Source organism: Pholcus phalangioides, unplaced genomic scaffold (assembly GCF_987345545.1).
Source record: "Pholcus phalangioides strain wild (caught in Gottingen) unplaced genomic scaffold, Ppha-v1.0 ptg000022l_1, whole genome shotgun sequence".
NCBI classification, from domain to species: domain Eukaryota; kingdom Metazoa; phylum Arthropoda; class Arachnida; order Araneae; family Pholcidae; genus Pholcus; species Pholcus phalangioides.
This window is the reverse complement of record NW_028301615.1, coordinates 15,819,455-15,963,633: the sequence shown is the minus strand read 5'-3', so window position 1 is coordinate 15,963,633 and position 144,179 is coordinate 15,819,455. Positions and strand designations below refer to the sequence as shown.

Below are 144,179 nucleotides of genomic sequence, written 5' to 3'. Positions count from 1 at the left end.
TTAGCCGAAATTAATTATTCCCACACTGCGTTTGCATATTTCAGAGGCATACGTGCAAAAATCACAGGAATGTATTTGAAAACTATCTCCACTTACACACTTCGGACAAAGGGTTAAAAAACCGAAAATACTGACGACTCAACCGATATCAGTGACGTCGTTCTTTTTTTTTTTTTTCGTTATACTACATGACGTAATTATATAATTGCGTTTTATATAGTTGATTATACAGAATGTACCAAGTAATTTGAATTGATTAAAATGTTGAGGAATCAGCAAATTCATAGGAAAATCTTTCCCCTGAATTCGTAAATAGTTTAAGAATTCATGAAATTGAAGGAATTAGTATATATAAAAGTAGTTTGCAAAAAAGTTATTCTCACGGAGGGGAAATGTGTTCAGTGAAGAAAAAATAAATTAGTTCACAGGGCGCTAAACGAAAGTAAATCACATTATTCCGCGATTAAAAACTTCTTCAGTCTTTTATGTTGACGAAACATTCATAAAGCTTCAGCCGGTGAGCTGAGGTAAAACATAGCTGAGGTAAAACAATTTCACCAGTAGTGCTTATTGGTGAGACATCCACCAATGTCAACATCACACTGAAAACCATATGTGAGTGCCAGTAACAGGAAAAGTGGGAAATCAGTTATCAATCCTACACCCAGCATTTTATGGGACTCCGATTTCCATATTTCCAGAGATGTGCTTTCGTGCAGCGTCCTCTGCCGACAACAATTTGAACTAAATTTATTTTTGTATCGAATCATTCTTCGTAAGTATATATTTCTTGGTGCATAACCGCATTCAAATACATCAATTACGTTAGTTTTCATGCATTTTGAAATTTACGAGAGGGTGATGCGATATTTTTACCATAGTTTATTCATTCATTTAATGTACCCCTTTTAACCATGAATTCACTGTTTGAATTAACGCTTCAACAAAAGCTTTAGAGAAATGAAAATTTTATTTCTGGATTTCAATACCTGTTTCAGGACACCTAAAACGCTCCCATTTATCTGTTTATAACTACAATAATAAATCAGTGGCATCTACAGCGACATCTTCTACGCTAAAGACCTTCGATGCCTATAAATTCACGTGATAAAATTCCACCTACTTTTCTCGTTTTATTTTATTCAAGCGAAATCAATAACATACAAGAGATATTTTTCTTGAACTAATCCCTATTTAATCCACGACGATGAATCCATGAAAAAATATGATCATTGCTCCGTAAGAATCCGCATGAATTCGTCATAGCTGAGAGGGAATTAATCCCATCACATCCTGCGGCACATTTGAAATAAAAGAACTTTGCAAAAGAAAACATAAAGACGATTAATAAATTTTATCGATAGATACTCTTAAAAACACATTGGGAAAAATTTTCGGAGGTCCTCTCGAAAGAAAAGATTCTGGAAGAGTGAGTAAGTAAAGCTGTTAAATGTGTGGAACAAAATGTGTTAAAACACTGTTGAAATTTTCAAAAAGAATGTTCAAGGAAATGCAAATAATGTGTTCTTCATTTTTTCTTCTGATTTTGCTTTCTTTAATGAGGACCGACGTGTATTGATTATGATAAATGAAAACTCTGATTCGTCTTTTCTGTGCGATGATAGATAATCATTAACAGTTACAAATTTCAAAGAAAAATTTTGGTCTCATAGAATATTTACTATTGTATGACTGACCTTTCACTAAAATATCTTCAACTATATTTTTGTTGTTCTTTGACGTGAATAAATTGCGTTCCAAAAGAAGTATCCGAGCAGAATTACCCATGAAAAAAATTAGTACAGACCAACATTTTTCTTTCCGAGTTTAACTGAATAGAAAAATATAAAAAAAAGAATAAAAATTAAATCTGGTTTTTTTTTTCTTTTCAGAAATTTAAGCAAACTTTCTTCGAAATTGTACTTCAGACAAAAATATTCATTCCGCTTTTATGTGAAAAATATAATATTTTCATCATTGGATTTTAATGGTAGAGTAAATACTGCCTATATTACCTGTATTTACTAGGTATATTCACGAATGATAAATTTCTCTATGATAAAAGTACTTGTCAAACATCTAAAGACAGGGTATTCAAGAATTTTTTTTTTTTGTGGAAAGCAGCTCATCATTAAAACTCAGCTCATGATAAAAAAAAATATGGACACAGTTGTGTGTTACCAACCTGTGTACATGCATTTAAATATTTTTTTTTCAAGTAAAACCAAGATTTACTGTAATTCAATTCCGAAAAATGGGATTACAATAAAGCCCGGTTATAACTAGGGTTGAATTTGTGACGTCAAAAACTGGTAGTCAAAAAAACGTCAAAAATTCTCAAAAAACCGTCAACAATTGTCAAAAAACCGTCAAAAATTCTCAAAAAACAGTCTAAAACGTAAATGAATGCTTATGGATAATGTTTTGAACACAATAGATATAGAACATGATGGAAAAACTTACTTTTGTGCATATTACAATGTTTTATTTTTAAACATTTATTTATTACTAAAACAAAAATAATTGTAATTTACAATTTTGAATTTTTTGACATTATAAAAAGTCTAATAAATCATAAAATTATATTCTATTGTTTATTTCTCCAAACTAGGCATTACCTGTGTTCAATTTGCTAAGCGAAATAGAGCTTTTTATTCAAAATAACGTATGTGTGAGATAGGAGTTAGGTTCTCCACCTCAGGAACCAACTCAGTATTGAAACAGTTAAGAATTTATTGTCAAAAAGTTGTCAAAACAAGGTTCCTATGATCCTTGTTTCAATGATCATTCCTTGCGTTCAATGATTCTATCAAGATCCTGTGGGAAAAAAGGAGCTGATTGATTGCAAACCATCTGCTATCAACTCTACAACAGAGACGATGGAATTAATGGTTGAGATCCGATGCCGGAGGATTATCTAGTCAATGTCCTGATATATAAAATCCATGATCAAGGTCCAAGATAGCCACTGTACAATGTACTTATACGAGATATCAGCACGTGTTTTTTCGTACTATCGACGCAAATGGACACTTAATTTTGCGTGCGTTTGCAGGAATTTCCCGTTTTCCTACCCATAATAGGGAGATTGAGTCATTTCAGGTTTACTTTCACAACCAAGGAAGACATACAAAACAAATTCGATTAGGTTGGTGTATATTTCCATGAAAATATCCATGTGATAAATCCGTTTTTAATGAAATCTGATTTTTTAAAGTAAATTTCAGGATGTTCGATTTTTTTTAAAACAAAGAGGAAAAAGTAATTTGGCATTTTTAGGACTACATATTTTAATCTACATTATGCAAATTTCTTGCCACTGATATTCTCAAAACAATCTCCTAAAAACACTAGGTTCCCAAACTTTTTGAAGCGTGAACACCTTTTTACCAAAAACTTTATGGGTGATCCCTTATATCAGCTGACCATGTGTCCCAGTTTTCCGAGACATTCTGATTTTTTGCCAGCCAAAGTGCTGTCCACAAAGCACTTTTACGAACGCTTGCTTCAGCGTTAACTAGGCGAGATTGACTTCTAACGATATTCAATTTATTATTAAATGTTATATAAATATTTATTTTGTTTTTTAATGTAAGTTGTGTTTCTTATGCAGGATGGTAATGTAACGAGGTGTATGTTCCTTGATTTTCGTATACAGGGTGATTAAGAAAGAATCATCCGATTTCAAAATGATTCTACATTTGAAATCCCCTATTAACAAAAACTGTTCATAAAACGTAGACATTTTCCCCCTTATATTCGCATTTATTACTTATCCTTCCGTGCTTTACAATTTTTAAAACGGGTGATTCTCTCTGAGTTACCCTGTATATATTTATTAACATATTAACTTGATTTGCTGTACAAGTTGAATTTCATAAAGTTACATTGTACGTAGATACATGGCAGCATGGCATGATGCATGACTCCTATTATCACTAGCGTACGCAAAGGGGTGGGGTAATTATAGCCCCAACCCAAGATTATGGTGTAATTTTGCAGGAAAAAAGTAACCCCCGCCCTGCAAAAAATCCTGCTTATGCGTACGATACATGATAATTAGCTCAGCTGAATAAAGGCATTTTTTTTGTTGTTTTGGCATGCATAATTTTTAAAATAAAAATTAATTTCTTGGTTTTTATTTTGGGGAATCTCTCACGAACCCCCAGGGGGTCACGTCTTTGGGCCAGATTTAGGTTTGATGTGGCTCTAGGCCATTGAATTGCTGCGCCCCATTGCCATTAATTTCTTCAAAAAATTAAAGTTCGATATTTTTAAGGCTCTATGCTTCTGAACCTGCGGCGCTAGCCTGCGGCATGTCTAACGTACAGGGAAATAAGGCACTGTGGTATGTAGGTGAAATTAATGGATTTCAAAGGTAGAACTTCAATTGTTCCAATATATATATACGATAGCTTCTGTAGACAGTAGAAAAATATCTATTGGGAGAACTTTCTTCTATAGTCCTGTTTACTTCCATATATTCTTCTTCGAGAGAGAGAGCTTACGTCAACGTAAATTAGTTTGCACGAGAGATTCGATTACAAAGTACAACGCGACGTATCGTGTCCGTAATCTGAGACACGTTGGTTAAATGTAATAATCTTCCCCGTAGGGGGCTGGAAGCCAAACACAAATTCGTTACACGTCGAGTGAAGTTAGTACAGAGCCATCCCGTGTACTTTAGTACGTAGTTTATTGCCGGGGTCTTTTTCAGGATTTCCAGAAACTCTAGCAAGTCAAATTAACGAAACCCCAAGGATAAGACACGTACAGTACAGTTGCAGTACACAATAGTCCGTCATGTCAGTTTCGTTTAAAGTCGAACCGGAAGGAGTATCCATCTTCTCCCTGTCTTTTTTTTCTCCAAGTCTGCGGAAGTATTCTTAAAAAGACTTCGACTGAATTCGATGCATAAGAAATGGAAGCCTCCAACTCTTCTTTTATTTAGTCTTTTATGGATCCTCTGGACGTGGACACACGTGATAGGAAAATATCGTGTTCTCACCGTCCACAGAAAGAAAAAGAATAACAGAATATCTTAACTTCTATAGTAGCCTTAACGTATTCTACAAACCAGATTTGGCGCAACTACTAGACACGGGAACGAAATGATAGTAAGAAGAAAAAAAAAGGATTCGTGGAAATGCAACCGAGACACTAGCGTTGGATGATTGCTTTTATATGTATATATATATTTGCTTAGTACAGAGTTCTTTTCTACTTTTGCCTTTTCTTTCTTTTTTGGTTCTCTGAGGAGGAGTTTGGAGCCGTTTTTTCCTCTCTGTATTGAGCTCCAAGTTCGTGAAGCAGATGGTCTAGAGACTAGAACGATTCCGAATGAGTTCCTTAACTCGAGAAGAACAACAAGTTTTTTGACTTTGCTTCTCTCTTTCTTTTTTCGTCTATTCTTACAAGTAGAACAGCAGAAAACATTGAAGTACCGGGTGGACTTGAATGTGAATCGACTTGTAAAAGAGTCTTAGAATATGAATAAGTCCAAGTCCGTGTATAAAAAACTGTCTGGGGTTTAGTTCCTTTTATTTGCGAGTATTTATAGAAAGATAACTATAAAGCTCGCGTGTGAGAATTTCTGGTATCTACTGTGTGTCATACACTAATATATTTCATTCGAATATTTCTGTTGGATTCATCTTATGTTTCTAAGACGGGAACCTTATTGGTTGCCGAGACGGATGTAAAAGTTGTTTTGTTGGCAGAAGTAGTATTATTGCTAAAAAGCTACTTTTAAAAGATCTGACTTTCATGAAAAATGTGCGTGTAGTGAAACCTGATGTGAAGTTTATTTCTGTGTAATGCTTGAGATATGTATAGTGCTGCCATCTGCCACCAGTTTTTGTAACTATGAGTGAAGTTAAATGATTGATTAATTAACAGGCCTGTTGCTCTCTGTGGCGAGACTTTTTAATGGGGGGATCGGCTCACATTTGCGCCTCGAAGTTGGGAACTACATTAAACCAACTTCAGCCGACCACCACTATGGCGACGGTGGGGTTCGAACCCGGATTCTCGCGATGCGAGTCCGTCACTACGACCACTCGATCACCACAACGGCAAAATTTAAAAGACAGTAAAACAACATAATGAGATAGAAATATGTGAGCGATTTTACTATCGCGTGTAATTAAACCGTTGGGCTAGTTGAAACCGATTCGCTCGTTCTGGCATCTGTCCTTTTCACTCCAAAATATTCAAGTCAGATGGTAGCACCACTATTGTAACACAGTGGCGAAGTGACAAGATGCTCGTCTTCCACTATGAAGGATATCATCAAGGTCCATGGGTTCGAATCCGGGCATAGAACGTCAGAAGTAAGTTCTTTACCTACCGAGCCTGGGGCAACCACCAATGTGGATGGTGCCTTCATATCCCGCCCAACTCCACTGGTTGGAAATTGTCGTATGGCGATATATGACCGGAGTTGGTGTGCGGTAAAGTAATGTAAAGTAACACCCCAAGAGAGAGAGAACGTTACTCTAACAACAAATATACTCAGAACAAATTTTTGTCAATAGAGGACGCTACACGAAATCACAGAAGGATTAATTGGACCTGTGAACCTTTCTTCAATCTGTTCCGTTTCAGAAACGTTCGTAAAACTTCAGCCGGTGATTTGTGGTTGAGGTAAAGATATAAAACTCTCCGCCAATAATGCCTTATCCACCAATGTCAAAATTACACTGAAAACCGTATGTTTGCGCCAGTAACGGGGGCAAAATTAAGAAAGGAGCTGTTAATCGTACACCCTGCATTGTGTAATGGGACTGATTTGCGTACTTCCGGTGATTTGCTTTCGCGCAGACAAAAACCCCCCCTCTATCGAAAAAAACTTAAACTAATTTTTTTCCTGTAATTAAGAAATAATTCTTCGTAGTGAGAATAACTTCTTCGCACAGCACATCCAAATGGGGAGTTCCTTAATTTTTATACCTTTTCAAGCCATTTACTAATTTACGGGTCACCCTATATTTTAATCAGCAGCGCCAAATTTTGAAAACATGAAAAAATACACAGAATTAATGTAAAAATATCTCAATATATCAAAATATTTCTAAATTTCAATTTTATTCTTAATTAACATTTTACGACATTTAATCTCATTGAAAATTTATCCTTTTTTCTTTCTCAGTTTATTCAGCATTAATAATGTTATCCGTAGCAAAGATACATGTTAAAATTGTGAACATGCATAAAAAACATATGACAGTTTATTAACTTTTAAATATATTCGCTGATGCATGTAGTCACGTGAAAGGAAAAACTTCCGTTAAAAAACTGCAGAAAAAAAACTGCAAGATATGTTTGCATCTTATATAGGAAACTGCATTGAGACCCGGAGGAGCTCTACATTGATTACATGCTTTGAAATTTTATGATGATTATGGTACTACATTTTTTATGCTTCCATACACCATCGATATCGCTATAACAATGACAAAAATGATTATGGACAGCATTCAATTACTGTCTAACAGACTATAACAAGAGAGGAAAGCTATAGGGTACCCAGGGGCAATTCCTACGCATTCGTCGAGTGCTCCCTGATTATCTATGATGGGAAGATGATGTAGCGTTTCTCGTATGACATCTCCAGGGTAAATGTAACAACGCGTTTTGCCTCTCGCGTTTACAAATGAGGTTGCTCCTACCCCGAGTGACTACGATGGGTTTTGTATGGCAAAGCTATTCTTGCTTTTGTTTCTGTCCAACACGAGAATATCGGATGCTACTTCAGCAATATTCGGATCCTATTTCATGGTTAGTTTATATATCAAGGATATATGCTTAACCTTTTAAGAAGAGTGCGGGTCACTTCATTAGTTTGGAAACGTGCCTCGGGGCCCACTCAAGTGATCTGAGAATGTGCTGCGGGCCGCTTCAGTTATATGGAACTCTGCCACAGGTAACTTTGGTGCAGTGGAACTGCACGGCGATAGGATCAAGTGATCTAGAAAACTGAGAACGGATCACTCAAGCGTAAATATGTCATGTCTCCTTTGAGCGATCTAAAAAGTTCCGCGGGTCACTTAAGTGATCTGTAAGTACAGGGACTGTTCCTCATAAGTTCGGGCTCTCCGTAAATATGAATTTTGGAGGGGGGGCCCTTATATGCAGTCTCTTTTGACGCAAAGGCATACGCAAGGGAAGGGAGCATGTGGACTGTGCCTAAAATACAAAAGGCAGACAATATGGGGGGGGGCCCTGGGCACTTGCCCCATTTGCCCATGTGAAAAACATGCCATATGTAAATATTCCCCTGCTCCCTTAAGTAATCTGGAAATGAGTCACGAATCACTCAAGTGACCTGTGAATATATTTCTCTCCTAGTTCATTTTTATAAAATTATATTTGTGAGCGTGGGCCACATTATAATGACCAAAAATGATTGGAAAAGATCACTTAATCTTATTAATAGTTACTCTGTTTCTGTAAGTAATTTACTCTGTCACTCTTTCTCTCTCTCTCCCTCACTTCTCTCAGTCACTTAATCTTTCTTTCTATCTCTCTCTCAGTTGCTCTCTCTCTCTCTCTTTCTCTCTCTCTTTCTCTCAGTCATTCCCCTTCTATTCTTCCAGTCACTACCTATTCCTTTTCTCAGTCACTCCCTCTCTCTCTCTCTGTTACCAGTCACTCCCTTTCATTCTCTCAGTCACTCTATCTTTCTTTCTCACAGTCAGCTCTCTGTCTGACTGTCTATCACTCACTCTCAACCACTCTCCCACTCTCTCCCGCTCTCAATCACTCTTTCTTTCACTCTCTTTTTTTCAATCACTCTTTCTCCCTCAAACACTTCGATCACTCACTCTCTCTTGCTCTCAATCACTCCGTCTCTCTCTCTCTCTAATCATTCTTAATTATAGTTCAATAAATATATTCAATCCAGATATTTGTCAAACATTTTTTTTCATAACATTTTTATAAATTGTTAGCTGCAGTAGGCCTTCATTTCCCACCATTGGTGATTTTTCACCAACTTTAACGGTACTTGGCAACTTTACTCTCCTTTGATAATTTTTTGGCTATAACTAGCACAACTTTACTTTTCTTTGATTATTTTTTCGGCTGCAGTTGTCAACTCTACTTACTTCTGACCAATTGGCCGGTATAGATTCTGATTTCCGGTATTTTTATGAAGGTAATATGGTCAGCCTTTTACTACTGATACTTTTTTTCACTAGAACACCTTTCGCGGGCCGGATGAAACCCCTTGGCGTGCCGCATTTGGCCCGCGGGCCGGAGTTTGTGTACCTCTGCTATACAGGGTGGGCGAGAAACAATGAATACATTTTTAAAATTGATTAAAAAAATGAATCGGTTGTTATTGAAAGTTGCGGTTTACACTGAAACACTTATAAGGAAGTCAAGTTTTTTCGTTTTTTTTAAATAAATAACAAAAACATTCAAAATTTCACTCACAGATGTCACTGCGTCATACCTCAAATCTCTCCCACTTCAACATGCCAACTTCTTCTTCTTACTTGCCACACAGATCATCTCCTCACTTCTTTTGAAATCCCAGGCTACGGTCTCCGTCCCTTGTGTGCCACTGGGTGCACGTGCAATTTTTCTCCCTAGTCATTGTACAAATACAAATACAACGCCACAACAGGCAAATTGCCCAACGAGGTGGCTGACTTAAGAACATCATGGATCCCCGAGCCATTTTTTGGAGGCCCTATCTACTACTTCTACACCACACATGCACCCCCCCCCCCCGCGGAACCCCCCAACGAATCGGTACATGCGGGAATGTGCGTGTATGTGTAGTGCAACCTGACGTAAAGTTTGTTTCTGTGTAATGCTTGTTATGTGTAGTGCTGTCATCTGCCCCCAGTTTTTCTAACTATGAGTGAAGTGTTATGGTTGAATGATTTACCGTTGTAGGACTGTTGCTCTCTGTGGCGAGACTTTTTAACGGGGAGATCGGCTCGCATTTGCGCCTTGAAGTTGGGAACCACAGAAAACCAACTTCAGCCGACCACCACTGTGGGGTTCGAACCCGGATCCTCGCATCACGAGTCCGGCACTATAGTCATTCAGTCACCCATTTCAGTCAAATGTCTTGTACGTTGCATCGAGTTGATGGTTGCCGTCATAAGAAGAGCGACGCAAGTGATTCGATACTTGCGAGCACAGGGCACAAAGGGAGCCACCACTATAAATATTTGCTGACTTTTCCGACACAACTCTGCTTTTTATAAGGGTAAGGTGCTTTGCATCAGTCCGGATTTGTTGAGCGGTTCTATCTATATATCACTGCGTCATAAAAACATGATATTGACACATGAAGTTCGACACAAACAGTGTCGTTAACTAGTGTTTATTACTGTTTGCGCTACATAAAACTACCAGCATTCAACATATAAGCCCCATTTTTAGCTCAAGCTGCATCTAAACAAGTGAAAGGGTCCTCATATTTGAATGTGGTAGTCTTGTGGTAGTCTATGTGGTAGTCTATGTAACGCAAATCGTAATAAACACTAGTTATGCACTGTTTGTGTCGAATTTTTTGTGATGCAGTGACATCTGTGAAAGAAATTTCGATTTTTTTTTTATATTTTTTATTAAAAAACAGATATCTAGGCCACACATACTCAACCCTTCACCCGTGGGCCGAATGTGGCCTTTGTACTAATGTGATGTGACAACGAGACCTCAACCCTAATTCTTGAAAATGAACTGAGCAGAATTTTACTGACCATTTAAATTACCAACGGCATATTTCCGTATCGCTTAAGGGACCCGCGGCATGATTAAATATCGCTCGAGTGAGCTGCGGCACAGTTTCAGTTGTTAAATGACCCGTGACCCAGTTCCAGAGCACTTAAGCAGCCCGTGATGCAGTTTTCACAGCACTCAAGTTACCTGCAGAGCAGTTCCAGATTACCCAGGGGGCCCATGGAACATCTCTACATGAATTAATTTGCCCGCGGCATAGTTCCAGATCACTCAAGTAACCCGTGCATATTTATACAGGGTGATTCAGAAAAGATGGGAAAAACTTTTAGAGGTGATAGTACACACCAATACAAGCAATTGTCATCAAAGAATGCATGGTCTAACATGAAACGCAAACGCGCTAGCGTGTTTCGAAACCGCCGCTCCGCAAACGTTAAAACGGCATTCCTGTTGAAAGAACATCATGCATGCAAATGTACCCCGAGAAAGACGAAGAAACCGTATGCAAATCTGCGTCACAGTGAATAAATGGCGCGTACGCCTGTGAAGTTGTTCCAGTGTGCAAAACCGTTCTAACAGTTGTAACGTATGGGATAATGGCGCACTTTCGTAATACTGAGTCCGCGCCTTTTATTCAATGTGGCGCAGATTTGCATACGGTTTCTTCTTCTTCCCCAGGTTACATTTGCTTGCATGTTGTTCTTTTTCTCCCGATAAATTTCAACAGGAATGCCGTTTTAACGTTTACTGAGCGGCCGTTTCGAAACGTGCAAGCCAGTTTGCGTTTCATGTTAGGCCATGCATTCTTTGATGACAATTGTTTGTATTGGTGTGTACTATCACTTCTTAAAATTTTCCCACATTTCCTGAATCACCCTGTAGGTTAATGGAGTTGCCCGTCGCACAGTTACAGAACGCTTGAGTGTCCCATTTATAGACCACTTAAGTGAATTAAGGTGCAGTTCCAGACCACTTAAGTTACCCGCGGCACAGTTGCAGATTACCCAAGCGGCCCACGGCCCATTTCCACGTAAGTTAAGTGACCCTCGGAACAATTCCAGATCACTCCATTGGTCCACAGCATATTTATATAACACTGGAATGACCCCAGTTGCAACTGCTGAGCGCTCAAACGGCTCGTGACATATTTACAGATTCCTTAATTCATTCGTGGGACATTAGCAAATCTCTCAAGTGGCCCGCGACACGCTTTTAAACAAATGAAGTGGCCCGCAAGATCCTTGCTCCAGTCCATAATAAGTATTTCAGTGCAAACCGCGACTTTTTATGTCAATCGGTTGATTTTTGATCAATTTTTTTTAAAATGAGTGCGAAGACTTCTCGCCCGCCCTGTATTTTCCAAATGCTATTTGTAGCGATGTAAATTAAGCGTGAAGGGATTTGAGATTTTCAGACTCTTGAACGTTAAGCCAATCAGGGTTCGAATCATTTGAAATATTTAAAAAAAAAATGAAGTCGACGATTCAGTCCGTCATTAACTGTTGATGCGTCTTCTTTTGTCTGAAACTGAAGCATAATCTCGCCATTATGTTCTCGCTAGACTAAGAGACAAGAATATATAAATAACTTTTTCTTATGCCTCAAGGAAGGTCAATTTCGTCTAACAGAGAAAAGCATTCCCAACTCTCCTCTCGCTCTCTTTAAAACTTTTGCCTATCGTATTACGCAGGCACGATCACAAATTTGCGACAAAATTTCCGTCTTTTAAGGGGTTGGAAGGGAAATTGGACGCCCCATGAAAGGCATTTAGAGGCTCGAGTAGGAAATTCTCCGATGGCTCGAGAACAAGTAAACGATGTTTTTATCGGGTTAAATTTCTTGGAAATTAGGGAACGAGAGGGGAGAAAGGGCCGCCTAAATCGCTTTGGGCGACTTTGCTATTTAAAGTGTTGGTGAGAACGAGGCAACACCCCCCCCCCCCCACACACACCCAATTTATATATATATATATATACTAGGAATATGCAGATTTCAAAGAGCCGTTTATGCTCTCCCCCCCCCCCCTACCTAATATGAGACGAATCAGAGAAGCCATTTCTGTGCGAGAACAATTTGCATAAAACCGCTCTATACGTTCACCTTTTTTTACTTCATTTTTTGTCGTAAAAAAAAACATGAAAAAAAAATCGATATTTTTATTCGTATTGTACTTGAATCGATACGTAGCTATGGTTTTTTGAATAAAAATGTTCTTGTTTCGAGCTTTTTTGTCATTTAAAGTACAAGTGATTGTTCATGAAAAAGTAAAAGATTTGAATCTTGATTTCGATTTTTAATGCAGCGATAAACACAAAAAGAAATACTCCGTAGAATATCTCAGCGAAATTTTTACAGCAGTGGATATCAGAATTTTACACACGAAAGACGTCAAACATTATTAATTAGATAGTTTCCTAACTCTAAGATAGATTAAAAAAGTTCTAAAATTTATTCGTTGTCATCCACTGATGATATCTGACGCCATAGGAGACGAAACGCCAGGTTGTGCTTTACTTTGTAACAATAGCGTACTTTGTAACAATTCAGGATTTGTACGTATCTACAGCTATGATTCATGCTTCCTATGATGGTGAAGACTCCCAATATGAGTTTAATAGGAAATATAATCGAATGTTCTTGAAGGGTTTGGAGTTTAGAGAGCTCCCCCCCCCCCTCTCAAAAATTCTGAACTTTTCTATTCCATAGTTGCTTTGTGAAAATAATATAATGTTCATAGTCCCCATGTTCTCCTGTTCCTTGCCCCAAAATTCAGCTGGAATAGCACTCGGCAACGGGATAAGTCCGATGTCAGAGTTCTGTTGTTCATTTGAAATATCCATGCCAATAAGATCACCCTCAAAAAAATAACATTCAGTACTGTGTATAGAAATTTAAAAAAAAACAATGAGTTTTTTTGATTTTTCATTCAAACTCACTGATCTCCTGAAATCTCTCCAAGGACCCAAAAGGCGTCTGGGTACCCACTGTTGAGAACCCCTGCTCTAGAGAATCCCAAACGTCATCAATGGGATTAATATAGAGAGATTCAGCTGGTCATTGCATGTGCTGAACTATTCGCTGCTGAAGATAATTTCCTATAAGACCTATGGGGTCGAGCGTATCCTCCTTTCGTGAGATGAAATTCTTACCTATATTGCGCCGGCATAAAGACGTATATAAACCATGAATATCAAGAGTATCGTCTCTAAACACTTGAAAAGTCACAATTCCACGTGGGATTACGTGGAGGTTCCGTGCGTCCAAATAAAGAGACTGCGCCTCAGCTGAATGAATGGCTTCTAAGGTTTTTGTTTGATAGTATCACCTTCCAAATTCTCTTCCAATCAAAACACGGTTGCTGCTGCTATCGCTCTGCATGCTATGCGTGCCGGTACGTGTGCTTCAACAGCTTTCGAGATCATTAACGCTGTTTAGTGCATGAATCCGTCATCTCTTCATGCTTTCACTTTTCTATCGAGGGAACTCCGGAGTTCCAATTCCTTTCCGAGCCTATTTCAAGGAATGCTTCGGGGTTAAAAAGTCTACATTAATTCAAGATTTAAAAGATGTCAACATCTTTGTACACAAAGAGCCATCTCGTGATGTTACAAGCTTTTTGTTTACTTCTGAATTATTTATTATTTAAAGTAATATTAGTGTGAAATAATCACTTCAAAATTTGATTTAATCAAACCAGTACCTTAGAAACCATGTTGAAATTTTAAAATACAGATTTTACGTCGAAAAATACCGATTTAGACTGTATACTTTACTTCTTCATTCTCATTCACTCATGCACATCACTGTCACGACATGAAAGACGATGAGGACGAGCACGAACCGTCCTCTATTTATTTATGTTGAATGGCGGGACGTGGGAAATGAATTAAATTATGGGTAAAAACCAGCATTACATCTATTATATATACGTATAAGAGAAGGCGGAATTTAAGAGGGGGAAACCATAAGGCCATCCATAGAAGAAGACGAAGGACCGAATAAATGCCCTATTGCGTCTCCCCATTCCGCAAGTTCCGCATTTTGTTCGAATACTTTACGATGCTGTACAGAGAGAGAGAGAGAGGATATTTCGAAGATATCATGGACTTCTGTCAGTCCTTATCCAGAATACCCGGGACTTTTCCCGAACGTCCGGGAAAGAGTTCTTTTTCCTCATTTTTCCCTCCTGGCTCCACGGAGAAATAGTGGAAGGAATTTATATGACCGATATATGAGATGAGAACTTCGACAGATATTTATTTTCCCGGGCGAAGTAGAATATAGGAAAAAATAAAATATTAAGAAAAGCCTTCCAGGGCTTTCGATGTCGGGGAAAAGCAAGAGCATGGAAGGGAATAGTAGATAGAAGTCATCGTCAAGGCTCCATTTTTCCCGTGCTAGAACGACAGCAAGCTAGGCTAGAGCACCATATCACGGTGCATTGAAAACGGCTGTATTTTCCGAATTTTTTTTTTATTCTCATATACGCATATTTATTCTTTTTTTTTCCTCCGGGTTGGTGATTTTCGGAATAAATAAATAAATAAAATTTACGGCTTGCATGGGAATTTCCGTATAGAGAGAGAGAGAGAAGAAAATCTCGAGAGGTGAGCCAGAGAGAGAGAGAGAGAGTGCGATTTAATGGTGAGGTCACGCGCCTGTCACACACGTGCTTAGAGAAGGTTCGAGTTTTTCTTGAAGAAAATACCCCGCCGCTTCTTGAATTTTCAATACGCCACTGCAGAAAATCCATCCTTCGCCGCTGACGTGAATGATGAGAGGGTTTTTTAATATTGTGAGAGAAATTCGCTTATTACATATATATATGCATATAAATACGATTCGGTTTTCCATTCGTAATAACGTTGACGTACAGACGGGATTCAAACTTGTCTTCGTACAGCTTTCTGTTTTCAGCAGTTATTTTGTTGCGAGAAATAGATAGCAATAGATCAGGGGTGCACAACGTAGAGTTTCCAGCTACAGCCAAAAAAAATTTGTCAAAGGCAAGTAACGTTGCCAGTCACTGCCGTAAAAAATTACCAAATTCAGGTAAGGTTGACGTGTACGACCGAAAAATTTTTCAAAGGCAAGTGAAGTTGCCAGATACAGCCAAAAAAATATCAAAGGAATGTAAAGTTGCTAATTTCGGGCATAAACTTGTCAAAGGCAAGTAAAGTTGTCGGTTACTGCCAAAAAATTGTCAAATTCGATTAAAAACGCCATTTACAACCGGGCAAAATTGTCAATTTCCCGTGCGAAATATCAGGGGCGAAACGCCCGGAGTGAAATGCCAGGGGTGCTATCACACATGTTCGCATACATGTATAAGTATTTCCCCCCCCCCCAGGTTGATGATTTTCAGAATAAATAAAATTTACGGCTTGCATAGGAATTTCCGTATATAAGAGAGAAAAGAATCTTGAAAAGCAATTTAATGGTGAGATCACGCGCCTGTCACACACGTGCTTAGAGAGAGAGAGAGAAGAGAGAGGTGCGAGTTTTCTGAAGGAAATACCCAGGTTTTTTGAATTTTCAATACGCCACTGCAGAAAATCCATCCTCGGCCGCTGACGTGAATGATGAGAGGATTTTTAATACTGTGAGAGAAATTCGCTAATTGCATATATATGCATATAAATACGATCCGGTTTTGTATTCGTAATAACGTTGACGTACCGAAGGGATTCAATACCTAATGACCATTTTCCTTCTCAAAAATACGGGATATCACCAAATAAAGGTGATCAAGACGAAAAAATTACCAGCTAAAAAAAGCCTAAAAATTTGCCAAAGGAAAATAAAGTTGCCAGTTAATTCCGAAAAAAATTTTCAAAGACAAATACAAAAGGATCCAAACTCTTCTTTGTCGTTTCTATCAGTTATTTTATTTTTAAAAAAAATTAACTCAATAGATCACACACACATACACAGAGGTGCAGAACGTCCCGACCTGTGGGCCAAATGCAGCCCACCAAGGGGTTCCATCCGTACAGCGAAAATTGTTCCGGTGAAAAGTATCAGTATACGCACAAGTAAACTTGCCAGTTACTTCCAAAAATATTGTCAAATTCAATACACGTAACACGATAAATATTTAGGCTGGCCATATTTCCTTCGTAAAAAATTCCGGATATCGCCAAAAAAGTTGTCAAGTCAAGTGCAGACAAAAGTAAGTTCTCAGTTGCAGACGAAAAATTCGTCGAAGGCAAGTAAACTTTCCAGTTACTGATGGAAAATCCGTCAAAGGCAAGTAAAGCTGGCATTTACTGCCGAAAAGTTGTCAAAGGTAAGTAAAGATGCCAATTGAAATGTCCGGGCGAAATATCAGGGATTTAATGGTGAGATCACGCTCCTGTCGCGCACACACGTGTTTAGAGAGGTTCGAGGCTAGAAAATTAACAGCATCTCTTTCCCTTCTTAGTTTCTGAATGTTTTTGTTAAATATATGAAAATATCCTGAAATTTCCATCCGTTATATAGAGGCGTCACGTAAATCCGTAAATAGTTTAGAAGTTCATGAAAATTTAAAAGAATTGGTATATTTGAATGCAGTTGGAATACAAAGTTGTTTCCGCGAAGGGGGTTTTTTTCGGTACAGAAAAAAAAATCAGTTCAAATTTTTGTCAATAGAGAGCACCGCCAACATCACCCATAACAGAAGGCCTCCATGTGAAGCTCGTGACGTCACTTAAGAACGGCATCTCCCCTATAGCCATTGGATATAGCAGGCCGATTCATGCGCCATCTAGTGTATCCAAGGGCTATAGGTGAAATGATATCCCGAACTTTGCGGGGAGGCCTTCTTCTATAGAAGGTATTGGCTCTGCAAGAAAGTCCGGCAGGAGCGATTGAACCTGAACCGTTCGTAAAACTTCAGCCGGCGATTCGTAGATGAGGTAAAACAATTTTGCCCATAGTGTTTCATCATTTTGATCATTTTTGTCGCACCACGGTCATTTTCTGCACACGAGGGCTAATTAGACCGGGACCTACAATTTATTGCCGATTCCGAACGGCAGGCTTGTTTCTTATACTCATCGAGAGGTTGGTACGCTAACCCCTCGATGGGGGCCCCCCCTGCGGTAGCAATTTTTTTCTGCGGTCAAGTCGCCGTTTTTTTTTGTTGTACCCCTGTGTCAGGAAAGTTTTCTGACAAGGACGAACCGGGTATCGAACTCGCGACACCTCTAAACATCCTTTGGTACTTTAGGCGAGCATCTTATCGACCGGGCTACCGCGCCCCATAGTGTTTCATCCACCAATGACAATATAACAATGAAAACATTGAGTGAGCGCGCGCCAGTAACAGAAAATTCATAAATGAACTACAGAGGAATCCCGTTATAACGAACTCCAAGAGACCGGAGAATTCACTTCGTTATAACGAAATTTCGTTATAACGAAATTCCATGTTTCTTTGCATTGTTCCTAGGTAAACTTATCTGACTGATCAGAAAAGTGTTCCTTAAAACGATATTTCTATAACGGCATTCGTAAACCTTGCATTTCCTAGAACTCTGACTTTTGAATATTTTCAGTGATTTGTTTCCTCATTTGATCATTTTTGTCGCACCACGGTCATTTCTGCACACGAGGGCTAATTAGACCTGGACCTACAATTTATTGCCGAATCCGAACGGCAGGCTTGTTTTTTTATACTCATCGAGACGTTCGTGCGCTAGCCCCTTGATCTAGGACTCCCTGCGGTAGCAATCTTTTTCTGTGGTCATATCGACATTTCTGTTGTAACCCTGTGTCAGATGGTTTGTTTCCATGCAGCATCCTCCATCGACAAAAATTAGAACAATTTTTTTTCTTATACCTATAATAATTCCCATTCGTCAGAATAACTTCCCCGTAAACTGCATTCAAATATGCCAACTCCAAAATAGTTTTTTTGTAATTTTAAAAAACTATTCACTTATTTATGGGACGCACTGTATTAGAAGCAAGAAATAGAAATATTAGTTCTAGATCCAAAAGCAATATCACAGCGAACTGTGAATTGTTCTTTGCCAGTATTCTTTCCCAATTCTGACCTTACAATGAATATGTACATATTATGATTTTTTATTTTGTCTTCCATGTCATATATTTTTACTTTATGATAACCTCTGACAATTTTTCCTTTTTTTTTTTCCTCTTTCAAGTTATTCCGAAAACCAGGGATCAATTTTCGAGTCCCTTCGGCTTTTCCCAAAGATAAGATAGCCTTGTGTCGCAGAGGTCGAACTGTTTAGTATTCGGCTCGACATTCCTCGAAAAGCTCGCCCGACTTCACAATATTCGAATACGGAATCGTCGCGTTGAATAAGTACTACGGTATACATACTATTGTACGTATGTACCCTTTGGAGGTACATGGTAATATTCGGAGAAATGTGTGTATATATATGAGATTTTTCTCTTTTTCCTGTTTTGTTTTGTTTTTTTTTTTTTCGTTTTTCAGGAAAATACGCCATATTGTTTTTTTGTGATTTTTTTCGTGTTTCCCCGCTCTTTGGTATCATATTTTGTATATTCAGGTTTAGTCTTTTGATGTAAGACCAAACATAAAGTTGCTTTGCATTAATATTTTTCCTCTTGTTTTACAAAATCGCTTTATGATAATTTATCGTCGGTTTCTTTGAAAACTGTGGCCGATTTTTAGCTATTGTTTGTTCTTGTATTTTTTATATTGTGTATGCGTTACGGTAAATGTGATAAACCTGTTTATTATGCAGAATAAATCTACCATTCCGGTAAGTTTGATGAATTTACCTGAATTTATCACTCTTACCGTCGGTTACGCATAATATCAAGATGCTTCGTTGGTAAATTTAATAAATACTAGGGCTGGTCAGATTAATCGGGTCGGTTAATCCATCAATTGTTAATCGCAGTTAAAAATTTTAGTTGAAATAATCGACTCAATCGATTCGATTAAAATTTTTATTAAAAGTTTTGACTTAAATTTTGTCGATAGATGGCACTGCACTAAAGCACATTGCATAATTACGGACCCGAACCTTTTCCAATCTCTCCTGCATCCGAAACGTTTGTAAAGCTTCAGCCGACGATTCGTGGCTGAAATAAAACAACTTCACTAATAGTGCTTTCACGATGGATGTAACCGCCATTAGGAGGAAAAATTCAGAAATGTGATGTGTGTTAACCGAACCCTGCATTTTATAGGACTCTAATTTCCATATTTCCAGTGTTTCTCTTTTGTGCAGTGACCTCTATCGACGAAATTTGAACTATATTTTTATTTTTATACCAAAAAAAAAATCCTACGTGAAAGTAACTTTTTCGCAAACCGCATCCAAATATACGAACTTCTTCCATTTTTATGAATTTTCAAACTACACTGATACCTCGGCTACTACTAAACATACACCTCGTCCATATTCCTCTGCGGAACAATGATGCTTTGATGAACTCTGCATCTAATGATGATTCTTTTCTGAATTACGATCGTTAGCCGAAACGTGATTTACCATAGGTTTCTATGGAAAAGTTATTTAATTCGTTCCAGGTACAGGCCAAAATTTACATATAAGTTTTTTAAAACACCAAGGGCTATAAAAAAAAATATAAAAAACTGACCGAAGGCTAAAATGAACAGTTTCGAAATTTGACAAATGATAATTTAGAAGATGAGACACTGAAGATATTTTCAATTTGAACTATGTACCAACCCAGTCGAATTTGTAGATGTCCCCATCCATTTGTGATTTTGTCAGTTCAGTTCAGTGTCTGATATATACAGATGGGAAATTTAGTCTTCCAGAATGTCCACACTGCTCAAATCGATGATGCTTGAACTAAAAGAATCCGTGTGCTCTGAAAACATATCCACCTTTCTTTCCAATGCATTTTCTATTAGCCGAATCTTTTATTTTGCATGAAATGATTCACAAAAATTTCAGAAACAGAAGCTAAGAAGAAATATTCAGAGTTGGACATGAGCAAATCGGGTTTCGGGTGATAGTAATTCTGATGATGATTGGTGCTGAAATTCAGCTCACAACACGGCTGTTTCATGTTGCCGCGTGCATTTTTATCAACAAAAAAATTCAAACTAGCCAAATCCGTATTCATTAGCCGAAATATTCGTAAGCCGAGGTATCATTTCATTTACGAATTCACGGGACACTTTGTATGTTACTACAAGTAAAATTTGGTGGTCCCGTCAAATTAAAATTTGTCTTCTAATATTACTGGATAAAATGGAATTCGGATATCGCGAAAAAAATCCCTTGGAGATAATTTAAATTCTAAAACGTTCCATTTTTTTTATAATGTTTAAAAAAAATGAAGTTATATCGAACGGAATCGCTATCATTAACGAACCTTTAATGCCAGTCTCATTTTTTTTTCCATAACACGACTTTCTAAACTAATTATATACATATTCAATTTCATACTTACTGTTAAAAAGAAATAATATAAAAAACATATATTTATTCCTTTTTTTTCGTATTTCATTCATCAGAAGAATTAAGTTTCATTTTTACATTCCTTTTTTTTTTGTGTGTGTATTTTCCAAAGATGAGTTACAACAGAAAAAACGAAGAAGAAAGGAACGTTTTCAAAAATATTCAAGTGTTTGTCGCCCGCAGAGTGTTAATTAAAAACTGCTTCCAACACTGAAATTAATCTTTTTCTTTGTTTGTATTTATACACTCTCTAACATTTTTTTTTTCGAGCAAGAACAAAGGCCTCGCATTCTTTTATAACAATTGGATTCTTCAATAAAATTAGTAGAATTTTTTCCCCTTTTTTTTCTTTCTTTTGATGAATTCTTGAACACTTGGGGGGTTTTTTTTCCTAGAAATTTCTTTCTGGAATTTTCCGAAATAATTGCCTTAAAATCAGTAAAAATTAAAAAGATATTTTATTCTAGTTAGTTTTCGATACTCCGTTATGATAGTCACTGTGCGAAGCGATTATATATTTTCTCGTTATTGTTACAAAAAATTACGATTTGTAATAATATAAAAAAAATTTATTTTACTTTAAAACTTATATAATTTATTTATAAATTTTTTTTTTTTTTTTTTAATTTAAATGATGTAATATTGTATATTAACATATAACAATATCTTTTTATATATTACTTATTTCAAAATGCTCGGTTTGGCACTGTTGTGGAATGAATGATACATTTTCAATGAGAGTAATGTTGGATGAAAACACCTTCTGTGGAAAAGCAGGGTGTTACATCCAAATATAAACGTAAGAGAATGATCACAATTCACCGTGGCACTTAGGCCGGTATTACACTATAAAAATTTGATAAAATTTCTTTTATGAAATTTCAAAAATGCAACCAATACGTGTCTCGGTTACATTTGAGCAAACTTTACCGAGACGCTTATTGGTTGAATTTTTCAAGGCTTATCAAAGAGCTTTTACAAAACTTTTATAGTGTAATGCCGGCCTTACATGCATTCGCATTAACCACTTGCTTGACTTGCCGTGTCTGACCAACACTACCTATAAAAGGTGTTGATCCTGCTGACCACACCCTCTATAGTTGGTGGTGGTCTGACACGGGCGTCCGCTTCTTCTTGAAATAGACTTGCCCGAGCGAAGTTCACTTTTTCGGCGCATCAACTCCAGCCATATATCGGCATACGGCAATTTCCAATCCGTATAGTCGGATGGGAAATGAAAGTGCCATCTACCGGTGATCAACCCAGGCTCGGTAGGTAAAAAAAAAAACTTGCTTCTGATGTTTATTTGGATGGATTCGAACCTTGACGGTAACCTCCGTAGGCGAATACGAGCATCTTACCACAGCGCCACTCGGGCGGAGCACTTTAACGAAACGAATTTTACTTTTAACGAAAAGTAAAAATTTAGCTACATCTGCACAGACACTATGGCTTCATGCCTCATTCACCTGCAGATGGCGACACTGGATGAAGGTGGTATGTACCGCTCTTACAGCAGTGTTTGGTACCGTGATAGATTAGGGTGATCATACGTCCCGCATTTCCCGGTATAGTCCCGTTTTTTTTTTTGTTTTTTTTTTTAGCCGCCCCAATATTTCCGCAAAAATGTCCCAATTTTCCCAGTTTTTTTTTTAACAGAGATTACTTGAATCTTGTCATTATCATCAAAAAAGTGGACAAGTAATTTTCGTAAACTCGTAACTATTTGTAGTCGTCAACTCGTCAAGTTGACGAGCTGACATTATTTCCAGTGATATACAGGACGTCCATAATTAAAAGACCTTATTTTAAAGTAGCCTACAGGCAAATCCAGTCATCAGAAAATTGTGAATAATACCAAAACATCATTTTTGACATCATTTTCAGTTGACATCCTGCGGTCAGATGTGAAATCGCAAGATTGCATGTTCCACAATTGACCGCAGTGTGTGCGGGGAAATGTTCAGCACGTGACGTGAAATGCTTGCTGCCTTTAAGGTCAGGTAAAGTTCTTGGATTGTCAAGACTTACCAGACGGTTCAAATGCCCCCGAAGCCAAAAATCGCATGGATTAACCCTTCGATGGGCAGCGCCGTATATATCCGCTCAAAAATGTTGTGGCGAATCTGGGCAGCGCCGTATATATCCGGCCGACCTGATCAGTTGCCTTCCCCTACTTTCTTTGTGTAAATCTGTCGCCCCTGCAGTTGACGAGCTCCTCCTCCAGTATTCAGAAGAGATCATGACATTGTAGGACGCTCTATACAGCTACACAATACAGAAAGCACACGGTAACAATGCTATTATCCCTTGCATTGTAATTGCTATCTTGAGGTGCAAAGGGTTGTAGGGAAAGAGAATTCTTGAAGATGTTTCTGTGGTCTGAAGTATTTTTTTTTTCAGTCCAAAAATAGAGTATCGCTTTTTTTCCCTTTCACTCAGTTATTTCTTCTATATTTCATTTTTTTCATTTTTGAAACTTTCGGGTGATGATTAGTTTAGAAATGGATATGATACAAAATTTATGTTTCAAAATAACTATGAACGTTAAACTAACACCTCTTGAGCTGAATTTTTTTTCGTAGTAAAGAAAGGACCCCCCACTCCTTCACCCTCTCATCATAAACTGACTTATTTTCCGCTAAACTATGCTATATAAAATTATCCGTGGTCAACTATGATACTGTAACTAAGCCATCCATCCTATATCTCTAACATAATATAAACCGTCCCCAAAAATTAAATCCCATTTCTGCATCTTCTGACTATATAGTCGAATGGAAAAACTCTCTCCCCTCAACTATCATTGATCACAGTCTGTCACAATCAAACACATTCTTTTGTATCGGTCTCGACAAACAATATTGTATGAGTAAATGTAAGGAATTTCGCAATTTCAGCATTTCTTTATTTTTTCAACTACAATCTCTCGTTATTATCTATGCATATCATTTCCTCAATAAACTCAGTCTATAAATCGAGTTTATTACACTGCTGATGTATTCCAAAAACATAGAAATTTTAGTATCCATTACACATCTTTCACGTTCTTTGCGAGCATCGAACTTGAATATTACCATAATTATTTTAAACTTCTGGAACTTTAGGTCGTACATTGCAGTCAGTTCTGTGAAGTTTTTGAAGTGACACTTTCCCAAGCCTGCACAATCTTCCAATCCTAACTTATCACATTCCTGAGTTAACGCAAAAGGGAAGGTCTAACCACCCCGATGAGCCAGTATAATAGTGTTATTTTGCAGGAAAAAACGTAACCCCCCCCCCCCCCCAAGGAAATATTAAATTGTGAAACGCACCTCTCTCCCTCTGAGAAAATCCTGCCTACGCCCATGATCACATTCATCTCTTTGGCGTAGTCTTGTCTGTTATTTCTGTGATTGATAAATGTCAATATTGTGTTCAGAAAAGTGCTCTTGTAGCGAAACTGCGTGGATCACAGAATGCCCACTTACATGGGTTGTGATATACGATGCAGTTCATTGGAAAATTCTGTCGCTCTCAAAATAATAACATTTTGAAAGTACGATGAAACTTTTATGAAACGGCCGTTCGGTATTCCGAAAAAAAAGACCGTTTGTGAAGTTGATCACCGAATAGAAGTTGGGCGATGGTAGAAAGAAGAATAAGGTGGAAAGCGTGTGGTGTGTTAAAATTTCTGATTTCATTGTCACCAAAGAAAAAATCTCATGCTCAATATATTTTACAATGCCCAAGAAACAGGTGCATATACTTTGGGCAGAGCATTGAATACCAGATTATCCGATCAATTCTTGAATCTGTATTATCAGAGATCTGTTTTTTCCTCGTAGTGAGTGCTACACTCAATGAAAAGGAAAAGCCTTGTGTTCGTTTTTCCTCGCATTATTTTATTCTCTCACTGTTTTTATACTATATGCCTGCGTGCTAAAAAGTAAAGAAAGCTCCCACAAAAACTTTCACGTCCTGTTTCTATTCAGTAAAGATCATTGGTGATCTGTCGTATTTATCCTGGGCCATGGGTGAAAATTTTTTAACTGTCTTATCAGCTAGGATCAATTGTATAGCATTAGCTTTTGTCATCTTATTTACAATTTTTTTTAACCTGATAATGTCACAACTGAATAGGAAATTCGATTGAGCTGGAAAGGTATTTATACTGATGTCCGAAGATTATAAGGTTATACAAAGAGAACTATATAAGGTGTTAATGCATTCAAATAAAACGAAGAAAAACTTGGTTTTTTTTCTTCAACTCTTACGGCCTAAGTTTGAAAGAAAAAACAGCTTGACAAATGTGACGGGACCACGGATCAGTCTGGATTAGGGAGTTAACTCAATTTTTTTGGAAGAGACTCTGTGAACACTCCTCCTTTTCAATCCCACCAGTGTCTCTTTTTACCCCCTCCCCAAAGGTAGGTTTTGCGGACGCCCATGGAAGAAAGCAAGCAGTTCATTCAAAATAAATTGGTTGTATTGACCAGAGCTGATTATAACTGAACGAGGCAGAACTAAATTCTAGGAAGAGGAAGAATTTCAAGAAAAAGACAAGAATTTCTCATTTGGTACCCGTGAAGTTATCTGTATCCGCCCATTAGTATAAGCCTCTTATCATCGTGGCTTGTTATAGCCAACACCAGAGGTAAACACAAATAAGCATTTAGTTGTTTCAAACAATGCTTGTCTCGTGATCTCACACATTCCTACTTTCCCACCTATTTCCTTTCTCCTCGCTCTTCTTTTCTACTTTTTGAGCCATGTGTGTTTCACAATGGTTTTTGATGATTCTGTATAACATTCATACTATTTGACAGGCGAGTAAAAGCAAACCCCCCCATAAGTACAATAATACTGGCTCTATTGAGTGAAGATGAATTCGATGAGAGAAGTTAATATCAAGTTCGGAGAACGATTGCTCGTTTTCATGAGTTTCATCCGAATCTTTGGATGAACTCCAGAGTGTAAGAGACTAGTGCAGTCGTGTTGTATTGAAAATTCCACCACCACCTCGAGTACGCTATTTTAGTGGGAACCCAGGCATATAGGTCCCACTATACAACGTTTCAAATTCATTCAACTAGTTAAACCTTTTTTTTTTTTATTTTATGAACCAGTTATTGAAAACATAGTAACGTAGATCAATGACTTTGTTGCACAATATATTCAACAAAATAATGTGGCACCAAAATCAAAGCGTGTTGGTGCGACACGAACAATCCACAAAAAAATTCCAAGTTTCCAAGTGCTATATTCACAGAGATATTCAAATTCGAAAAGTGGAGGCAATTTGGGGAAGAACAGAGTTAAAAGCGTGTAAAACTGTTTTCCCGCATTTAACGCTGTTCTTTTCCGAAATCTCCTCCGTTTTTCGAATTCGAATACCTCTGTGAATATAGCATTTAGAAACCATGGAATTTTTTTGTTGGGCATCGGGACAGACAGGACAACAACTTTCTAATTGAAAGCACGGAGGACGGTATAAAAATTTAATTTTTTTTATTTTGCTACACACTGTATTTTCATTCTCAAAACTAGTACAGGGGAATTTTTGAACGCCTGCTGAGCGTTTTTTAAATTGAAATCATACCTCTACGACGGACGGTTGACGAGATAAGGGCAGAGCTAGTACTAACAGACAGGACCGTAACTAGAATTTTTGCCGCCCGGAGCCAACATTATTTTGCCACCGCCACAACTTTAAAATTCGATATACTTTTTTTAAAGGTGCTCTTGTTAGCACCTAAAACTACCTCCCCCTAAATTTTGCCGCCCGGGCAGTTCACTCCCCCACCCGTCTAGTTCCGGTCCTGCTTACAGGACACCTAGTATAAAGAGTTGATGAAAACTAACTTTTATATTGAAAATAATTGGGGCAGCTTAAGACAAACATTTCACGAAACTTAAAAATTATTTCATTTGTATGGTAACTAATCAACTGTTAATTATTAATATTTTTTTTTCAAAACATTTTACGGAAGTTTAAATATAGCGTACATATATGAATATTCGTATCATCGCATACTGAATACCAACAGATAAATTAATAGACTGACATTTATCCAGTAAACATTGAATGTCACACAATGTGTGTCACACAATAGAAATTGATTTTATATTGAGTATTCACGAAACTTTCGATTCAATCCCCGTAAATTCCGGTAAGGATGTATAAGCCACATCTAGAAAGGAAAAAAGAAATGTTTTCGTGGAAAAATATTGTCGTCGAAGCCTCAAGTAAGACGCACATAATTTTCGTCAAAGAATTTTAAAAAAACTGATTAATATTCTTCGTACGTTTCCACTTACGTTCTTTGATTTCTTTATTAATTTTTTTTACCATTACTTGATTAAAAAAAATAAATTAGTAAACATTGAGCGTTTTTCAGAAGTGAAAATTTATAGAATTTATTGGAATTCTCGAAGCTTTCATTATTTTCAATCGAATACTCTGTTGTGAATGAAAAAACGTTGACGCTCGAGATTTTCATGTAATAATAATTATTTATGATTATCTTTCAATTAAAATAATGATCTATTTGCATGAATCCAAAAAATAGAAAGAAATTGGTGAAAATGAAAATTTCTCATTTTTCTCCAAGAAATCGGGGAAAAATGATTTCCTAGGTTTCATAAACATTTAAACACTCAGTGAGGCCATTGTGGCTAACCTACAATAGGTCTATTCATGTTGTTGAGGTATTGTTGCGATGGGAGGATCCCCAATTACCGAAAATCCGGCTACCTGCTGGTGAGAATGGGGGGAAAGCATCGTCTTTCCTGAACAGGCTCTGCCCATTTTCGAAGGATTTATCTGAATATGCGTAACTGTCGAAGGGTTAAGGTTCGGGGATCGGGGAGGCCATATATTAGGGAAGTGCCGGCTGATGACACGTTCGTCTATAAAATGTGTTTTATGAACATTTTTCTTCTTAAAACGCACTGCAATGTGTGGAGGAGCTCCGTCTTGCATAAAGATTGTGTCTGCAAGGCAGTGACGTGCTTGCAGAGCCGGAACAATTTCGTTCTTTAACAGCAATGCATATCTCTTCCTGGTGATTGAACATGTCACTGCACCTGTAGAACGTAACTCCTTGTAGAAGTAGGCACCGAGAATAAATTATGCTTTAAATCCACGCGATACCGTCACTTGAATGCAACGGAACCTCTAAGATAGCGTGCGGATTTTCTGGTTCCCAAATTCGGCAGTTGTGAGCATTGACTACACCATCCAAGTGCAAATGTGCTTCGGCTGCCTAGACTCTAGAGGATATTCCAAGACCATTCTGAAGAATCGACCTCAACGCGAGCTAGAAACTGCAGTGAGAACCGGAGTCGAGCATTACGCTCCACGTCATAATCATGTAGAAGCAAACGCTGCACAAGTGAAGGTTTGTGCGGATAATATCGGAGAAAATTGAGCATGATCTTACGGACAGTTGAACGTGGCCTATCCAACGCCTGTGCTACACGCCTGACGCTAGTGGTACCACGATAATTTGAAGCTCTTCCACCGGAAGCAAAACCTTCTGTACTGCGTCTATAGGAACAGGTTTTCTTCCTCTTCCAGGATGAACAGCCAGTGATCTGTGGTTTCAAATTTCGTTATCATACTCCGAGGTTTTTTAACATTCATTGGACCCTTTCGAATCCCCTTCCATGTCCGATATTTCCGTAGAGAAGTTACTGCGGAATTGCTGTTTCGGTAAAACAATTTCACCAAGCAAACGCGATCTCGTAAACTTATCGTCATTGTGAGCAGCAAACGCAGTGAGAAACAAGATCTCGGCGAATGTTTCTAGGTTTTACAACAGCTGCTGCGCGACATGACATACATTTCCATGTTTACTACAGGTATTTAAAATGAAACGCGCTCTGGTGGCGACATGTGCAACTAATTTTTTTTTTCTTCCTGAAACAAATTCCCATCACTCCATATATATATATATATATATATTTGTTATATTTGTATTTTCTCTAAATATTGCACGTATTGATAACTCAAGTGTTGTCAATACATGTAAATTTGCCAAGGATGACCTCAAAAAACTATTTGGCCTGGGGGCCCATGATACTCTTAAGACGGCCCTGGTTGTATGGATCGAATAGAATCGGGGGAAAGGGGGGAATGCAGAATAAGCAAACATGTCTCTCAAAGAGTAAGGAAATAATGAAAGAAAAAAAAAAAATTTTGTAAACTGGAACTTATATTCGTACGGTACATCTATACTTCATCTGAAGAAAGCAGTTTTAATCATCATGATGATTAGATTAGGCTGGGATTACACTAGAACGGCGGGAAAATTATCAGATGCAATCAAATACTGTGCATGAAATTTGTATTTCATTAGGATCGGGGTGACCAAATTTGATAGTTAAATCTACGGGAAATTAGGATCATACATATAGGGAACATCGCCAATTTTCGTAAAAAAATGTCCCCAATCGTCGAGAAAATCAGCAAATATTGCTTATAAATAGCCCTTGGTGAGAAATGCAATGACAAAGTCCTCGGTCGCGATTTCATCATATATTTTTTATAAAAGATCTTTTAAAGAACTTTAAAAAAATAACCAATGAGCTTATTGGTTAAATTCGCTCAAATGTAACCGATACGCTTATTGGTTACATTTTTCAAGTTTTATGAAAAAAAACTTTTCTAAAACTTTCATATTGTGATCCCGGCTTGAGCCACATTTAAAAACGATCAAAGGAGAAATATCCTAGCCGCAACATGATGTGAATAAGGTTGTCATGTTTTGGCGATTTTTGGGGGAAAATTCACGTAAAACAGGAGTTACATCAAAAAAAATTGTCTTGACTTGTATTGCAGCCGCTCTCTCATTTCTGGCGGTAGAGTTTTTGGACACCCTGTTTATTCAATCCACCACTAAAATTTCATTCCCGACTACTTACTGTGAAAAATAGATAGAAGCAGCCGTTAGTTGCCGTTAATTACAAGTACTTACTATAATTCCGTAAAAAAAAAAAATTGACGCAGTAAATTTCCGTACACTAACTAGAGATGTGTGTTTGTGGTAGAGAAAGAATGAAATTATGGCATTTTTTGGCTGATCACATTGCTTGATCTATCACATTGATATGCTTTTGAGTCCCGTTTCCGGTTCTAGGGCTGAACTATTCTTAGTTTGGAGTGGAATTTCAGTGAACAAGACATTCGTGACTTCGTGACCTACATCATAATCAAAAGACTACTTCACGTTGATGATTCGTGAAAACCCTAAAGCTTTATCGCAATCGAATATGGTCCGATTTTAAGAAACATTTTGAATGTCCAAATTAAACTCATGATAAACTAGCATCATTTGAAGAGACATGAATAGTTTGAATGAAGGGATTTTCTAAATGGCACTTGAACAAATACATATATTTGTTGTGACCAAGCGCCGAGGACCGAAATCGTCCTTAAGGTGAGTTACCGAATGGGAGATGTGACTCTGGATCCTCTTCAAAATGCGACCACAACCGTATATTGAAAGGGTGAGATGGATATCAACGTTAAATCGATTTCGCTAGCGTTCGATCCATTCATTTATGAATAAGATGTTTTCTATCGGATGCAAACGCACCTCACACCGTTCCTACCCATCCACGAATCCTCGGTCTGTCACCAGAGGACTGATGATATTCAATAGTATTTAACTCCGAAAAAATTAATTGCTCGCATCGAAATATTTAGCAGCAGTTTAACAGTGTGCGTGATATGGTTTTCGTAAGCGCTGTCATGTGTTATCCGGATACTCATGAGAAGAGAATTTGGTTGTAGTAATAATAAGTGGTCCCCCCCCCTCAACGACTTTTTCACCAGTACTATGAAGCACCAAACAAATACTAAATGCATGAGTCCTATCAAAACTTCGTAGAAAATTCTCGTGGGGAGGGGGAAAAGAAAATCGCTTCATCACCTGCTGATGGAATTTTCTGTTTCGTCCCAAAAATTGGTTGAAAAAAACGGATCAAGAGTATATAGTGTTACTTTACTCTTTCCATTTCATGCTCAGTTGAGCCGGAAGAAGGACTTTCGGTCCGTCCCGTTCATTTCATTACTTTCATTCACGCCAAGACTGTATTTATTCCCAGAGGATCGCAACGGGGAATAAAAAAAAAATAAAATGGAGGCAACATGATGCGAACGCACCCTGTTACACGCTATTTCTACTCTCGAGCAATATCATATACTACTTCCAATAACGGAACCCTACGTAGGAAAGACGCCAATATGCATTGGAAGAAATGATTTTAAAAAACACTGTATGGTTGACGTCACATTTTGAAATACAGAATAAAGTGAAATTATTACAGTAAAAGGCACCATTTTTTTTTCGGCCGTCATGTTTGGACCCCCGTGATTTTAAGCCCCAATCTACGTGATTTTCGGCTTCGGAGCATACCTGAAAGACCTGGTCTGCTGTGGCAACGTACCATCTTTCTGCGATGAAAAAGATAGCCAAATAAGAAAAGTTGGTTTTTTAGCTTATTATTTTTCACTGACGTCGTTCAATGAAAAAAAAAAAAAGGGTTTCTCGGGTTAAGAAGTGGTCGTGAGCAGAGTATCGATTCGACGTTTCTCCATCGCTTAATGGTTAGCATCATTAGGAAATATTAGATAGTGCTGTTTACAACAAACAGAACAGAATCAAAACTACTGCCGGCGGCCTTGGTTGACTGAATTGTTACTTATAGACGGCTTAATTTGAGTTGAATATTCGGGACTGGTTGTTTGCAAAGTTCGAAGCGCCCAGAACGCTACCCCGGTCGGCAGCAGGAAAGTCATTCAATTGATTCTTTTGTTCCTTCTGATGTTGGCCCCATAATGGCTGAAGACAGTTGAAAAAGGAGACTGTAGTGACTTCCCAACCTTGCAGAGCAAAGATTCTTGACCTTTTGCGTTCAACTGACTCTTTGTGCGTGCCAATTAGATTAAGTCCACAGACCCTTAAAAAAAATCCAGTATATAGTTGCATTAGCGCTCAAAAGCTTTTTGGCAATCGCAATAATAATATAAGCGGCAGTCCAACGTTGAGTCTCAAAATAACAAATATTTCAGAGCCAAAACAGCTGTTTTAAGGCTAATATAGTCCCTTCTTCAGTGGTAGAAAGTCTGTTATAGCGCAGACTACTCGCTTGAACGAAACGCCTGGTTGAAGAAAAAAATATTTTTTCAATCGTGTAATTTTTCTTATCAATATGTTACTATACGGTGCTCAAAAGGTATTTTCTTTCTACTTTAAATGCAAAAATATATGTAGCACCAACTCATATTTGCATGCGTTCACAGTGTTTCTGTTTCATAGGATAGATTGCATTAAAAAATTCAAATACAAATTTTGCAGACACATTTATGGTTGTCAAAAGACTTTTGAGCGCTACTGTTTGTAAAAACAACGAGTTCATTGCTTTCTCATCCAAGCGTCCACGGAACCCTGAAACCTCTCAAGGGCCTTGAACCATTTCTTTATGATCTGAAGTTAGGATCTGTTCGTAAGGCTATCAGAATTTCGTTCGTAAAAAATACCATTTCAGTCTTGAATTAACTACTAAAAAAAAGACAGGGTTTTTTTTTAACGAACACTACCCAGATATACAAGCCGTAACTGTGCGTATGTGTTTAGAAGCGCATTTGCGGTGGGGGAAAACGAGCTGTAAATTTAGGGAAATTAGTGTTCAAGAAGCCTAGAATATTACTTTACCGCACACCAACTACAATCATATCGGCATACAGCAATTCACTACCTATCGATTGAATCGGAAATAAAAGCGCCATCTATCGGTGCTCGCATCAGGTTCGGTAGGGAAAGAAGTTCTATGGGGCGGAGCCTCGTAGGCCTTTTTTTATTTATCCAACAAATTTAGATTTATTATTAGATTTATTTATTTGTTATTTAAAGGTTTTTCTAATTTTTTTTTTCAAATTTACTGTTTTTATTTTTCTCGAGTGTCGGGGAGCCGAGCCCCTGAGGACTGCACACGGAGCATCGGGTAAGAACCGATGTTCTAACGAATCGGCACATGCCGGAAGGTGTATTCTGAGTGTATGTGTGGCTCTAATGTATTTATGTTGCTGAGTTACGCTTGTTTCGTGTTCGTGCTGCCATGTGTCTTCCATTTTCTGAAATAAATATGTAAATGCTTGAATTTTCATGAAGGGCCTTGACTGGAACAGTCAAGTGCTGCCATCTGTCTTCGGAATCAGGGGTTAGAAACTGATGATAAATTAATATCGGGTGTTCCATAACTTCGTGAATAGTTTAAGAACTCATTTTAAAAATGGAAGGAATTGGTATATTTGAATTTGGTTATTTGCAAAAAGTTATTCTCACGAATGGTTTTTTGACACAAAAAAACAGTTTAAATTTCTGTCGATAGAGAGCGTTGCACGAAAGCAGCTCACTGGGAATATGCAAATCAGAGTTCTACCAATTGTAAGTGCGTATGAGTGATCAACAACTCATTTCTGAAATTTCCTGTTATAGACGCTTACATAAGGTTTTGGTTGTGATATTGACTTTGTTTCTAGATGTTGTTGCGTCATTCGTGGATGAACCACTATTGGTGAAGTTGTTTTACCTCAGCCACGAATCCCCGGCTGAAGCTTTACGAACGTTTCGGACACAGAAGTGGAATTCTGCGATTTACTTTCGTTTAGCGCTCTTTATCGATTAAAAATTTAGACCAATTTGTTTCGTGTTCCTATAAAAATCTACCTTCGTAAGAAAGTAACTTTTTTCGCAAACCGCATTCAAATATACTAATTACTCTGATTTCTGTAAATTTTTAAACTATTTACGAATCAATGGAACCTGAATTTTAATGTAGGAATCAAATGTATGGTGTAGGTCTGGTTGCTACCTGAGAAAGCTGTTTTTAAAAAACAGACCGGCTTGTATTTGTACCAAGTTAGGCAGGATCCTCATGAAAGAGAACCACCTCGTTCTAGGGAAGCTCCAATTATAGACACATTGCATTTATCACATTTATTATTTCCATTTACCTTTAAAAAACATCGCCACGCTCGTGTTCCGAATCCTATTTTGATCCCGCGGCATTTTTAAAGATATTCTCGCCTCCAGAAAACACGGTAACCGAAACAAAATTCCCTCACTGATCCCATAGAACGATAGTGTACATTGAGGAAAAACAACCGGATAATATTTTTTTGTGTGCGTTTGTGGACGGATAAGCCCCAAGCGATCGATCTTTTCCTGTTTCGCGTGTGTGGGGGGGCCCTTTAAATCCATAAACAAATACGGGATTTTATTCACTTTATAATATTTAAAAGTAGGGAAAGAACAGCATACATAAATGTAAGGGGGGGATAAAGAAGCCCCACCCCCACCCCCCATTCCCATTTGCAGACATATGCGTTCTCCAGAAACCACCCTGACACCTAAGAAATGCCCGAAACGTTTGAAGCTATAAAACATCTCAATCTTTGAGGGGAGGAAAAAAGGGCATATATATATATATATATGTTTCTTTCGAATAAATCTTTCTGATAAATTCCTTGAAAATAAACGGTAGAAAAAAAGAAGAATAGAAATAGCATATGTATATCAATGGCAAGCAGCAGCAAACAAATGTTAAAAGGAATCAAAAACGGAACGTTTATACTTTGCATTATGCTCAATATGCAAATTTTTTTCTTCTTCTCCTCACGGTATGAATGTTATTTGATATTCCTAAGAAAACAAAATCAAGGGCTTGGAAATTCAAATTTTCGTCGAAGAAAATGCGAGATTCATTATGTTCCTTTCATATGCAGGTTGTCCCATAAATTCGTAAGTATTGTAAAAATTCATAAAAAAATTCAAGGAATCGGTATATTTGAATGCGGTTTGTGCGAAAGAGTTACTCTCACGGAAGGGGAGTTTTTTTATTTTTCGTACGGAAAAAATTTAGTTCAATTTTGTTTTGGTCCCTAGAAGGTACTTGATACCGGTCCGTCAGGAGTGGTCGGACCTGAACCTTTCTTCAATCTTTTCTGCATTCGAAACGTTCGTGAGGCTTCAGCAAGCGATTTGCGGCTGAGGTAAAACAACTTCACCAACAGGAGCTTCATACACCAATGCCAACATCACAATGAAATTCCTATGCAGTGGCCAGTAACGGGAAAAATGCAGAAATGAGTTGTCAATCGTACACCTAGCAATTTTACAAGACTGGTTTGCATATTTCCGGTGATTTTCTCTCGTGCGACGCCCTCTATCGACAAAAATTTGAACAAAATCTCTTTTTTTTTTATACCATAAAATATCCACCCTTTGTGAGAATAACTTTTTTCACAAACTGCATATGAATATACTAAATCCTGTTTTTTTGCACATGAAATATTTCGTTTGCTGTGGAATCTCAAATAACAATAAACCGGGTTAAATTGGCATGTATCGATAAAAATGGCCAACATTAAGCCGGGTCCGGATCCACGGTTTACGGAAATTTCGCCTTCGACATTTCGACCCGGACATTTCACCCCAGCTATTTCACCTGCCCCTGACCGTGTGAGTGAGTTGCCAAGTGAGTGTATGAATGTCCATGTGAATGCGTGAATGATCGTATGAGTGACCAGTTCAAAAGGCGAGTGACCGTATGAGTAAACAAGCGAGTGAGTGGGTGACTGTTATAATGAGTGACAGTATGTGACCGTATAAGAGACTAAGTGAATGGGGTCACTCATATGGTCATTGACTTGATAAGGAAAACGGACACTCGCTTGATCACTCGAATTAAGTGAGATCACGTTGCCACTCATACGGTCAAAGTTATTGAGCTTATCCAATTATGCGGTCACTCATACAGTCACTAACCTACTCGCTTGGCTATTCATATGGTCATTCGCACACTCACTTTGTCACTCATTCACCCATACAGTCACTATAACTGACACTAGAGTAACTCACTCATATGGTCACCACCCCACTTATATGGTCATTCATACTGTCACTCTCCCAATTACTCAGTCATTCACAGTCAGTCACTCACTTGGTTACTCATTCATTCAAGGTAGGCGAGATGTCCGGTGCGAAATTTCCGTGTTGAAATGTACCGGGGAGACGAAACGTACCGCTGCGAAATGTCGGAGATGGGTCCGGATCCCGCGCTATTACGATGCCAAGTCGCACAAAAACTGGTTTGTCACGGAAAAACCACCTCAGTCCCCACTTCAGAAACAGGATTTTTGGGCTATATTCAGGAATATTGGCTATATTGGCTATATTCAGAGCGGTGTAGCGCTTCGGGTATGAAACCGGCTTTATAGGTCTGTTTCTATGCTATACTTTACAATGCTCATTTTCTTTCAATTAATGCAAGTGCCCATTCTATTCATTTTTTTGATCACTTGACCACCATTCATTAAATTCGCCACCCTGTGTCCTTTCCCCAACCCTTGTAAATATGCCTGCGTCTCTGAGTCAGCGGTTCTCAACCGGTGCTCCGCGGTGCACTTCCCAGAGACACCGCTGCGAATCGAGGAGGACAAAATAAATCAGTGAATTCGATATATAAATTTTAAAAAAAGAGGCCTACGGTGTTCCGTCATAAAAATTTTATATTAAAAAAAAGCTCCTCAATTCAAAGAGTTCTCCCCCATAGAAATTATGTACTGAAAAAGGGCTCCGCGGGCCAAAAAAGGTTGAAAACCGCTGCTCTAAGTCATTCCTGTCGTGACTCACATGCTTGTAAACCCTTTTATAGTCGCTCATATGCTCACACATGTGAGTGAGGTCATTCTTATGCTTGCAATGCACCCTCTTTTGGTCACTCACATACTTGGACACTGTTTCGATTGCTCACATGTTCCTACTGGTGAAACCCACCAAGTCATATCTTTATTAAATAAATAAAGATATGACTTAGTGGGTTTCATCAGTAGGAACATCTCACTTTTGTGGCCAAGAAAAGCTAAAAATGCGAAAATCGATAATTTTGACTTAGTGTGTTTCACTTGTAACTCCACGATATTATGTATGCATAATAAACCACCCGACAACGCCCAGCCCCCTCATCCGAGGCAATGGCTAAAATTGACAATGGTCTTTAGAGCCTGGGCGGTGCACGGTATGAAATGAAATGTTTAGAACATCAATATGGGATGTATGTCTGAGCCTTTGATAAAATTCTCTTTTCGAGGAACGCGTTTAAAATGCACAAGCTAAGATAACTCAAGGAAAGATAATGAAACCAATCTAAAATAACAAAAAACGAATTAGCACTGAAAAAAAATTGTATTCTAATTGAAGGTCTTTTTTACTTCTCTGTTATTTTTTCCAAATTAAAAGTTTTGTATAAGTTTATAAACAGAAGTGATTTTAATTTTTCCCTTTCAAACATAAAAAAAGGTGACATTCTCAAGAGAAGATTCTTTAAAAAAAAAAAATCAAATGTTAATTTACGTTTCGAACAATCTTTTTCGAGTGAGCACTTGAACAAGAGCAAAAACCAAACAAAGGTAGCCACCGATGTTCGTCGAAAGATTTACTCTCAGGGAAAAAAAATATATATATTTATACCATTTACTTAAAACATAAATTTTTGAAGGAAACTGTAAAAAAACGAGAATTTTTTTCTTTTCTTTAATCCTGGAAACTAATTAACGTTGAAATAAAAATAGATGTTATTGAATTATTCAACCGGGGGGGAAAAAAGAAGTAACTAAGGGGGAAAAATATGGTTTTGCTTCCATTTTAAGAAGCTTTTCTTTCATTTTGAAACATACGAGAGGTCGTTTTTTTTTCTTTTAAAGTAAATATCAAGTAGAAATTGAGAAAAATTCCTTGATTGGTATTTTTATTGATTTTAAATATTCATCATTCATGGAATGAATTTTTTTTCTCTCCTTTCTTTTTCCATGAAAATCTATTTCAAGTAGCCTACTTATTCGAGGAGTCGTTTGCATTTTGCAAAAAAAAAGGAAAACAAAACTTGTTATTTGTCAGGGTGCAAAACCTTTTCAGGCCGTGAGCCAGATATGTGTAATTTCTGCCGCTAGGGGGCCAGAAACGTGTATATGTTGCGGTAAATGTGATAGATTTGGTTATTATAAACCGGTTATTATGCATAATCACCGATCATTTTGGTCTGATAAATTCCCCAAAATTAATTAATTATACCGATTATTATGATTATGCAGAACACGCAAGCGTGGTTGATAAAGGATAAATTTCCCAAAATCAATCGCTTTTACTGGTGATTAAGAGTAGTACCTAAGCATCGTTGGTAAATTTGACGAATTTTCCGAAATTAATCACTTTTACCGCCGATTATGCATAGTACCCAAGTGTCACGTCATTGGTAAACACATGATGAATGATATCGTACTATATGATATACTATGAATGATAATCCATACATGTATTGTATCGTAAAACGGGAACGATCGTAAAATTTGTTATATTTATATCGGGGTCCGACTATATGGTCATCCCACACACACATACGTTTCATTTGGATTATTTTTATTTCATATTTATCAAATTCACCAACGATGCGATGCTTGGGTGTTACGCATACTCGTCGGTAAAAATGATAAATTTATCAAACTTACCAAGACGTTGGTAAGTATGTATACTAACCGATTATTACATTTACCGTAATATATATATATATATACAGTATATACAGTCGAATCCCGTTTTAAGGAATACCGTTATGGTGAAAATCTCGTTGTAATGAACACGTTTCTAATCCCCGAGTTAAGTTTACATAGGAACAATGCAAAAACCTGGAATTCCTTTTAACCAAATTTCGTTATAACGAAGTGATTTCTCCGGTCTCTTGGAGTCCTTTATAACGGGATTCGACTAAGGCCGTATAAGGTATGTATAATGTATGTACTCTCTATAAGGCCATTCCAAGTTCTTATATCTCACAAACAACTCTTTTTTTCCTTATTTTCAACAAAGGTAACTTGAATTTTTGAAATCAGGAATTAGGATAATTTTCGTGACATAAATTATGTTATGATAAATGTGACTCTATCATAATTAACTATAGTCATATAAATATATTCTTCTCACACATTTGTCAAACGTATGTTTTTTGGGTAAATTACAACTCCACCATTGACTTGCCCTCTATTCCCCCCCCCCATTCGGGAATTTTCCAACAAATTTAGACTTTCAGCATCTTCACTTGCATTCAGCAATTTTGTATCTGTGACTTACTACTTCACTTGCCTTATACTTATATGTATGCCGATGTATGGATGTACAGTATGGATGGTGATCTCCCGTATTTTCATTAAGATTAATATGGTCAGCCTAGGCATTTAACTGGTTGTGTGTATTGTTACTTTTCCAACATCCCATTGTTTTTAAATAAAAAATCTCCCGTTTTCCCCATTACTTTCAGCAAAGGTTACTAAGAATTAAGATTATTTTTATGACTTATAAATTATATTACGACAATTAAGGCTCTATTATAATAAATTATAGTCATAATTATCATAAATATATTCATCTTACATAATTGTCGAACATGGATGCTTTTTTTCGCTTTTTTTTTTTGTGAATTACATCTTTAACTTTACTCATGGTGATTTGCTGCCCTCTATTTCCCACGATTTTTTTAGAAATTTTATCTTCCAGCATATTTACTCACGTTTGACAATTTCTTTGGACTTTAATTAGCTGAGACAATTTTTTGGCTGTAATCGTATTTTTTGGCTGTAATCGTATTTTTTGGCTGTAATCGTATTTTTTGCCTTTTGAAATTTTTTTTGGCTTTAATTGACTTTACTTGACTTCGACAATTTTTTAGCTTTGATTGATAACATCACATGCCTTAGACATTTTTTTATTTTATTGGCAACTTTACTTGCCTTAGACAACTTTTTGGCTTTAATTGACATTTTTACCTGCCTTAGACAATTATTTTTGGCTGTATATAATGTAATAGCCGCACTTTACTTGCCCTCCACAATTTTCTTGGCTAAAATTCGAAACTTTACTTGCCTTTGACAATTTTTCACGATAATTAGCGATATCACATATGAATCCCGTGTGGATTTCCCGTATTTTTATGAAGAAAATATGGTCAGCCGAGGCATCCATCGTGCGATTATGTATCGTCTTTTTATTTATCGTACGTATTGATACTTTTCTAAAAGAACACATTTTGCGGGCCGCATTTAACCCATTCGGGAGCCACATTTGGACCACGGGCTGGAGGTTGTGTGTCCGTGATATAAAGAGCGTCGGGCAGAGACACGTGCCGAAAAATAATTCTGTAAAACGCGTGATTTCGGAAATTTTTCAAGAAATGAAAATATTCAAAATGGCCTCAAAATTTCCAATGAATTTCCATTTACTTATTGAATATTTTATATTTCTTTTATATTTATTTAAATTATCGTATATATCATTTAAAGTGTTGACTAAGAAAAATAAAAACAATTTTTAGAATTCAAGAAAATATTTCTCTTTGTGATTTTTCAAAAAACGTTTCGGATTTTTTTCTTTGGATTTTAGAAGAATAATGTTTATTTCTATCATTATTTATTTACGTTTGAATATATCTTATTTGAAAGATAGCGATCGGAAAATTGAATAAGAAATGTGCATTTACAGAAAAATGTTTTTTGCCACCATTTTGTGTTTTCTCTCGCGGGAACAAAATAACACTTAATAGTATATAATATTATTCATAATACTTTTAGAGAAATATAAATACATTTTTTGTTATCTTTTCTTCTCGTTTTAATGAAAGTAAAAATATGAATGAAATTTAATCATTTCAAAAATAAAAGTTTAGAAGATACTGGACTTATATATGTTAGCGTAAATGTGATGAATTAGTAAATATGCATGAGATAGCTGGTTATTATATGCATACTTACCAATAATCGTCTTGGTAAGTTTGATAAATTTATCACTTTTGCGGAGATTGTGAGTAATACCCAAGCGTCGTTGGATAAATACTTGAAATTTATCGTCTTTATCTGTGATTATATGTATAATAATGTGATTATGTATTATATACAACAGTGGTGAATTTGATAAACAGTATATGGAAAAAATTCCAAATTGGTCTAGTATGTCTAGGATGAATATAGTCAGAGATATAATGATATCAAATTTTATGATTGTACTCGTTATAATGATACAATATATGTATGGGTCATATGTAGTACGATTTATCATGTTTACCAATGACGCGACGCTTGGGTAATATGCATAATCGCCGGTAAAGGCGATAATTTTTTGATACTTATTAAATTTACCAACGACATTTGTGTGCTATGCATAATCGCTGGTAAAAGGATAAATTTAGGGTTCTCCGCGATTATGCATAATAGCCAGTTATTGTGTGCCGCGGGTCACTCAAGTGATCTATAAATATGCCTCTTTCATTGAACACTTAATTGATCTATAAATATGCTAGGGGTCAGTTGAGTGATCTGTAAATATGCTAGGGGTCACTCAAGTGATCCGTAAATACGCTGGGGGGGGGGGTCATTCAAATGATCAGTAAATATCCACGGATGATGTCACGCTCCGCTATCCATATGAAAGTTTTTAACAGCTGGCTGATGCGAAGATATATTTAGGAAAGAGAGACAGTTCTACTGCCCTTACGGGGAACGTTCCACGTCACACCCCCACGTCCTTTCACTATTCGGGTGAACACCCTAGACCACTAGACTACAAAGGCAACGAATATCTCAATCTTTCCTTGGATCTCGGTTGCACTGAACGGGACCGTGCATGGACGGTCGGGCCTAAACTCAGGTCAAAGTTAGCAGTTGCTCACAATGCCACCAGATGGCAGCTTATCCGAGGTTGATGTCACTCCACTATGTGGGTTCTATTCCTCGTAAGGACAGCAGCAGAATCTTCTTTCTTTCCTAAATATATCTTCTCATCAGCCAGCTGTCAAAAATCTTTATCTGTAAATACGCCGCTTAGTTCATTTTTACAAAATGAGGTTTTTCAGGTCACAGGCCACATCAGGTGACTGCGAGGGGCCACGTTCGGCCCGCGCGTCATGGGTTGAGACTATGTTGTTAGACGTCACAAATATACTTTTAAATATATAGCAATGCTTTTCTCTGAAAACATTCATGTATAAAAATTGGCTTGTGTTGTATTTTTTCCTTGAAATTGGATGCGCTCGCTTGCGTTATTTTCCAAGTAATTTAATCCGATTTGAATACGACTGTTTATCTCTATTCATTCAAAGAGCTATCGTCGGAAAAAAAGATCATTTCTTCTCTTCGTGAAATGAGATCAGAAATAAGGAAAAAGAGCATGAATCACAAAAACCTGTGATCACAGGTTCAATTTACGCAAATTTTCTAGTAAAAAGGAAAAAAGAAGATTTGTGTGTGTGTAATTTTTTTTCCTATTGTTATTTTATATTGCAGGAGATCAAATTTCTCAAAAGATTGAAATGTTGTTGTTGAGGACTCTCTCGGTGCGTGTGCGTAGTACATTCTATATTACAAGGGTGCTCAAACTTTTGGAGAGTGAGGGCCATTTTATTGGTTAGGAAACGAGTCACGGACCACCTTAAATAAGTGATCTGTGAATGTACCGCTGGTTACTTGAACCATCTGTGACAGTGTCGTGGGTCATTTAAGTGAATCTGTAATCGTGCCGCGGGTCACTTACTTGATCTGTAAATGTGCCGTGGGTCACTTAATGATCCGTTAATGTGTCGCTGGTCATTCAAGTGATCTAAGAATATGCCATGGGTCCCTTAAATGATCGGAAAATTTGTCGTGGGCCACTTGAATAATCTGGAACTATGCTACGGATCACTCGAGTGACCTGTAAATTCGCAGCGCGTCACTTAAGTGCTTTGCAACTATGCCAGAGTGATCTGTTACGCGGGACACTAAGTGATCTGTTTGATCAATTTTGTCGCCGCTCCATGGTCATTTTCTGCACACAAGGTATAATTAGAACAGGACTACAATTCATTGCAATTCCGAACGGCATTTTTTTTTTTTTTTTTTTGTACTTTAGGTGATTGAGAGTGTAGTTCACAAAAAAAAATTAAGTAATATGAATTAAGTTGAAAGTAGTAAAAATTCTGTAATATATAATTGTATATTGTAAATATATAATTGTCAAAACAGATGTAAAACAATGTAATTGCTATTTATTGTAAACAAAAAAAAGTAAAATTATTAAGTTCAAATACAAATACAACGCCACAACAGGCAAAATTCCCAACGAGGTGGCTGATAAAAAGATGCCCATAAAAATATGGATATCATATATTTCAAAAAAAACAGCAACCCAATTAAAAATGCAATTAACAAAAATTAGAAACAATATATACACATGATAAAATATTATACAATGCCCATAAAGAATACTTATGGTTGTCTATTCTAAGTATGGATGGTTTCTCGATTTACCCTAACATGTTTATCGTATTTCTTTTTAAACGTGTCAATTGTGTTACAATTTACTACCTCCGGGGGTAAGATATTCCATTTATTAACAACCCTATTAGAGAAAAATTCCCTGCAACATCATAGCCTTGCATTGTCCCTCACCAATCGGTACTGGTGTCCCCCTTGTAAAAGCAGTCGATTGGCGGTGTACTAAAAGTTCATGGTCCATCCTATCCATCCCATTGAAAATTTTGAACACTTCGATCATATCTCCTCGACACCTGCGTTCATCCAATGTAAACATATTCAAAAAATGAAGTCTTTCTTCATAACTCAAGCCCTGTGTGCCAATAAGGACATGCCAATAAGGTATGGTCTCCAAAACCTTACAGCATACTCCAGTCCAAGACGAACTAAGCCTCGAAAAAGCGGAAGAATGACTTTAGGAGAACGCGAAGAGACTTTTTTGAAAATGAAACCGAGTATTCTATTCGCTTTTTTCACCGACGCTGAACAATGTTCAGAAAACCTAATCCGCTCGTTAATGAGAATTCCCAAATCGGTGACCCTAGTTGCATCCGGGATAGTGACACCATTCAACTCGTAAGAGAACCGTGGGTTGTTCGAACCAATCATTATATTTGTTTACAGTCCCTAAAATTGACAACTTTTTAGTCAATAAAAAATTGCCATTACAGTGATTAGTTGCCAAAACATGGCGATTTCGTGCATTTATAACTGGAAAATATGGCATTTAAAAATATGAAAATTTTCGCCAATGACTTTTCGGAGCGGGATCTACAATTCAATAATTGGAACTTTTAGCACACAGGAACTGTTTAAAAAGCTTTTTTTTTTTCAATGTATACGCCCCCTCAAACAAATTTTGAGATTTTAAGTAACTGCACCTCATATTTTAAAAAAATTCTGTAGTTGGAAGTATGGTTCTAAAGAGTCAACGGTTGAAGATATATCTGCTGTGCACAATTTGAGAGATCCTGTATAAGCCGAGGGTTAAAATAGTATATGAGAGTATATTTTGACCTCGACAAAAAAAATATCAATTTACCAAGAAAACAAGAAAAATAATTGATAGGAACAAAAACTTTATAAAAAATTAATTAATTAGTTTTATAATTAGTTTTTCCGAGGATTTATAATGGCTTATTTGATGGCTAGAAACACTTTTTTTTTCTGCAATCATGAAACAAAGAAAAAAAACTGTTGTGATTTAATTATAAGCTTTCTTCTCAAGATGCACCTAAAAAAATAAGAAAAAGCAAATTACGCATTTATAAGCTTTCATTCGGGAGTGTTTCAAAATATGAATTAAATCGATTAATTTTTTCATAGGAATATGTTTAGGATATAATTTCGATTATAACTCGATACAAACATTGCATTTAAAAATATCAAATTTTTTAGCAAATGACTTATAATTCAATAATTGAAAATTTTAGCCTAGTTTTTTTCCAATTGTTTTCACATGTGCTGAAAACAAATATGACTTTATTTTTTGTCCATCAGCTTCCCTTTGTGAGATATGACAGTAGACATTCGATAATCCGGACCCGGCGTTTTATCTTCAAGCCACAGAAGAGGAAAACATTCCACTGCATGTCTGTACGCAGGCGTTTATACAGTGTACGCCGTTTAATGTGATCACATCGGGACTCGGGTTTTCTTAAAACAATAACCGAATGGTAACTAACCTTTCCTGTCTGCTCTTCTCGGCTTGGTGGCTCGGGTGAGCCCTCCACCTTGTCCAGGCAATGTCCTGGACCACGCCTACTTTTCTCGTTTTACGCACACAATGTGTGGCGTCCAAACTTTATCTCCGTCACCAATCCCAACACCAAAATACTCACCGTAAGCTCTTTTAACAAAATAAGCAATGGCTTTAATACACCATTTTTTTACGGTGTACTCCAGGGCTCACCAAATCTCCAAAAATTTGCATACCCGGTCTGGCATGGAACTTCATATAATACATGCCCGAAAAAAATTACTAACTATTATCTCACTGGATTTACTTATTCATTGTATAAATCATTTCTCATGGTTAAAAAAAGAACGCGCAAAATAGCTGCATACGTAGCATTTATGCACACCTAATTCTCTTCAAAAAAATAATTCGTATAGAGCAGTGCTACTGCACCAAACACCTATTCTGGCGATATCGCTATATTGCAATTTACTGCCATTAATGAGTTGGGTTGGAAATGAAGTTACAATCTATCGGTGATCGCCTCAAGCTCGTTATATACAGGGTGATTCAGAAAAGATGGGGAAAAACTTTAAGAGGTGATAGTGCAAACCAATACAAAGAATTCTCATGAAAGAATGCGTGGTCTTAACATGAAACGAAAACGAGCTAGCTAATTTTGAAACAGCCGCTCCGCAGACGTTAAAACGGCATTCCTGTTGAAATTTATCGGGAGAAAACAAATAACATGCATGCAAATGTAAGCCTGGGGAAGAAGAAGAAACCGTATGCAAATCTGCGTCACAGTGAATGAAAGGCGCGGACGCCAGCCCTGCGAAGTTATTTAAGCGTGCAACCGTTCTAACAGTTGTAACGTACGGGATAATGGTGCACTTTAGTAATACTGAAAAAAACAGACACGATTTCATTTACGGAGCTGCAAACGGAAGTATCCATTGCTCACCCATTATTTACATATATGTTGTTCTTTTTCTCCCGATAAATTTCAACAGGAATACCGTTTTAACGTTTGCGGAGCGACCGTTTCGAAACGCCCGTTTGCGTTTCATGTTCATGCATTCATGCATTCTTTGATGACAATTGTTTGTATTGGTGCGTACTATTATTACCTCTTTTTTTCCCCATCTTTTCTGAATCCCCCTGTATATAGGAAAATCTCTTATCTATATTCTTCCTTGGGTCCGTGACGGCAACCTTCACGATGGTAGACAAGCATCTTACCACCATGCCACTCGGGCGCTATATATAGAGCGGGACTAGACGAATCGCAAAAAAAAAAAAATCTAGACACAGGAAAAATTTTTAGGGTCCATAAAAATTTCTACCCGAAGAAAAATGTCCAAATGCTTTTTTACTTTTTCAGGACATAATGACCCTCTTTCCTGTTAGCAGATAGGGACCGTTCAAGTACTACGTAAGCAAATTTTTAGCCATTTTTGACCCCCCTCCCCCCCCCGTCAGCAAAAGTCAGCAAAACGCTGATTCCCCCCCCCCTGTCAGCAAAATTTCGTCATCAGCTCTGCCCCTCTGAATATTAACTCATATTTTCATAAAGGGTGGTTGATGACGTAAGCATTATCCAAACCCCCCTCCCCCCTTGTCATCAAAAGTCAGCAAATCGGAACCCCCTCCCACCATCGATGATGACGTAATACTTGAACGGCCCCATAGACTGCTATAAATTTCAAACATTTTGTGCCGCTATCAGCTTTCTATTTAGTAGCCACACAAAGAAAATTTCAGACGCCAATACCAATTTTTTAGTCACCATGGTGACCTGGCAGCTGGGATTTGTCCAGCTCTGATATAGAATATACACAAATTTTTAACATAAATCATCATTCGAATCTGCCTTTTGCCTTATTACTACCGCAGAAACTGAATAAATCGCAGACACCCAGGCTCTGTCGCGAGAGGCAACGTAAGCACTCCAGCCCCGGGGAGGGGGGGACATCGTTTACCAATTTTTGAACTATCAATGCGTATCCTCATAAAATTAATGCGCTCACTAACTGAAAATATGAGATCAGTCAGTTATGATTTTCCCGTGCTGTTGTTGAATGAAAACAAGTTGGTAGGTAACTTCGCACATGGAATCATAGCCTATTTAAGTTCCAGGACCGAACGTGATCAGGTGCGACAAACGCAGCAGCATCAGGCTACAAAATAAAGTAAAATCTCTGTTTTGCGGTCACCGGCGGGCAAAAAAGTTTGTGTGTAAAAGATAGGTGGCCGTTGATCAGGGGTGTGAAATGAATACATTTATTATACAAGGGGAAGTCATTACTTCGCTTTAAGAGAAGAGTGACCGCATCTGAGGGGTGTGCGTTATGAGGAGCTCCATTAAGGGCCGTAAGAATTAAAAGATATATAAAAATTCATTGACTACATAATTCCATTGCAAGTGCCTATAAGAGAAGTCCTTATTCAACCTTTTAATTCTAAATCGATTATGGAAACGTACAGTATATCAATTGGAAAAAAGTATCCAAATTTATTGCCCATTTTACACAAGTCATTTATTTTAATGGGGGCCCCCCCTAAGTAAACTTCTTGGACACGCTGTATTTATAGAAACCCATTTTTTATACTTTATTGCGCATCCCTACAGTTATAGTGGTGAGCCGCAAAAGCAAAATAACTGATCACCGGCCTCAGGCCAGCATTACAATATAAAAGTTTTGTAAAAGCTCTCGGATAAAACTGGAAAAATTCAACCAATATTGGTACTATGTAAATGCTCGAATGTAACCGTATTGTTACATTCAAGCAAATATAACCAATAAGCTTATTAGTTAGTTTTTTTTCAAGTTTTGTAAAAGATGTTTTATAAAACTTTTTCAGTGCAATCCTGGCCTTATAGTAATTTCAGTAACAATCTTTAAAGGTCTTTATTTCAAATATCAAAAAAAAAAACCCGTTGATCCTAGATAGGGTTACCAGACATCCTCCTTTAGGAGGGCATGCCTAACTTTTTGATGTCATTTCATGCGTCCTCCCACGTTTCGGAAAATTCGCTTTCTGTCCTACTTTTCAGGTTTTTGGAATTTTTTTTTTTTCTTATGAAATTTTTTCCCCCACTTTAAAACATATATCGCTTCATTGACATGCCTGTTTTAATGATTTTTTTTCCCCATTGACCGGTTTTAGTTGGGAAAATGATTGTTTTGACATGTTTCGTGGTAGGAGTCGTGGCGCTATATGTCATGAAAATTGGGATAAGTGACGTCACTGAGGGTGCGCGCAGGAATCCTCTTTTCTCAGTTTTCGAATCTGGTAAGAATAGTCCTAGAGGGATACTTCCAATTAGGAAAAAGTATCCAAATAATGTGTAGACCGCAAATAAATGATTAATATTGTAAAGCCCTGCCCTAAGAAACCGAATTACAAAGTTGTAGCCCTGTTTTTCTGGAGGGCAACAAAAAAAAACTCCCCGTTTCTATGTGCAATATCCGTCGAACTATTTTAATTAAAAAATGGGAGAATGGGAGAGAAGAGCATAAGTAAAGGAAAGTGTTGTCCGTTAATTTTTGCAGCTCTTTCCCAACTTTTCTCCCATTTTTGAATTCAAATATCTCAATATGTAAGGCTCAAGATAAGATAGACAGGGCAACAACTTTATAATTGGTTTTTTGAGAACAGGGTGTTTTTATAAAAATATAGATTTTTATATTTTAACACGTTTGCAACCCCTTTCATCAGGAATGGCATAGCTGAGGTCTACACGTTATTTGGATACTTTTTCTAATTAGAAGTATGCCTCTGGGATCAACGGTTCGCCAGTGAAATGTAACCAGGGAAATTTTCCTTACTACCCTGTATATTCGTTCAATATATTCGATAGATTGTCAAAAAATATATCTGGATTTGTTTCGACGAAAATTTCTCTCTTAGTTTAAAACTTTTGAACTTTTAAGGATTCTCTCCCTGAAGATGAATGTTTAATCATGTCTCACGTTGTTTCAAGATCGCGTTCAGACACATATCTGATTAGCACCGAAAGGTATCTTTAAATATGTTTCAGAGTTGTTTCTTAATAAGACTAGATGAGGTTTCCCCCGGAATTATTGTCCCCAAGAGAGGAAAAGACAGAAAGATCTCGTCCAGGAACGAGTAATGAATTAACTAATTTTCTTGCTGGAACAACAACCGGTGAAAAACGTTGTGAATCTATTTAGGTTCTTGAGAGAGAGGGAGACTTTAATGTGCATGTGTGCTCCTCGATGTCGGTAGGACGAGAGATTTATACCAACCCGTTGGGCATGGAGACACGGACAAATTGAACCTCGCGAAAAATTTCTCTAGAGGAAGAGTGTCAAGTCTCAAGTGATGATGAATTCCCGTAATTAAGGACGGGAACAAGTGCCATCATCATCTTGCTATTTCCAGATTATGAACGCGTGTCGATCTGAATTATCCCATGCCATACCAAAGAACAGCCTACTCTTCGGTTGGGTGGGGGTCCGTGAGGGGAGTACAAATATCTTAAATTGACCTTTAAAATTCCGAGTTGGGATTTCACTGAGAGGATGGCTCTCGTGGCGACCGATCACCAGAAATAGTCGCATGTCCTGTTGGACGGGACGAGGTGAACCAACAGAGCTTACCTATTGGTATTACTGGTGCAGGGGCTGGGCTGTCTCAAAAGATTTTTATTTAAAAAATAAAAAAGCACGATTTGATAACTTGTTAACCGTGCCGTCATTGTCGGCTAAAGCCAATGCCACACTCGTGTCCAGCCTGGCGTTCCAAGGTTGGTCGGTCGTAGGCGAGTAGTGTGGCCGATCCACCAGTAGCAATGATCGTCAAATGTTGGAGGCCGGAAGGTATTGGAAGGCTAAGGGCCAAAGTGTGACTTCTCGTGGTCCCGGGGCAGACTTTTCCTTGGGGAGGGGGCTTCTTGAAAGGGTTATTGTTATCATGCAAAACGAGTATAAACTTTGTGCAAAAATCAACGACGCCTGCATTATGACAAGGTTTCTTCAGATATCGTTACATGTGTGGTAATCTTTCCGAATTTTCAAAACCCTTTTGCAAAATGATTTCTTCGAAATTCTTTTTATAACAAACTAAACTAAGTAACAGCAGTAATTTCACCCCCTTTTGTGAACATTTCAAAATGCATCTCGTAGTTCGGTGAATGCAATTCTAGAATGTTCTGGAAGAATTAGCAAGAGTGTATTATATAGATAGACGTGGCATTCATTTCAATTCGGTGAGATTGTTTAAATTTTAAAAAAATCATTTTAAAAATTTTAATCATGTAAACCGATGCCATTCTCTGTTTTTATTTTAATTTAATAACATAAGAATCGATAACTGAAAGAATAGGGGAAATAATGAAGAAAATTATAAGGTCATATTTGCGTATTTTAAGGTTATATTTCTATGTTTTTCAGGTTATAAATGCTTGCATACGTATTTCTAAGATTTTCATTTCATAAAAATTCGAGCCCCCAATTATCACACTTTGCAGATGAGAGATGAATTAAAAAACACACACTAAAATTAGAAATTCAATTTTTTTTCAACTTCTGCTGGTTTTCATTGCTTTTCAAACACACATAAATTCATCCCGGAAAAAAAATGAAAATTTCTCCCAAAAAAATTTTAAATACAAATGTTTTTTTTTTCCTCTTTTTTGAGAGAAAAAAAATGTATTTCTCTTTTTTTTCTCAACGTACTTAATTGCTGCCTACGATGAAGTCGTTTAATTCCTGGTCTCTTTTTTTCTTTCCTATGTACATGCTTCGTTATTTCGATGGGAAAAAAAAAAAATTTATGACCAAAATCAATTTCCACAATTTTTTTTTTCCGCATAATAATACGAAAACGTTGGAAAACGCCAAAAAAGAGGAGGGGTTTTTTTTCCGCTTATATCATAAAAAATGAATAAAATCAGTCAGCTTTTTTTTTTTTTTTTATGTAAATAAAATCATATTGTCGCCGCCACAGAGACAGAGAGACTCGTTTAATTGTTCTTGCGTTATGCAAATGAACGTCGTTAAAAAAGATTGTGTGTAAGGAATACAAGGATAGATAGCGTTGAGGGGAAAGAAAGAAAAAAAAACAGAAAATATAATCATCTTTTTTTTTTTTCGTATAGGCCGCACGATTTTCTTTTAATTCCGTTGAAAGCAAAGAAATAGGAGATAAAAAAAAAGTAGAAGAAAGAAATCTCCTTGTCAAGCGTTAATGAGAAAAAGATCCTGACTAATGAATTCAGGAGTTTCCAGGATTACGTATGCATCTCGTGACGTCATCGAGTTTTTTTTTTAAACTCGTGGTTAAAAAGCCTTCTCACATATCATTAAGACTTCCAAAAAAATATATATATCAACAAAAAACACTTTAAGCTCTTGAAAACTTTTTAAATAGTAAAAAGTAGTCTCGAAAGAGTATTTATGGGAAGTATCTAGATTTTTGGGGTGTAAAAAAACTGCAAAATACGTGTTTAAGGACATTTGCATATGCACTCGAATAATATGATTCCTTAATTTTTCTTTTATTTCCCCCCTCTCAAGATTAGAAGACTCTAAATGAATGTTTAATTTCTAATAGATGCGATGAATGTTTTCTATAGAATTAGAATGAAATCTGAGAAGATGAATTGCCTTTCTCTAAACTGTTATTCGTGTTGAGAGATTTGTTTTGAAAAAAATAACGATGAATACGTGAAAATATTGAATTGATGAGATTGTACTGAATTTTAATAGAGTGGAGGCATAAGAATATGCTCAAAATGATGAATGGATCATTCTGTATAGCCCATTCTAAGAGAAATTGATTTTTCTCGCCTCTTGAATAGTTTCATTTTGTAGGAGAGTAACAAGCTAATTGACTGAATTTCTGTGATTTTCTAGGCTTTGACGTGCTAACAAATGCGATAACCGTTCTAAAAAAATTCACCGACGAATGTTTTCAACGTGAATGCGTTAATTAATAGAACATTAGCTATTTAAACTTTTTTATGGAATTTCCACAAGTCGCTCTATTCTTTCAAATCGTTTTCGATGTAAAAACTTCGTAATTTTTGTAAAATAGTTTTTTTTTAACTGCTCCTTATTGGCTATTTCACTTATGTTGTAGGACTCTTGCTAAGACGAATCCAAAATCTCGCCATGAGGCCCTTAACAGAAGAGTCGGCTCCAAAAATAATAGCACAGCGCCTTTCAATCCGATTTTTTTTCTTCTGTGAGAGGGGAATTCAAAAATGAAAACCATTGAAATTTGGAATAAATACAAGAAATAGTTTCAGAATTGGTGAAAATTCAGAATAAGTGAAAGAATTAATTCCAGAATGGATGGAAGCTTAGAATAAATGAAAGATGGAATAAATGGAAGAAATACTTCTAGAACACTGATGAAATTTTTCAGAGTAAATGAAAGAAATATTTTCAGATTTGATAAAAATTCAGAATAAGCGAAAGAAATACTTTAAAAATTTCACCTGTAGAATTATCACACACATCTGCAAGAATGATATGCAAATTTCAGGAAGCCACCAGATGATGCCGATAGTACGTCACAATGACGAGAGTGCAAGAGGGGGTATATAAGGAATGGTGGCAAAGAAGTAAAATTGTTCACAAGAGTTCTGTAAGGCGCTCAGTGCCATAAGCGAATAGTTATGACACAGAGGACGCATGTGGAGGATTTTTTACGTGGTAGAATTATCGGTCGCCTGCAATGTGGGCGTACTGAGATGCAAGTATCCGAGGAACTTGGAATTGCTCAAAGTGTCATCTCTAGGCTTTGGCAGCGATTCCAAGATAACGGAAATGTCAGTAGACGTACAGTACTGGTCGCCCCCGAGTTAAAGCGCCGAATGAAGACCAGTATTTGGCAGTAACTGCCAAAAGAAGAAGACGGAGCACAGCATCCGACCTGTCTCGTCAGCTATCTGCAGCCACGAGTACCACAGTTTCTTTTTTTGCTGTCAATCGATTGGTTTGTTATTAATTTCTAAAATGTGTCCTGTACTTGTCCACCCTGTATATTTGACATGTATTAGTAGCAGTATATATCTGCTGTAGTGTGTGCGGAATCAAACCAAAAAAAAATTTTTTTAATGCAAGTAACGTTGTCAATTGCAGTTACTACTCAACCAGACATGCACCTCGTCCATATTTCTGTGCGGAACCTCTAACGAATTGGTACATGTTGCAATGTTGTGTGCATGTATAGTGAACCTTCCGTGAAGTTTGTTTCCGTGTAATGCTTGTTATGTGTAGTGCTGCCATCTGCAATCAATTTTTAAACTACTGTATGAGTTTTTCTCAACTCATACTGAGAGGAGTGTAATGTTTAATGTAATGTAATAATTATACCGTTGTAGGCCTGTTGCTCTCGGCGGTGAGACTTTTTAACGGGTAGATCGGCTCGCGCATGCCAACTACAGCTGAAAAACCATTGTCGAATGCGGCCCGTGACTAGGCTGGAGCAACCGGGACACTGCCCCTGGATCCAGAGCCAAATGGGGAGGGGCACAAAAAATGTGCACTTAATTTGCATAATAACCGTTTCAGGGGAACCCCCGAGAAGGCACGCTGCAGTCGTAGTCAAATGGAAGTAAAATTGTCAATTATAGTCGAAAAATTGTGAAAGGCAAATGAAATTTGAAATTATAGCCAAAACATTGTCAAATGCACGTAAATTTGCCAATTACAGCCGTGAATCCATTGATAATCATGAATGAATTTACCAGAATAACATCGGAATAGAACTGATGCACTTGTTATATCTGTTTTGATTCTCACCGCCTCAAAGTCATTTCGTACATGTTATGCTTGATCAGACTGGCATAAAGTTTGAATCCGATTACAAACGGTTAGAGAACAAAATCCATCAACCGTATATACACGAAACAAAACCTTGACCTTTCGTATCTTTAAATATAAATACATATATATATATACACTGTGTCTGTAGGTATATATGAAGTCGCTGAAGATGAGTGGCACCCACTTCACGTCCCTTCGATATTACAATAGGAGGACCGACATCGTCGAGGAATCATTGAAACGAGCGAAATGCTACTCCCGAGTAATCATTGTTTCCGCAGAATGGCATGATGAGAAATAGCGGAAGACAATCGACAGTGTAAGAGAGAGAGACGATATATATATATATATACACACACACACTTGGCCCTGAGGCACGAACGAGATGTTCCCTCTCACAACAGCAGCAAGAACTGCTGAATGCCAAGACTGCAGCCAAGAAACGGGAGGAAGAGTGAAGACATTCCACCACCTTCGCTAGTGAAATGAGATTTAGCTCGAAAGAGAGAGTGTGTCTGTGAGGACGAAGGAAGTAGGGCAAAGATAGCGAAAAGGGCCCCGGGAAACGCATTTTGTGGCACTTATGCAAATAGCCGCTACTGCTGCCGCCGCGTGGTGTACCGCATGCGGTGCCATTGCATCTATTAGAACTCATTTGTATGCAAATTTTGGCTATGCGACTATGCGATGCGTCAACAGACGTCAAGTTTCGCTCTTCCCCCTCCCCCCTCCTAATGTGTTTTGAGTAATTCCATTTTATTGGTTCTTTCCCAGAAAATTAGCTCTTTGACAGACAGAATGAGGGGGGGGGGCGTGAATAAAAGTTCCATCCTCTGTTCCGTCAACAAAGTGTTGGGTTGGAGTGTCCTTTCTCTGATTGAGAATCGATTTGTTTGGCCTGTGAGTTTTCGGTGAATAACGGCTTGAAACAGAACCCTACTGGTGAATAAGATACCCCCATGTTTGTACACAGAATGCTCATTTACATGGGAAATGGAAAAAAGCATGTTTAAAACCGGTTTCAGGGATTTTCGCTAAAACCCGTTTACATCAAAGCAACTTGGAAGTTAATGCAGCTTTTACATAGATCGGCATTTCAACGACTCTTTAATGGAGTCGTCAAAGGTTCAATCGGGCAAAGGATTATGGAAAAGGAGTTTACAACCCTCGAATATCCGCAAAAAACAGGGGGCCAATCCCTGCTCCCCCATTTTTTCCAGTTTTGAAAGAACTTCCAATTTTACAGCGATATTGCACATGTAAACGGGACTAGAACTTCAGAAATGCAAAAAACAGCACGCAATTTCGGAAATTCGGTTTTCCCATCTGCAGTGCAAGCATTCTCTTCAAATCCACAATAAATTTGATCTTCTTGTCTTAATGTTTTAGTTGGTGATCAAAAGAGGAATAAAATATTAGAGAACCAACAACAAATACAGTGGAACCTCCCCTAACGGACATCTCCCGTTAACGGAAACGTTTCTGATCACTGTTCCCGTGGAATAGGGCTTTAATATATTTCACTCCCCGTTAGCGAACAGTCGATAGCAGACAGTAAAATCAGGCTAACTTTATTTTTAGAAAAAGAAAAGGAAAGTTATAGCTGTGTGTGTCCAACAAGCTTTTTGTCCATAGCACTGTGAGTGTGAGTATGGGCAGATGAAAACAAGGCTGTAATTTTGTAGTGCGTAATCACAACTGCTCTGGGAACCAATGTTCATGAAAAATAAATAAAAGAACTGTGCACAGGAATTAGAACTAAGGTGGTGCATAGCAGAAACAAAAAAGTCATGAAAATCTTCAAGAACAATGCGAGCAAATCAAATTCAAGCCTGATTGTACACAGAGATTAGGCTAACAACATTCAAAATCATGCATAATACGTACAAGTAATAACCCACCAATATTTTGCTCCAGAATTAGGAAGACTGAATTTGACAGCACTGCTCGATCTCATAACACATGCACTCGCCAAAACAATCATCATTATGTTAGGTACACGCATATATACAACACTTTCCACATGCAACAATTCATATCAAATTCCTCAGAGGAATGTTTATGAGGTACATGTGCAGTATAGTAGTAGTATTTTTTACTGCCCGTTCTCTCTACTCATGCATCACTATATCAGTGATGTGAAGTTTTCTTTCAAATCGAGCACAACTCAGGTCTATCACCATCTATTGGCGATTTATTACCTAGCGAGTTGTGCCGGAAGTGTAACTGTGTGTGTACCTAACAGTCTGAGTGGGTATGTAGTGTTGTTTTATTTTTCAGCTCTGCCATCTATATTACAGAAGTGAAGTGAGTGATGTGTTATGATTAAACTACATTTGTACTGTTTGTAGGTCTGTTGCTCTCTGTGGCAAGACTTTTTAATGGGGAGATCGGCTCACATTCGCACCTTGAGGTTGGGAACCACAGAAAGCCAACTTCAGCCGACCAAGTCATGTGAAGCAAGGATCATTTTAAATAGTGGTGATGACGGATCCTATACAAATACAAAATTCAAGGCCACAACACGGAAATCGACCAACAAGGGGGATGAAAAAAAAAAATTTTTTTTAATGAAAAATTAATTAAAATAATATTGGAAAATACCCCATAAAATGGTTGTTATTATAAAGCAACCCAATTCAACAGCAATAAATCTGAAAAGACTACTACTAAACCAGACATGCACCTCATCCATATTCCTCTGTGGAACTTCTAACGAATTGTTACATGTTGGAATGTGTGTGTATATATAGTGAACCTTCCGTGAACTTTGTTTCTGTGTAATGCTTGTTATTGTAGTGCTGCCATCTACAATCAATTTTTTTAGCAACTCATAGTTTAAACAACTCAAGTTTTTTCTCAACTCATACTGAGTGAAGTGTAATGAATGAATAATTATACCACTGTAGGCCTGTTGCTCTCTGCTGTGAGACTTTTTAACGGTGAGATAGACTCGCATTCGCACCTCAAAGTTGGGAACCGCAGAATCTGAAAAGACTAAAAAACTAAAACTGCTTATAAAAATATTGATGTCATTCATTTAAATATAGATAGCTTCTCGATTACTCCCACCCAGCTTATCATAATTCGTCTATCATGGGAAATTTTACAACGGATGGTAAGTTATTCCATGCATTTACGACCCTTATTAGAGAAAATTTCCATGACACAATAACCTGAAATTATCCCTAGCCAACCAAAACTGTTGTCTCTGAGTCGAAGCATTTGAATGATGGTATAATATTTCATGATCCATCTCATATCGATCCCATTGAAAATCTTAAATACTTCGATCATATCTCCATGACTCCTACATTGTTCCAAAGAAAACATATTCAATGAATCAAGTCTTTCTTCATAGCTTAAGCATTGCATACTGGCTAGTGTTCTAGTGGCTCTTCTTTAAACCTCTTCAACCAAGACTGTATCTCTCTGAAAATAAAGTCTAAAAAATTGTACAGCATACTCGAGGCCAGGATGCAACATACGATGTTATATTCAGGAATCCTGAATATAACAACAGGATGTTATATTCAGGATTTGACGTTCAGCACTTCTCTAGAGACAACCACAAAAAAGGGAGAGAATGACTCGGTTTCTTTTTTTAGTAAAAAAAGGCAATAAAGTCATTTAGAGTGTTCATGGGAAAGTTCCAGTGGCCAATTGGTGCACACCAATACATAAAACATTGTACTGTTCGTATGTTTAGATTTCAGAAAAAAATTACTTATACAGGTAGTAAGTCGGTCTTACAATCTGTGAAATCAAAGTTTGACTGTACTACTCCAATCTTTCCAAATATTTTTTTCTAAAAATTTATTAGTATATCAATGATGATAAATGAAAATAGATACAAAAGAAAAATCAATTCAGTGATCGAGAATATTTCGTGATCTAGGTACGACTATTCAAGATGCAACAAGCTCGGACAGCAAGAGCTGCAAAATGTTGTAGTTCACTGTTGGATCGTTTTCAATGAAAGGCTTCACATCTTCCTCGGGTTTAGGTTTACTAACTTCGAACTGAGTCCATTTGTACTTTGCGCACTTGCGTGCTCCAGGACAACTCTGTATCAGATTTTGCACTATCGGGTGAGTCAGCCCAAAAAATTTTGCACCTTGGCCATCTGTGGGGAAAATATCTTTCCCACTGGAAGAATAAGAAAAACAGAATTACATTTTGATAATATTTTCAAATACAAATATAAAAGATTCACTTATATGGGAACAGAAATTCATCACATATGAAGTTGATCAAAATTCATTGATTGAAACAAGAAAATAACATTTTTGGGCTGCTTGGCAGCCAGAATATTACTCGATTTTAGTTGTTCAAGTGGCAAGCATCTGCAAGACCAATTTAATGACAAGGATGAACCCATTATTTGCTTATTTGCACATTTGTCTCACTTAGTGTACAATGTATTGAAGAGCTCATACATATATACTAGTCTTGACTACCAGATGATGCAACCTATATAAAGATGACTCTCTCCACTATTCATGCAATAATTTAGACAACTGGCTTATATGAAGTGAGTATGTGCTATTAGCTTGACTGTCCAGTGTATGGTCTAGAGTTCAGCGTATTTATGATCTAAGGAAAAAAAAATGTTCATTGCTTCTGTAGCATAGTAGTCTAGTGCACTAACCAGGATTGTGAATTTGATTCCTTGCAGAGGTTGTTGAATGTTCTTTGCTGAATTCATCATCACACAAGCCAGTTGTCTAAATTCTTGCATGAATAATGGAGAGTTACATCATCTTGCAATTCATTGTCATGATGTGTCCAAGAAATTTGTCTCCTTATAGGTTCTTTCCAACAGTAGTTTCGCTAAATTGGTGGAGCTTAACCAGGCATACAAGAAAGCAATCTCGGACGGGACATACAAGCTGAAAAATGTTTTATGATATAGGCCTATTGACTATTTCAATAGGGTGTGGGAAAAGTACTGTGAAAAAAAATAATTTTACTATGATGTGAATTTTGCTGAGGCTGTGAAAATGCAATGAAGTGCCCAGTAAAAGAAGTAGGAACCACTGCTTTGCATGTATTTAGCAGCAATTTTATTATTTATTTTGTTCTCCGTAAACTTTGTTTCCAAGAGGGAAAATGATAATTGCAACAAAAGTATGGTATGTCGAACTTCCCATAAAACAAAAAACAAACAAAAAAGGGGGGAAGAGAGAAAACAACACTCACCAAAGTATGTTGATGGATTTGAGCAAATAAGAATGACACTCATTCAGATCCATGCTGACTATCTGATGCTCAAGGTTGTCTTCAGGGGTGACTTCAAACTACACAAATGAGGATAAGTGCAATTTATGTATTAAAATATAAAAATGACCAATAATGGAGTGGCCATAATTATTACAAAGCTGTTGGAAGCCTGATTGTTCTTTCAAAATTTTACAAAATTCCATATGCATGTTGAATTTTATGTATTTCCTATACATACTTTGTTGCAAGAAGGAAGGTTAAAGCCAGGCCTATATAACAACGGCTGTCTCATGACCCTCTCGAGTCGGTACCAGCTGACACAATGCATGATGTCATTGCTCTGGCAGACCCAAGTAACCCTGCTTTGCTACCTTGTTAATTACGATAGTTTGCAATCATTGCTAGCTTGGACCTGCACCTGGCAAAGAAAGTGGTGTACCTGTCGTGTTTTATGATTTGATATCATTCTCCGGGCATATCTTTAGCAGGCCCTAGAGGGCCAATACATAATAACAGGTCTGGCAATCTCACAGCAACTCAAAATATTTTATCACTAACTAATGTAAGAATCACCAAAATGAATTATCAAAATACCACACCACTGACACTGAAACAATACCATGAAGGAGAAATCACTCACTTAAAACCGTGAAATAAGCAATTAAAATGTAAAATAAGCCATGTGAATACAGCAGGTGAAAAAAGGTTTAAGAGCAGTAATGTCATGCACCCCCAGCTCTGAGAAAATAGGCCTATCAACTGAGTCAAGGCAGCAAGCTCAACTTCAAGGTTTTAAAGCAGCCCATACAAAACTGAAGAGCCAAAAAAACTGGTACATGCATGCATATGCAAATAAAGAGATATGGAAACAATCAGAGTACGGCGCTGCGGTCGGCAACGCCTATATAACACAACAAGTGTCTGGCATAGTTGTTAGATCGGTTACTGCTGCTACAATGGCAGGTTATCGAGATTTAAGTGAGTTTGAACGTGGTGTTATAGTCGGCGCACGAGAGATGGAACATAGCATCTCCGAAGTAGCGATAAAATTTGGATTTTCACGTATGACCATTTCACGAGTGTAACATGAATATCGGGAATCCGGTAAAAAATTAAATCTACGACATCGCTGCGGCCGGAAAAAGATCATGCAACAACGGGACCAACGACGACTGACGAGAATCATTAAACGTGACAGACGTGCAACCCTTCCGCAAATTGCTGCAGATTTCAATGCTGGGCCATCAACAAGTGTCAGCGTGCGAACCATTCAACGAAACATCATCGATATGAGCTTTCGGAGCCGAAGGCCCGCTCACGTACCCTTGATGACTGCACGACACAAAGCTTAATGTCTCGCCTGGGCCCGACAACACCGACATTGGACTGTTGAGGACTGGAAACCACGTTGCCTGGTCTGACAAGTCTCGGTTCCAATTGCTTCGAGCTGATGGACGTGTACGAGTATGAAGACAACCTCGTGAATCCATGGACCCTACATGTCAACAGGGAACTGTTCAAGCTGGTGGAGGCTCTGTGATGGTATGGGGCGTGTGCAGTTGGCGTGATATGGGACCCCTGATACGTCTAGATACAACTCTGACAGGTGACAGGTACGTAATCATCCTGTCTGATCACCTGCACCCATTCATGTCCATTGTGCATTCCGACGGACTTGGACAATTTCAGCAGCACAATGCGACACCCCACACGTCCAGAATTGCTACAAAGTGGCTCCAGGAACACTCTTCTGACTTTAGACACTTCTGCTGGCCACCAAAATCCCCAGACATGAACATTATTGAACATAATATTGAACATCTGGGATGCTTTGCAACGTGCTGTTCAGAAGAGATCTCCACCCCCCCCCTCTTACTCCTACGGATTTATGGACAGCCCTGCAGGATTCATGGTGTCAATTACCTCCAGCACTACTTCAGACATTAGTCGAGTCCATGCCACGTCGTGTTGCGGCACTTCTGCGTGCTCGCGGGGGGCCCTACACGATAGGTAAGGGCAGGTGCACCAGTTTTTTTGGCTCTTCAGTGTATATAGCCCTAGGTTAAAGTGCTATCCAGGCAGTGACAGTAAAAATCTGAACTAATTTTATTTTGCTTTCTTTTAAAAATTGAATCCCTGTAATCTCATTAGTATTTACACCTAATTTAGTTGAATTTGATGTAACAGATTGTTTACAATCAGCCTCTAAACACCTAAGAGAATAGTGTCCCTCCATTTCCACATACAACCATTCCTGTAAACACTTTGATATTTCTATAAGGAAATATGAAGTGGGATTTGTCTGGTCTTTCACATTCAGATACATAACTAATGAGGCAAGAGGAGGTTTATAGCATAGAGTTAGAACCTACTAAAATAACTTTTATAATCTCCTCTGAAAGGCAGTGTCTCCACTCCCCATAAGCCCAAGCATGCCAGGAACAGAGACAAAAACAGTATGCTAGAAATACTCATATGTTATGAGGAAAGAAACAATTGTATCTCTGTGGTATATTGGGTATAGTGCATTGGTGCAGATTACAAAAGGACCGGGGCTCAATTCCCAGCAGAGATACCAAACTTTTCTTCTCAAAGTTCATTTCAGCATTAATATCCAGAAAGTCCCTTTCTTCAACACAGTTACGGGCTGAGAAAATAACATCTCTTTTCATTAGTTTGGTGCATTTCTAAGAACAAGCTCCAGAGATGTAATGTTTTATAGGAAAGAATAGATAAAATTTCTGAGAGCTTGTGGCACTTACATAGATGAAATTGGGTATGCTGATTTTTATTTTCAAAGCACAAATTTGAAAGCAATCTTAGAAATACTAAAAGAAACAAAAAAAACTATCTCATTACTCAGATACCAGTTGACTCATGTGTTCACAATTTTAAATGCTGTTGATAATCATGCTTGACAGTTTCATTTAAATGCAATGGTTATATTTTTTCAAAGACGTGATTACACTATTAACAATAATTATGCAGCAAATTATTGAATGCGTAAAATTTTGAAAGCATACCCTCGGTCCGAAATTTGTGTCCATAATCGTACAGGTGTACAGACATTGATGAGGCGGATTTTTCAAACTCATGTATATTCTTGAGCTGCAAAATCCAACGGGATATATTGTGTTCTCATCATGGAAGCCTGGTCTGTCATGAATTATCTGCGGAAAAAGAAAATAATTAAGTATACAAAAATGTATTGTGGATCACATAACCAAACATGTTTTGATCATTTTTGGCACATATACATATCACTGTCATTTTACCTAAAAAACAAGGGCTAAATCAGACCAAGACTTAGGTATTCAGTCCATTCCATACAAATGAGCATTTGAATTATTTTTTCCTATAACTTTTTGCAAATGCACCCACCCAGTATCGTCAGAAGATTTAAAAGACATATTCATGTCAAAAGATTAAACCTGCATTCTTGTACAAAAATACTTGTACAACATGCATGCTTGTCAAGCTTGCAGTTACATGAGTAGCTGCTTTAGGACAACAGCACCGTCAGTCAAGGCCTTTCCATGTTGTGAACTTGATTGTGCATAGAATAAACATTGCACTATACCAGTGTTTCTCAACCATTCTGAAAACAAGGACCAGTAAAATGTCTGAAACAAATTGACGGACTATTTGTGTCCCGTATTATGGGACATTCCTGTAATTTTCATTTGGTTCAATACTTATATTATGTTATACATTTGTCCCATTTTTTCAATGATACTTATTTGAATTTGTGATATCTTATGTAGTGAATACACAGCATTTTCATAATATAAATTATATTATGGTAATTATGGAAAAAATTATAAATATTCATCTCACATATTTGCCAGGTTGTTCTGAATTTTAGTTGCGATCGGTGATTGTGCTTTTTGATGACAACTGGCGATGTCTCATATTTTACGGATTACTATTTAAGATCCCAGTTAACCGAATTTTTCTCGGTGAAATATGATCATCATATCATGTGAGTATTTTTTTCATGAGAGAGAGAATTTTTGTTTAATGAGATTTGTAGCAACTCTCTATTTCCACATCATTCAGCAACTTTAGTAGTAATTAGCAAATTGTATTTGAAGCAATAAATTGAAATTTTTGGCAAAAAATTTAGGATCACAATTAGGATCACCCATATTTAGGATCACAATTTCCTGCATTCTCTTTGATGGTGTGTGGGTAGAACTAAGTATGGAGGTATAATTTTATTTTAACCCATATGGATGTTATTAATATCAATTACAACGGGTGAATAATTTTATCAAATCTGCTTGCGGACCATAGGTTGAGAAACACTGCACTATACTATGCTGCATCCATGCTAGTCGATAATTTTCATAAGACTAATCAACATTGTAAACTTTTGAAACAAATCAGAGGGATCTCTGTTTTATATTGGGAACGTTTGACTGAGGATACAGAATTTTCATGATATAACAAACTTTCAAGAGCAAACAACTCCTATCATAAATCCGGAAAAATACTAAATGGCATTACAAGGGAATGTTTTTATGAAAACCTATTTTTCAGCCTACTTACTACACCTAGACTATGTACAGTCAGATCACCAAGAATGATGGGAAATATTGGACGTCCCGAGCAATCCAGAGGTATCGGTTGCACCATTTTCTTTTCTTTTTTCTCCCCAGGCAGTTTCTTCTTTTTACTTCTCGATTTGGCACCTTCATCTGGAAAATTTCGTAAGAAAATCAATTATAATTATCATCACTTGATCTATGCAGTTGATGAACTTTTCAAACTCATCACATCTTCAAAAGGAAATTTTTAAGATATAAAATAATAAAAATACCAGCAGTTTTAGGTGCCTGCTTTTTCTTCGGAGGGTTTTTCTTTTTAGGAAGAGTATGGTCGCTGACACCATCTGGTAAGCCACTCTTACCAGATCCAGACGCAACATTGTTCACAGAGCTTCCTGCTACTTGTGCGTTGCCGTCTTTCTGAGCTTCATACTGAAATAATTTTCTCAGCAAAAATCTGAAATTGATTTCAATCAACTTTAAATATGAATTCAAGCATTTTGAATTCTCACTAACTATTTCATTTCACATCACGAAAACTATTCAACTTTCAATTTATTCATCGGTTCCTCCCTGTTATAGCAGCCTTAGCAAAAAAGAGTGGGAAGAATGAATTCATTTAATAATTAAGGCAAATAATAGCAATTAATAGTAATGATAATCCCGATGAAAACATGCCAAGTCTATTTTTATAGCCAAGGTAGCTGTAACAGGGAAATATCTATCTTAGTAAATGTAAATCGTCCTCTGTGTCATAACTATCCACTTATGGCACTGTCACCTTACAGAACTCTTGTGAACAATTTCACTTCTTTGCCACCATTCCTTATATACCCCCCTCTTACACTCTCGTCATTTTGACGTACTATCGGCATCATCTGGTGACTTCCAGAAATTTGCATATCATTCTTGCAGATGTGTGTGATAATTCTACAGGTGAAATTTTTACTTTAGATTTCGATTTTCGTGTGATTCTGAATTATCCTTAATTTATGGACATGAGTGTATATGACATCCATATTTTTATGGGCATCTTTTTATCAGCCACCTCGTTGGGCATTTTGCCTGTTGTGGCGTTGTATTTGTATTTGTAAAGAAAAATCTGAGTTTTGCCTCATCGAGACAATGGATACAGTCAATGAAATATACAGAAGACAATATAAGGTAGTCTGTTGAGAAATTTAAAAAAATTCATTCAGAAAATATCGTTGAACCCAGAAATATTAACTGATAGATAGGACCCACGTATTTTTGACAGCCCTTTTATATTTGTTGACAAATTTTCAGATAACGCCATGCACTGGGAAGGGGTTACACAGGACTGTCTAGACAGTATCATAGGCGCACATGAAAAAATATAACTTTGGAAATATGCCATGGGCTGCTTAAGTGCTCTGGAACTGTGCCGCAGATCACACAATGATCTGTGAATATGCCGCAGGTCACACAATGATCTGTGAATATGCCGCAGGTCACACAATGATCTGTGAATATGCCGCAGGTCACACAATGATCTGTGAGTATGCCGCAGGTCACACAATGATCTGTGAATATGCCACTGGTCACTTGAGTGATCTAGGATTGTGCTGTGGACAACTTAAGTTATGTGGAAATGTGGCGGGGGCCACTTGAGTGATATGAAACAGCACCATGGGTCACTTGAGTGATATGAAACAGCACCACTGGCCACTTGAGTAATATGAAACAGCACCATGGGCCACTTGAGTGATATAAAACAGCACCATGGGCCACTTGAGTGATATAAAACAGCACCATGGGCCACTTGAGTACTCTAAAACTATGCTGCAGGTCACTGAAGCGATTTCCAAATATGCTGCAGGTCAATTGAATCATCTGTAGATCTGCCACGGGTCACTTAAGGTATCTGTAAATAAGCCACTTGGTTCATTTTTCATAAAATTAGGTTTAAGGTCACAGGCCCCATCAGATCACTCTGAAGGCAACATTTGGCCTTCAGGCCATGGGTTGAGCCTGTATGCCCTATATAGTACCAATCTCAACTTTACAAATGCAATGGAACAGGCAAATTTATTCATTAAATCACAGTGAAGGTGATCACAAATATGCACACAAGGCATAGTGCCAAAAACTGGGAACTGAGCCTATTTGAACCCCCCCCCCCCCCAAAAATTAATGAATATACAATACAGTGCAAACCTGCTTCTCCTTCACACGCAGGTGTTAAGTTACAGGACGACTTACAACTTTCAACCCTCCTCAATGTTTTCATCATGTCTGCACCTCTGACACATGCTCTGAAAAGAATGCTTGCTGAAATTTGTGTGTGTGTGTGGGGGGGGGGATTTCACTGTTTATAATGATTGAAGGAAAAAAAATTGGCATTCGTGTGTGATTTATACCTTCTTTCTTCTTTTGCAATGACAATTTTCTCCTGAAGCTGAGCAACTTCATCACAGAGGCAAGCATTCTCCTAAATAAAAATACAGAGAAACAACAGATTATTATCACTCTATGAAGACCAGCAAAACAATAAAGTCATACTCATCAACCCCAGTCGAAATATGGAAATGAGCTTCAATGCAAAAAAGAACGTCATTCTGGTTTTTGAGAAGATTGTGTTAATGCTCCTTAATCATATTGGTCATTGAATAAAATATTTTTCACAAGGATATGATTGGGTAAAGGATGCACCATTATACAGAGAGAGACTTCAAGGTCTGGTGGAGGGAAGATGCATGATGACGATGTCAATACATTAACTCTATAGTGCCCAGATCGGCCGAAGCCGTCCGAGTAGGTTAATGCCGTAACCGCCTCAAGTCGGCCCAGATAGGGGGTATGGGTATGTTTTGGTGTGCTTTTGTCACCAACGGGAAAGAAGATGAAAGCTCTTGTCAGAGGCGGGAACGGAAAAGACATCTGCAACGCGCTATCAATGTTCTTTAGGGTACTCAATGCATTTTACAAAGATATAATACTGTGAGGAAAGGGAGTGTTTTCAGTAGACAAATTATCTCCTAAAATCCATTGTAATGAAAGGGTGAACGTCAATGAAAAGGGTAGCATGAATAGAAACTCATGGAGATAGGATGGGGAGAGGGAAAGTGGCCGAAATTTGGATGAGTCCACTTCGAACACAAAAAACTTGGTATTTTCACGAACCCTCCCAGGTCTTCTAACTGGGCATTAAAGAGTTAAGGGAGTAACTAAACTGATGATCAGAACTGTATGGGGGTGATAGAACTCACTAAAACAAACAACTGTCACCATATAATGTGGGGTCGGAAAGTAAACAGCGAGCAGCTAGAGGATGCTTTCTCTGAGTGGCATCTTTATCACAGCTCATCATTCAGCTGCTATTCGTCGACAGACATGTAGCAATATTCGAATGCAAAAAAGGCTGATATGCAACTTATTTACAGAATGGCAATGGCGTAAAGACTGTCAGACTTTACCAGGAGTGATTTCTACTCCTGTATCAAATTTCCCATTCTGGTTCTCCTTGCTTGAGCTGCATCATCATGTCTTGGGGTGGGGAAATTATCTGTCTCCAGAAGTTGCCCTTGCAAGCGTTTAAATGTTCTCCGATCGGGTGCTACCAGGGTGTCCTAGGAGTGTCCACTACTAGGACAATTGATTTTTCAACAACTGGTTCAACTTAAGAAACTAGTTTCCTAATTTGGACCAATTTCACTTTTTTGATTTTCATGATACCGTTCAAATATGAAATGAGATATAAAGTTTCAATAACCATATTTTTAAACATATATATATAAAGTACCTAACATCCTACTCAGTTCTGTGATTTTTTGACGAATAGTATGACAGTAATTTAGCAAAATGTGTGAAGTGGTCCAATTTAGGCTACTTCCCCCCCCCCACATATATTTATATATATATATATATATATATATTAGGATATCCTTCACAAAAGAATATTTTTCATCAATAGACATTTTAAGGAGACCTCAGAACTAGTAGTTACTAGGATCCCTATGCCAACACTCTCTACCTATGTTTCCATACTCACAAACCACTCTCAAGGTCAATCTTCTATTCGTTTACTGACTTGGTCACTCACTGACCTGGTGCTTTGCTCTCCAGGTCAGTTTTTGCCCCCTGCTTGATTGCTCTCCGATCTATTCCATGCTTTCTAGGTAATTTCTTGTGATAAAGAATGTGAATCACCCAAACTCTCTAGTCACTTATTTGGACGTTCACTGACTTAGTCTATTGCTCTCTATGTCACTCAATTGTTCACTCAATGACCCAGGCCAGTGGTCAGCAAACTCATTAATCAACTGAGCCAAATATCAACAGTACAACGATTGAAATTTCTTTTGAGAGCCAAATTTTTTTTTAATTTGAACTACATAGGTAGGTACATTGTTATTAACTTAATTAGGGTACTCCTAAGCTGGCCTTCGCTAAAAGTGTCTTCGATCTGATTGAAATACGTTCTTTGAGGTCGACCCTTTCAGACTCTCCCATCCATACTCGTCTTGTATATGACCGATGCGGATGGAGAGAGGTGGCCACGGGAGAGTCGTTGTGAGAGGTGGTGGCCCATTAGCATCGTCTTCTATGATCTGGCCGGGTTAGAGGTTGACGTTCCTTAGTATGGAAAACATTGCATGTTCCCCCCCCCCTCCCATGTTCCGAGAGGAGACTCGTTTTTTGTGTCTATCTGACCCCGAGTACCTTAGGGAAAAAAAAAACTCGTTTTCGACAACTTTTTCCCGAACTTCTTAGTTTCGACCCACCGATTGGTCGCGGAAGTGTGACATGACAGCAGTGTCAGGCTTTCGGCAAAAGCCCGTGAAAAAAAAAGATGACTCCTTAGGGAGGGGAAAGAAGCAAGAACAAAATGGCCCAAATGCGTGTCTAAACATGATTTTTCAAAAATCTGGAGTTATTGTGAGCAAAAAAGTGGTATTTTGTGGAAGAGCCACACTCTAGGGGCCAAAGAGCCGCATGTGGGTTGCGAGCCGCGGTTTGCCGACCACTGACCTAGGCTCACTCTTTTACGGTCACATGCTTTCACAATTTTTTTGCCATTGACATGCTTGCACACGAGCTATGTCACTCTTTTTGTTTATCACATGAGAGAGAGATGAGATTGTGCACTGCTTTGGTTGCCCACACACATTATAGGTCATTCCTATGATCGCTCACCGACCTGGTCCTACATTCTCTTGATTACTTACTGATCTGGTCCCATGTTCTCTAGGTCACTTTTTTTGGTCACTCACATGCTTGCAAACTCATTAGGTCACTTTAATGATTACTCACTGTGACTTGGTTTCTCGTTCTGTAGGTCTTTTTTTTATCGCTGACTGTTCCTCTCCCATGTTCTCTAAATAACTCATTTGGCCACTAACCGTTGGTTGGTCTCATTTGGTTCCACATTCTCTAGGTCACTCACATGCTTACACACCTTTCTAGGTCACTCACATGCTTGCACACCTTTCTAGATCACAAACTCTCTAGGTCACTTCTTGGACTTGGTCCCTCGTTCTGTAGGTGAATAGTAAATTATCAAATATCAAATTAAGTGAAATTTGAGAAGGATGACAAAATTAGTTTTGCTTACAAGCTGTAAAAACATAAGTTTGCCTCGGCCTAGAGAGCGAGGGACCAAGTTATCAGTGACATAGAGAGTTTGTGATCAAATAGTGTGCAAGCATGTGAGTGACCAAAAGAGTAACCTACTGCTACTACTTAATTGTGCATGCACCTCGTACACATTCCTTCACGGAATTTCTAATGAATCGGCACATCCTGGAATGTGTGTTCTGAGTGTATGTGCAGTCCTAACATATTTATGTTGTTGAGTTGCTCTTGTTATGTATTCATACTGCCATCTGGTTTCCATTTCCTGAAGTAAAGATGGAAAAGCTTGAATTTTCATGTTATGCCAGTATCACGAAAATTCAAGCATCTCCATCTTTACTAACAAAAGAGTGACCTGAGAGCAAGAGACCAGGTCAGCAATTAATCAATACAGTGAACCGAGTTGCCTGGTAAATTCCCAATATAGGGTGCACCTTTTTGTTGCAAACTTTTCGGCTATGCCAAAACAGCGATATTTTCATTATTGCTGGGAATATTTCTATTATTATGCTTGTTGCTTTCCGTTATTGTTGTTTTCTATGCTGGAAATTTTTTTTCCGGCGTCCGTAGCGTCAGATCAGACTTGGCGACTTTCGTCGGGCGTGTTTGGCACCGGAAAAAAATCGCCAAAAATCCCCAACCTCTGGATTATACGACAGCTATTCAACACCATCTACAGCAAACCCTTTCTGCTATAAATGTTGGCTATTTCCCATTTTTTATGGATGATGTTGGCTATTCGTCCAAGAAAATAGCACTAAGTCAGGTCTGGCGATAAAAAAAATGGTGCACAATCAGTGGTATACAGTACATTTGGGAATTTACAGGATTGAAAATAAAATAAGGGGCCGTTCAAGCATTACGTAAGCAAATTTTTAGCCATTTTTGCTCCCCCTTCCCAGCAAAATTTCATTATCACTGCCCCCTACCTCCTAACGAATATTGGTGGGATCAGAAGCATGCTCAGGAGGGGCATAGTGGGCTCATGTGCCTCACTCCCCACCCCCAAGACTAAAAACAAATTTTTAATGCAAAAAATATTTTTAAAAAAATTAAAATTTCGAAAAGTTTTGACCTTTATATATTATTATAATCAATTTTTGTTAATTTCAATGCTATTTGAAGGGTAAGAACTCAAAATTTCTCTTTAAGAAATTCATTGCGACCCACCCTTTAAGCCATTTTTATATGGTAAATCCTTGACCCGCAGACTAAACATGGCCCTGAAGATTATCTGATGTGACTTCCCCACCACCTCAAACCTAATTTTTTTAAAATGGACTAAGCGGCACACATTTACAAATCGCTTAAATGACCCGTGGCACAAGTCCAGAGCATTTAAGTGGCCCATGGCACATTTTTAGATTACTGAAGCAGGTCTCAAAGATCACCTAAGTAACCCGTGACACAGTTACAGAACACTTAAACGATCCATAGAACATTTAGAGATCCCTTGAGTGACATGTGGCACAGTTTTAGAGCACTTAAGCTGCCCCTAGTGCGGTTTTACACCACTCAAGTTACCCACAGAACATTCCCAGATTACTTAAGTGATCCGTGGCATAATTACAGATCACATGAGTGATGCGTGGCACAGTTCCAGAGCACCTGCAGGATTCGTGAAACATTGAGAGATCATTAAAGTGGGTGTGTAGGGGACTTCAATAGGCAGAATGTTAGTTCAAGTACCCAATAACTATCGAAAGTTAGTTTTTTTTCCCCCATTTTTGGCGCACCGAATAAGATGTCATTAAGAATATTTCATATCTGTATAAAGGGGGGTTGATGACGTAAGCATCATCCAAACCCCCCCCCCCCCATCAATAGTCAGCAAATCCGAAACACCCCCCCCCCATCGATGCTGTAATACTTGAATGACCCCCTAACACTGAATGTATCGGAAATTATTATGGAACCCACGAATATAAGGCTCTTGGCCATCTTCTTGAGCCGGCGGTATTTCCTGCGGAAGAAGTCATCGTCTCCATCTTCGTCGTCATCTTCATCGCTGGCGACTGCTGCTGCGGCTGCGATTTTAGCAGCGGCGTTACGGCCCCCATAGGAAGAAACGTTAGCCGTTGGAGCATATTTCGAAGACGCGCCTTCGTCTGACGGCATTTCGCCCAAGAGATCGTCGTCGTCCATAGTATTTCCGCAATGAACGTACGTCAACAAAGATTCAACTTGAAATGTTTATAAACAGTCGATTGTCAAGCTGATTACACGAGACTATCGGCGGTGAAGCTGTTCACCTGCGTTTTTGTGAAATTAACCTTGACTCTGTCAATAATAAACTTCTTGACCATATTTTTTTCGGGAAAATACGAAATATCAAAAATTGCAAATATTGGACATCGCCAACTAACCGCAGTTTTCAGTTTTTGCCAAAATCAACTGAAAAATTGCCAGTGCAGGAAATGAAGCACCGCAACTAATTACAGTGGTACTAAAGGGGCAGAGAGCAACAGACCTACAACGGTAAAATCATCAAACATTACACTTCACTCGTAGTACGAAAAATATGTGGTAGATGGCAGCACTCTATCACAAGCATTACACAGAAACAAGCTTCACATTAGGTTCACAACACGGACACCCACATTCCAACTTGTATCAATTTGTTAGAAGTTTCGCAGAGGAATGGACGAGGTACATGTTGGTTTAGTAGTGGTACTAAAGGGGGCGAAAACCCCAAAAACGAATGGAACACGTGATTTCTCATCAATGCAAATCCACAGCAGGCAAAATGACCAACGAGGTGACTGAGGAAAAAGATGCCCATAACTAAATGTTCGCAAATTAGTGGTATCTATTCTTTTCGAATAAATGGATTGACATTACGTGATCACGTAATTAGTCGACTTCAGACGGAGATAGACTTGAAAATCTGGGGGGCGCACGCGATGATGCCAATTCATATACTGTATACGCAAATACATTAGGTAAGTCGGTTTTACTTTTGATGCTGGTAGCCCCTCCCCATGTCCCCCCTGTATCTCCACCCGTGACGTAACTTTTTCTTAATCAATCATGCACGCTCCGTAGTCAACAGATTCAGAAATGAGAACGCATGCACGAGCACTCCTGGAAATGCCGCACCCATGTTTATAAAAGATGGCGCCACTGTAAAAAAAAAAAAAAAGTTTTCAAATTGGGTTAACCAGCATCAGAAAATCAGAATGCAGGCTTGTGCTGCCTTGTAATGAATCTCTTCACAACCCAGCGCCACTGCATTTGAATCGTATTTGCATGCCCCCCCCCCCCCATGCTGCAGCAGAGGCCTCTGATCAGATTTTTCAAGGGCACTAGTGAATTTAGTGTGTGAGCAGGGCCGTCTTAACGCATGGACCGAGGGCCTCAGAAAAACGAGTAGGTGAATTTTCGGGAATTTCCCAGGTAGGGTCTCAGAAAAATCACTTGGCTCGATGTTCTTAAGACGGCCCTGTGTGTGAGGAGGAAACAAAAAAAATTAAAAGAATCATCCTGGGTCGAAGTCCTGACAGCTCCACTCTACTGACGGTGGGGGGAGATACCGGATTCCGAAACATATGTCCTCATTTCCAAGTTCCGGAATCCGGTATCATGTACATGAATGAAATATAATTTGGGAACCGAGGACAAAAAGGTGAAATTTTAAAAAAATGTATGAGTGAGCTTAAAATAACAAAAAATGGTGACGTTCGGGTAACCTTAATATACTACAACTAAACCACACATGCACCTCATCCACATTCCTCTGCAGAACTTCTAACGAATTGGTGCATGGTGAAATGTACATGTTGTGAACTTAACGTGAAGTTTATTTCCGTGCAATGCTGGTTACGTGTAGTGTGTGTGCTGCCATCAATTTTTTTAACTGAGTGAAGTGTAATGATTGAATAATTGTACCATTGTAAGCTTCATATAAGCTGCAGGATATTTTTTTGTAAACTGTTCCACTGCAGTTTTCTTAATTGAATCAAGAGAGTAAAATTAAAATTTTGCTCTTAGATCATAATTATTGCAAAAACAGCAATCGCAATTATCCTGTTCTCTATGCATAAAGACTATTTACTAAGCAGATATGACTGAGTAAAAATATGATTATTGTTGTAACCAAGGCAGCAACTACAGCTGACACAACCACACATTTTGGCGCCTCCACATAGCGGTCCTAGCTATAATAAATGATTATGCAAATGAAAACAAAAACAAAGTTTATAATAAGGACAATATAATTTTATTACATGCAACTTCTAATAAACGATGCACAGCTGCTCTTTTTTTTCCATTCTTCGTAGGAGAAGGCAATATAATACGCACAAGGAAGCAGCACGGCACAATAATGAAAATACAATTTCAATACTGTATCAATTTGTTAACAGTAAATGTATAAGCACCATTGTCACCATTGTATAAATGTGATAAATGCTCTTACAGAGAGAGTGAGGGGGAAAAAATGGCAAATTTCATCCTTCCTCAAGAATTTCCTATATGTGACGAACACAATCATTCCTTCCTTTCAAATTTTATACCATGAGATTCTAAACATCATTCTCCAGGGTAAATAGTAAAATGTATAATAGTTTCATTCTAGCACAGCTAACAAGGCAAATATATATTTAAAAAAAAAAAAGTTCGCTAACTCAAAAATGGTATTAACTGGTGGGTGATATAATGGGTTTAATGATTTATGATCGATTGGCAATGTAGAGGAGTATACATTCCTACATGATATGTTCAAGCAAAATAGTAATACAATACATAAAATATTCACTTAGTTATGATAGTGGTTTAAATCCTGGCATCGAACCAATGACAAGCATTTATAGATAATAATAGAGGTAGGTTATTTTTTTCCATCATACTCGCAACAATATAACATCCAGTAAATTCCAATATCAGAATGAATAAAAACACAGAAAATTAAAATTTAAAAAGTCTGTACAAGAATCAGTGGAACGGTGGTAAATGTTTTGATCGCAATGATATTGGGTGAACAACTCAGTAGTATCAATTAGATTATTGTAAATATTGTCAACATCTTTTTTTTTCTTCAGAACATATAGCATGGGCATAGATGCCAATTCCGAAACCCAAAAAGTCTGTAGTTTGTCACATGACAAATCATTTTGTTGCTGAAGAAAACATCATACAAATTAAAAGGGAAATTGGGAATTTTTCAGGGTGATCATATGACCTGTATTCCTGGGACATTCCCGTATCTTCCAGTAATTTTGGCACGCCTAAAAATTAAAAAAAAAAATATGTGTGTCCTATGATTACTCATCACATATTTCTATATCTGTGTCAGAGGTAAAAGGCATTTGCCAAAAGGGAAATTTTACAGGAGAGCCATTTGAGGATTTTTTTTTTTTCTAGTATGGGTTCCTATGGAGCTCATTTATGTTATAGTGTGTGAATATCTGTTATTTATTGAAATAGGACTTGGTGTCCTATACCTATGTGTAGTGTAACAAAAGTACAGCAAATTAATAGCATTACCCCAATAGTGACAAAAATGGACATAGCGCTCTTTATCTCCATCATACAGATGTGCTTTCTCATGTTAAATGTTTTTTTTTTTTTTTTTTTGTGGAATTCCTTATAATCTACTGCAATTTTCAATAGCACTTCATTTCTTAACACTGGTGACTTTTTTGGAGATGATAGCAATTGGAAACTTCCAATATTTTTTTCGGAAAAACATGGTCACTGAGATTGCAAGGAATAGGGGATTTTCTTTAGGACTTTTAATTTGTGTAGCACGATTTCAGGATTTTTAGGGATGTTTCTATAAAACAAAAAATTTGAAGAATCCAGGCTTCCGACCGAAAAATTTTGATAATGTTGGAAAATTGGCACATGTGCATGGGTCTTTTTTCTGTCAACAGCACTATTTTATGCCAAGCTAGGGCTCCTCTATCTATAAAATTAGTAACACGCAAAATCGGCAGATGTCATACCATTCCAGCAATATCACATCATTCCACATGTGGAGCTGTTCATAATACACATACGTATCTCGAAGCAAAAGTTTTTGGATCACTGAGCAAAGGGGGAGGGCATGAGTGCCGAATTCTAAGATACTTGTCTATCACCATGAATATGACTATCAACTCTGTGGGTTCAATCTGAGGGAACAGAAATGAGAAGTTATTTCCCTATCCACCTACGGCAACCACTGATAGATGATGCTTCAATGCGTCCTCGACTGAAGTATAACATGCCTTTACAAAGGAAGAGGTAATAATGAACTCTTTAAACATATGAAAGCTTTCATAAAATACACCACATTACAATACTATATTTGTGAATTTGTGCATTATTTGTAAGAATTTATTGAATTCATTTTATATACAAGGTGTGATCGGTAAGTAAAGTGAATCACTAGTTCAGGCAGTAGCTGTAAAGTAAGAGTTTTTAGTGAATTGCGTAATGGAACAAAGAATCAATATGAAATTATGTTTCGAATCTGGCAAAACTGCAACAGAAACCCACAAAATATGTACAGAGATGAAGTTGTATCTCGCAAGGCAGTATTTCAGTGGTTCACATGAAGATCGTGAAAATGTAGATGATCACCATTGTAGGAGACGGGATGATACCCCAGAATAGCAATACATGTTGACTGAGTTTGGCAATTATTGTTCTGCATTTGTCCATCTGAACTTTGCCGAAAGAATTGAATCTTTTGAGTGACATTATTCAAACCATTGTGACTGGAGATTTGGGTAAATGAAAATTTTGTGTAAGGTTTGTCTTTCATCATCTAAGCAACAAAAAAAAACAACAGCGAATGGAGTTGTGCGGCAACTTCATCGATACAGCAGATACAACATTTTTACAGCCAGTCTTTACTGGAAAAGATAACTTGGGTGTTCTAATAACATCCACAAACTGAAATACTGCCCGAGAGATAGTTTTATCTCTGTGCACATTTTGCTGCAGTATTACCCAATTTGAAACAGAATGTCATATTGCTTCTCTGCTCCATTATGCAACGCACTAACAACTCTTACGCTATAGCTACCACATAAACAAACACCTGCCAAGAAATTTTGAAAAACAGGTGCAGATGTTACATAGGGAAAAACATAACCCTCATGTGGCAGTGCATCGGGCTGTTCACATTTTCGAAATGAGAGGCGATTCACCCTATTTACCAGTCATACCTTGTATATAAAATGAATTCAATAAATCTCGCATATAGCAAGTTATGCTCAAGATGCCAGGATTTACCACACTTATCATAAACCAAGTATATAATAGCCAAAAAGACAACAAAAACAAAACATGAAGCACGAGTGCAGGAGACAGAGAGAGCGCAGGCAGAACAAAGTATGACCAATATGGCATCAGGCACTTGAGACTGAACACAAAACTTGAGTACGCTTCTCAGGTTTTACATTAAAAAAAACTTTTTTTTTCATCTTTCTCTATGATCTAAGGCTATTTATACATCAAGGAAATACATTACCGTTTCATGTAATTAACCTGGCAACAATATGATATATAATGAAACACTGTACAAACATGCTCTATTAATTACTCGTATATATGCATATGTATATATAGTTCTGAAATTTTTTTCTTGAATATGAGATTCCAACAAGTGCAGTACAATGATTTTTTTTTGTATTCCCCTCCCCCCCTTTATTTGATATAACAATGTCCAACAAAGCATTTATCTTATTTACCACAAGTTTATTTCAAGGAACTGTTTGTCTTGTCACCGTTTTTTCCTGAATTGATATCCTAAAAAGTTTTTAAACTTTAAAAACGCAAACAAAGAAAAAACATCTAGATAGAACTTCCAAAATTTTGACAGATTTATTTTTCTTGTACATTATAAATTCTCGTTGTGATGCCTTGGCTTGATAACTTTTTTAAAACATATCGTATATCATCACAGACTTGGCTGTAATATATTTTCAAGAATAATTTTGATCATTAAATATTTGTACGCAAATGCTCAGGCAGTACTGGAATATGTGATAAGTATGAATAAAGTTCGAGGACATAAACTGGTTTTGTTGAGACAAGCACTGAAGTAACATAGAACAGCTAAAATAAAATTATATTTCAATCGATAAATTGGGCACTTAAACCTGTAAGAAACGGATCATCAAGAAACTGAATTGATATTTCGTTTTAGACTGATTTCTGTTTTATAAAGATGCACATCAAAGTACTGGTCATCGAACAGACTATCTTTTGATTCTGTTCAAGACAATTTTCCATCTCATACAGTGTGCATCTTAGACAGGCTTCACTGTAATAATGTTTTTAGCTTATACATACAGTAGAAGATTTATACAATGGTTGTCATGGAAAAAATGGTTTACCTCCTACTAATTCAGGGGTTCTTGACCTATGGGTCACTGGGGCATCTGATGAGGTGGGTCATACAAATTAGATAAATTTTTTGTTACCCTCCCCCTCCCTTCGATTCTGGGGAGTATCTTTGGCATCCTGGGATAGGACCCAGACTTTTTTTTTGGATCCTCTTCAACCAGTGTTTCCCAATCTTTTTGATGTTGCAGATATCCTTCCCCACCCCCCCCCCTCCCCCCCACTGTGATGAAGGTCAATATACCACAGACTCCCTTACAAAGTACTCCTGAACCTCAGGGGTCCGCAGAGGACAGATTTAAAATCACTGTTTTAAGCCATGATTTCATAAATTTTCCATGAGAAGCAGGTAACTAAAAATAGATAATATTATAGAACGCAGAGGTACTGAAAAATAACTGTGCAAAAATATGAACACACTAAGCAACAATTGAGTGGCTTCACATCAGAGATGGACATCTGTCAAAAAAAATTGAGTTAGAATTAATTTCCTATAGGATTTTTCTCACTTTTTTGAATGGTGAAATCTATTTCTATCAATAACGAATAAAAGCACATTATTTCTGGCTTTAAAAAAAAAAACCACCAGTATACAATGGTCGTTTTTTCTCAACTTACTGAAGGTTGCAAATGTCTGTCTTTAATAAGAAGCCACTCAATTAATGAAAATTTATAATTGATGAGAATTTGAAATTAATGAAAGAAATTCCAGAACTAATGAAAGAAATAATTTCAGAATTAGCAAAGGTTTTCAATAATTTTAGCATTCTATTTGATTCTGGGTCCCAAGCTAAGGACCCATTGGCCCACCTGTTAGCATGCCTCGGAGTGATTTCACAAATTTCGAAAACAAAACATTTTGTTATTTAGAAATACTCAATAGTAATTTTTAAATTTGAAATAGACCCCAGGCCACAAAGTTGATTGAGGTTGTTGATTTTGGGTAGCAGCTAAAAATGGTCAAGTGCCCTTGGTCTAACCTAGTGAATCCCAACGTGGGTGATGGAAAGTTCCAGGGGGAGGTAGAAGCTACGGGTATAACATAGGATCCCATGGGTTAGACTGCGTTGGGGGGCATGGGACAAAAAAGGTTGGGAAACTTTGGTCTAACCAAACCATGTATAACAGGGTATGTAGCATATATGATAGTTTGAACCTCTTTGGATGGCCCCTGGACTTAAATAGGGAAATGCAAACAACCCCATTTCAGATCAAGGGTGATCCAAAGAGCTGAAAAAATTAATGCCCGAGAGATTCAGTAGTAAGCGTTCATATGTCTATTTCTTTTGATGATTCATGCCATCCGTAATCAGTAACAATAAAAGTGTGATTTATCAAGGAATGGAAAACCCAATCAAACAATTATATGCGAATAGATTCTTCTCCTCCTCCTTATTGAGCCTTCAAATCTACTTATTCAAATTTTACATAAAAAATAAAGAGTTTTAATATTAAAAATGAACAAAAACATGAGGCTTTAAGAACGTGAAAAACATGTAAAGCATAAATGATAACTATACCCCAATCAATTGGTCTTTTTGTTCTTATAAAATTGATTTAATTCACTTTGATTCAGCAACAACTGTTATACACAGGGTGTTCATAAACTTTAGAAAAAAAAAATTGAAGGAGTGATAACACCCATCGAGATGAACAATATGGAACCTATGGTCGCAATCCACTCAGAGTGTCAGGAAAGCATAAAGTAAATCATCCACATTGAAGTTTCAAGTGAAAAAAAAGAGAAGATGTAATAGAATAATAAGTTGCAGATCAGCGAAATACTAAAAAAAAATGTTCAAGGTGACAGCTAAAGGTGTGGTTACACAGTTCACATTGAGAAATTAAAGACTGGCGCAACCTCTCATAGACTCCTGGTGTAGTATCTATCTTGCTTGCTGCAAGAAAGATGCTTGCGAAGAGATCTTCCTCAGATTCTACAGGTGCCCCCCCCCTCCCCCACACACACAAAAGAAAACCAGTGGATTTAAGTCTGATCCACTCGTTACAATCCAATTCATCGTCCACAATAACTGCCATTCCAGGCATGTTGGGCAGCAGTACTAGTGTGGTGGGGCTCTTTCATACAAAAAAACCTTCATGCTCCCTATGAAGAGAGCGGAACTGGCAGAGCAGAAATGATGTCAGAAGTGAGGACTGGTGCTTGACGGACGTGTTTCCAAGTTTAGATTTTCTGACACTCTGTGTGTGTTGTGAGTGGATTGAAACTATATATTCCACTGTAAATATTATTTGTCTCAATGGGTATCAATCACCTGTCCAATTTTCTCTGAACAGTTTACAAATACTGTATAACATTTTAAAAATACACAGATTCCCTCTCCTAATTTACAAAAACCATGAGATCTCAAATCTTGTAGGATAACAGCAGAATTGGATTTTTTTTTTTGTCAAGAGAATAACTAAAAAAAATAAAAGAGACAATGATTATCAAGTCTGTTTTCATCTAAAATCTTTTGATGTAAATCGAAGAAATTAAGGCAGCCAGAAAACAACAGAGCTAAACTTTGTGAAGATGACTTAAGTGATTTATAGAAACTATACGGGATAATTTCAGAGTAATGAGACTTTTCTTATCACGATTATAATTTGCATTCAAACAATAAACAATCTTTTAAAAATCACAATAACGAGTCAAAAAGAGATTTTTTTGTAAAAACGACTAACATCAAACTGATCACACACACGTTAGTTGCAAACATACAAACCACGCAAAAGTGCACGTAACTCATAATAATAAAAAAACCAAATAAAAGCATTTAAAAAATTGTTTAAAAAAACACATTCATAAAAACTGCATTCCGATAACCATCTTTCAACTTCAAGATGTGTGTGTTATATATATATAATATATTCAATAACTTACATTAAGAGGTTTCAATCAATGAATCAAAGAAAGAAAAGATGAGAAGATGAGGTAGAAAAAAAAGTTTTTAAAAGTAAGAAAAAAAAAAAGAGATGATATATTCGGAAAACTCATCATTCAGGCTGCTGATGATTTTCCTCGTCCAAAGTAAAATTCAATCCCTTATGGCAGGTCTCTGAGCAGCGGCAGGTTTTCACATTTCTTTTTTTTTTCTTTTTCAGATCTCTTGCAGTTACTTCCATCTGTTCCCAGCACAGAACAAAATAATTCAAGTTCTTTTTAAAATTATGTAAATTTCAATTTAAAACAATTTGTGTGGTTCAGTAATATTTCAAACATCTTTTCGAAGTGTGGCACTCTGGATGACTTCGATCCACCTACACAGACAAAAAAAACTGACTTCATTTTCATTAAAAATGAAACTCATGATTTTCTATACTGTAGATATCATACACAACCATGCATCTTCAGAACCATGCAATAGGTGGATTTAATAATAGATACGATAGACAAATTTGTGCCTGTTTGGGGAGGGGGGATACAATCTTTCTGAAGAAAAGCAAAACGATTGTTATTATGTCCCCCTGCTTTGGTTCTTACTCTTCATTTCCCATATTGTCTCCCGCATGCCAGAAGCACAAATGTGCAATTTTTTTTTTCGCCATCAGCTAGTTGGATACCTTATTTTATTAAGTTGTGCATAAAATAAAATGTGTATCTCTATTGAAACATGTTCCAAAACATTTTAAGAAAATAACTTCCATAGAGTAGCATGGGCAGAGTAAATACTCAAACGCCATTTCCCACGTTCTTTTTCACCCAAGGACATTACACATTCGTGCTTCTGGCATGAGAGGAGACAATATATAAAGAAATTTTTGAAATAGTCAGCAAAAATTATTCCATTGTATAAAAAAATGATTTTATTACACTTAATCACCAATTGCGATTGATCGAGGTCAGTTTGAGAATTAATACTATACCTTATCTCATTCATTTCTCTCTTCTGAAACTACACATAACCCCCCATATGTGATGTGATTATCTGCTAAAACTTTTATTATGCAAGTACATTTTAATATGTGAATTACAAATTTATTGGACTGCAATTATTTTTGTAAAAAAGAAAAAAAATTATAAATTTTTTTTTAGATAACACAATGCCATATTGAGTGTAAAATACAGTCAAACTGAGTTTTAACGGCATCAGAGATTCCATGAAATATATTGCCATAATAACGGAGGTGTTACAACCAAGGTAAACTTTTCAAAACCTTTTAAATGTGAAAATATAATCAGGCGCAATCAAATACCACACATGAAAATTGAATTTCATTAAGATTAGGGGATAAGATTATACTAAACCATATTTTATTTGCAAAACTGTGGCAAATCAGAATCATAAACAAGGGACATTGCGAATTCTCATCAAAAATGTTATCAAGTTAGTTAAATTGCTGAACATTGACTCTAGAACAGCCTTTTTAAAATCAACAACAGAAAAAATTATGATAATTGAAATAATTACTAATTAGTTTTTCCAAATTGAAATAATTAGATAAAAAAAATCAGCTTGACAATAATTAGATTAAGAATTGGAGTAACAACCTATGCCGTTGTAACCATCTGACTGGTTAAACAGAATCTCAAGGGACCAAGTTTTTTTTCTGTTGAACACAGGTTTCTGCTTAATAAAGGTTCAATTGATATAAATGTGCAAAATCAGGTTTCCACAGCATTTTCTGTATAAAACTTTACCCCACCCTATTTATCTTCTGAACTGACAATATTTACATTCTTTTTGACTTTCTCTAATATTTTTAATGAGGTTGTCAATATCTGTAGTGTCAGATTCAGTTTGTACATTGTCGTCTATGTTCTGTAATTCCCGCCACCCCTAAGAAGTATTTTTGTGAAGGGGGATATAACGATCTTCCTACCCCTACCACTGTAAAATTTTATGATTCTATAATGGTGTTTTTGTTCCCACCTACATTTTTCCACCCTGCGACCATGGAAAGAAATTTTTGAGAAAGAAAAAAAAACACAAATTCATATAATTTTGTAAGTCTTGCATACCATTTGGAAATCCAACCCTTTCATTGATCTCTCTCATAGAAAGGTCTGCTTTTTCAAAAAAATTAATTGTTACAATTTCACAAAGCAACAGCTTCACTATATATGGTTTATTAACACCACAGCATCAAATACGAAAATGGCTTTTGCTAATCTAAAGGTGGATAATGTTGAACTCACATTGGCAAGCAGAGATTGCATAAAAAATTTTGCTAGAGCACTTTAATATTTTGGATGATCCCTTCATCGACTGGTTGCAAAACACTCAAAGTGTATGTGTGAATTTTTCTGTTAAGAGTGTGCAATTTTCTTTTCCGTTTCGGCATTAGACAGGTTCCATTTAATCTGGGTTTTTAAATGTGTATTTTGACATTTTGGAATAATGGGTCTAAGCTTTTTTTGACAGGTTCCGTTGCAGGCAAGTTTTACCAATTAGTCTGAATTAAAAATCTTTGAAAAATACAAGAACTTAAATCAATCTTTATTTCAATATTTTTCAAAACTGAAGCTGAAAAAATACTCACCGACTGAATATATATTCGCTCTCTGCCCTGAAGAAATAGGCATGGTTTTTGTACTGTAATTTGAAAACAAAATCTTTGCTTATGTTGTCCCTTTGGCTTGGCAACATAACAGTATAGCCCAAAAGAGGCAGGCTCGCCAGTGGGAAGTCATCCTTTGAAGAAAGTAAATTTTAATTATTTTGTTCATGACAACACATAACAACAACATCTAAATTTTACACTATCGACTTTTTAATAATTTGAATACTGATAGTATAACATTTCACATTTCGTAATTCATTCACCTTTTTGAATAAAGTATTTAATCACTTACTTTTCTGGAACATAAAAATTGAAAATACATAGGTAAAATAAGAACACAAAAAAATAATTTATTTTTTCCCTGTGATATAAACTGTGCATATACAAGATATTTGGCAAAAATCATTATCTTAAAGAAAAGATCATCCTAAATGAAACTTTATCCACATTCAGGAATTTCATCTTTTTTTTTCTTCTTTTTTTAATGAATCATATTTATACATAAAATGCACAATACAAGCCAATTTCAATGAGAAGTCAACTTGTAACTCTTTTTCATAGAACTTTTGTTTTAAAATGAAAGTATGGTGGCCAGATGTCCTTGCTAACTGTCTCAAAAAATATATTGAAGATGCCAGTTTTTCTGTTTTCTTTTTATGAATGAGAAAATTTTCTCATGATATGAAATACCTTTATTTAATAAATACTTCTAAACATGCATTTGACAAAACTGATTATTAAATCATTTGCAGGATCTTCAGCCCTTAGCATAAGAATATTTTTTTTTTTTTTTTTTTGCATTTGAAGCACTAGCGCTTTTTTTTTTTTTTTGGTGCACAGAAAAAATGAAATTGGAGTCAGTCGTGTCCATTAGGCAGGCAAAAAATATCATCTAGTAATTGACACATTTTTGATAGTTGCTTTCACCATGAATAGTGAAACATTAGAACGGAAGGAATTTGTCATTTTTTAGAAAGGTATCAATTCTTCTACCCCCTGTTCATATGCCATCTGTTAACTTAAAAAAAAATTTGCACATTACCCAGATTTTTTTTTATTTCACCATCAGGAAATAAAAAAAAAATCTAGATAATAGGTAGATCATTTGGTAAGTAAAGTAAATCTCAAAGATAGCAGCACAATTTAAGCCACCATACTGGAAATCATCGAAAAAGTCTATGGTATCATCATGGCAGAAGGAAGTTGCTTGAGATAAATGATGAAGAGGGCATATCAATAGAACAGGTTCACAATATTTTCTATGAGAAATCCTGGGTGCCAGGATTGGTCATGATTGATCAAAAGTGAATGCAAAAAGCATTTCGAAAGAAAATTTGCTAATTTTGACTTGTAACCCTTGAGACATTCGACAGTGATTTTTGGCTGTGGGTGAAACATGTTTTCAATGGTATACAGCAGAGACAAAACAATGTCTCTGCTAGACATCAAGATAAATCAAAGCGGTGGATGGAGAGTGGTGATATGACACCAAAAACCAAAGGCTGTTTTTGTCTAATAAAAAAATGATGGGCACATTTTTTGGGGGGATTTCAGGCATTCTATATAGACTACCTCCCCAGAAGGATCAAACAATAACTCTGAGGAGTATTTTCAAAAGGGAACATTTTCAACACTTTTAAAAATGCATTTTTTTTTCATTAAATTTTCACTTTTTTTCAACATAGTATTTAAATATTCTTCCCCTACTCCTGTATGCTACTTGCTACTTTTGTAAAGGAATTCATTCTGGACGAATACGTTTTTTACTTCTACTTAACTTTGATGAATGTGGAATTGTCCCCTTTTGAAAATAAGCTCCTCAATTGGAGAATATTATGCCATAATTCTGGGAAATTTTGAAAGAACAGCTGCAGATGAAATGGCCAAGATTGATGCACAAAACAGTCCTGTGTCCTCATCATCTCATAGATAGACTGTTTCACTCATAGTTTGAAAAATAGAGATGGCAGCATGATAACAAACATTACACACAAGCAAACTTCAGGTCGGTTTCACAATACATACATGCACATTCCACCATGTACCATTAAAAGTTCCACAGAGGAATATGGATGAGAGGTGCATGTGTGATTTAGTAGCTATACCATTGAATTTGAGAACCTGTCATACTTATCAAACAACTCTCATATATATATAATTGTATGTAATAATCTATACTGAGAAACTCTAACAGTCTTCTTAACACATAATCTGCAATATACAGGAAACTACACTAAATTGTGGAAATCATGGATGCCTCACCTGATAAGACTTGTAGAAGAAAAGGCAGAAATTTGTGAACACAACCCATAACTTTTGCCATCCACTACTGCTCTTGAACTTTCGCAGCAGATAGCCACTCAAATAATTCTAGAAATAGCAAGTGAAGATGGGAGGTAAAGAATACCATTAAATATTATAGCTTATATAACTCACCAAAGAAAAATATAATAGTGATAATTATGCATAATTTCCTTGTGTATATTCTTTAACAAGATTATTATTTTACCAATAAAGCATTTTTGTAATCATCTCTGGAAACACTGGTATTCCGATGCCAACAAACATGGACAGTAGTGTTTGAGCGATGCTGATGATGCTTCTCTGCTTGTGCTCCACCACCACTGGCTACCAACTCAGCACTGTGGAGACCATCGTTCTTACCAAGAACTTCTTCGGAAGAGCCTACGAGATATCCAAACAAACAAAACAGCAGTGAAAAACAAAAAAATTTCTCCAAAAAATATCTGCTTTATCCAGCAATTATGCATGCTTGTAACTAAATGCATGAAGGAATAAAAAAATTACATCATTATAATATTAAATATGTTTAAGGCTTAGTTGTTAATTTTTGTGAATGAAAATTAGAGAAACTTTTCAAAATCTACAAAAAAAAAAAAAATCTTCCAGAAAAATACAAATGGCTTTCATAAATTGAACAGCGATATTTTTTGCTGCTAAAATCGATCTGAGATCGAAATTTTCCCGAAGTATCAGAAAAGGATTTTAAATTTGAGAGAATCTCCAGCCAAGTTTAAAATAATTAGCTCAAACTCACTGCAAGAGCGAAGACTGGAATAGTACATCCTGTCATCATTGGTCTCCTTGGCTGTAAGGATTGTCTCTGTTAAGTCTCTAAACCATTTTCTCCTTTCTTCTTCAGAACTACAAAAATGAAATCAAAAAAATCAATATAACATACTTCTTAAATAAATCTTGAAATGTAGCACAAAAAATGAACAAGATGTGGTATATATATAATCAATAGCATAACATAGTTCACATAGAATTCCATAAAAATAAGCTCTATAATGATCATATATTATAGTGACCATTCAATTACAATGACCAATAGGATGAGTTCCAAATACTTTCCTATTCGTGATCTATGACTTGATCATCAACCCCCCCCCCCCCATTTCTTGAAGTCGGGGGGGGGGGGAGATTTTCATTCAGATCGGGGAAAAAGGTTTTAACACTGAAGGACATGCCATACAATAACCATCCATAATGAAATTTTCTTATGATACGAAGGAAAATATATTATATAGCTATATTATATATAAAAATATAGCTATTGGAGTTACATTTTCATGCACTCTCATATAAACTTCTTACTTTTGATATGGTTGTCTCAAATAAGCACAAAGGGATCCTTGGATATTAGATTTTCCTAACCGGATGCATTTTTACTGGTACTGCTTATATTTTAAACAAAAATGGACAATAAAGTTTTTTATTTTGTTCAAATACATAATTTTTTATTACTTTAACTGTCATGCTTTAGATATAACGACTTCCCAAGGTAACATATGTTTTCCCTTGAACAAAGGGGGGTCATTATAACAAGTATCCACTGTATTAAGATGCCTGCTTATGTAAACAGAAACAATTTTTGAGGCCTTTGAATACTTTCAAGTTATCTGAGACAACACTGACATTATGTGAACAAGCATATGAAAACTGTATTGAGTAAAAACTTTAAAAACCATTTTAAGACTATGTGATCGAAACGACTAAAAAGAGGAAAATCCGTTGAGTTACTTGAATCATAACAGAAAGAATGTTCAAGCAATCAACCCAAATACAGTTCACTTTATTAACGCCAGGGCCTGACAAATTGAAAATAAAAATTAGCATGAGCCAAAATTAGCTGGAGCCAAGCATGGTTTTTGCTAGAGAAAAAACACCCAAATAACCTGTGTCTTTTTTTTTCGTCTAATTTTTCGTGACTATATATATATATATGTCATTCCCATGTAAAAAGACGTACGTAATGAAATCAGGCAATTATCTGTCATCGTTAGACTTCGATTAAACTACCACATTTAGAAAACTTTAGGAGCCAATACCAATTTTCTAGTCACCATAGTGACCTAGCCCCTGAGATTTGTAGGCAGATTAAAATGAGCACATTCATCAGAGAATTCCAGTTTTTCCAACTGAATGGAAAATTTTGTTTTTGTCTGTTTTAAAAACTATAATCCTTTTCCCTCACTGTCCATATTACAATAAGTAAATCTTAATTTTTCTCTCGGGAATTCCGAGAAAAATTCTGAGAAATTGAATGCGAAAAAGTACTGGGTGGGTGGAGGGTGCGCAACCCTGGTTCAAACTAGTTTCGTTTTTTTAATTCAGTGGGCTTTTGTATAGTGATTTGTTAAATTAATGTTCAGTCAGCATTATCCGCAAACAGTAATTCATTTTTCTATCAAATTAAGTTAAAAAATAAATTGATGATGAAATTAATTTTCTTTTTTTCATTTTGAAAATGGTTTTGTTCTTATCTGTAATCTGTTTAACACGAAAAATTTCTATGGTTTTCAGATTTGCACAGAGAAGATTCAACTACAATAACATATTATTTTTACATAATGATTTGTCGAATGAAGTTAGGATCACCCTCTAACAAGGTTCACACAATTTGGAAACCATTTAATAGCATGGCAGATTTAATATCTAGTTAACTATGGTTCTGCTCATTATAATCAACATTGCAAAATTGTATCACCTGGCTGCTACCATTAAAGCTCGATTTCCACCATATATTGTGAAACAATTGGTAACACCCATTTTAGGTTCCGTTTCTTCAACCATGACACCTTCCAAGGGAAGCTGTCCATGAGCTTTAAACTGTAATTGGGCTGTTGGAGCTCTACTAGTGTAGAGGAGTATATCAGAAAACTGTAAGGAAAAAAAAGTAAAGGTGAGTTAAGAAGTTCTAACTATCACAGATCATCCATATTGATAAAAATATGTTTTATAAACTGGCACGATTTTTGAGCATCATGAAAATAAATCGGATTTGAATCTGAACAATGTCTGAACATTGAAGGACTGGACACATCCAACTTCCCATCTCAAGGAGATATGGAAGCATAAAACAAACATGTGAAACTCTGGACAACATGTGTGAAGACAATGTTCTTTGGAAAGAGACAATGTTTCTAAGTTTCTAGTAATAAGGATTTGATCTTGGCATGACATTATCGGATGCACAACAGTGCCCACACACAAATCAGCCTGATTTATGAGTACCACAAAAACAGGTCAGATTTTGAATACACAAATACCTTTATAACACATGTGAAGGCAATATTCAATACCTCGTTGGAAAGATGAAGATTCCAAGTTTCTAGTAGTAAGAGTTTGATCTCAGTATGACCAATCAGATAGCACAATAGTGTTCATACATTGAAAATCGGTATAGCTTGGGACCACTGCCTACTATCACCTAATGTGAGATATCATTGATTTTGTCTTAGCAAGTGCTACAAGAATTTAGTGAAATACGAGTAACTAAAGGACATTTAATAAATAATTATAGTCCCAAAAATTACGAAATTTCTGGTTTTTCTCAAAATAATGTGAAATATGACTAATGAATGAAAAAATGGAAAATTATCTCAGAGGATAGAACAACTTGTGGGGATTCAAAAGAATCAGTCTCTAATGCTTTATCTAATGCTAACGTTTTACTATAATTAAGGTATTTACATTAAAAAATTGCAGTCTCTGTCATGTCTCAACACAACCTACGATATTTTTCCCCCTTTTTGTTATTTCTTGGAAAAATAATTGTAATGACTAAAGCCCGGAAGTTCAGGCAAAATGCCATAAATGCCTTTTTTTGCCTATTTTCAAACTTTATTGTAAAAATGCTTTTTAGGAAATTTTTGTGTCATAAATGCCTATTATATTAAGGCATTAAGTTTATTATTGAATTCCAGAGGCCAAAACTTGGATATTTTGAGCATTGAAAACTTCAAAAGAATTGCTCTTTAAAGTTTTCCAAACTCTCAGTATAAATCATCATCAGAAAGCGCTTCTCTCCTCCAGCCCCCTTTAGACGCAAATAAGTGATCTGAGAGATTGGTGTTGCCACGCATCAACCAACTTTGCTTTGACCAGATGGCATTAGACGTGAATGATTTTGTTTCAGATGAACACAGCCCATGTTAGAAAAGCAGAGGAAAATTAGAAATTTTTGTTTCTTCACAGGCTTCACATAATATGTCTCGCTCAGGTACTAGACTGTGTTTCATGCGTATAGCTGAGCAATGACTATATCAAGAGGTCATGAATTGAAGCCATGGCTCACACAAGGCAGGGGTAGGAGCAGACTGCTCTGGTGCACATGATGTTTGAGTGGTTTTATTATTTTTTTGCATCATGAATGCACTTCAAACAACCATGCATATTTATTAAGCATACATATTTAGTATTCGATTAAATTGACCAGTCGCCCTCAGGGGTGTGCAACAGATGCAGCAGCACAGGGCCCCACTCTTGAAGGAGTCGTGCATACGTGGCTTAATATTAAAACATTTTTTTTTTTTTACAAAAATGGAACAAGATAGCCATTTCAACTATAAAAATGATAATGGTTATTCCAAATATTATGACAAATAAACGAGAATCATTCGCAACTCAAAGGAGCCCCACAGATCATTTTCTCTACTGGCTACGTGTCTGGTAATGGTAATCTTGGAATTGGCCTAATCCTGAGGGTCTACTCACATTTTATTTTGGGCTTGAAATCAATTTTACTTCGATAATAATGCAGTTATTATAAACTATAATTAAAAACAATAGACGGATTAAGTGCAACCAATTTTTAAGCTGAAGTTTTTGGACCCTTAATAACTTTGTTTTTAGTTATTTTTTCTTCCTTCCAAAAATTATAAATGCTTTTTTTAGTGCCTATTTTAGGCATTTTAGTGCCTTCTTTGCTGCCTATTTTGATTATTTTTAGTGGCTAAACTTCTGGGCTCTATTAATGGCATGGACCTGAAAAGCTTGTGATTTCTTTAAGACTTCTGTTTATTTTCAATATCAAATTCTTTACGTTGCATCACAATCATTTAACATACAAATGAAATAAGATTTAAGCGAACAAAAAATTTTGGCCACTAATATGGCCAGAGTTGGTGTTTGGTGAAGTAGTAGTACATTGAAGATGATTGATAATGTCTTTCAAACTAGTCACAACCAGAGATACTTTGATTTTCATATTGTTTTTAATGGCTGACAGGGATGTAAGCCAATGGATATTTATCAGAAAACAGTCGCTGTTGTACAGAGAATGATATCTACTTTTTATTTGTTTGCGTGTTTCACTTTTTCTTTGTCATTTAATATCTATAAACACTGAATGAGGCTCATTTGAACATATCTTACAATCATTTAGATTTTTTTTCCTGTACTTAAACGTGAAATAATTTTGGAGAAAAAATATATTGTCATCAATATATTAATAACTAATGAGAACCAATAAACAAATAAATACTCATAAATGCCTCACAAAGATAAATGTTTTTACTTACCAAGAAAAACATTCGGTTTTGATAACCTTTCCTGGACAGTTTTTGAAGGCAACCCTCTCGCAAAAACTCCTGTAAGAAATTTTAAAAAGTGTATCAATTACACTATTTTGTCACACATCAATTATAAAATGAAAGAAAATATATAAGCCAAATCAAATAACTAAAATTTCAAGCATACCCTTCCTGGCTGGATTATATTTTCAATACCGATCAGATCTCGTTGTAATTCCATCAATTTCACAAAATTAGTCTAAAAAAAAATTACAATCAATATCATGAACAATTTTTGTGAATGTTAATACCATCATGAACATACTGAAATGTATATAAAGTGTATAATAAATATAACCCATAGATTATCATATGAATTAAATAAAGCTAAAAACAATGGTATAGAAGACAAATACTTAAGACATGCAACATCAGAGAGAGAGAGAGAGAGAGATTAACACAAACCCATCAAATATATTTTATGAGGCTGAAAGGAATGAAAATATTCATCACTGAACATTTCGCTGTATTGCACACAGTTTGAAAATTTTGAGAAAGTGAAGCCAACTGGTTAGCACATACATTTTTCCAATCAGGTAGGCCTGTGGTTCCCACCTTCAAGGTGCGAATGTGAACCGATCTCCTCATTAAAAAGTCTTCTTGCCACAGAGCGACAGCCCAACTTACAAATATTTAGTCATTATAATTCACTCATAGTTCAAAATATAGATGGCAGCCCTATATAACTAGCATTACACAGAAACAAACTTCATGTTAGGTAAACAACACACATGCACAGCTTCTAGCATGGCCCAGGTCTTCTTCGACGACCTGCTTATATCTCTTCATTGAGACAGAGAGGTGGACCCATCATCTGTCTAAGAGGAATTTGGATTGGCTCGAGTCCTAATTCCATTGAGTGCCATGAAATCACAGTCACTCAAAACTAACTTTAAAATGTGACTTTTAAGTAGTCGTTGTGTACATAAAAATGAGTCTGATGAATAAAAATGTGCAAATTTGTACACGAGAATATGTAACAACAATCAATTTTCCTTAAGGTTAAATAAGTCTATATGCTCATTCTTACAAACTCAAACACAAACTCATAAATCAAAATAGTTGAAAATGCTAAAAGAAATGGCACATTGTTTAGGCCCACAGGAACTAGTTTTTAAATTGAAAGTTTGTAAAATCAAGCGTTGGCTGTAAAAGCATAATTAGCCAGCAACACTAATGCAAACAATGAAATTCAAATAGCTTATGTAAAAACTGCTTGTTGACTTACAATCTTGAATTAATGAAAAGATTTTGATGAAATAAAAATCTGTTTGTTTTCATTAAAATGTTTATAAAAAAGAAAGTCAAATACATACTGCAGAATTGACCAAAGGTTGATGAGCACTTGTGACTTGCTTGAAATTAGTAAGGACAGCTGAAAAGAAATACATTTGAACATATTATTTATCATTATATTTATTTGAACATAAATAATGCATAATTAACTGATTTCAAAATTTAAAAAAACACTGAGAAAAGCAAAGAAAACCCAGTTTGAAAATAAGAATGCCTAACTACATAGAGAAAAAAAACATTTTCCATTCTTACTGTATATAAATCAATAAAAATAATAATTCTAGCTTAAGAATCGTATTTCAACCATAGTACTTTTTTCCCTTTGCATACATCACTGATAAATATTGCATTAGAGAAAAAACTCAAAGCAAAACTCATTCATATGAATGAGTTTTCCTTCACCAGCAGTTTAAATGTTGTTTTATATAGGAGAGAGACAGTCTTTTTAAAAATGGCATAGGTTATTAACTCTCACCATAAGCAGTGAAAGTGCAATCATTGAACAGATATGAAACATTGTTTGAGTGTGGAACCAATGGAAATGTCATTTGACTAATTTAATTAAAGACTACTGAGCAAAAGAAATTTTTAACTGCAATGCGACAGGACATTACCTATGTATAAAAAATTTTTATGTACTTGTGTTATCTTGTGAAAAAGTGAAGTTTTCCTTGAATTTCTTTTATTAGTTCTCTCACTTATGCATTGTTTTTTCTCGTTCCTTTGTCCTGATGCATAAGTGAGAGGTCACTGTAGATTCACTGCATGATGCAAACTTTAAAATTTAATACCGGTTCTTATATGCATTTTGAGATCCACTGGTTTCTCTAATTAGATAATTGAGATATTCTTGAAAATTATGCATAATTTTTCTAAAGGAAATTTTTAAATCTGGTGTTCAGGATGCAGAAATTTTTAGTTAGTCAAGTGTTTCGTACTTTAATACATCAAATATGGAAGCCAAATGTCAGCAGAACACAAAAAATCAAATACATTAGGGGCTATACACATACACTCAGAACACGCATACATTCCGGCACATGCTAATGCATTAGAAATTCCACAAAGGAATGTGTACATATTGCATGCAAGTATTAAGTAATAGTAGTAGTTTAGTATAGCAGTTCTCAACTGGTGCTTTGTGGCCACCAGAGAATAAAATAAAACAGAATTTGATAAATAAACAACACAAAGAGGCCAACAGGATTCCGACACAGAAATTATAGACTGAAAAGGGTTCTGAATGTCAAAAAAAAAAAAGGATAAGAACCACTGGTTTAGTACATCAACACCAAATTCAATCACCTCGTCTTAATGAGAAATTACAGTAATACAGTCAATACTCATTATAATAATCCCCCCACACACACACACACACACACAGGGTAGAGTAGAGCTGAGTTTGGAGTATGTATTGGATAAAATTATTTTTACTGGTCGTTATATTCGATGAAAAATAACACGGTATGAACAGGTAAAAATTTAGGACTTCTTGTACTGGCCATTATAATGGAATGGTCATAATGTATGGCTGTTATGATGAATTTCAACTGTAATACCAAAATTTCTTGTATTTAAAAGATGCATATTTTATAAAACAAATTATGTGCTATACTGTTGCTTCTTAAAACACCTAATTATTGTCCTGGTTGGAACATCCCACAGCCCAATGAGTAACAGACTTTTGAGTTTATTTCAAAACCAGTAGTAAATAGATTTTAATAAAATGGGGAATCCTGTCAAACAAAAAAAATTTCTTGGTAATTTAATTGACACAAACCCCAAGGGGATTGAAAAACATGTCGACCTCAGCAGATATCAAGTTAACAAGGCTTTATTTCAGTTCGACTTTCATCAATTTTTAAGAAATGCTTTATGTATGTATATGTGCCTGAATACTGTCAGAACAATTCCATATTCTAACATCAACAAATTCATAAAATGATTCAATTCTATGAAAAGTTTTAATATAGAGAATAATCTTGAATTAGGTGAATAAAAGCATATTTTGATTGACAGAAGATCTGTTATTTCTGAATAAGCAGTGCAATCGTCCAAAATAATTTTCTTCCTCTCACTTAAAATATTTCAATCTAGCTTTCTCGCATTCACGCCTCAAAGTTAGGAACAAATTTCAATACACCACTACTAAACTATACACACACCTTGTTCATATCCCTCTTTTCTAACGAATTGGTACATGTTGTGAACTTAATGCAAAGTTTGTTTCTGCAGAATGCTTGCAATGTATAATGTGCTGCCATCTACTATCAATTTTTCTAACTATGAGTGAAGTGTAATGATTGAATAATTGTGCTGTTACAGGTCTGTTGCTCTCTGTGACGAGACTTTTTAATGAGGCGATCGGCTCGCATTTGCATCTCAAACTTGGGAAATTTCATTTCAATATACTATATAACTGATATAACACAAGTACTCTGTCACAGATTGGTTATTTTACAAGATCCATTTTTGTATGCCTCCATTACATTGCAGTTAAGTAATAAAGCAAGGAGAAAACCTTGACCCGACACATAAAAGGGTTTCACCGAATTTGATGAATTATCAAAATAATTACAGAAAATATGAATAATGAAAAAATTAACGAAGCAAATAAAAAATCTGTCCAGGGAAAAAATACTATAAATTTTCAAAGTACATTATAAAATAGGAAGCACTTACTTTTACAATTTTTGGCATCAGGGTGACTGTCACCATAGTGCTTCACCAGCCCTATCAAAAGTGAAGAAAAAGGATTTTTTTAATGCTAAATAATATTTGCTGCTTCAGAATACACTTGTGTGAAAATTTAACATATCATTGTAAGTAAAATGCAGGAAACAAAGTTGAAAATTAACTAAAAAACATGAAACATACTTTCTAATAAGTTTGAGTAGTGCATCAGTCGATGTGCGGGTCGTAGTAAAAATGACGTTAATGGCAAATAGCACACTCTCTGCATCTCGAAATCACAGTACACCCTCTCAAAATGAGGATTGGCAGTGTAAGCGTGATGCAGCTTTTCCAAGACCAGTAAAAGCTTCTCTACATAAGCCGTGTAGAACTACAAAATAACAACAATATTTGAAATAACAATTGTAGAGTTTAAATGAATTTAAAAACTATTTCATTCGCATTTTTAAATATTAATAGGAAATATTCTTGATGAAAATTATATTTGTTTCTAATCTTGATCACAGCTAAGTTACTGTTCATCACTTTTATCATTGCTTAAAATCAATACGTGATTATGTGCCCAGAAGCATGATTTCAACATGATACAGTAATACATATAGTACAGTATCTTTGGTAAAAGTTACAATGAAAAATATCGTTATTGCCATCCAAGATACTCAATAGAAAGTGAAAAGTTGTTTTGATACTCATGGCTTCATGAATCTAATTTATTTCATGGTCGCAATTAGGTTCTTAAAAAAGTCCATATTTCTTGAAATCTGTGCAAATGAAGTCACATGACGTTCACAAAAACAGCACTGGAGATGTCCACAGCAGTAGTAGACAAAACGTCTGCTACAAAGCAGTTTGGAACACAGCATAACAACCCGAAAGGTATGAAATTTATAATAAACTCCGGCTGTGAAAGCCTCTCTCTCTACCTTCTCTTTTCAATTCTTACTTAATTATAACTTCATAATTGCTTCCGATTTGGCAATTAACCTGTGATTATGCTTAAATTTGAGAAGTGTAAATTTTTGACAGAAAATCATGTTTGCATAACTCAGGGTAGTATAAAGTAAGGGTATATTACTGTATAAGGTATCTTATCATAAATAACTAAAACAAAAATAGAAAGGTTCTGAAATGTGAAAACAGATATTTCATTTCGAATTTCTACTTTCACAAGGCCAAGACCTTGGACCAGTAAGTCAAATGCATAACTGGTAGGATATTATAAATTTTGTCAGAATTGCACATGAAAAAATTTTTACGGCATATATTCATGTTCCCTGAAAAGTGTTTCTTAACAAATGTATCATTCAGAGATAATATCCATATGAAAGTGACAACCTCTGTTATGTGGATTTTCTTCAGCAGTATATCTCCTACACCTTGAGTATATGGCTGTAACGGCATGCCAGTTCTTCCTTCCCTACACAAAATACCAAATATATTAAAATTTAATAACAGCAAGTTAAGAATCCTAATTACAATTATTAATTTATTGAAAAATCACACTTTTGCATTAATTAAATTACAATCTCAAATTCTGCTGAAACTACGGCTTCACTCGTATACATACTCTCTGCATGTCTGTGTATATTCTCTGTACAATTTAATATTTTAGGCTGATAGTCGCCAAATTTTGCATATCGTCCTCCTCATGCCAGAAGCACTAATGTGGAAATTTTCACTTTTTGGGTTTATCAGCTGCTTGGATCTCTTATTTTGCTGTATAAGTTTCGCGAGAAACATGAATATTTAGCCCCTATTGAAATGCATCTTATAAACCATTTTAGGGAAATGACACTCATAGAGTAACAAGGGTAGAGTTCAACATCATTTCCCATGTTTTGGAAATTTGCACATTAATACTTCTGGCATGAGGGGGGGGGGTATTATATATACAAAAGGGGAATGTGATAGGCTACTTCAAAAGTTCATTAGAGCTAGGAAAATGCCCAAAATGGGTGAAAAACTGTTGGGCAACAATGGTTTGTAGGCCTCAACAATCACTTTTGGAATGTTTACTTTTATTACTGCATTCCCTAGCAATGCATTTTAAACATGTTTACTTCTTTGCAATGGTTTGTCACTTCATCAATGCTCCTACTATATGGAGAAAGCCAGCTAGTAGCACATAAAATACAACACCAACAACGCATAATTAATGTTTATGACAATTTGTGTTACATAAAACTACCACATTTTTAAATGAGAGCATCCTTTCATCCGATTATATGCAGCACGAGCTAAAAAAGACACTTTTATTAAAATCCAGGGTTGGCAAGTTTTTGCCATAGTGGAAAAAAATATGGTAAAAACCATGGGAAAAAAACCACCCCAGCAAAAAGTTTTTGCCATATTTTTGCGAGTGGAAAAAATTAAAATAATTCAAAATTTGAATGTTTACTTTCATGAAGCCAGTTCTGAAAATTTTAACTTACTTCACAAAGGTGAAAAATTTAAAGTATTTTTTTTTAACCTTTGGAATGAATCAGCTGTTTTCCTTTCAATTAGACAAAGGGGTTGCGGATACATATGAATAAAAACATTTTTTGCCAAGCAAATAGTTGTAAAAAAGTTCTTGAAGCACATCTTTTCTTAATGTAACCCGATATGAGTTGAGTTGTATCACAGAAGTGAGAGTAGAAAAATTCTTCTCATTTCATTAGTTTCGATAAAGGTCAGTGAAGTTAGAGCTACAAAGTTGCATTCCAAAGTATTAGATAGGAAATATCTAAATAGATTACCATCACTGCCTCTAAGCCTACAGCTTTTTAGTTTTATACCTTTATGTTAAGGTTTTTGTCAAATTTTCTTTTTTGGTTTAAAAATTACAAACATTGGCAAACATTACAACAGCTTGCTATTTTAACATTAGATGTTATCAGGAGCGGTCTTATGGCTGTGCGACCGGTGTGATTGCATCAGGCGCCATATGATAAGGGGCGTTAGATACACATTAGATATACATTACTAAAAAATATCTTTAAGTTATGTATTCAACTGTATAAAATATACATGAATAACTGTATATGTAACTGCAAAAAATATATATGAAAAATGGCAGAGATGAGAAAAAAATTAAAGGTTTGAGTATATATAATATTAGTTATTTTTCGGAAAAAAAAAAGATTCTATGGGCATTGTACCTATATACGTACAATAAGTACATAAGAGATTTTGGTCACAAAAATACACACACTCTCTTGAGCTCTTTTCTTTCACAACTGGAGATTTTGGGGGGGGGGGGGGAGGAGACACAACCTTCTTTCTATTTTGTTTAGCTTTAAAAAATAAAAAGAATGGAAGAATCTCCCTCGGTCACCCAATTTTTCTGCTAATGAGAGCAAGAGAGTTTTTCTGTGTTGTGGGGAGTATTGCAGAAATTGGAGGTATTTTTTTTTAATTGAAGGTAAAAATTGCAACAAACCATACATACACAACTGAACATCTTTTCTGAGTTACATGGATCTTGTTCCAGATACCCAGTGAGTAATGGTAAAGCCTCCTATGGGGCTCCTAGCCAGTCAAGTGGTTACGACAGCGTTTGCCGTCGCTGCCATACGTAATGTTGGTACCTACGACTGCATTTGCCGAAGCGCAGACTTTTTTCAGTCTTTTTCAACAGTCAAGTGGTTAAGACGGCATTTGCCGTCGCTGATATACGTAATGGTGTTGCCTACGACGGCATTTGCCGACACACCGACTTTTCTGTCTTTTTCACATAGAAATGACGAAATAATTTGTCATACATGTGCTGCCATCTCTGTACAGCCATCCTTCTACTTTATTATGTCATCACCAGATGGAGTTGACAATTATATTTCAAGGTCTGAGATTATTATTACTATTATCTTTGTCATGCTTTGCAAAGCTGCATCCCCATCGTTTTTGTTTCAATTTCCAACTCCCTTGCGAAGATGCATCTGTTTTATTACTCATATATCTTTTAGCAAAGGTTCAACTACTATGGTTCCACACAAATCCATCAACAGCATTTCTTTTAGTCACAGGACATTATAACCACCCCTCCCCACTTTTGGGGTGTCATATTATGTCTCGACACATTCAAGCTATAAAAAAACATGCTATAAAAAAAATATTTTAATATTTCAAACTTCCAAGAAAAGGGAAAAAGTGTGCGCATCTTCAAAAAAAAGTGGGCTCTGCGGGTAACGCTCTGAGAAATTAATTGGACAGTTGACTGGCTAGACAGTATCTCTATCTAGGACGCCTTGGTATGGTGTGGTCACAACGGGAGTCTAAAAAGACATCTTCTCCCCTTCAAGAAAGTAATGAGGAACTTATATTGGAAATTCAATTTGATTTTTTTTTAAACAGCTTTGTAAAGCGGATTCCACAATCACCCTCTTCCTCCCCCCCCCCCCCAATTCTGTTTTCGAAACTAAGAAAAAAGTTTGAGGCACAAAATATATATTGCTTTATTCCATTAGGATCGTTGTCCCTAAAATATACAATATAAACAATGCTCACAGCATTGTTTTGCACCTTGGTTCTCACCAATAGATTTATTAATTAAATGGTGTGCCAGTTTATTAACACATGTAATTTTTCCACTACATTATATATTATTTTGGAATACGAATAATTGTGTGAACTTAATCAATCTAGCTGCCTGTCACTATAAGGTATTATAATTTGAGGCACAGTGGAAAACATATTTAGCTACACAAAGTGCACTGCAAACTTACTCGAAATCCATTTCAAATAAGAGAGATTTCGGATATGTATCTTTTTGTATATTTGAAATTAGGTTTTTAAATCTGACGAAATATAGAATTAAATGTATGTTACAGTGAATGTGTTGAATCGCTAAAGCATATCGATAATGCATAAGCACCAATTATCTTTAAGTTTGGTAAATTTAACAACATTTATCAGAGTTTTACAAGCGATTATACATAATCCTTTTGGACCCTATTTGCACAAACGTGTGGGTTGTTTGTTTTCCACTTTAGATATTCTTTTTTTAACCTCAAGGATGTTAAGCCCAAACTTTAAGAATTGTGCGTTATCATCGAAATCAAAGCCAAAGTCCCTGAGGTTAAAAGAAAATCTACGAAGAGAAAATACAACCCCTTCCCCAGGGCCGTAGAGTGCTTTCTCAAGGCAGACTCTTGTTGCACTCTTCTTGAAATGGTTATGCTCAGAAAAAAGAAGAATTATAAGGGCCCCATTTGGCTCGGGGGCCCAGGGCTTCGCCTAAGTTGCCTCAGCCTAGTTACGGGTTTGCCCCTTCTGTCTGAAAGGTATAATTTCAAATGAAGTTCATACGTTTTATAAGTAATGAAATCATACGGAATCACTTTAATTTACCACTCAGAGCCTTTATTATCAGTTTAGCTTGTGCGTGATGCATTACAAGCTAAAAATGCACTACATGTATTTTACCATAAAAATTAAATTAAAATAAGTGTGAAGATAGATCCTTCGTGATTATCTGCGCCTGGGGGTGCGTCTGGAGTCTATCGATGGGGTGCGACTACTGTTTTTGCACAGGGTGCCACTAGGTCTAAGACAGGCCCTGGATGATATAAAGTATAAAGATTACTTACAAGGTTTATAAAATTAGCTGGCAAAATGTGGGAAATTCGATCACAAGCAAGGTAATAATTAAAGCTAGGATGAAAGCAAATAAAAGAGTAACACAATTATAAAAATTGTATTCCAGTTTTTTGAAGTATTATAAATCTTTTCCCTATTGCTCAAGTTGGTATATAACTACAACAACCACCAAAATTTGAATTAGGCACTTCGTACAAGAACTGTGCAACAAACTTTGAAATTTTGCATATGTTTATGCACCAAAAAGGACAACTGAGAATGAAAAGCAAAGGTGTTCCCCCCCCCCCCTTTATGTAACACAAATTGCCATAAACATTAATTATGCACTATTTGCTTGCATTTTATGTGTATATTTAGTTTTTGTTTTATAGAACTACCTGTAAGTAAAATTTCAACTATTTTTCAAATTTATAAAAAAAAAACAGGTCATAGTACGTATTGAAATGCAAACGACACCTTTTTTATATAAATTGATTTATTTGTTATCAATTTTTTAAATGTCCCCAGGACTTCTTTTCCACCCCGTATTATGCTTCTCAAATGACATGAAGTAATTTTAACATTTCAACAAAAAATGCCAGTTAGTACAGTCTTTTTCTTTTTCATATAATCAATTGAATTTTATATCAGACGATTTGAATTTTACTTTTTATCTACTTCAGAAAAAAATTACATCCAAAACATTTTCAGTAATACTGATGTGTTCTTGAAAAAGCTAACTTTAATTTTTTTTTAAAATTAGAAAAGCAATAACAATAATAATTATTGCTATATATATATATATATATATATTTACCATGAAGCTAGTCTATGCTCAAGTTCTCTCAAAAGAGAGCAATGGAATTCATACAGAGGATCCACAGCTGAGAATAATGCCGCCAGTGCATCTGTGGGCATATGTTCTTCTTTGCTGACTTCATCTCGCAGCCACTATAAGATTTTGGAATGGAAACAGGAAATTAAACAATAGGAAGACCACCTCTGAATTTATTTTACAATTTAAAGCATATGGAAGCAGCTATTTTAAAGGTAATGAACGTAAGATCAGGCTTTTAACAACAAATTGTTGATCTGAGGAAAATTCACAGGACAGATTTTTTCAAAAGCTTGTCATTAATCAAATTCAACTATATAAAAAACATTTCTAGTTCTCTGACAAAATCATGTTTATTGATAAAGAATAACACCACTTCATAATGGATTTTACTCTTCAAAAATTAGAGCAACATCTGAAAACTTTTAAAGGAAAGAATTCCATACATACTTTTCATTGCTTTATTTTTGTCAATCCATACTGCTACTAAACCACACAAGCACCTTATCCACATTCCTCAACTGAATTTCTAACAAATTAGTATATGTTGGAATTACTGTGCACGTGTTGTGAACCTAATGTGAAGTTTGTTACTGTGTAATGCTTGTTATGTGTAGCGTCAATCCAGACTGAAGTTTTTCAGATTGAGCCTTGAAGACTGTAATAAATTACTTTATGAGGGTCCTGTGCTCTTAGTTGTGTAATGGGTAACCAAATTTGTCCAATGACGATTGTCGCCTTATGTGCAATGTTTCTCATTCTTTCGAATCTCTCAAACACAGTTACAAAACCAATCGAGTCTTTTTAATAAAATTTAGTGTAAGTCAAGTTTTACACTAAATTTTATCTGGGAAACTTGTGTTGTCATTGTACTGAATCCTAATGAGGTTTTAACAAAATGAAAACCCTGTGCATCAAGAAATGCACATAATTTTTTCTCTGCATATCTGCTCACACTACAGTCATTCCAGTCGCTAAAATGCATATTAGTCTGCAGTGCCATCCACCCTGGTACAATTTCAGGCAAGTTTTCAATTCAAATATGAAATATGTGAAAAGAATATTTTTTTTTATCAGCAGTAACTGCTATTATGATAGTCAATTTTAAAATTATCATAAGTCAATTATGAGACTGGGAAATCAAATGAATCCCACAATTCTTAGGAGAAAAGTCCCATTTTTGGTCTTTTCTTGAACACCTTGTACATTATACAAAGTGGTCTGGAACTCTGTCAACAAACCCCTAGGGATGATCGTACACGTGAAGACAAATAACTTTTGTAATGAAACCTTACGTTTTGGAACACAATCATTTAATCGGAAATAACATTGGCAACAAAACTGCCAAGAAAGCAGCAACATACCTAGAACTGTGTATTAGCCATAAGGGACCAGTGGCATGGCCTGCACACTCCCCAGGCCCGAATCCACTGGACTACTTCTAATTAGTCTTACGACACAAGGACTCAGCGGAAGAACTTGCTGCCGGGATTCATGTTGCTGCTGACCAGATTAGCTCGGCCTCTGCAAGTGGGTATGTCCTTCCTTCATTCGTCAGTATCAATTGTGCAAAAATACCTTCAGAAGCCACTTTGAATGCTCACATAGCCTGTTACATTGATGTTTTATTTTCTGTGATATCCACGACCTGCGGTTGTTTCTGTACCTACCTAGTTTTCTGACTAAATAAATGTATTTCTACCCAAGGTTCCATTGCAAAAGTTACTTACCTTGACATGCATTATCGCCTATAAAAGTTTGTCAATGGAGTTCTGAACCATCCTCTATAACAAAACATGACAAATTCACAATAAAGACTTGACTTGACAAATTCACAATAAAGACTTGACTAATTAAATTCAGATAAACCAATTTCAAAAAAAAAAATACTTACTACATTCAGAAGCTCAAGGTCTTTCTTGTATGTTCTTTCAGTCATCAAAAGTTCTTTAGCAATAAAATAAGCCTTGTCATTTGGTGTGTGCTATAAGTCCAACATTAAAATAATATCAAATGATATTCTATGAACTAACCACATCACATAAGTTTTTAAAAAAAAATAAAAAAAACCATTCTGTACATTTTAACAGAAGAAATGACATGGATTCAAGTGAACTAGTTATAAAAAGCTGGACTGCTTAATGTGAACAAATCAATAAACTTCATTTCAAACTACCTTCCTTCTGACTTCTGTGTCTGTTTCTGAGCGTGGGGAACACAGTCCCCCTCTCTCATCTCTCAGACTTCGAAGCGGTGAAGTGGGTGACCTACTGAGTTCTTCATCACTAGATATGCACCGGGTAGAGAGGGATGTGGTTTCACTGTGAACATTACTGCTGCTTCTCTGTTGACTAACAGGACTTGACAGATCTTTTGCTGGAGACTTGTATGGAGGTGGGGACTCGAATGCTGTAAGTAGCAAAGAAAGTGAATAAGTTAATATAACAATTATCAGTTTTCTTTTATATGTGATACTAGAGAAATCACCAAAGTTTAGAAATATACACAAAAAATATGGATACATAAAATAAACACAGAAAATACAATATTGAAATTTTTATTGATGAATATTAAATTCTTGACTACAGAATTTCACACATTTAGGGGGGAAAAAAGTAAAAACAGTAAGTTCTTGGTTCTTCATGAATTTAAGAAAATTTTGTTTGTTCTGGCAATGATTTTATGAAGGTGCTTGAATTTTATACCTGTTCTGACTGTAATACATCAAATCAAACAACTTATTTTTGCAACTGATTAAAGTATAGCTGCGTATAATTAGTTATTGGCAAGTGAAGCTACAGAGTAAGTGAAAGAAAAAATCATATTTTCCATTCCTTCTACAATAGATGCATAGCATCACAAAGGGACCAATTCGGAGCATACTCAGCATGTATTCTTTTTATATCCATCGTAACAAGAATCATGAATAAACACTAGCGATTATACCCGACTCAGAAAGCTTCAAATAAGGGAATATCTTAAATATATAAATGAAAAATAGATGCAGTGAAAACCTTTTTTTGTGGACACTGGTGGGATAAAAAAATTATTCCACAAAAAAGAGGGGGGGGGGGGGGGCAACCATTAATCAGTGGTTTGAAATGCATACTTTTGTTATACAAGGAAAATTATCATTTTACAAATTATCATTATCAAAGAAAGGTGACAGTGAAGAAGGGTTTCACTGTATTATTCGTTCAAAATGTATGCATCTTGTAGAGGAGAGCTGAATCAGTTATTTTTTTTTTTTTAATTATCAGCTAATAATAATATCAATTACCCAACCGGACATTAAATGGAGAAATAAAAATAACAAGATGGGAAACATGGATATTTCCATAGTCATAAATGAATTTGAAGCAACTTACAAAACACTTGAATTAACACAATACGCTAGTTCAATCTGTGTTCGGAAAACTGTTATTGAATATAAATACATCAGTGCAGATGATGTTCCACATTTTCTGGCAAAAACAATCATACGTGTCAATGAACTTGCTCCCTTCCACATTAATAGAAGTGATGATGCTATGGGTGCATAATATGAATGTAACATCCAAGTGGAAGTACAGTTATTCAGAAGAACGATATGTTTTCCTCTCAACCATTTATATCCAATGGACTGTCACAAAAATTTCATGACCATTTGCCCATGTAAAATGAACAAATGCTACTTCAAGGAATAATGTTTTTCTACAATCTTGATCTTCCTATCAATCCCCAAGAATGTTACCACTTTTGATTCTGTATATCTTGGTCTATAATTAGCCCTTGTGAGCCAAAAATGATCGAAATGTTCAAATTTGAAAACTTGCTTTTTATAAATGTATCAAGTGATGGAGAAATGTCGTTGCTCGTATTAACGTGTAATTTAATCATACATGCCATCTATGAATCTTTATTCTGTATGAAAACAAAATTCATCTATGGCGTTCTAACATCACTATATCCATTGTGAAAATAAAAATTAAAAAATAATAATAAACTTTAAACATAACAAAACAAGCAATTTGTTAAGAATATACAAGAATTTAGATACAAAATAAACATCAGAAAATGAACATAAAATGACTAAAAATCTGATAATAATGCCAACACAAGAAAACTTGAAAATATAATACACATGCATCAAGTACCAAGAGTGAAATTAAATAACTTCTTACGAAAGAAATGGTACAAGGATAACTTTGGTATAAAATGTACTTTATTATCACTTAGAATGAATATACACTTCATATTGACGGTAACACAGTAGTATGTACATTATGTATTACATATTTCCGACAGTATTAATACTGATACGTAAGGGGAAAAGTAAAGCCAGAGCATAATAAGTTTTATCAAATGATTATGTGAGATATTTTGATATAGATATAACTTATATGATGCAGGACTAGAAAAAATTTTATTAACCAGATCAAAAAGTACTCATTCAATTACAGCAAAAAAAAAAGTTAGCACCAAAAGTGTGTTTAAAATTGTATCCACCAACACAGTTCATTAGCACCATTTAATCAGAGAATCATTAACAAATAAATCTCATTAACAAAAAAAAATCTAATTCTAATACATTTTTCATTTTGTATGAAAAAGTAAAATTCTAGTGGAAAAAAAACCTGACTATTAAAATGATTTGGCAGTGTTTGGCATATACACGTTTATGGATTGGGAAAAACAGTACTGAAATCAAGAAGAGACTGACTCTCAATGTTTTTAGAACAATTTGAATAATGTAGATTGCAACAATAATAAAAATTCACTTCGCGTTTGGAAACACTCATTTGAAATCAAAAACCAACTTAAAAATGCCAACAGTAAAATAATTTTCAACTTTTAATTGACTTTCATGTACAATCAGTATATCCAGCAATTACACTCAGCAAGCAATGAAAATGCATCCAACATGAAAATACACAATACTAAATGGTTTTGAACTGCTGAACACTAATATTACCATGAAAAAGTTTTATTGGCTCTCATTTTGAGATATTATCTTGTTAACAGTTAGAAAGTGCTTTAGAAGCATTATTGTATGGTGAAAAAAAATTGGTAAGGACCATAGAACAATGCGTTACAAGAGAAAAACTGTCACCTCAATGCTGGCTGACTACCGTTGAACAACTGTGAGAGATGCTTCTTATGCCCGGTACAAGCACAATAAAAAAAAATTCATTTATCATGTCAGACACTATAAATGGGAATTGTGTTGTAATACATAGTTACATTTCTATGTAATACATAGTTGCATTTCTATGTAATACATAGTTGCATTTCTATGTATCTGTGTTTTGCAAAGATTGACAGATCGCTGTGTGTTTGGATGCATATTAATGTGTTAATATAATAACATTATATAATTTTAAATTAAGTTTCTACATATTTTTTATGTCTTTTTGTTTTTGTTTTTTTTGTACTTTTTTCTGCATTTCTACATCATATTGATTTTGTTTCAATGCATTGTATTGTGTTATTACAAGTGTGATTTCTGAGAAAATTGTGGCCAATCCAGCTTTATCATGGTCAAATTTGTGTTCAGCACACCAATTTACATAAGAAATTATATTTTTATTTTGGGCGCAAAAACACTGTCAAAATTTTCTTGTGTTTTTGAAGATTTTTGAAATCTCATATCGTGTGGACCAGCATCAATTATTATCAGTGGGGGAGCACTGTCCTAACATCTAAACATAGATTTAAAACCGAACAGCATCCCGAAACTTACAAGGTTGGAAGAAATCAGAAAATCAGAGGGGGGTTGAAGAAGCTGAACCAAAAAAAAAAAAAACGTGGCTCTAACTGTAGCGGGGGAAGATGTTTATGGTAACTTAGATCATATGATATAGGTTCGACAGGAGCTTTATCTCTCCATTATTCAAATATATTTTTACTCATTTTCCATTTCTCAAACATTTATATCTCAAATACTACATCATACACATTTCACCATTTCATAAATGAATTCACAAGACCATAAATGTACATTAAATTATGAATTTAAAATTTTTATAAGAACTTTTGGATATATTCATTTTCTTTTCATATTCAAAATATTGCATTCAAGCATTTCGTATCTACCAAAGATCAAGACAAGTTTTCCCAACCATAAAAAATTTAAAACCTTCGTATTTTGATAAAGGCTGTCACTATACATATAAATTTGTTCATTCAATCATGTTTGTAGGAATCTACACACACATCGACACCAATTTTCATCAAAAATTATGTACATACAGTAGATCCCACTAATGTTTAAAAAAAACCCCAGTGAATAAAACATTATAAGCTGGAAAAAGCTTAAAACCGAAAATCTTGAGTATTAGTAAGAGTTGGGAAAAGACCCATTTAGCCAACGAAAAGTCGCACTAAACGGGAACATTATAAGCAGGATCAACTGTATAACATTCTTATAGCGAGTTAAATAATTCTAAAATCCATCTCAATATCATGAGCAGTAAAGTGGATTTCTGCTATATTTCTTGGAAATTTTAATTACCTAAAACTCGAAAGCTGCATGATAGAACTATAGGAAAATGGGCTGTGTACCATGAAACTTGCAATCAACATCATCAAAACAATAATACCAACAGAAAAGAACAAGGAAGTGATCATTTTCATCCCACGAGTTTGATATATTCTGACTCGTCTTTTGATTTTAGTCAACTGCAACACCCAAAGAACTTAGTTGTGACATCACACAATAAACAAGATCCCTTACTAACTTAGTGTATGCTTTAGAGTTAAAACTCAGTGCATATAATTCTATGAAGATACCTCTATAAAACAAAATGTTGACTAGATTTTCAAAAAAAAAAAAAAAACTTCAATAGTGAAACAATAAATAAATAAATGCTCTAGCAACTAAATTTGTAAATATATCACAGCGTATAAAAAAACAATTAAAAATATAACACAAGAATTTTAAAAACTAAAAAATTAATATAAAAATAGCTACTATAGGTGGTACATATACATGACGTTATACTTTTGAAAATCAAATTTCATTGAAGTACAATCATGGTATTGTTGATTACCCCCCTCCTCCAAAATTTGATGTTCAACTTGATAGGGTGTATTTCAATGTACATGTTGATACAAATGTGCATATATTAAAAAATAAACATTCACAAAATTAAAATATCACAAAACAATAACAGAATCTGATATGGTAAAAGAAAAAACTGAGAATTTTGTGCAATAGAAGTGAAACTTCTAGGGTGTTTAAGTTTGATTTGATATGACTAGATTGATCATGCCGCACATCTATCCTTTACGGGTCACACGATATTGAAGCATGGGAACACATGCCTTCTCACTCCGCTCTAACACAATTTTCTTTTCTACCAAACTGTGTGCATGGCCCATCTACCATCTCTAAAGGCATTCTAAGGGGGCATTCTATGATTCCAGCAGTGTCATAGTAGGTAATAAAAAATAAGGTAACTGTTTTTGTCCGACACAAATTGCCCAATGGTTCAGGCAACCATTCTTAAGGGAAAGGAAAGTGTACGTTATCTTCGTTCCTTCTTTTCACTTTTTTCTGACATGGATCTGAAAATTCACAACCGCACCTAAGGAAGTTTCACTTCAAAAAATTCTGCAAAATAATCTTAATTGAACATTTACAGTATAAGCTTGAAAAAATAATAAAATAATCATTACTTTCATATGATAAATATAATGAATGTGTCAGACAATATTAGTTACTGCAATTAAAGAATAATGATTTTTTGAATATTTCACTAGGTACATACAGTGAAACCTGTCAGACAACAAAAGAGAACTTGTTTTGAACAGAATCAAAAGAATAGTCCTGTCAGGATTATAGCTTTGATGTGCACTTTTATAAAACAGAAACTTGTTTAAAATTGAAAATTATTTCAATCTCTTGATATTCTGTTCCATACAGGTTCCACTATATCACGTCTGAACAATATAGATATATGTAGATGGATAAAATTTTGTTACAGACGTTGGACTCCAGATATGTGCTTTAGATTGACAGCTGTCATGGGTTTGAGTTCTAAGTATTTTTCAAGAATAGACTGTTAGCATTTCCTGAAAATTTTCTCAAAGATGGGATAGAAGACAATTTTCCTTATTTTTAAGGCTGATTTCATGTTTATGTAATACAAATTTGACGTCTATAGAGCAGTGGTTCTCAAACTTTTGTCACCTGCTGTTTTGTGTCAGTAACATTCTCTCCAGAATAGTCTAGTAAAGAATCCTCCAAAGCACTAAAAGACACACATCAATCAGCTCTCAGCGACATGCCTGACTAAGGTTGGCAATGCTCCTAAGAGCCAGAACACACTTTGAGAATTATAGCATAGCTGCCAATTCTGAAAAATGATTAGGGAGGTTTTTTGCATAGATTCAAATTCTGTACAAAAAGGAACTAAAAGGGATTCTCGTAAAATAATGTAGGGAGTTTTCATTAATAAAGTAAAATTGTAGGGATTTTTCCTACTTAAGGAAAATGTGACAGCATTCAAGCTATCACCCGATTAGCAAGTCCCTAACCAGTAGGTTGAATTACATGTCTTTACTTCAAAATATGAAAGATTAGATACCAAGCAGGAATGGATGCAGTTTAAGAAAATTCACATGCCTCTGCGGAGAATCAAACCCTTAACCTCTTGCAGTCTGGGTGAGTGTTCTACCATTAAGCTAGAGGACAAAAATTCTTCCCCTTAGAGCATATTCCTTTGTATTTACAGTGGAGAGTGATATTGTTTCTCTCTAAATGCCATTACTACTTTCAAATCAAATCACACAAAACAAAAAAATTGTGATTGGACCAAAAACGGGACAAACAGAGTTGACAGGAGTTATGGTTAAATCAGATACAACTCCTCTCGCCAGTTTCGGATGTCTAATGGCTAAACTGACACTGTCTGTTTGGCTAAAATTTTGTCTTCCCTCTCCAAAAGTGAATTTTTTTTTTTTTTTTTGTGTGTGTGTGTGTGTGTGTGTGTGTGTGATTTGAGAGATGGAGTAAAAATTTGGTAGACTTGTCAGCTGTGCTATATAGTAATTAAACAGCAAAATAGTCATTCCCTAATATAACTGAAAACATCTTGGAAGAACTCAAACTAATGATAGTTTTTCAATCCAAATAATATTTCTTTGCACGGTGGATACCTACTTCTGTCTTTACGCCTTTTTTTTTAAATTCCTAATTTTATACATTGTAAGATACACAAACACGCTATTTACTAACTTTATTTGGGAAAAGTGGATTATTCATAGAAAAAAAAAGTTTCAGGCAGCACTTGAACTAGTTTAGACATGAATAATTTAACATAACAATAGAAAAAATACTTCTACTTCAAAAATAGTAACTTCTTAGTGGAAAACAAAATTAAAAGAAACAATTGTAAAAACCTGAAGAAATATCATAAGTATTTCATCTCAGAATAGAATTAATAAATAAGAGCAATATTTACATAGCATAGATTAAATAAGCTCAGCTTGCGAGATTATCTCATAAGAGAATCAATACTTGTCCAAAATCAATTTATCAATAACGGCATTTACGAACCTCATCCTAATGTAATAGCACTCTGAATACTACATGTCCATGTTTCATAATACAATTTGGCTGAAACGAAATTAGCAAAACTACTATATTTTTCTATATACTTATTCATATCAATATGCAAGCAAGGCCAAACTTTTTGGATAGCAAATTCCACTAGAAAAAGCATCATTAAGCATATCTAGCATTCATAATTTGTATTAATACGCAATTGTAAGAAAATTGTCTCAACGTCGCTTCAAGAGCTAGTGACTATAATATATTCAATAATCACAAGTACTTTCTTTATGATATGTTAATTACCTTCTAATCAAGTATCATTAGCATTAATAGCCAAACTATATTGAGAGCGAGTGTGTTATGATTATTCTCATAAAAACAAGAACATGTTTTCGCAGCATTTAGTAACATGTCAGACGAGTACTAATACATAGGAAGAATTAATAAGTTTTTTCTTTTGCTGTTGTGTTTTTGGTGGTAATTGCAATTCACTTTTAAAAGAAATATTTGGCTGATATTATAAACAAAATCAAAAAGCAAAATACAACAAGGTTTGACAATAAATTTTAATGAAGGGAATTGAATGAGAGACTTTCTCAATTGCCCTGAACATTAAAGTCCTCCAAGAACAATTAATTTTTTCATGTTTAAAGCAACAAAATAAAAATTAAATTTAAGTAAATACTTATTCCACAGCAAATAGAATTTTGATGCAATGAATGAAGAAAAGAAAAAATGTTGCAGAGGAGCAGAAATGTCTAGAAAAATCTTTAAGACAAGAATGAATAACTTTTTTTTTGCTTAGGAGTCAAGCAATGTGAAAAGTAAAGTTCCAAGTACAGAAGCTTTTTACTCAGCAAGTGAGATCATCAACATATCACTTAACAACATGGCTATTGATAAATTGAGTGATATATGTTATCTGAAAAAAATAGATTAAGATAATTTGATTCTCCCACCTTGTAACGATTGTTATTGATAAAAAATTATGATTATTATGTATTGAGAACAAAAATATTGGTACAATGTTCTTTCAGACGGAATGATGATAATCTGTATATTTCATACCTATTTTGAACCAGAAGATGCATATAGCTGAGACATGGGAAAACTTTTCAACTCTTAAGGTTCAGAAAAAATTGAGTTTCTCATTAAAATTATTATAAATATACATATAAGCCGACAACAGGCAAAATGCCCAATGAGGTGGCTGAGAAAAAAATGCCCATAGCAAATATGGATGTCATATTTCTAAAATACTGCAACCCAATTAAAATGCAGTTACGAAAAATAAAAACTATATATTTATGATAAAAAATAATACACCACCCATAAAAAACATTTATGGTTGTCTTATCTAAGTATGGATAGCTTCTCGATTAACCCCAATATATGTTTATTATATTTCTTTTTAAACGTGATTTGAAATTAACAAAAAAATTTTTTATATTTATAAACTAAGGCCAAATGAAATTAAAATGTCAAAAATAAACTCAATATAATACAATGACGTAGACAGACTTCTGGCTAGAAATACCTATTCAAACCCAAACTGCAATTACCACCAAAATCTTCAATACACTGCAAATGCAAAAATAAGGAAAAAGTTACAATTTTGCTTATTTATTTTCAATGTGAGGTCACACTAAGCGGTTGAGAAATTTTGATTTTGTAATGTTCAGAAGAGATTAGGAGAAGAGACAGCCAGGTAGAAGCTTAAACCTGAAAGAAAAAAAAAAAGAGAGAAAAAGAAGAAATGCCTCATGTTTTAGTTTATTCCTTTCATTAAAAAAAATTAAAGCTTTCTGTAACTTCTTCTATGATATTATAAATTACAATCATAAAATTTGCAAAGAAACTGTGTGTCACTAAGATCAGCCAAGTCTCGTTTTTAATATGGGGACATGAAAAGCTAGTGTTGATTACAATATTCTTTTTGAATGTTAAAATAAAAATTTAATAAATTGTAAAGCAGAAGTTAATGGGTAGAAAGCTTATCCAGTATTATAATTCAATTTCCTACGTTTTATTCAGTAGAGATTAGACAATTATGTACAAAAATAATTATTGCGGAAGAAAATAACTGGCTTCAAATTTAAGCCTTAAAAATACAAAGTTTAAATAAGCCACTGAAAGCATTCTCTTCTCAATATTTGTAAAATGCACAATTATGCAGCGTACATAAACGTTCGGATAAGAACAAGTAGGCTACTTTTTTTCAAAAAAAAAATGCTGAACGCACAAAATTACAAACTGAAAAAAAATTGAAATAAAACACTTGTGTTTTGAACAGAGATGTATGTTTCATATTTACATGCGTAGGTTGTATGATAAGTAAGGTAAATTTCTCTATGATATTGTAACATGATCACTTAAATTATTACACCTATAAGCTTCACTCTTCAAAATCTGTCACATGTTAGAGCACAAAGAGCTTTGTGGTTTATTTTTGGCATGGTTCTAAGAGTTTGGGTTGCAGCAGTTATTCTGGAAAGTATAAGTGTCTAGCAGTGAAAAAAAAACCATTTTTTATCTAAAATAAATGCAAGCTGCCCACATCAAAGCTCAATTGGAATGAGTTCATGGGGACTCTGCACCATCATTAAAGATCATTTATTTTTGGATTAAAAAATTCAAATGGACCACACGTCCACCAAAGAAAAAGAGCATCCTGGACATCTGGTTTAGGCCACCACCCTGGAAATTATTGAAAAGGTCTATGGCATCGTCATGGAAGATGGACGTTCCTTGAGATAACTGATGTTATGGGCATCTCTCCCGATGATGGAGGGTGGTGAAACCACACAGAAAAGCAAAAGCTGTTTTGTCTACTAAAAAAGTGATGGCCATATTTTTTTTCTTTTTTTGGGGGGGGGGGGGATTGTCAAGGCATTGTCTATATAGATACCTCTAGAAGGACCTTAAATTTGGCCAAAGGAATCAGCGAACATTGTGCTATATTTTCAGGAGCTGCAGATGAAATGGCCAAGACTGATGCACAAAAAAGTCATAACTCATCAAGCCAGTGCCCTATCTTAGAGATACCATTGCAAAAGCTAAATTTTAAGAATCAAGCTTGGCACAAATCTCTTATCTACTAAATTCCATGGATTTGATCCCACATGACCTTTTCTTGCCCCCAATATAGAAAGTGTTGGAAAAAAAGAAAGCTTGCTGGAAAAATTGTTCATCAAATGAAGAGACTACGGCAGGTGCAAATGACTTTTTTGAAGTGTTAAAGAAAATGTGATTTTCTGACGGGATAAAAAAATTTTAACATCATTGATAAACTTGAAGGAGACTGCATTTTTGAAAAATAAAACATTTTTCCAAAAAATAAAATAATCTGACCACATCATTTTTTACTTACTTATCGAATGATCCTTGTGCAACAAAATTTGTGCTGCCCAATTCATCAAAACTCTGACATAAATCCTAAGTTATGAGGTTTAAACCTATGCCATTATAAGAAACTAAAGATTATTTGCAATAAATTTTATCTTGTTCATCTGTTTTTATGCAGCACATATTTTGTGTGCAGAATCATAGTTTTTACACTCTCCCCCCCCCCCCCAATGCTAGCATGAGATACAAAAACTAATTATGTGCAAGGGAAAAAATTATAACCAGCTGAAATATTCTTCAAGACATTACAGCAAAGTACAGAAAAAGAAAAAGACATCTAATACTGTAAATTATGGGATACAGACAAGGCAAAAATCTAGTGATAACACAATTTGCACCTTAACAACTATTAAATCTATAAGATCAACATTACTATTACGAGGGAAAACATGTTCTAACTTAGTGTGACCTTTCAAATACATGCTAGAATCATGTTGATGGTTAATCAATGCATAGAACAAATTTGGTATGCGAGCATTTAATACTGATTGCATGAGAGAGAAAATATGCATAAATGTAGGCCTATACTACAACAGTGTGATCCGATTGCATGCAGACAGAGGAAATGCTGGTAGTGAAAAAGCCCAGTTGATAGAAAAAGTCAATTAATGCAAGATCATTATTTGCAAATATCAATTAGTATTAGAAAAATATGCAGCAAATCTATAGGTTTCAAACACTTTAAAATTCATCATAAAATATGGGAGGACCTTCAGATTCATCAAAATTAGTCATAAGCCCACACTTAAATACTTATAAGTTCTAGAAAAGCACTTCTTATTAGCAACACTTAAGAATTCATAAAAGGTGTGATCCATTCTGAAAGGTCAGGGGTGATCATGGCAGTAGTTTGAGCAGATTGGCGAGAAAATAGAGGGAATTCTCTTGTGCAATTTAGAAAAAAAAACATTATAAAAGGAAAGTTTTTTCTTTTGTTCTTGTACCTTGATTTCAAAGAAGTGGCATGAAAGCTGACTGCTTCCATATATTGTCTAAATCACAAAATTTACTTTGTTAACAAAATGTTGAAAAATATATTACAACAGCTGGCTCAGGAAAAACAATATAAACACATTCAGCAGATAAACTTCCGGCTCTTTTTCTCAACATGAAAATGAAAGAAATGCATTCGTAACTAAAGTGTCACTGCAAAATATTCATTAAAAAAATTTATTCACCGGTTTGAAAATGCTGAATTAAAACCAACAAAAATTTTTTTAATCTGTTCAAAGTATTAATTTAACATTAATTCAGAGTCAAATTCTGACATCAAAGTCTATATTTAATTTTTATTAAAAAAATCAAATGTTTGAAGGCTTCGAGAATTCTCTCATATTATAAAATAAATTAGACCTATAGTTTTTTTTTACTAATCTATTATACTATAGTGTAGGCCTCTAATCACAAGGCTAGATTCCATTGTGAATCATCTATCTTATGTCTATTTATCAATATTAATTAATACTTTGCGAATTGTTACAGTGTGGAGTGTGCGGCGTATAAACAAATGCAGGGTTCGGCCAAATAATGGTCCATTACATTTTTTACTGTATAAATTTCCATAAATCTTACAAAACTTCCTGCAGAAACCAACATATATTTTACTATACCACTTTACACATTGCTTTACATTGCGAGTTCTATAATTATAACAATGTCTATAATGCCATTGTGTTCACTGTTTTCTTTGGTTATCTTTCCACATAGGAATGGGAGTTTGACGAAATAAAGGTCTATGTTACTTTTGCAGAAAAAAAAATGGTTCCCCGATTCAGCTATGATTTTTACTGCATATCTAACGTTTAGAAAAAACCACATGGACCGTTATTAGGCTGAACCCTTCAAATGATGAGTTGAGCTCATAAAAGTAATTCTTAATACAAGAGTGAAATCATGCAGAACTTAAAACTATATATTTGTGTATAGTGTGTTTATAAATCCATATTAGGAAATTAAAATACATGAATGTACACTTTAATAAATTTTATAAACTTCTACTTTCAATAAAAATACTGGGAGATCACATAAGAGTCAAAGCAAAATTGCAAAACCAAAGAGTGCAAAATAGTGAAATTGTGATAAAATTCATAAAAAATATAATTAGAATGAGAATTAAAAATATTCAGGTTCATATCATATTATCAGAATCATATTGGGGTTTAAAAAAAGAAAGTTGTATGTATTTAAATCTTCTGTGCAAAAATGTTTTTATTCATTCAAAAAATATTGAAGCTGTCTACTCTTTTATATCTTAAAGTAGTTTCCAAAACTTCTTCATATCAGAGTTTGATGCAAGCATAATACCAAAATGTGACTGAATAATTATTATTGGGGGAAAATATGTTTTTTCATACTAGGCCTATACGCATAAGAAAGAAAGGGTAAGAAACTTGAACTCAGCTGCATGATCTTTCAATGATTTAGAAAGCAAAAAAAAAAAATTTGTCATGTATCAGACAGAAATACAAATTTAGGGGGCTGTTTGTGAATTATTTTTTCCGTGTAACATTAAAATTTTCAAAATGAGTGCCGATTTGATAGATTAGTTTGAGAATGCCTCGATGATTTCACAAATACTGAAATTAAATATCTTCATTCAGAATATTGACAGCCACTATTTTAAAAGTTCTACCCACTTGTGTGTAAGATCATAAATACTATACTTTAACATTTTTGTTTATAAAAATTACATGCATACTCATTTAGGGAGAAAAAAACCAAGAGGGTTGTATCAAGATGCAAGGCAAACAGCTTAGAGACAATAGAAATAAATAAAAAAGGGCAATAATGAACATGTCAAAAATGTCATGCACAATAATTTATGGAACATTAGTACAGTAAGCCCATGAAAAAATTCAAACAGCTGTGTTAAATGGCATGGCATGCAAACTCAAAAGTTATCAAATACATGCTCAAATTACTATAATTGCATTTTAAAAGAAATTGAAAAGTAAATTGAAACCGATATCCACAGCACTTGATATAAATCATATAAAAAAAACTCATAAGCACACTATAGTTCATCTTTCAAATGTGTTCAATGTATACCTTTTTCACCAAATTTAAAAACAAAAATACTTTATGAAGTTAACAAGAGATTTTCAAAAGTATGAATGTTCATATCGTATGTTTATCTACAAATCCACATTTAAAAAAATTCTAAATTAATTTATATTGAAATATTACATATTAATTAATTTGTTCCAATAAACTAAACTATTTATTCTAAGTTATTTTAATTTATACAAAGGTTTCAACAGCTGGTTGATTATAATTTTCCATTTCAATGGAGATGTTTTAAATTTTTAAAGCACCATCTAAATCTTTGAAGCATGGGTTATAACCATTGGCTTAAAAACTAATTTATCTTTATATAATATTGTTCCTTCAAGTTCCTCTCAAGTGAACGTTAACAAAAAAATTCTTTAATTTAATATGAATGTTCTTGTCACATGTTTTCGTACACGACTCAATAGCTTTTGATAGTGATTGTATTGATCATGAGATCAATTTTAAAAAAAATTGAGGCCTGTGATAAACATGTGCTTCAGTGATTCTGGTCCAAAAAGAGATCATTATTCAAGTTCGTGAAGTTGCTCATAATGTCAATGAAATAAAATCATAATTTACATAAATATAACCTTTCATACTACTAATGTTAATTTCAATTTACATATTTGTTTAAAAAAATTGATCATTAAGCACCAAAAAAAAGCACAGTAAAATAAATATTGTAGCAATTAAAAAATATTTAAAGGCAAATCTTCACTCAGTGAAGACATAAAAAATGACTTTTTCAAACACCATGAATGACTAGAAATAAATTACTATGTTCATTGTGATTTAGAGAAATATTCAGAATAATTATTTCATATGTTCGTATACTTGACCATCTGTAAAGAGTGAGATTTCATCATATTTTTATCACACATTTGTAGGAGGAGAGGCGTTTCACTACTCATGTGATGCATGCAAGCAGCCGGATCAAGTGTAACATCATTCTTTACGGTTTTCACATATCAAATTTGGCATTGACTAGTAAAATAACATCATTGTTCAATTTCAGCGAAAGCCAATAGTTTTGTTTAAAAAAAGTTTGTTAACACAAAATAACAATCAAGGTAGATTTTATAAGGAATGTATGTATACATAACATAATTTATATGTCCCCAGTCAATTACGAAAATACTATACAAATTAGAGAGTTTACAATTAAATTACATATTTTAATTTAAACAAATGTCAACTTTAATTAAAAAGAACATCAAGATATTCTGCAGAGTATTGTAAATAAATAAGGTTATGATAAACCCGATGGTCGAAAAAGATATTTAATGTAGACTTATCGAATGAATTACTACTTTTCATTAACTCAGACTCTAAGAAATCTGAAGACATGATTATGATTCAGTTGTACAGGGCCATAGAGTGCCTTCTTGGGGCCTTAATGCAGGCAATTTCTCGAAATCCCCTTGAAAGAGTTATGATCAGAAATAAGGAAGGTTTGGGGTTCCATTCACAGCTCGAGGGGCCCCCGTTGCCCCAGCCTGGTTATAGGCCTGGGGTTGTGCTATCTTATATTTGTGATTTATTTATATCTTTTTTATTATTATTTTATATCAAGCTTGTACTATTTTATATTTTGAGGTGTAGATATATTCAAATCATAAATTACAGCTAAGAATATAAGCACAAAGAGATTATAAGAGGCTATATTAGGAAACAAAAATGTGAGCTTTTTTTTAAAGACTAAAATAGTTCGAATGGTAGTAAAACGCCTCTCTATTTTCATGACTAGAAGAGGTTGATTTAAATATCACTTTGTTGATTCACAAAATACACTATACACGTAAAAACATACAGACACTAATTTCATAGATACGTCAAATACAATAATCGGGATAAACAGTTCACAAAGTGACTTGACTTCACTTTACACAAATGTAGATGATCGTGATAATCTTCAGAAGTTCAGTCCCCCCTCATGGCTGTATGATCCTGGCACTGGTGTTTTTACAATAGAGGTTCGGCTACCATGAGAAGAAACATCATTACTGTCCATGTTCAACAGACTTCTTCTACTTGGGGTACTGCTGCAGAGCGATTCAACAGAGTGAGTACTGGCACATGACATTCCATCATCAATCATTTGAGCAGTTTCATCTTCAGAGAAAGTTTCTGTGTGTTCCGTGATGTCTTCAAGGACATCCATACCTTCATTATAACTATTCTCTTCATATAATTCTCCATCTACTGAACTAGTTTCTTCATAGTTTGGCATTGAGTAAGATGTCAATTTTTTGTGATCACTGGCTGAAGGACAATTTGCTGAGACACCCTGTTCAATTTCCTCTCCTTCAACATGGCTCTTGTCAAATTCATCATCATCAGCCATTGTTGGATCATCTTCAGAAGATGACAAGTGGGTGTCATACAATCTCATGTCACTCAACTGCAACATGTCATCTAGACTGCTGCTGCTTCCTGAAAACAATATTCCACTGCCAGAAGATGAATCTGACAAACATTCAACATTATTTTTTTCACTTAACCAAATTTCTTTCATGTCAGGATGTTTTGGCAATGTGCCTGATTCTGGAATACTTTCTTGTCTCTGTAGGGAATTACGCCTCTGTTTATGAGTTTGATACCGTACACTATTTATACCTTCATCTGTGCTGATGGTCTGCGAATCTGGCATGTTTGGGTCAATATCAGTTTGTTCTTCTAAAACAATGCTTTTCGACAGCTTCCTTTTCCCTCTGCTTTTCGATATCATAATCTCGATGCTATCCGTTAAGTCATCTGTCGCAAAGCGATAGTAGCTACCATCTTGATTAGTTATGATAGAATCTAGTTCCTGCGAATCGGATATTTCACTTAACACATTATTCTTGCTGTTATTTTCACTAGCTTCTGCAACATCAGCCTTCTTTTTACCCAGATGTCTGTTGATTGCTTTTCCCACTGAGCTGTCTTCGATCGAGTCGTCTTGCGAGGAAAAACTATCAGCAGCTGGTAACTGGCTAACATGGACAAAATCAACTGTTTTACTACGCATTAAATTAGCTGAAGAATGCAAGCCAGGTTTACGGGGTGAAGTAGAAAAACAACTCGCTCGTGCAAACAAAGTAGGACTGCCTTGGGGTAATTTACTGTGCTCTACTTCCACTCGAATAACTGATTTTGGAGATTTTGGTTTTTGTGGAGATGATGCAGCAATGGACTGCTGCTGAGAAATGTCACGTTTATGAAGAACATATGTTATGTCTCCATTCACCGTGACGGGTTTTTCCTCAATCTGAACCTCATCCGAAACAGAATGGGGTTGGTCTGTGGTAGTTGTGATGTATCCCTCATCGACTCTATCAACATCTATATCTGGGCACCCACCCTCACTACCAGATTCCCTCTGTTCAACAGTTAGTGGCGCTTTTGCATTGGAACTTAGATTACAAATATCAGACTTATTATCAGAATGAATAGTGTCATCGTGACAGTTTCTGTATACAATACTGTCAGAAATAGAATGCTTGTTATCAAGTAAATAAGAATCATGTGAAGTATTATCATCAGTTAAATAGCCATCACTAAAATTACCGATGCTTATGTTATCATGACTATCATTTCTTAAAAGTTGAGAATTGCAAATAGAAGCACGATCAGCACTAGCAAAGTCACTGGATACCAAACCTGGAGGAAGGTCTCGTCTGTCTGTCCGAATTTCTCGGCTTTCCATGCAGACACTCCCATTTGCAACCATTCGGATTGGTTCCAGGACCATTCGAGGAGATGGAGATGACGGCTGAGATTCTGACAGTGGTTTTGGTGCAGGTGAACACAGAGCATCATTACTGTGAGATAAATTCACTGAGCCACAAGACTGGCTGCTGCTAACAGGAAGCAGGGGTTGTGCAGATAGGGAAGTACCAACCAGTCCCAAACCTCTACGGCTAGTGTTTTGAACACGCAGGCTGCTGGACCTATAGTTGCAAAATAGAATAAAATAATTTGTATATTTAATAGAAAGCTTTTTCCCCAAGCCATAAGAATGAATTTAAAAATTAACTATAAACTATTTTTCAAGATGTAACATAAAAGTAATGAATGGAGATAAATTGCACTTTCACACAGAAAAAAAAACAAAAAACAAATTCACAATGTGTGTCGTTACCCATGATACCCAAGTAACAAAGCATCTAGTTAAGTGAAACCTCATCACTAAATATTCTTTAATGTTTTCAGACCGCAAGGGAAGTCATTTAGCACAGTAACCACACCAATGCATGAAGTCAGATTCCCAAATTTTGATCAAATGGCAAATCGTGAACTGCCAGTAATTTTTCCACAAGTTTTCTTTAATGTTATACAGTAGACTCCTGATTATCTGGCCATGCAATAGTCCGACGTTTTCACTAATCCAGAATATTCAGGTGTGTTTTCTTCGAGCATAGAAGAGAAAGACATGTCACTACACGTCTGCTTACAGAAGTTAACATTTATAAATGGGCTTTTTCAATTAACATACACTAATTTGGCACACCCTGGTCTGATATCTGCCAGATTAGCAAGAGTCTACTGTAATACTGTATGTATGAGTTACTTATGTTGTTCTTGCCATTCTCATTTGATTGATTTTTTTACAAATCTACAGAAACCAAAAAAGAATGACATAATAGACAGTAAACTGACCTCTGAAAAGGCTGTCGTTTAACATAATTTTCTCGAACATATTCTACCATTTGTTTCTGTGTTCTTCCACTATACCTGTAAAAACCAAAAAATAGAACAAAGAGAGAAAAATTAAACTTCAAAACTACTATGATATTGCAAAATTTGAAGAACTGCTTTATATAAACATACATGGAAAAAACTTTCCTTAAGCAATATTCTATCTCATACAATTAAAAAAAAAAAAACACAGCTTATAAGTACCTGAATGAAGAGCCTCTACTGAAGATCCTCGTTTTTTGTCTTGGCACTGGTTTCACATCTGTGCATCGAAAAAATGCATGATTCTCAATACATTTTTTCCAAAAATTCTTGCATTCATTTCGACTCTCAAAAATAAACTCAACGATTTCTTTGTAATATCCCTGGCAGGAAAAAAAATTTTTTTTCAATCATTCACTGTACATAATATTCATTTCATTCAAAACAGATTTAAACATGGCAAAAGCTTGCTTTTATTTTCGACGACAAAAAAAATTTTAACCATAATTTTTATATCATGTTTAAAATTGCCTTGAATATATCATCTAACTCCTCTAATTACAACATCAATTAGTTTGCTACAATAAGTTATATCTTGTGTAGCAACATTTTTTTTTAAATACAAGGTGAAATATCATAATTTATTAAAATCTTGTTCAGGATTGTTTCAAACGTATTGTTAATGGAAGTGATATACCTTTGACCACTGACAAGAAAATAACAGTAACCTTAAAAGTTAGAATTATCAAAGAAGTATGCTGTAAGCAAACTCCACTGTATTTATGACCGATTCCTTCTCGTAAGAAGAGAAGGAATCGGTCATAAATACAGTGGAGTTTGCTTACAGCATACTTCTTTGATAATTTGAGAAGTGCATGTTATGATTAACATGTATGTATAAGTGAAGGCCTGAAAATAGCTTATATATCAGTTATATACATGCAAAATAAAGTGCATTATTGAGATTGTTGCAGGCAAAATAAGCTTATGCAGTGTCATTGAATCTAATACAACATGGAAATAATTTTTGGTTGGTATCTTCTGAGGAATTCCTAAAATTTATTAGAGTGCATGATTATAATGAACATTCTCAGATGATGTCACCATCTGCTATTACTACAAAGGGTAGTTAAATTTTTTTTCCTGGATTTATCTTTGCATCGGACAGCTGTCGAAACCTTTGCATACTGCACATGCATAAATTTTTGCTCAATTTAATTGATTTCATTGATATTATTTGGGTTTAGGCTAATACAGTCAAAGTTGCTTATTAGAATAATGGATAATGTTACCATTCAGGTATTGTTATCACTTTTGCAAAAGAACGGAATGAACTCATATCATAGCATGGGAAAAAATTTCTTTATGGTTATTGGAACTTTGCATGTGTTTTTTTTTTTTTCTGAACGTTTTTTCTGTATATTTTGAACACAAGGTTCAACTAAAGTTATCGTTACCAGGCTGCAAGACTGTAGGAGGCTAGAAGCATTCTCTTTCCCCCTCCCTGTAACAAATATTTTTGTACTTAATGTCGTAATCCATGAACACGTGGAGCTGATTTTTTTCAATGGCCTTTTTGTATAGGAAGGCAAATGTAAGACAAAAACCCCTTTCTTCAGTTCTTGATCAGTTTCTTTCAGTTGATCAAATTCAAATTTCTATTTTCAAGAGAAACTATGATCTAGTAGATGGCAGTGATAAAGAAACACATGTTGTGATCGGGAAAAACAAATTTTCTGTTCTATAAGCATCAAATTTTTACCAGTTGAAAGACTGTGAGCATGCTGATTGATGAACAAAATATATGAACATCAGTTGCCATTTTATAAATTAATTGTATAAATGCTGACAGCTTTAAATGAAAATTACAGCCCATGCCCCTTTTTTATACAATCTCTGCTACTTTTTGCTACTTTTATACTATCTTGCTGCTTTTTTAATACAATCGAAACTTTTTTTACACAATCTCTGCTTGTGAATGTGAGTTCTGCAGCATTAACCTCTACATTAACAAAAACTGTTTCCGTACTTGATGATGTGATTTTAATAAGCCATATGTAGTAAGGCTTGTTGATATTGTTTTAAAATCTTTCGGGAAAGCGAGCAGTTTTACAGGGGAAATCAATGCAAAGATTGAATTTCCAAATGATATATGTAGGAGACTTAAAAAATTGCATGCAATTTGCATCTCAGTGCTAAGGATTACATAAGCATAGGTGACAACTAACAAGACTAATATAGACACACTCATAAATAATTTTAGAGAAAGTCAAAAAGAAGAGGATGAATGTTTTGTCACTTTCAGGAGTAAAAACAGTGTAGGTTGAAGTTTCATACAGATGCTGTCAAAACCTTGAAAGAGCTGCAGAAATTTTGCGTTATAGCATAATGACTCGGCATTTTTAATATGATTTCTGAAACAAAACTTTGCTGAAAGTCAGGCAGCAAAGGGTGTGAACTGCATATAGAAAACTTATTGACCACTGGGAAAAATAAAAATTTATTTACATTAATGTTTTTAATTTTTTACTCACCATTTTTGACACAGTACAAATAGTTGTATGTAATGTGCTGTACATTGTGTAATGTTGTGAAGTAAAAACAGTATGTACGTATTTTTAATGAATAATGTATCATATCCAGTGATAAATTTTTAATAATTATTACTCAATAATTAGTAATTACTTTATTTAAAAAAAATTATTTACTTTATTTTCAATTAATTTATATGTATTTTACTTAAATTTTTTCGAGATCATTACATAATTTTACACATTATGTCAATTGAACCTTTATTAAGAGGAAACCTGTGTTCAATGGAAAAATCTCAGTCCCCTGCGATTCCATTAAAGACAGATTTCACTGTATATCTGAATTATTGTCTAGGTTAAGATAGTTTTTTTGGTATGTTATATCCACAGGTATGTTTTAAAAGACAGCTATGTAATAATAGACATAACATATTGAAATGAATGAGTCAAAAATCAGGGATTACATAACCATATGACCAATATCTACGGTGTATGTTATATGCAGGATATGTTATAAGTGTAATCGACTGTATATTAAAATCATTGTTTTGAATTGAAAAGGTAATTTCTGGGGGTTTTTTTTCTGTATCAATAAAACTCAATAAGGATTAAGGGTACTCTTCCATTATAACCATACCACGTGGCTCTTTTTTTGTCGGAAAATTTCCTTTGAATTTGCCTCCTGTTTAGTGGTAAATATATTTTTTAATATAACATCCATAAATTTATTCATTTTTTTAAAAGACATAATGAGAAAAGAAACCAAACTATGTCACACTCGTGTCAAATGAAGTATGGTTACAGGTTATAATGGAAGAAGAGAGCACCCTCTATATAAAACAAACAAACATAGACATGCATTTAAAATGATATTTCTGCTTTGTACAATTTTTTTTTTTAACGAAAAGCCCATCTACTCTGATGAGAAAATCGAAAAGATAAAATCAAGCCAGTAAAAAAAAATGCAACTGAAAACTAACCTAGAGCAAAAATGGTTCAATTTTCATCAAATCAAAACAAGAAAAAAAAAGATAACTCTTAGAACATTGATACAATACTTACAAACCCTTCGGGGTGGAGCTTTATTAGGAAACGCTTTCTCTTAAAACTAATTTTTCTGATTTTAGCCCATGAGAAAGTATTGATTTTGGTATAATTTTGGAAGACCAATATTCCCATGTGAGCGACAGCTATATTAAGAGGCACACCTTCACTATCCTGTACAATAATGAAAATAATTTGCATTAGAACTTTATATATATGTTTCAAAACGTACAGGAGAAAAACAAACACGACATCCTCTATTTTATTTTTTAAATTACTTTTCTGCATGATCATCCAACAATGCTAATTGAGAAAGACGCTAACATAAACAAATCTGATGGCAATGCTTTGGCACAGACGATTCATTTTCTAATCACTTCTACACATTGACTGAATAAATTGAAATCGCTCAGTAAGATAATAACAGCAAAAAAAGAGCAATATGTTTTTAAATAGCAATTTCCCTTTAAGAATAATGTAATAGAATTAGGTATATAGAAAGCATATTCAGCAATTGTTATGCAAAAAAATTCCATCATTCAAAAACTAGTTTTTATATAACAGTTCTACTTACTTTTGCGGGAGTCATTTTGATACCATACAACTCACACCTACGAGCAGTTTCTAATAGATTTAGATCTGCCTCTGCAGGTGACTGACCCCTACAGTTACAAAAATAAAACTCAATGAACAAGACAGGAAGTTGGCGTGTCTAAACAGTTCTAAGCAAACAAAAGATATATAACTACAGCCTGCCTTTGGTACTCGCAGGGGTTATGTTCTGATAGTCTACGTGAATACAGAAAATTTGAGAACAACCAAAACTATAAAACTTTTTTGTAGGCAGATAATTAAAAGAGTAGGGTGCACCTGACATACAAAGAAACATTAGGGTGGGGGAAGGGGTGATTCTTTGTAATGATTCCAGTAATGTTTATTGTAATTTCTTCATTTAATTAAATACGTTAGAGTTTATTGGCAATGTTCCATCTACCAAGTTTTCTATATGTGGAGAATCAGTATTACCATGTGTTATTACTAGGGTCAATGTAATAATTCAATGACAATTCAAACTTGCAAAGCCTATCCGCTGTGTTGCTCATAGTGAACTTGTCTCCCACTTCATCTTCTTCATGAGGATATGACTTTGGTAAGTCTTCATGAGGATGTGACTTTGGTAAGTAATCTCAATTCATTCCGCCTCAGAGAACGCTATACTGCTATTTAAATAACAACTGGATTTCTCCAATGTAGATATCATTAATCCATCCTTCATCAACCTAATGTGAAAATGTCTTTTAATCTTTTCGATTGGTATGGTATAAATGGAAGTGTTCTTGGGCATAAATTGAAGAGCTTTTCCAACACAAATTGACTGTTTCCATGTTTATAGCTCCCACAGCTACAGCAGTGATACGAATGACATTAGCGATGGTGTACTTCATTTATAACTTGAGACACTTAATATTCTTTGATGGAATGCACAATCATCATAATTAAGTAACATGTAACAAGTCTTAAATGATTGCATGATATCCTGATCAAGCAACTATATCACATGTGTGATACGTAAAGGACATCCTGCGTGGCAGATTCATTGACCCTTAATGATGTGAAATTTTTCTCGTAAAGCTTTTTCTTTTGTCATCAAGGAAATTTTTCAGAAGTACTAGAAAAGCCTGGAGAGCCAAGGTTATCATGTACAATTCATATTTTGTTCCGATAACAGAAAAAACACAGGAACAGTGTTTTCTCATAAACAGGAAGAAGACCGTGAATACTGAGGGTCGACGCATAGCAATAAATGAGGAATCAGGTTATTATTCAATTAGCTTACTGCCAAAGGGAATAATAGATTTAATAGATATTTTTAATAGCACTTACACATGTTTTTTATGATTTTCCATGATTTTATGCTGAAAATCAGCATCTTGATGAGGAACAAACTTAAAGGAAGATACATAGGTATGATCGGGATAATCTTCTGAAACAAAATCTCCACATTCAGCTAAAAATAAAGATAGAGAAGAAGCAATATATTCCTTTATACAGCCCAATTTTAAATCAATCTGGAAACTTGAAAAAATTATGAGTATTTCATTACAATAGAATGAAGATTACCCAAACTAACAATGATCAAAATGATCAAATTAGATAATAGTGAAATTCGCTTTTATGTGCATAGGTTTGTGACTGCAACTTGGCCAAAAAATGTTTATATGCGTACAGACATACCAACATTGACTTGAAGCTTGTTAGTAGTGATGAATGTTTAGCTTTGCCATGGGGGTACCACCCTTAGAACATAACAATAGTACAATTAAAAAAAACTCAAAATTTGATTTTTTGTTAAATTTCTATGTATAATTGAAAGTTTATTTAAATACAGCACCTCATAGACACTGGAGCCTAGAGGGCGCAGGCCACATGAGCCATCCCCCTCCCCTTCTGAATTTATAATTTGAGATCACAGAGTCTGTTATTAGTAATTAATGAATATTTGATGCAGTTTCAACCTGCATATGCCCTTGTGGTGTCAGCTATATATACGAATGTAGCACCTGTAGACCCTCCTCCTATTTACGAATATCGCATTAGTAAAATACGCCACACTACTTTAGATGAAGAAATTTGAAGAGATAAGTTATTTAATTTAATCATATTTAATTATTAAATAAGATTTAGAAACAAATTAGACGTTCATAGTATATTATGGAAATGGAAGCATAAATGATAATCGTATAAATGAAACAAATTAAATAATATGCAAGATTATTTTCTGTCAAAAAAATGTAAAAATTTTGACTGTCTATTTTTTGTTTTTTTGTGAGAAAGTCATTCACTTTTTTTGCAAGCAGACAATTTTTTTTTTCATGCTATAGCCAAATTCTATTGCTTAATGCCAAATTATATTGCTTAATGCCAAATTCTATTGCTTAATGCCAAATTCTATTGCTTAATGCTAAATTCTATTGCCAAATGCTATGTTTTATATTTCTCTCACTCCCAAAAACGTTGGCTTAGTATTAAAAAAAATTACTTTTGTGAACGTTTATGTTAAAAAAATTGTCCAGCTAAGGGGTTAAAGAATAAAACTTAGACTTCAGGGAAAATTTTAACACTAAAGTACGGAAAAAGTTCTGGGGCAAGTGAAAACTTACGATTTACAGATATTTGAGGAATCAGAGTCTGATTTATTGCAAATTGACTGCTGTATTAATGAAAAATATATGAAAACTAAATATATTTTGTCCTGAGAAGTAATTAAACTCTCATTTGACCCACAAATATAATCTTGGGTGAAATATGGCTTGCAGGCCAAAAAGTTTGAGCACCATGAAATAGTGGTGGGGGGGGGGGGGGAGGCAGCTTCCAATATTTCAACATATAATAATTTTTTCTTTCTTACCTTGAACAATGTACGAAGCCATCAGTGCAGCAGTATTGTCATTGCATTGAAGAATGCCTTGAGCAAGATCCCTTTTTATTTGCAAACTAAACAGATACCTATATTTGAAAATATATACATATAACATAGCAGTTGTGTACTCCCTCTATATATGCACATAAATGCAGTTTTAATACTCTATTTAAGATAAATATGCAATGTTTACAAAAGCATCTCATAAAAAAGGTAATAACTTTTTTTTTTTAAAAACAAAAATCTTTAAGTATATATGCAATTATAAAATACTTTGTGAATTCTGCATAAATTTTCTGCATGTGTAAGTACTTGGTTATCAGTGTTGCATCAGTCTAGTTACATCACCAGTACGTCTACAAATGATATTTATTTCTCCAATACAGCTTTTCTTAATTCTTCTAATATTGTTACCACTGATGATGTTTCTGTAGATGATATTGCTCATGGTATAAGAAAAGAAACTTAAAGGCTTTTCTTCTCTTGGTATGAATGGTGTTCCTTCTTATATAGTTAAAGCTTGTGTCATAAATTCTGTTTTTCCATTGCTAATCATTTTCAATTTATCAATTAATATCAAAATTTTTACTGCAAAGTGGAAGAGAGCTAAAGTTTTTGCCATCTTTAAAAAAGGTGACAAATCTTGTATTGAGAACTACAGACCTGTTGTTATTTTATCTCAGTTTGCTAAAATCTTCGAATCAATATCACACAAAATTTTTCAGTCAGATCAAGTCCTATATTTCTGTGAATCAACATGGTTTTGTCAATGGTAGGTTCACTGTAACTAATCTCCTGAGTCTTAATGCCTGTATTATCAATGCTATACATAACAAACGACAACTTGATGCCATATATACTTATTTTTAAAAAGCGTTTGATCATATCGATCATGGAATATTTTTCTTAATTTTTTAATATTACTTAAAATTTGACGATCGACATGCAAAAGTTTGTTTATTTTATGGTTCAATAAAGTAAAATAAATTAAAACATCATTGATATTTCAAGTTTCATTGTGCAAAAGTTAGACTTTAAACGTGAACACTTGGAAAAGAAACAATAGAAGAAACTGTAAACAAGTAAATCCTAGTCACACAATTTTGGTAACTATAATGTAAATTACATACACTCTCCTACTTTGGATGGTTGATTGGATAGAGTGTAGGTGGAACTCGATGTGCAGCCACCTCTTCATGGTAAATTCTGGGTCATTTTGTTCTGACAAAGCATGCGAAGAGCTGCACAATGAAACTTGCAAAAATTTGGTCAATTCCAGTTTTTCGAACACATTGTGTGACCGATAAACATTGAAACATCAATGATGTTTTAATTTATTTTACTTTATTGAACCATAAAATAAGCATAAGAAACTTTTGCACATCGATCATCGAATTTTAAGTAATATTAAAAAAATTTAAGAAAAATGTTCAATTTCTTCAATTTTCATAAACTTCAAGTATGATGCATGACTGGAAGATGTCAATCGATTTTAAATTTTTTTACGTCGTTTTTCTTTTTATTAAAGGAGGCTACTTTTCCGCACTATAGCAATTTGCAAATAAAATATTTTCTTCGACCCACTCTAATGCACATCCTTTATGTGTAGGCCTACATCTTATATTATGTCTAAATATACATTTTTGGTGAATGTTAAACTATGTATTTGATCAATAAAATTTGACCATGATTATAAGTAAGGGAAAAATTGTTCACACACAAACACACCCACTTCTGTGTAATTACATCTGAACCTTGAGTTGTATGCAAAACTGCAGCAAGAAAATTGTTTGTGGTAAAATAAATGAATTTGGAGATAATGAAAATTCTGAGAGATCAGAATGGTGCCTGAATTTTTTTTTTCTCCAAATTTTTCAGACCCCGCAGAAAATGTAACCAAAAGTGTCCTGATAAGTCGAAAATAAAACCTTTCAGCTCTGTAACCAGAACCACAGTTTTTTTTTATAATCGAACCCAAACTTTCAGGAGCTAAAGTCTCATGCTTCTCTTCTTTTTAAATTCCTCACTGTTAAAGAATATCCCTACTTCATTAAATTAAATTCTGAAATATTTTTAAAGGAGCAGTGATAATTAAAAAATGATCTGGCTAAGAGGAGGAGATAAGTCATTCTGAGGATTCATTACTCTGGAGGTGTTTTCCACTTGTGCAAATTAGCCATTTTTGGGAACTTAAAACTACAGAATAACTTGAATTATCATTAAACATAAATGTCAATAACATTATTATACATTAATATCACTTTATACAAGAAACCTGTCATGTATAGCAACAGACCTACAGAATGCCTTCACCTGGCTGACGATTTTAACAGGCAAATTTTCTGGGTCGGGCTTATATTATGAGCATCTTGAAAAATCAAGCTAAGGCTTATTTTCTGCTTAGGTGTTATTTTCACATAAGAAAAACTATACTTTTTGTTCTGTTTCAATTGAAGATGTTCGTTGCCGATATTCAATTCAAGAATCCCACAGTTATTTTCTTTTCATTATGAGATAATTTTTGTCTCTTGATATTTCAGTTATGAAATTCTGATGTACCTGTATAAAACTTATAAAAAAGTATTGCAAAAACATGTAAATATTTTTTGAATGAAAATTCAGTTTACATACATTGGTTTACTTCTTCACAGATGCTTCAATTTATTTATACAAGGATTGTGTGTGTGTGTGTGTGTGTGTGTGTGTGTGTGTGAAAAATTATTGTGTATTATAAATAAATTTCTGTAGGTATGCTTATCACATACATCTGGTATACTTTTTAAACTAAGGTCCATGGTTACAATTTTCTGTTTGCGATTTCTTGTAAAATATTTTAATATGTGGATCTCATACCTAAATGCCTACATAAAAAGGTAGAAGAAATATAAAAAAGGGTGTTTGTGATTCCAAGAAATTATTTATTATCACATTCTTGTTCCTAAAAAATCATATTCTAAACACTGCACTATGCAGCAATTTTTGGAATACAAATACTAAGCTCAAACTAAAATTTTAACCTGAAAGTAACACATTTTCTTCGAAAACAAACAATATTCCCTAAAAAACCCATTTTCCCCAAAAAACCCAGCCCTGGGGGGAAAATGGGTATCTACCTGGGGAGCAAATTTGACAACCCTGGAAACCTGTAGCTTTGTGTTTTAAATAAATAAATAAATCAGAGTAAGGAAAATACACAGGCATATGTGATTTGATGCAGGACATTATAGTCCAAACAAGCACCTAAAATAGAAATAGCTAATATTTCAACCTATATAAATGAATACCAGATGAAGCAACCCAGAAAACAGTACTGATTTTTTTTTTTTAAGCTAAAAATCAATGCTTGCCACTCGATATTGTCAATGGAATTAATGCTGCATGCTCTAATACTGGGAAAATTATTCATTCAAAATAAAAGTATTCTCAACCCTTAAAGTGCTGAAATATAGATGAACTTCTCCATAAGCACAAGAGAAAAATTTTGCTTCTTCTAACTCAAAATTATGAACCATTGATAAACGATTCAGACACCTAAGCTAACCATCTAAGAGTGGTGGGAGTGATTTGAGGGATAAGGACATTTTTTTTTTGGCTTTAAATACCAGGACTTCAAAGTTTGAAAATTATTAGTGGATATATATCACCAACCTCATTAAAATAGCCCATAGCAAATACATGGTTATGGGCATCTTTTTCTCAGCCACCTCGTTGAGCATTTTGCCTGTTGTGGCATTGCATTTGTATACTAAGAAACTGGATGAACTTGGCTTCTAAGTCAGGCTGACATCAAATATAAAATTTACCAATAATTTTGTTAAGAAAGACTTTAGCAAGATGCAATGAATAGGGTGGAATGTGTAAAAAAAACAGTAACTTAAAAGTGAGATTTGGCTGGAAAATATATATTACCTTGTGTACTCTTCCTCTAGCTGGGCAGGATCAGGAGTATAAAATTTGACACAGAAATTCATCACAGGATTCACCATGGACAAACCCATTTGACGACACATCGGCTTTTCATAATCCAACCAAAACTGTGCAAACACAAATAAAATACCATTAATAAATCATTTAAAGCATTATGACAAATGAATGATTCGTGATCATGATTTTTATTACCTAAAATTATGAGCAAGTAAATTAAAAAATTTTATATACCAAAATACAAGCATACATGCCAACAACTTGGGAGTAAGCCTCTCTGCAGAGGCAATATTCTTCAACAAGAGTGCCCCACGTCTGCAATTTCTTCATTTGATGACTATTTTAAAAACTCAAACCAATTTTATTTTTTCAACTTGACCATAATGGCCATTTGTCCAGCTCTGACAAACATTTAAATTAACCTCTTGTTTAAGTTTGGGCCTGTTCGAATATTCCTCACAAAACCAATGAAAGTTTTTCGATTTTTTGGAAAACAAGATGCTACCTATTATTACTACATCATCATTGACATTCTGCTTTCTTCGTAGAAGCTTATCTATGAAAATATTATAAAAAAACTTAAATGATTAAACTTCTGCTCATGCTTGTTTTTTTTTCAAGTCAGCAATTAAAATGTTTCCGTTTATAAGGGCCCACCAGGAGATTCAACTTGCAGATGTGCGGACAGCCAAACAAAGCAAACCTTTACAATGACTATCAACAACAAGGTTGCTTCACTACATTTCCAATTCAGTTTGATATCCATTCCTTGATTATAGAATTTAGAGAAATCTCCAATCAAAAACACAAGTACTTTTTTTAAAAAAAACATCAGTAGTTTTTTGCAATTCTCTGTAATTCTGTATTTTTTGGTAGAAATCTGTGGAAACCATATAGACATTCAGTTGTAGTTGAAAAATATGTAAAAGGAAAAACAAAAATTCTCTACAAATATTGATTAAAAAACTTAACAAAACTATATAAAAATTTAATCAGTATCAGCCACTGTATTCCTGGTCAATACATTCACTTTCTGTTCAAAGAATGGTCGAGTTATCATTAGAATCCTTGAAAAAATAAAAATGACACTTACTTTTGTTCCAGTGGCATCCACATATTCAAGACCAAAGTAATCTGTCTCCAACAAATTTAACAGCTTGCAAACTTGATCAAACAAAACTTTCCCCAAAGCCTTGAACTACGAGAGAATTGTGTAAACACACACATGGGCAACTATATACAATCATTAGAATTCGACAAATTGTTGACTGCTCAAAAATAAGATTTTCTCATCACAATACTTCATTATCATTGAATTTGGTGCAAATACAAACATAATGCAACATTCATAAATGATAACACTGATCAACAAAAAACAAATTCAAATTGAACTGCCAAGGAAATTTTAACGGTTTTAGGGAATATTGGGATTGCTGATATCAAAACTGGCATTGGTTTTGCTGAATTGGTTCTAGTTTTTGAGATAATATATACTCTAAACACTTCAATGTGGTCTACAGCCACTAATTTCTGCATCAAATTTTTACTTTTATTTTTTATTATCCATTTTATTCACTATACAGGGTGAACGTGACCCAATCTGCAAAATGAATATAAGCCTAAGTGAAATATAAAACACCCTAACCAACCCTCTCTTATCTAAAATTTTTGAGTTATGGTGGAATAATGGATTACGGAAGTAAAATGTGTGGTCTGAAAAAGCCTCAATTTGTGAAGTTTCTGAAAGACCTATATGGAAACTAAGTACATATTTGGAAAGAGTAAAACAAATTCTATAGGATGAACACCATTTCCATTAAAATACATAGATTTATTGACAAGCTACAAGTGCTGAAAGATTGGCAAAGTTCAAAATCAAATTGTCTCCAAATTCTGTAACTGCAGATTCCGCAAACATTTGTCTGGCTGTATTTATCAAATTTACTTAAAACTTGTCCATTGCAACAGCTTTCAAAAGAGCCTACAATAAGCCATATTGGTATTATAGTTTAAGAAAGATTTATCTTTTTGTTTGCAGCACATCACTGAAATGAGCGTTTGTAGAAGTAATTTTAATAGATATTGGTGATAATTCAATTTTGCACTTCACCAATCTTTCAGCACTTGCAGCTCGCCATTAAATTCAGATATTCTGATAGAGATGGGTGTTGCCTTAAAGGATTTCTTCTGTAAAATCAATTGTTACCAAAATCTGCAACCACCAATTCCAAATTTTTAATGAACACCAACTTCAACACACAAAAAATAATCCATAATTCCACCAAAACTCAAAAGCAGTTTGAGATACAAGGGGGTTGGTTATGGTGTTTTATGTTCCACTTGGGCTCATCTATCGGCCCCTTTCATTTGGCAGATTAGGTCATGTTCGCCATGTATTATTACATTTATACCAGGGCTGGACAAATCGAAGAAAATCTTTGCAGCAGAACAATTTTTTTGGCATAAAAAAAATTTTTAAACAAAAGGTCCAAAATAATGCTTCTTTTTCAGGGCCTTTTTCATGTTGGCAGATATGCTGCTATGAATTCCAGACATTCTTTGTTGCTCTCAGACTGCAATTTAATAACTACACAAAGAAAGTTTTAGGCACCAATATCAATGTTTTAATCATCATGGTGACCCGGTACCTGGGATTTGTTCAGCCCTGATTCATTGGCAGTTTATTATTGGTTTACATTTCACACAGTTTCAATGATTTGTATACTATTGGAATGTATTACTATTGTAATTTAACTATTACTTTATCTCAAAAACTAGAGCCAATCTAACAAAACCAATGCCAGATTTGGATTCAGCACTGCAAAATCACCTTAAAATCACTAAAATATCTTTGGCAATGAAACCCAGTATTGAGCAGTGTAATTCTTCAACCATGCAGCCAAACATTTTTAAAGACTTCTCCGATATAAAAAAATGTAGCTAAATTGATTAATGTTTCCCCACACACATGCATATAAAAATACCTGAATATTGAAATTCACGATTGAGTCATCAAGAAAGTGCACTTGCACAGCCAGACGCTTGCCCAAGCTCCGGCCGTCGGGTGAAGAAGGTGCAGGACACATGCCGCTCGGTGTACTGTATGAATGGGGCAAGGAAACCCCTGCACCATAAGAAGACATAACAATTTGATCAGCTCATCTGGGCATTCTCTCTCCTACTGCCTACGGTGCTGTCCCTGTAATTAGGCATATCAAAAGCATGATTTCATTCATTGCTGCAATAACATGCTAGACTTCACATACTTATTATTGGATCAAATTCTGATTGGCTACCCAATTACTTAACCTGTGCAAACTAGCCTTAGCAAAATAAAGACCAGGAACTTAGCAAATGAATGCCAGGGAAAAATAATGTTTACAAATGTGCCTAAGACGATTCAATCCTTTGACTCAAAATAACACTTTTTCTCTATTCGCATTTGGTGTTGTATAAAAGATAACTCACTTGGCTGGTTTTTTCCTCGCCAATTGGCAGTTGTCCCAATAGCCAATCAGAAACCAGAAATAGTGACAAGATGACTGCTATATTGTTAACCTGCAGAAAGTTTCCCCCCTCACCAACCACCATATTCAAGGTTAGAGCACCAAACCTCTCTGCAAGATGTGTGGGGGGAACCTCTCAACTCTTAGTGTGCTCCCATCATCCAAGGATGATCAGCACAGCAGCATGCTCAATCATCTGTGGATGTGATTACAATTTTTTTCTTTTCAAGATGAATTTTTTTAAATGGCTTATTAAATTACGTAATAGATGGGGTGGACACACATACATATATTCTATATATTTTTTAGTTTCTTTTATTATAAATTATTTCTATATTTTCTGTCAGGTTTGCTTGTATTACTTTGAACGGGTGCACATTGTTCAGCAGTGGTGGAGTCCTCGCCTACCCCAATCACAGTTGTGTCTGTGATTGTGGTTTTGCATCTGGATTTTCTTTATGACCACACCTTTTTTTCCTGATTATATTCAATTTCCAAGTCTGAGTTTGATTGCTATCTATTTAAATCAACTAGAAGAAAAAGGTAATTTATTTTATTCTGCCACACCTAAGTGCAGCTTTTCTCTGACTATTTCAGCAGCCTAGAAGTTGACCTTACTGTTCAAAGCCAAGAATAAATCGTAGTTCCTGACTAAAATCATACAGAGAAAGTGACTGTGGTGCAACCAAAACTATCAATGTTTTTCCTTCACAAGGAGGCTGTTGCAGAGAGATGAGTTACTCTCACACTTGCTCTGCAGCATTCCGCAGAGGAATATGGATGAGGTGCATGTCTGGTTCAGTAGTAGTAGTAGTTGGCCCGAGTAAAATATTTCTTTGCGGTGCTCAATTGTGTTCAATGAAGCATAGTGGTCCTTTCCACTAAGCTTATAATGTGATGATAAAGAAGTCTCTTCTCGCTAATCAGTACTAAAAAATATGGTGAGCAATACCTATGCACTACCAAACCACACACACAAACCTCATCCATATTCCTCAATGAAACTTCTAATGAATTAGTACATGTTTGAATGTGTGTGTCCGTATTGTTAAACCTAACGTGAAGTTTGTTTCTGTATGATGTTTGCTATAGTGCTGCCATCTATTTTTAAAACTATAAGTGAAGTGTAATGATTGACGATTTGTATCGTTGCAGGCCTGTTGTTCTCTGTGGCACATGGACAGAAATACTCCATCTTTGGTGCTGGATCATCAAAGATGGAGCAGCCACTGTTCTAATGTAGGCCTATACATGAACTGACATCATGCCCATCGGTGATCATCATCGTTGCCCCCCCCTCCCAAGACTTACAAGTCTATCTCCGCCTATGCCACGACAAGACTTTTTAATGGGGAGATTGGCTTACATTCGCACCTTGAAGTTGGGAGCCACAGAAAACCCAACTTCTGCTGACCACCACTGTGAAGACGGTCTCCGTCTAAACCTGGGTCCTCGTAATGCTGGTCCATCACTATGACCACAGCAGCGGCTCCGCTACACATTATACCAGGTACATTAATAGCTACTATACATTATACTGGCTATATTAATAGTCACTACACATCACGTCGGTTATATTAATAGTCCACTTACTAGAGATGGCTAGAGCTACTAGAGATGGTCAGCTACTATTCAGCATTTTTGCCAAATATTTGATTTGCCAAATAATGCTTTAAGTATTCGACCGAATATCTGTAAATCTAAGAACAAGAAAGATTTTAAAATTATATTAATTATAATTTTTCATATGAATTAAAAATTTACTGATTGCATTTCACTGTGTGTGATGTATGTATCCCTTTCTGCGAAAATAGTTATGTCAGGATGAATTACTTGGATACCTAAAATATGAAACTGAAAATAGAATCCTACTGCATTTGCACAAGCTCACTAACTGAATAATGTACCTAGACAAGAAACATTGGCATTTTCTTAATTAGATATAAAATTGGTAACAAGTGTGGAAAAATAAATTGATTCTATGTGTATTAAAATACAATATATCTTTGTTGAATTTGATTGTCAATATCATGACAATAAAAATCGTTCATTTACCAGGTTTTTTTTAATATATTTAAATAAATTGCATAATTAAAATTCATTTTCATTCATTTGAAATTACCAATAGTTTTATCTTCAATTAAAAACACCAATTTTATAAATAATTACGATGAATTTTAAGACAGTTGATATTCGGCTGCCGAATATTCTATCAAAACATTTGTCGAATATTCGGTATTCGACCAAATCACTATCCGTCCCATCCCTACTCATAACACTGTAGCACTGTAGGCCTACTTCTTGACCCGAGTTTATTCCCCCAGACATACTTATATTTTTAAAAACTTGATTTTAGAGCCTACAATGCTGCTCCGTTTATGTTAGTTTTTGTTTCTGTAAACCCAATCTCACAGGAACTGACTGTAAAAATAATTAAATGACTTTCAAATGTATCAACTGATCGATAACATTTTCTAACAATATTTGCTTGCAAAAATTTGCAGCTAATTCGTAGATGCAATATTTACAATGAACAATTTTTTTAATGTTTCTTTTCCGACTGTGGTACTTATGCAAATGCGCTGGGTGCGTGGTTTAAGCTACGTACGCATTTTTTGATGCGAAAGACAATCGTAGAATGCGAAAGTAGTAGTAGCCACTTTCGCAAAAATGTGTGCAGGAGGTACGAAGCAAGTAGAAATCCAACCATCAGTCATTACATTAGCATTGTAGCATTTTACTAAAGCTTCCACCCCCCCCCTCCCTTTTTCGCTTTTTTGCAAAAGGAATTTTTTATTCAGCTTAAACCCTGGCTAGGTGGGTGAAGAGATATGGTAAATACTTCACATTGTTTTAAGTAATTTGGACATTGTTAAAGCCATGTTTTCACCTTATGATTCAAAGATTCCGTAAAATAATTTTTGCCATCACTGCAGAGATCATTTTTTTTCTTACCCTGCAATACCCCTAGGAAAGAGACTTTCCTGGATGTTACATCAAGAACCACTTTGGAACGAAAATTATAAATTAACCCATTGTTTTTGCATTATTATAAACTGAATATTATCTTGTATATATACCTTTGGGATACCGAAGTGATAAAACAGAAGAATGAGCATGTTATATAATACATATCAGCTATTTTCCAACATTTCCGAGGGTGAACTAGACCCCCTCTCTGGTATCACTTGAGTGATATGTCACAGGTCCCCTAAGTGATCTTGAAGTATGCTGTGGGTCCTCTCTAAGTGATCAGGAAATGTGCACAGGCCACCCGAGTGATCTGAATATGTGCTGCTGGCTGCTTGAGTAGCCTGCCATGGGTCAGTTAAGCGATCCTAACTGAGTGGTCTACAAATGTGTTGCAGGCCGCTCAAGTGATCTTGAACAACATCGAGGGCCATTCAAGTAAGGGCTACTATGTAAATATACGAGGGTCACTTCAGTGATCTGGGAATGTGCTACAGACCCTCTTAAGTGGTGTCAAACTGCACTGTGTAGTCTCTTCAGTAATGTGTAAATGTGCTGCGGTTCCCTTAAGTGACTTGGAAATATGCCACTTAATCCAATTTTACAAAATTAGGTATGAGATTGCAGGGCCACATCAGCGGACTCAAGGCCCATGGAATGAGCATATGCTCTACTGTGTATCAAAGCGGTTCTTTCAGCATCTCGCATAAATGAATAAAATCTCCACTGCAAGTATCCAGTTTTAAAAAAAAAAAAGATAGCGGCCGGACTAACAATTTCAGATTGTTATTTATTAACATCAAAGAGACATCTTAAATTGGAGATATTAAGATAAATTTCCCCACAATAAATTTGGAGATCTGCCAAGAAAAACAAAGTTACGAAACAGAAACTTCAAATTTTCCGAATTATATTCGTTTTCATAATTAAAGCTTGCGGAAACTCTAACATGAACACAGAGTTCAAGTAATTGATATAGGGACTTAAATTTTAAAAGAAACATAGATTAATAATTCATTGAACTTGATATATTTTTTTTTCGAGGACAATATAATAAACGAGATAGAACCAATATAAAAAAAGTAATAATAAACTCACTTCTAGGAATGGAAAGACGATCCGAAATGCTGCCAAATAAACATTGTCCAATCTGACAACAATGATAATGAAAGAACGTAATAACAGCTCATCGCTCGTAACAATTAATTGTTAGGGGAAATTTCTGTTATATATTGTTGTTTAAAAGAAGAATCCTTATGATGATGATCGTCAGCAGATGAGGATCATGATGATGATCGGTCATCAAATGATGTGAAACGGAGAGGGGGGGAAAGAAAAAAAAATCCCTTCCCTACTACTGTAGCATCATTTGGATGAGCGTCAGCGAATCAGCAGCGGCGGCGGCATTCGGCTCTTGTACGTACCTCTCTCTCTCTCTCTCCCCCCACCCTCTCACTTATACGACACCACTGGCAAGATAGATGGGACGGCTATACGCCATTCACAGCATCTTCTCTCTCGCTGAATTTATAATGCATAACATCACGTAGTTGCGGATGTAACGGAAGATTCAATTTTTCGATATAGGATGCGTCTTGAAATGGGGAGAGAAATTCGTTTCGATATCTCCCGGGAGCGAATATTTGTATATAGTATCTCCGAGGGGGGTGGTGAATAGTAAATCGAAGAGCCTCTTGTATTCAATAAGATGGCGTCGTGGTTTGACTTGACTTGTGTGTGTGTGTCAGCTAGTTGCTTAAAAAGTAATGAAAATAGGAGTTTCATATGATTTTGGCGAATGGCGTCATCATGATGCCTGAAAAGCGTGCTGGCATTATGATGCCGGTATTTAATAAAATACTTTTATACATTCAACATACAAAATATATGAAATATATAATGCACATTAAATAAAACTAACACATTGCATGCCAACTGTTCACACAATTTTTTCTAAATTTTTGCTGACAGTGAAAGATCACGACATACTCAGATAAGGGGCTCCTTGACACCCTAGGCTGACTTATCCATTATCTTTAAGTAAAATTTTATGTCAGTATTATCAATATAACCAGTTATCGCTGCTCCTTTATATCATGTTTATTTTCAATGATTATACGAAACTCATCTGAACAAAAATCTGGTTTTCCCCCCCTTCCCTTGAAGATGGAGGACGAAGAGTCCTCCCGGTTATATAAGAGCTTTAACTCATATGGGAAAAAAACGATGAAAAGAAATGTCTCGTGTTGATATGCAAATGATAAAAGGTGAAATGTGATTAGAGTCCAACAATTTCGCCACCAGCGGCTCAAAATGCTTTCTTTGCTGCCCTATAAAACAGTGGTTGCATAGGTAACACACGTGGTGAAGGGGGGATTCGATCACTTCGTGAAGTTAGCAGTACAAGAAAGAGATACTCGTTATGAAGAAAAACTGCCTGACCTTTTTTTTTATTGGTCAGAGACGCTAGCAGGCCCGTAACTAGATTGGGGCATTCGAGACGAATATGGCACCACAAAAAATGTACATTTATTTTTCGTAATAATAACCCTTTCAAGGGGGCCTTAAGAAAAAGTTTGCCCCAGAGTCCCGAAAAGGCACTGTACCACCTGGTTTTTGTCAACTGGCGGGGGGGGGGGGGTAAAGACATGGCTTAACCATACATTGCCGTCTTCATACGTTAAAACTGTAGATCACAGATCCATTGAAAAACTATAACATGAAAATCTGATCCATAAAGTATATGTCTGACGTCATCAGAAAGACTGTTATTGTTCTCAAGGGTTGGTTGATTCTCAGTGGCAACAGGCGGAATGTGAAATGTTTACAGCCGTCCTAATAGCTTCTGGCATGTGCAGACGATGGGAAAAGTAGGTTCCCTATTAAAACACTGGATTGTCTTATGACAATAATATTCTCGGTCCTAGTTGAGATGACGAAGGACGCTTTGATGGCCGTGATGCTTTGAGCGATGCTCAACGAAGATGGTGAGGAAAAAGGTTACGAAAGATGCCAGAGAAAGACGACGGCGAAGGAAAGGCGCTCCGAAGAATCACCGAGACGTCCAGGGAGAAAGAGCATTCATCTTCTGGACAAAAGATAATGGAAACGACCAGACACCGCCATCGCACGGCCTTAACTTCATGGAATTTTCTGTGAGGTCTCCCAATGTATCAGCAACTCTGCCGGCGTCCGATTCACGGAGCCTGCCATCATGCCTGAATCAAACCAACAGGCATCATGGTCTAGCCGTTTTACATGCCGCCGTCAAAAGAATCGGGTGCGGGACGATACACTCTTCGAAGGAGCAAGATTCGATTTTCCACGGCAGTATGAAATGCCAAGAGAAATTGCAGCTCGCTCGAACTACATATGATTTTCATAATACGAATGGAAATGGTGGCAACCATCTCATAACAGCTTATTTTGGCCATCGCAGAAGCTCCAGGAAGACTGCGAAAGCTATGCTGCTCGAGAAACAGAAGCTAATCGAAGATGCTGTCCTCTCTGCTTCAGAAGAAGGCTTCGAAGTGAGAACAACCAAAGAAAAGGGTAGAGGTGTTTACACAAAGAAGGCTCTCAAAAGAGGGGAGTTTGTCCTAGAATATGCTGGAGAGCTTGTCGACTCGGACGAAGCCAGAAGAAGGGAACTTGGGTATGCTGTCAAAAACAACATAGGTTGTTACATGTACTATTTCAAATACCTGGACAAACAATATTGCATTGATGCGACTGAAGAATGTCCTCGATTAGGCCGCCTAGTTAATCACAGCAAGAAATGCAATCTAAAAACTCAGATATTTGTGATCCATGATGAACCTCACCTTGTACTTATCGCGTGTCGAGACATAGCCGCAGGCGAAGAACTGTTGTATGACTATGGAGACAGAAGTAAATTGTCTTTGCATTATCATCCTTGGTTGGCGATGTGACACACTCTATTTGTTCTTTTTTTTGTATGTTATTTAGGTTTGTTCATTTGTGCTGTTGTTCGTAGAAGTTGCATGTCATTTTGTTGAAAACACTTGGTTTTCTTGCTTAAAGATGAAAATGTATGCATTTAATGTGTTCATTTTGTCTAAAAAGTTCTTCTACTGATGTTAATACAGTTTGGGCTATCTCGACAGTTTCTTGGATCTCCCATCCTAACTTGAGCAATTCACTGGGAGACCCCTAGAAGTCTGGCACAATTTTATTTAATTGCTATGTAACATCAGATGTCCCCTCATGCATCAAGAAGCTGATAGGTTGCACCCATGTAAGCCAATGCCACGAATACAGACACAAGCATTGATACATGAAGGACCAGACACACCCTGCTTCCCATCTCAGAGAGAAATATTGAAGCTTTCCCAAAGGTTGGATGTATCTGGAAATTTATTAGTAAGAATCTCAAGTATACAACTCGCAGAGAGTGTGATGTACATTGAACAGTCTGAATCAGGGCTGGACAAGTCATAGGCTGCCATGGTGACTAGAAAATAAAAAATGGTATTGGCACCTAAAATTTTCCAAACGTGGTTGCTAAATTGAAGTCTGAGGACGACACAAAATTTTTCCTAATTTCATTATGCTGCATCTTTTTACATGGGAAAAGTAGAAGAAAAATTATTTAGGACATTTTTTTCTTGTGCAAAATACCATGCTTGGCTCCTAAGAAATTGGGGTGGT

General features: G+C 35.5%; 3 protein-coding genes across 4 annotated transcripts; 1 reads left to right on the top strand and 2 right to left on the bottom strand.

Annotated features, from left to right (window-relative positions):
- Positions 1–57,795: 57,795 nt before the first annotated feature.
- LOC149069527 (transforming growth factor beta regulator 1) lies at positions 57,796–71,561 on the bottom strand. Its single transcript, XM_089249850.1, has 7 exons — positions 71,277–71,561; positions 66,143–66,213; positions 64,034–64,218; positions 63,763–63,911; positions 62,235–62,381; positions 59,191–59,288; positions 57,796–58,137 (listed from the first exon to the last, which is right to left on the bottom strand). Exons 1-7 carry the CDS (start codon positions 71,499–71,501, stop codon positions 57,897–57,899), a joined length of 1,116 nt encoding a protein of 371 aa, XP_089105976.1. The 5' UTR covers positions 71,502–71,561; the 3' UTR covers positions 57,796–57,896.
- Positions 71,562–80,100: 8,539 nt separating this feature from the next.
- Positions 80,101–141,224, bottom strand: Cdep (Chondrocyte-derived ezrin-like domain containing protein). 2 transcript variants are annotated; one of them, XM_089249830.1, is made up of 26 exons: positions 140,607–141,224; positions 136,017–136,231; positions 134,126–134,230; positions 133,018–133,142; positions 129,097–129,194; positions 127,572–127,695; positions 126,262–126,349; positions 125,706–125,861; positions 122,335–122,495; positions 122,092–122,166; positions 121,093–121,382; positions 103,633–103,865; positions 103,351–103,440; positions 101,439–101,572; positions 96,401–96,482; positions 95,249–95,435; positions 95,054–95,104; positions 92,392–92,450; positions 91,203–91,274; positions 91,025–91,093; positions 88,210–88,382; positions 86,257–86,363; positions 85,708–85,883; positions 85,461–85,568; positions 83,178–83,329; positions 80,101–80,954 (listed from the first exon to the last, which is right to left on the bottom strand). In XM_089249830.1, the coding sequence occupies exons 2-26, from the start codon at positions 136,173–136,175 to the stop codon at positions 80,909–80,911; spliced, it is 3,120 nt and encodes a 1,039-aa protein (XP_089105956.1). In that variant the 5' UTR covers positions 136,176–136,231; positions 140,607–141,224; the 3' UTR covers positions 80,101–80,908. The 2 variants fall into 2 exon arrangements, with proteins under 2 accessions (XP_089105956.1, XP_089105955.1); XM_089249829.1 differs by having other exon boundaries at positions 80,770–80,954; positions 121,000–121,382; positions 140,607–140,838.
- A 1,098-nt stretch (positions 141,225–142,322) lies between these two features.
- Positions 142,323–143,440, top strand: LOC149069525 (histone-lysine N-methyltransferase set-1-like). The gene has a single exon (XM_089249533.1). It carries the CDS (start codon positions 142,493–142,495, stop codon positions 143,438–143,440), a length of 948 nt encoding a protein of 315 aa, XP_089105659.1. The 5' UTR covers positions 142,323–142,492.
- Positions 143,441–144,179: the final 739 nt, after the last annotated feature.

Excerpts from the sequence above, each read along its gene's own strand:
- Cdep (XM_089249829.1), bottom strand. The coding sequence starts at position 136,175 with ATGTCTTCTTATGGTGCAGGGGTTTCCTTGCCCCATTCATACAGTACA. Across the intron at positions 121,383-122,091 it reads AAACGACAGCCTTTTCAGAG|GTCCAGCAGCCTGCGTGTTC; the intron begins GTCAGTTTACTG and ends TTGCAACTATAG. Across the intron at positions 92,451-95,053 it reads TGATGCCAAAAATTGTAAAA|CTGTCCTTACTAATTTCAAG; the intron begins GTAAGTGCTTCC and ends ATTTCTTTTCAG.
- LOC149069525 (XM_089249533.1), top strand. The coding sequence starts at position 142,493 with ATGGTGAGGAAAAAGGTTACGAAAGATGCCAGAGAAAGACGACGGCGA.
- LOC149069527 (XM_089249850.1), bottom strand. The coding sequence starts at position 71,501 with ATGGACGACGACGATCTCTTGGGCGAAATGCCGTCAGACGAAGGCGCG. Across the intron at positions 62,382-63,762 it reads CTGTACATAGTCTAGGTGTA|ATAATTCATGACAGACCAGG; the intron begins GTAAGTAGGCTG and ends CTTTTTCCGCAG. Across the intron at positions 58,138-59,190 it reads AAATCCATCAACATACTTTG|TGGGAAAGATATTTTCCCCA; the intron begins GTGAGTGTTGTT and ends TTATTCTTCCAG.